The 108,698-nt window shown below is 42.6% G+C and overlaps 1 protein-coding gene across 1 annotated transcript; it reads left to right on the plus strand.

The window, feature by feature from the left end:
* Positions 1 to 15,191: 15,191 nt before the first annotated feature.
* Positions 15,192 to 98,074, plus strand: fgf11a (fibroblast growth factor 11a; the record flags this gene model as incomplete). The annotated part of the gene is made up of 5 exons (XM_080051685.1): positions 15,192 to 15,384; positions 57,517 to 57,627; positions 72,010 to 72,113; positions 94,995 to 95,193; positions 97,938 to 98,074. The coding sequence occupies 5 exons, from the start codon at positions 15,192 to 15,194 to the stop codon at positions 98,072 to 98,074; spliced, it is 744 nt and encodes a 247-aa protein (XP_079907811.1).
* Positions 98,075 to 108,698: the final 10,624 nt, after the last annotated feature.

Raw genomic sequence — 108,698 nt, forward strand, 5'->3', positions numbered from 1 at the left:
GTGTCACTGTGTTTTCTAGTCTCTGTGAGCACAGTCTGTAAAAACTGTTTTATTACTCTTGACTGTTAAAGCTAGTGTGCGTAACTTCTGTTGCCCCCATTACACTGTCGGTGCATATATATTTGAGGTAAGCCTGGGGTGATCAGGCATGGATTTTATTCCTTCTGTTCTGCTGTATACGTACAGGTTTTTTGCATCAACAAATGAAACATTTCTTGGGCGCTTCATGGGTTTTTTTCTGAGCTCCTGTGCCAGTGTCGGGGGGGAGGAGGGGGCAATGGCTTGACTCCTGTTCACATACATATTTACATGGTGCAGGTAAATCAAAATTCCTTATTGTTCTATTGAAATACTTTAACTAGGGACCTGGAGATTTAATTGAAGAAAGAAGCAAAGTTTAGAAAAATCTGAAAAATTGGGATTGTTGTGTATACGATACAATCACTCCCTGACCGCTCAGGTTTATCCCAAAGGATGGGAACAACTGATCTTAAGTCCTCTCATATCATATGTTACCCTTTTGTTGTCACCGGTGTCTCATGAAGTGGATATTGCTCGTCTCAGTGAGAGGAAAAGCTAGAAAATTGCCTCTTCCCTCACATAGAAGTGCTTCTGGACTGACCATGAAGAAGTGACTGTTCACCAATTCTGAAGGTCTACTACTTACCACAACCTGCTGTCAGTGAGTACCTTTACCAGAAAACAAAAAGCCTTGCTTATTGATTTGAGTTTTGTCCACACAATCATACATCAGACTGTAATCGTATAACATTGACCATTTCCATTCTACAGAGACAGTTTTTGGTAGGCTCAATCAAATTTGGGTCAACTCATTTGGATGTAACCATGATTGAATTATTTAAAAAAAGTTACGCACTATATCTTTAAGCTTTAATAACAACTCACGACACTTGTCTTAATAATTGTCCTCATTTCCCCCTTGAAATTAACATGCGCTGCATCCATCTCCTCGGCTGTTAACGAGATGACCCTACACATCTCTCTGGGAACAACAATAGCATCAGTGCATTGTGCGACTCACGGTAGGTATACAGTAATGGCATTAGGAAAGGAGTCATCAAACGCTTTTGATTGACAATGAGGAAGTCAATCTCATTAGCGCGGATGGTGCAGTGCAAGGGGGTGTGGAGAAAACAAAGTTCTACTGGCTGAAGAACCAATCTCGGGAGGAAAGCAAAGAAACTTCTAATGAACAGAACGGAGGGCTGGGGAGCCGGTGGAGAGAGAGAGATTGTCTGCTCTGCTCGACTGGGTGACAGCAGGGTCAGTTCTCTCCTGCTCTCTTTCAGCCTTGCCTCAGTCCACTGTGGCTTTTTAAGTATTTAGAGCGGCTTGCCTTCTCTTTTTTCCGCCCGCTCTCTTCTGTCGGTTGGAGTGGGTCTAATGCTCCGTCCCTTGTCAGCTTTCTTTCCCCCCTCTCCCTTGTCCTTCTGTTTTTTCCCCCTTTCATTTCCTCTCATGTCTTCTTTCCTTCATCGGCACATATTCTGTCCCTGGACATTATGTCAACGTCTCCTCTCGTCTCCCCCCTGTTTGTGTATATGTTAAAGCTATAGTGAGTAACTTTTTGATATAAATGAGTGTCCGTTATATTCAAGCCATCGTTAATCGAGTATACACAGCTCCACAAAACTCTCTCTCTCTCTCTCTGTATTTCTTAGTATGGCAGCGTTTACAAAGTGGTGTCGTCCCCCGACACTGGCTCAAAAAAATCTCTAGAAGCGCCCAAGATATGTTTCAGTTGTTGATTCTGCTGCTAAGAAAAAAGTGTGTACGTACAGCAGAAGGTAAAAACCATTTGTGATCACTGAAGTCTAGTAGATGCACGGACACTGTGGTTATAATTACTCAGAATTCCCAGATGGGCAACACAAGTTACGCACTAATAGCTTTAAGTCTTCTTTGTATCCCCATCCCCTGAATAAAACTTGGATGAACCCCTTCTTAAAGCTACGCCTTTTGGGTCTAGACTTGTTGTCCGTCTCTTGTTTGTGCACACACATGAATATTGATGGCTGCATCTGCAAAATAGACGCATAGGCTGTGTTTGTGTCTCTGTGTGTGTGTTTGTGTGAGCGCATCAGGAGCACACACACACACACACACACACACACACACACACACACACACACACACACACACACACACACACACACACACACACACACACACACACACTCACACACATCTGTATTGTTTCAGAGCTTACCAAAGAGAATTCCGAACTAAGTCACTTTTATTGTGCCGTAAAAGAGAGGGGTTGGGCGAGCGCCGGCTCGGAGAATCCTGCCTTAATTGGCTTGATTCACAAGGTATCCCAACGCCTTTCTTCATAAGTGTGTGTTCTTACAGAGAGCAGAGGCAGCCAATATTCAAAGGGCTGTCTTTTCTACATGCTATCCAACAAAATATTAAAGGTGCTCTGAGGAACTTTCAGTTTGTGTTAATTCTAGCACCCCCTTTGGACAAAAGCAGTGGTGTTTAACTACGCCAGCTGTCTTCCCTGGGTGAGCCTACCCATGACAAAGGCATTAAGAAAAACTATACAGTATATAAAGCATTCTTTGCACTGCTGGTCTCGTTTTGCTGTTACATGTCATTTATGATCATCAGAGGAACAATTAGAGTGTTTCAGAAATATTTCAAAGTTCCTCTCAGCACCTTTAAGCTATGTTGTGGCTAAGGCTAGCATTGATTGTTGCAACATAAAATCCTCTGACGGTGTCAAAGTCAAACAACTTAATGTATATTTCCTTGTGTAGTGGGGCAGCCACTTGGTTAACAGTTCTTTGACATATAGCTGTTCTGAATGCAGCCCCAGTCTTGACCACGCCCCAATCCACCAATCAGTGCCAGTATTTAAGGCAGCTGTGTAGCACCGATCACTGCTTTGTCTCCTGTCTGCTTTGGCTGATGTGTGCCTGTTTTTTTTATATGATATATATAAGTAGCCCTTAAACATACAGGAAAAGAAAAACACCTTCTGTAAATATTTTCCATATGAACAAATTTTGATTATCTAAGCTTTTATGGATGTTATGCTGCCCCCTGTGATCGGGTGACTCTGGATTCTGTGGTGGTAAGTAGGGCCACACATGATACTGTTAGCATGTAGCGTGGTTAGCCTGGGTCATTTATTTTTCTGTAGCCTTGTTGGTTCCCCTACTGCTGTGCTGTTTTGCTTTGTGTATTTTATATTTTGTATAATATTTTAGGTATTGAAATGTGCTATATAAATAAACTTGCCTCGGTTCAGCTGCCTAGCTTGATTCAGTGTACAGTAGTTTGCCTTCAGCTCCATTTCTTCGACTTTGCTTTTACACTATTGTTTAAGTACACTCATTTCAATTCATTTAGTACCATTTTGTAATTATGTTTTATGTGTGCACTATATTCGAGCATTTTCCAGATTCCCCTTTTTCGATGGGATTTCTCAACTCAAGCTTAATTAGGCTAAATGAGTTTGGACGCACTTTCATCTACAACAGGGCTTTTAATGCTGTAATGGGCCAATATATTTTGGGCTTTCTTAAGAGACAGAGCCAGCACGCTGTCAACTGAAGCGGCCAAAACGTAATTATAACTAGTATTTCCGTGTGTGATTTGTGAAATTCAAACGACACGGAAGGACACTATGAAATATAAGTGGTTTTACCCCTTCAATTGAAAGTATAATGCAGGATGAGTTGGCCTTAATAAAGCTGCAGGATGGCGTTTCAGTCTATTTATCTTGCTTTTGTTTGTTTGTGTGGTTACATTTTTTCTAGAACACTAGTAAAGACAATGTTGCTGGATTTTAAGCGTCAGCTCACGTTGACTCATTCCCTGTTTCATTCATTGCCTCTTTGTCCCTTTGTGATGAAGGCCCTCCATTGTAAAACCGCTCTGGTGTGCTTAACTGTTTTGTGTCCTCCTTGCCCTTCCCTATTCATTCCTCTCTGTTGTCTCAATGAATGAATCTTCAAATTACATTGGTAAACATTAAGTGCCAGCCAGCATTTGTTACTTAAATTATCTTTAAAAGGGATCTTTCATCCCCATCATTGTATCTTCTCCTTTCCCAATCCTGATAGCTGATTGGCTCGCCCAGGTTACTATACTCTCCACAGGCAGAACAAAAAACAACCTTGACCAGGCCATACATTAAACCCTCATCTGTCAGTAAATATACAATGTCACAAACAGTCCAAGGTTTGGCTTTGCTAACATGAATGACAGCGGGTATACAGTACAATGCAATATTTATGACAGGAAAGTAACTAACGGGTTGTTGAAAAACCTCAAACCTAATAAGCTTACTGCACAGTGTTCAATTACTCATACAAGCTTTTATTTTTCAAATTTACCCCAAAAAAAAACGCATAATAGATTGAAATAAATGTATGCTAAAACATATAGCCTGTCACACCTTCCTCCTTAACTGCAGCTAACAACACCTGCACTCACATAGTAGTGTCATTTGGGTTCCAGTCTGCAGCCCTGAGCTGTGTAGCTGCAGCCCAGTGTGAGGTTTGTTCATTGAGTCTTTGATGTCTTTCTGTGGGCTTCTCGTGTTACTTGTCTTGTACTGTAGACACCTAAATGAGAAGAGGGGGATGCTCTACTGCACAAACATAATCACTTTGAGTGCAGAAAACAAGGTTTCCTTTTGAAGTGATGGCACCGGATGACTGATTAAATTGTATCAAAAATTATAACTTTAAAGGCGCATACATGAATTTAATTATTTCATCTTTCAAATTAGTTTTGGTTTGTAGACCATTCCACAAAACCACTTCATTCCCATGTGGAAACTGACCACTAAATGGTAACATTACAAGGACATCATTTTTGGCAAAACATTACAACTAATTGGACAAACTTTTCCACCAATCCCTTAAAATGATCTCCCAACCTTCAGGGTGAGGATCATTGAATGGTCCAACCAATCTGCTTTGAGGAAGCCAGCGTTGTAAAGAAGCACGTACAACAGTAAGATATGCAAACCACGGCATTAGCATCCTGATCCTGTCTCACTTGCCGCCACCGGGAGTTTTATTCGCATCCATCTGGGGAGGTCAAAGCGGCGGGATACTTGCATTATGTGTTCATTAAAATCCCCCCACAAACAAAGCCCTCCATATTAAACCCCAATTTCGGGGCCTATTTGTCTCAGATAGGCCTTTCACACCGCCGCAAAATCGGAGCTAGTTCTGGGCTTGTTCGGAGTTAGAGCCAGTGTTTTGGTTTCACACCGCCAGAGAGCCTGCTCCGGGCCGTAAAAACCGGGGGAACTCATACCCCAGGATTGAGCAGGGTTTGATAAGAACTGCTTGCGCGAACGGTTGGGGGAGGGATTATCCTGACCAACCAGAGCAACTCAAACCTCATGCCCGCCATATTTAAAAACACCGCTACTACGAGACGTAAACATAACATAATTACCGAACGTAGCGATCAAATTGACCGGCGAGAATACGCTGTATGGGTCCTGTTTGCTTAAGAAAGCAAAGCGAGAGCCAACAAGTGTAAAAATAAGACGTATTCGCCGCTGTTGTTGTGCTTAAAGCTAGCGGTAGCTTTAGCGTTAGCCACAAGAGCAGCGGCGTCGGGTGACGTACACACACGTTTACAGTGACGTCATGACGTTGCTCTCTTGCCGGCTCCATGGCTGTCTCCGGTCGATGTGAAACCAACCGGTTCATAACTGGGATAAGGCTGTAACCAGTTTTGAACTGACTCCAACACCAGCCTGGAACTGACTCTTGGTTCATTTTGGTGTGAAAGGCCTAAGAGTGGGGCTGGTTAACAGGCGCTGACTGACACATAAGCATGGTGCATTATTGCATTGTTTTGAGGCAGCACAGCCCCGCCGAGACACATTTTTTACCAGCCCCTAATCCACAGCCGTGTTGAGGGATTTGGAAGGTGACCGGGGGTGAAACAATGCGCAAATGGAAGCAAACCCGCAGACACACAAACTAAGTGAGGGACCCAAAGAAACTCAGTTTAACACAGTTCATAAACCACGCAAATGATAAAAAGGCACTCTTGTATCGGCTGTGACACGGCTCAGTTTGTGGCTTTATAGGTGCACTGTGTGTGTGTTTTTCTATCTTTATTGGAGGTATTTATCTGTGACACCAAGTCTCTCGGTAGGACACAGGCTGATATATGAAGTCATAATGTATCAGCACCCTCGGGCCCCCCCCCCACCCCCTCCATGCAATTGCTGATGTCGAGATGACAAATCCTGAACTATGTGTTATATAGCGCTGTATGCACTGCACAAGCGTGACTCTTCTCTCTACCAAAGTGAATGCTTGAATGTATACAATAAAAGGGCACACACTCTCTTGTGAATTTTTTATCATGAATATGTCATTTCCCTTAGTTCCTTCCTTTGCTGTCTGACTTTATGAATTCTTATTGCTCTGTTGCCTGTTTACTTCCCTGTTCAGCTTCAGTATTGGATTCTACCAACTCCGTAGGGAAATATCTGGCTTTTTAGCTGCTCCACTGTGTTCACCAGTGTGCCGCTAACTGTGTCTGCAACTATAATAGCAGTAAAACACATCTCAATTACAGGCGGGACATACAAATTAGGTGAAAAATCTCCATAAAACTTCAGATACAGGGGATTATTCTCTAGTTTATCACTTAGTGAATCCTTTAAATTGTTTTTATCAGGTCACTTGATACACATATTTATGAAAGCAACTCTAAGGTCGCTATTCATTAACACAGCATGGTCAATTAGTTGCCAGAAGGGACTTTTGCCTCAAGATTTATTCAACCACTTGAGATTTCAGAGTCCCATGCCACAAAATAACTTTTTTGGGGCGTTGTTGTTTGCAATTTTGTCCTATTTGCTGGATTGTTTTAAAGACAACACCTGCACCTTAGCTCATAACCCTGAACTGTCATATGAGAGCGCTCTCAAATGCAATTTCGAGTTGTGCTGTCTCTCCGCTGCCCCTACTACTCGTAACCTTTTTCCAACTTAAAGTGACTCCTATATGCTGAATCGAAAAACTGGTTACACTGCCGTAACATCGCACTGCACTGACCTTCAGTGTTTATAGCGCCTGCATGGTGTTTTATTTGCATCAAATAGAGCCATTTTCACCTCTTCTCTCTCCTGCTGCTCCTGTGGCATTTCGCAGCCATATCTGAACACCAGTGAGCGATGCTCACGGTGAAAACACTTCCCATGTGATTAGTCATGCAAATACTAAATACCTCTCTACTGTTTCAGGGAAGACGAAACTAAAATCAACTCAAGCACGATATTCACACATTTTTATATAAATGCAAACAATTGTACCATACTTTAAAGCTGGGGTGGAGGATTTGGGGAGAAAATGGCAGTTGGGCTAGAGATTCAAATCCAAATACCTCAACCGCTCCACTTCTCTTTGGTCCCTCCCTTATGGTCCCTCCCTGACATGCCCTACACCAACAAAGTCTTGCCAAAGTGAATGGACAGTCCCAACAGCCAATACGAACAGAGAATCGGAGCCTCACTCTGATTGGTCAAAGTGTACAGCTCATGTTAACTTTGACCAATCAGAAATCACATATCCCTAGCTTTAAATGCCAGTGTTTGATTGCATGTAGATTAGTACAACCCAATAGGCTTGCAGGTTAATGCGCGAGTCACTTAACTCATTTTAGTAATACATTGAATTACTTTAGAACAAAAGGAAAGGAATCCCTTCTCAAAGATGGGGCAGTGTTGCTATCATTAACGTCAACCGATAAACAGGATGGAGGAAGGAAGCTGAGAGAATACCAAAAAAAAGAAGCGTTAATCAGGGTTATTGGAGCCAGAAATAACAAATGAGCCAACACGCCTTTACATAATGAGCCTGGGATTAGACTAGAGAGAGGCAAAACAGTGGCAGTCACCTCCACAGTGTCAGAGAAAAATATAGAAGGTGAGATGACTAATATGAAGAGCTGGGAGGGAGAGCGGTGAGGAGAGAGAGAGGAAGAGAATGACACAAAAGAGATGATTATACTTGTTAATACCCTATAGAGATAATTATTTACGTGTGTTCGTTGAAATGTTCACTTTACCACATTGTGTTTGTTGTGATAACTTAAAAGAAATACACTGTGGATTCAACTTGCTAAAGCAATATTCTATATAGCAAAGGTCATTCGAAAGCTATGGAGCTGAAATAAACTGAGTCGGATAGATAAATGGCTCAGAGAATGATAAGTGATAGCAGTTAAGACTCTTTCTTGTGCAAAAAGAACCACTCATTGTGACGATTCATGATACCTCTGTAAGTACCTGAACCTAAGCCTGCTATGTGGCTGTAATATTCATCACAAATGTGGATCTTTATCAACAAAACTCATGATAGTTTGTTCGTCATGTATAAAATCTAAATTGAGACTCGTAATCAGTTTCTCCCTTAGTAGGGGAGAACGGGGTAATTTGTCACACGGGTTGGTTGTCACAATCGTTATATCTCGGAACCAGAAGGCGCTGTCTGTGAAATTTTGGTATGTAAATATCCAGAATTGGGATCAGAGGTCACCTACATAGTCTTCCTTGGAGTTAGACTACTGAATTTGAGGTGAAACAACTGTTTGTGTTTTTCATGTCAAATTGAAAATATTTAGCACCTCAGTATTTTTTTTCTAGGCTTTTACACAATGGGTTTATAACAAAACACTTGTTACCCATACAAAGTGTGAAGGGTAAACTATAGTTTAGATTGTGGTTAGCAAGCTAATTAGTTGTCAGATGGTTGTTGGCCTTGATGCTAGCAAGAAATTCAAGTTGGGGTTGGTCGTCACATTTTTTGGGGGGTTGGTTGTCACATGTTATCTCAAGGCTGCAGCCAGAAAAGGAACCCAATAACGAAATAAATTGTCAAGCTGTATCCTCACTGACACCCCAGAGAAGGAAAGAATAGAGCAAGAAAAGGCAGCTAGCATGCAAAAGAAAAAAGGGCAACACAATCAAAACAACCCAGTGCATCCCAAACTAGACCAGCTGCCAAGGCTACAGTAAGTTATGTAAGCCTATTTGTCAACTTGACAATGCAATTAAACTTTCAAATTTAGTTCTACTTGCTTGCCTTCTTTTTAAGATTATTCCCATTAAGATAACATTGTGACAAACAACCCCATAGTGTTTGACAACCGACCCCTTGATGGGGTTGGTTGTCACAATGTGTAAGGGTGTCTTTGATGATTAATTTCTTCTTTATTACAATAAGATAGAAAAAGTGAGGGGTACACATTTCAAGCCAACACCTTAAGCTTCAATGTAATGTAGGAATGACTATTGAAAGATGTTTAGGTGATAAGCAATTCTCACTAGAGTAAAAAGTGTGCCTACTTACCCCGTTCTCCCCTACTGTATCAGCATCAACTCAAGTTAAATGTAAGTTATGCAGAATTTTTCCATTGTTAGTGCTATGGGAATTTAAAGTTAGTGTAATGTAAATGTTCTACCTGCTTTTTAATTATAAGGAGCCTTGGGATTTGAACTGAACACATACTGTAGAGACATGCCAGCACCGAGCTAGTCTATTTGAGGAGTGGTGGGTTGAGGGTTGATGCATGGAGGGATGTTGGGGTGAAAACAATGCACTGGCTGCCCTGTGAATTGCAAGGCTGGATCACGGTGTCACCCCTCAGAGGCATTGGAATCTTACTCGCTCAGAAAATAGACTTGTGTCAATCCACCAATGGCATTGGTTGCCAGCACACTTGCACAGACAGACAGACACCTTGACCGGTACATATCTTCCGTCCCCTTGCCCTCTTTGCTACATTGTGTCTCTCTTGTGTCTGTTCTGTCTTTGGCCAGTGTTCCAGTCTGTCTCCTTGGCGGCTCCCTTCTCCCTCCTGGCACTCTCTGTACCATGTCTTCTTGGCTCGTGTGTGCAGAGTAATGTCTTCATTGCAATCCACCCCCCCGCCCCCCCCCCCCCCCCCCCCCACACACGACCAAATCTTGCCTCCATAACAGTTTCCACTCTCCACTTTCTTATTGAAACTGTGTCCTTTTTAAGCGCGTAACTCCTTCATATAAACGAGTGTCGGTTACATTCAAGCCGACGCCCAAACGAGATGACACAAAGTTGATTAAGCCCATCAGCTCCACAAAACTCTCGCTGTATTTCTCAGTATGGCAGCGATTACAAACTGGTGTCATCCCCTGACACGAGTGCAGGAGCTCAGAAGAAACCCAAGTAGCGCCCAATAAATGTTTCAGTTGTTGAACCAACTGCCAAGAAACAAACCTGGGCGTACAGCAGAAGGTTTAAAATCCATGCGTGATCACCGAAAGGCTTACCCTCATGTAGATGCATCAATAGTGTAGTTGTAGTAATAATAATGTACTCAGAATTCCTCATGGGGGCAACAGAAGTTATGCACTATAGCTTTAAGCTGCCTGCCTCCCCCCAACCCCCCCCCAACATAGTGGTCTGTCTGCCTCGACGCTTGCCCAATGTGTGATATGAAAGCTAGTGTTGGAGATTGCCAGGTAACTAGGAGGAGGGGGGTTTCTTAGAGAGTGTAGAGGGATGCCCTTGGTTCGGGAGTCGGGGAAGATAGCCATGGTGCAGTAAGAGGGCAGGGCAGGGAGAAAGAGAGAGATAATTACGTTATTTAACAGCTAAGGAAACTGCAATACGGTAGTGATAGGTGATTGAGTGTATGTATGTGTGTGAGGCTGTGTGTGTGTGTGTGTGTGTGTGTGTGTGTGTGGGCGTCTGGGAAATCCTGCAGGGTTTTCTCTTCTCATTCCCTGCTAGGCCAGCAGAATCGAGAGAGAGAGCAGGTCTGCCTGCAATCACAGAATCCCCCTATCATTTCACATTTGCTTTCTCAGGAGAAACGCTGGTTGCCCCGGGGGGCCGAGGCGCTGTTGCTCTGCTGTCATGAACAGTTTAATGCAAACCTTGTATCACAAACAGGAGGGGAATTATTCTTTCCTTTTATTTTTTTTACTGCGGTGTAGGCAGATAATCACTGGGACTGCCCTTGGTAATTCTTCACCCGCCCTGTCTAGTGTTGCCGATTTAAAAATATGACTCTTAACTAGCTGAAGGATATGAAGATGGCACATTTAGATTAAGCTTTAAATGTTTTAACTTATCCTCGTACTCCCTTCATTTTGGTCATGCAATTATCATTTTTTATCCCCATTTTTTCTGCACTGGCGTTGGAAGAGGACACATCTATATCCAGCTTAGCTGAGCTCCATTGACTGATGAGGAATCAAAATGGAACCACAGAGATCTAATGTGTTCCATAGTCCTTTTCTGGTATTCTAAAATATGTTCTAGCTTCGAAAGTATCCATCATCAAACCTGGCAGTATATTAGTTAAGCCATATCCTTCTCCGACTTATTTAAACTAATTTTAACGATGAAAACATGATAGTGATGTTTTACCGCTGAATAATGAGTGATGGATGGAAGAGAGATATGAGACGGTTCCTTGATGTGATTCAGTGTTGTAGTTTCACCGTATCACGACATCTTTGGCCGCAGGCGGATGAAAAGCTGCCGATGCTGCCAGCTTATCACCAGTGTTATTCAGCCTGGGCACTGACAAATCCGCCCTCACGGAACAGAGTTTGAACGCAGGCCAGCGGAGAAGGTATGGAGAAGTCAACTGAGGTCAGAGGAAGTAACAGCACTCTAAGATGATTAAATTGCAAGCTACATTTAATGCGTCTTGCACTTGCTGGCTCAAACCCCTATACCGTGTTTTTACTTTTTTTCATTTTCTTATTTCAGCCTTTGTTCGGCCAGGGTGGGCACCTGAAATTCAAATTGGAACTATTTTAATGTGCTGGACTGTCCTGGTCAAAGTGGCAGAGCAGTTACAGTGCATACATGAACCAACACATGTCTAACATCCACTAAAAGAACTGTGTGTATTGTGTATGTCTCTTTTCCTTACATGCAAACTTTCTGGCATCACTAACTGACTTAATTTCTGAAGTTAAGCTGTGTAACTGATTTGAAATGAGGAATGTACATGAACATTTATTTTACCGAGGGTCCATCATGCAATGTACTACAGTGACATAAGCAATTGCTAATGTCAACATCATGCTCACAAAGACAACACTTATATGCTGATGATAAGCTGATGTAACGTCTACTAACAGACTGATTGCCATCCCAAGAGCCACAATGCTAGGATGGCTAAAATGAATAAACTAATCAAGTTTTCTGTTGAAATGTAAATGTAAAGCTACTACATGTCAGGGCCAAACCGTATGTTTTTGGTTGTTTTAAAAAGTAAGGATCACACAGGCAATCTGAAAGGACAGAGGTGTCATTTTCAAGCACATTTGAGGTTTAATGTGCTGCGGCTGGCCAGCTAATTGGATATCATGCCTGCAAACTGAGGTCAAAAGCATGCATGTTTGTAAGGACGTTCCACTTTTAACAAGCTAAGGCACAGGAAAAGATTTTGTGCGTGCCCGTGAGAAGATTTTGGCAAGATAGTTTGTAGCTGTTGTTTTGTAGCACGTTGTTATCCGTCTGTCTTTAATACAACGTGAGGGTCCATTTTTCATGATTAATGCAAAGATTTGATTGGTCGTATGTAAACCTGTTGATCTTCGTAGATGGATATGTAATGGTATTCCCACAAATGAATGCCAAAAAATTCCATGATTACAGTAAACAATAAAACAAACTCTCAGTTGTAAAGTTTCCTTATACATCGACTTCTTGGTTTAAAGATGCTCCAAGGAACTTTCCGTTTGTGTTAATTCTTGCACCCCACTTTGGACAAAAGTGGTAGTGTTTTCACTCCGCCAGCTGTAGTTCCTGGTTGAGCGTATACCTGTGACAAAGGCATTAAGAAAAACTATATAAAAATAGCATTCTTTGCATTGATGGTCTCGTTTGCTGTTACATGTCATTTATGATCATCAGAGGAAAAATCAGACGGTTTCAGATATACTCAAAAGTTCCTCGTAGCACCTTTAAGCTATCATTATATAGTTGTGCCTTAACAATTGCTGTGGATTAGGGTTAATAATCCAAAATTGGTTGCAAACACTTGTGGTCTTTCTTTTTAATAAAGTGGGAAAGATCATCTCACCAAATTGTTGCCTTGTTTAAAACCTCTCTGATCTGACTGGTGGTTCCATGTGTGGACCGTGCAGTGTATTTGATAGTGTGTGTGTGTGTGTGTGTGTGTGTTTCTGAGCGGGTGCATTATTAACAGACGCATGGATGATGTGACGGCAGTGACGCAAGGTCCCCACTGACTCAGACTGTGTCACGGAATCTATATGTCCTTGTCATAGCTGAAAGCCCAGCAATGACAACCTCGCTTAGTTTGTCTCTTGAAGCCAACATCTCATCAGAGAGGCTTCGGGTGTGACAGAAGACTTACACTGGTACGGTACCAGAGAAGAGAATTGGGGAGACAGCAGAGGGAAGGTACTTTTGAATTCGCAGACATTGAGGGAGGGATCGGAGTGACAGAGGGGGAGGAGAAAAGGGAGGGAGAATGAAGAGCAAAGGGGAGGGTTAAGGGAAATAGATTTGTGAGAAAGTGAGCGAGAGTGTGTGTGTGTGTGTGTGTGTGTGTGTGTGTGAGATAGGGAGGGAGGGAGAGACAGAGCAAGCATGTGAAGCACGTTGCCAGCACTCTCTCTGTAACGCACTGTGAACAGGGACTCAGACACACATACACACACTCACACAAGTACATGCTTTCTCTGTCACACAGCTGTACACCTTCACACTGTGCTGCTCCTTCACACTAAACACACACACACACATATACACATATATACACACTCCCTCACACGTGTGCGCTGAGGCTGATCGAGGTGCCTTTTTTCTGGATACACTTCTTCACTGTATCTTTCTCTCTCTCTCAAACACTCACACACAGACACAGGATAACCATGGACACACACCGTGAAGCTACACTCTTCCGACCCACAGCAGACGACTGTCACCCACCAGTGGAGACTCTCTCTTGAGCGGCGGCGGCGGCAAACCCAGCATCCACCGTAAGGCAAGTCTACCTGCCAGCACAGCCCACTCCCCTTATTCCCCTTCAGCTCATCCTCCTCCTTCCTTTCATCCCTCCCCGTCTGTCTCTCTGTCTCCATCCATTCATTCATCCCTCGCTCTCCCAGCTGCGAGGCGGCATGCGTGGCTGAAGGACACAGCATTGCGCTCTCTGCTTATGGTGTAGCTCGCTGCCGAGGGAGAGTTGGAGAGTCCGATCCGATAGAGGGGATAGATCGACTCACTGCACTCCCCTACTACCTCCTTACCTTTCTCTCTCTCTCTTCATCTGACTGTGTCCCTGTCTGTCTCTCTCGTTCATGAATGTCACCTCTATCTCTGGGCAATGCTGGATTCATCAAGCCTCTTGTCTGTCTTCTCTCAGGGTGCGGGTGAACGCAAGGGGTGACGCCAGGAGGGCTGGACAGACGGCGAAGACCGCACTCCGTTTCGGAAGCGTCCTTCTGCAAAAAGACCTCAAGCCTCATCCCAGCTTTCAGATCTGATACCTCAAGTCGGACCGCCCCTTACTTCTCGGCCGTTGTATCGGATGGAGACATTTTACAAGTGACGGACAAGACAATAAGGATCTGCAGTGGGTCCCGACAGTGTCACTGTTAATCTGGAGCGTTGACATCACCAACCTTTTTCCCCACACCGAAACGCTGCAGGACTTCTCGTCTGGAGGACTTTGCAGACTTCGGACAGGATTGAGTGGAACTTGGCAGAAGGGTGTTAAAGGTACACTCGGACTAGGACTGAGGTTGTTTTGGGAGGCATCAGCTACATTGCATTGTTTTTTTTGGGGTGAAAAACGACATGACTTGTCCCAACAGAAGAATAATGACGTATCAGGGCTTTACTTGAACCGAACCAAACAAACAAACCAGTAGGACATTTAAAAGGCTATCGCTCGTCAACCCAAACCTCAAACGATCACCAACTGACTTTTTCGAGGGTTCCGCCTTTTCTTTCCTCATCCTCCTACCTCTACTTCCCGTTACTTGCGTCCATTAATCGGAAGCCCCCCTCCTCAGCTCAGCACCCTTCCCCCTCAGCGGTGCTCCGTGGCCCTGGGTGAGCGGGCAGGGGGGTGGCCCACGGTACCCCCCGACACCTGGGAGCCACCGGGCCACGAGAGGCTCGTGAGGCGGCACTGGGAAGATGGCCGCTCTCGCCAGCTCCCTCATTCGCCAACGCAGGGAGGTGAAGGACCCCCAGGCGAACCGGCAGATCGCCAGCAAGCGCAAGCCCTGCCCAAAGAGCAACAAGTCGCTCTGCCAGAAGCAAATCCTAATATTAATATCCAAGGTTCGACTATGTGGCAGTCGAGGGCGAAAACTCGAGAAAAGACCAGGTGAGTCCCCCCCACCAGGGCTTCCAATTACAATTTCAAATCGTACCTTTTCCAGTTTCTTACTTCCTCTCTTCCCCACAACCCCCCTTAATCTTCTGCCTGTATTGGATAACTGGATTTTGATGGTTGACATGCCAGACTACATATTAATCCTCCACTGTAAAGCCTTCATAAAGAACATCCCCGAGCTTGTAATTTCCAGTGCAAGGATTTAACCAAAATCTGGGAAACATCCCAGCCCTATCTTTACTGGTAGCTGAGCACATCATGTCTTGTATGGTAGCACTGGCCAGAGTAAATTCGGGGATTAATACAAACAGATTGGTACCACTGGCCAGAGGCGTGACAGCGCCTGCCGTGTTACAGTTGCAATGACTTTGTCGAGGTGTCAACACATCTACACACTTTGGTAATCTGCAAGCACGCAACGAACTTGGCTCATATATAGGGTGATTTACTGAGATATAAAAATGTCAAGAGGTGGCTCATTTGCAATTCTGGGGGGCTATTACACTCCCCGTGCCTCCCTCAAGGCAAGTGAAAAAACAGTGGGGTCTAATTTGTCTTGTGTTGTTTGCATGTTAAATGTAATTGCAAAATTATTAACTGAAGCTTAATGAGACAGTGACACTTGAGTTGCGGGATGAGTGTGTCTGTGTTTCACATGGTGATGGTCGTTCTATAGAGTGGATTTTTTTTAGGAAAGCAAAATGAATTTGAGAATGTGAATGTGAATACATTTTTATATTTAGGTAAGGGGAGGCAAGACTGATCAGTAACCCCCCCCCCCCCATACACACACACACTCACTCACACTCTTTCAGTCACACACACACACACACACACACACACACACACACACACACACACACACACACACACACACACACACACACACACACACACACACACACACACACACACACACACTCATGGAACTGGCCATTTGTCTACAAAACAAAATGGTATATGTAGGAAATACCACTGTGCCCAGGCAGTTGTAATAGTTTCACAGCTAAATCATTTGTCTTTTATCAAAAGCTCTATTCAGTTTAAGATGATGATTAATAATGTTTTTTCTCTCTTTTTGGAACAACATAGCTATTGGGTCACGTCGAATTATCTTCTTTGGAAGTCATAAATGCTTAAAAAACATTTTAAAGTATTTTCTTAAATAGATATTTGTCTTTTGGAGGACATATGAGCTATTTTTCGTTTTTTTTAATGACTTTGTTATATTTGATCTTTCCTTTTGCTTTGACGGGAGGAATATATATATTTTTTTTGGCAATTTAAAAAAAACATTTTTGGAACTCATATTGGCTTTTATTGAAAACTGCATAAGGTATCCCTCTGGCTTCTTTACAATATCTAATATTAACTGTATACAATATTCAACAAAGGTCTTGGATCACTATATTCATGTGCGTATCTACATGCTTTATACCTGAATGAGCTTGTTCTCACCTCACCAGTCTGCATGCGTGTGTTTGTTCTTTCCTGTACTTCCACGTACAGTATGTGTGTCCTTTTCCTCCTTGTTCATGTGTGTGTGTGTGTGTGTTCTGTGATATGTATTGTCTTGGTGTGCCAAGTTCATCATGATAATTACGCTGGGAACCTCTAACGTCGGATGCAGCATCTGCCATAGAGGCAACTGCCTCTCTATATTGTAATTACGGTTGTAAAATATGTTGGACAGGTTGTGGCAATGCCAGCTCTTTGGGAAGAAGGCCACGCGTGCGCCTTGGCCATTGTTTGAAGCCATTTTCCTCCGTAATGGCTCCAGTGCTTCCCACACTCTTATGGATTTATTATGGTAATTGTGGGGAAGGAGGTATGACTGTGGTTACAGGCACATTACCAGCTTCACTGTTTCAGGTTGTGATTTACAGGGGTCTGTGTCAAGGAGCGCATGTGGCAGTGTGCGTCTTCATCATTCTCTCGAGGAGTCTCTACATGTGTGCTCGGCATATAGAGGACACTGTTGACCCCTGGACGTGTGTGTGTGTGTGTGTGTGCGTGTGCGTGCTATCTGCTGTGTGTATTCTCATCATGTGTGAGTTTCTCCCTCCCTTCTCTGAGCTTCAGCCCGAGGCCACAGTTGACCCCTGGCCAGGAATAAACGACTAAAATATTCCTTAGCCGTAGCCTCCACCTCTTCCTCCTCCTCCTCTTCCTCCTCCTCCTCCTGGCAGGACTTCAGAGCAGCCTGCTTACAGCTTACATTCACTTTGCCTCCAACCGGCCTCCATTGTTCCTGCCTAATTTGGCTGCTATTGGTTTACTCTGCATCCTATGGGTTACAGTCCTTTGCCATCTCTTTTGGTTGGTTCCCTTGTTTTTCTTCCATTGTCACATTGGCTTCCTTTAGCCCTGGTTATTACCTTCTCTTGGTTTTAGTTGATGATGGAAAATCACTCACTCATTTCTCGTATGCACACACTCGAAGAAGAAGATGATTAAAGAGTAGGAACTACCTTAGGCTTCTTAAAATAAAAAAATAAATCCACACAGTCTCAACTACAACATTGTGTCAGTTTGATAGATGATCCCATTAACGATCATTATTATGTATCCTTTCGGCTTGAATATCAAATGACATCTACTACAACATGTGCAGTACACTCAATTGCATTCAACGCCTCCACAGCAATATGATCACCCTAAGGTTGCAGGTTGCATCAAGTATCCTGGTGTCACCTGAAAATAGGCAACTTTCTGGTGTCAGTGGTGTGACGTGAGACAAGTTGTAATGTAGCCCGTCCTGTGGCTTCATTGTTGTCCCATTGTGGTTTGTTCACTTAGGTCACCTAACATGGAAAGCAGTATCGGCTGTTAACGATCACAGGGTCTACAGTTACTTTATTGTTTTAATATATTTTTTTAAATGTATCAAGGGACGTTTAGTATCCCCTGCTTGAGCTGCAACTCCCCCGACCTCACTCCAGATGAGCAGAATACGATGCCTAAGTATTTATTTCTACTTAAAAACAGCAATCAGCGTAGTTTATTGATGATTTAATCACTCATAATCGGTAAATCCCAGCTCTTTACCGTCTTTGTCCTCCGATATCAAATCGTATAGTTCCAACGCTGTCCTTAGTGCGATGGTATCCCACACAGGGGTAATTTGGGGACTTTGTACAATAAATCCATATTTATAGATCAATATCGATTGTTTACTTCTCGTTAGCTCTGGTAGAGTCTTTCAACCAATCAGAGGTTTGTTTACGTCCGTCCATCAATGGGAGGCGGGTCCATGCGTATACTTCATGACACATAAAATAAAGTTGGCAAATGTCAATTGTCTCGCGTGTTTTACATCCCTAATCAAACTATTACTATATGAATGATTATCGGCCCTGTCCTTCTTCAGAACTCCACTCTTAAAATATCATTCTACTTATTTCGACTGAATACTTCAGGATATCACTCACTGGTAACAGGATTCATGTGCTCGCCTGATAAAAAGTGACCTTAGGGCTGGAGAGAATAAAATATGCGTGGATTAGTTGACATATTGAAAGAGATAACATGTAATGACTTTGCCGTACCGGCTTTTGTTAAGTGATCATGTCATGCTGCACATGCTCACCGTTTTGCACACCTCCCCTCTTCTGGATAGCCCCAAGGGATAAAGAAGTGTGAGAAGTGTGCATAACCTGGTCCAAGTCCGGTAAGGGGGTAAATGTTAACCCCCTTGCTTAACGGAGAAAAATGTCAAAAAACAATATCACGGCAAGATGCGATAATGAAAATTCCTCTGTTGATTTCTTCTCAATTTCTGTTTGGTTCTATCGTCTCAGAACTCCCCACAATGAATCACCAAATATTTCACCTCATAACAGTCAGAGTGAAACCCGTGTGTTACAAGTTTGTTTCCCCTTGAAAACTTTTTTTTTTAAGACTAAATCTGTGTCAGCACACACGAGCCCCTGTGCCCTAGTTATTTATTAGTGGTCACCATTTTTGTAGTCCGGTATGCTGTGTCACTTTTCACAGATGCACTAATGGCACCTGAAAGGAGCAATGTCGCTGCGCGTGTGTGTTAGATGTTATCATGCAGCGAACACTGCTGGTGCGTCACTGCATTGTGCGGAATAGTTCAGGCTGCCTTTGTACTGTTGAAGGCCATTTGAGGCTATTGTAGGAGAGGAGGAGTTGTACTTAACAACCATTGCGTGTTCATAGCGTGTGTGTGTGTGTGTGTGTGCATCCTCAAACGCTCGCTAACTACCTGCTTCTTGGGTTGAGGTGTGTTTGTTTGTCCCAGCCTGACCCACATACCTTCCCACCTTGCCTTCCTCTCTCTTTACACTGTCATCCCGCATCGTTCCCCACTATGTCACCCCTTCACCTCCCCACACACACACACACACACACACACACACACCCTCCCTCTAACCCTCACCTAGCCCATACTAATGATGCCCCAACACTACAGCCCACTCAGCGTATAACAAGGTCAGCTTGTCCTGCACAAACACACACTCGCAGGCACATAGCCTCAGCAGGCACACACACACACACACACACACACACACACACACACACACACACACACACACACACACACACACACACACTTTTTTTGTGTGAATTTCAAGTACATGTATCTATAATTACAGACACACACTTGCATGAATATAAGCATAAAAACACACCCACGCACATTCACACAGACAGATTAAATCTGCACACAAACAAGCAAATGAGGAGATTTCAGGATAATTTCAGCGGGGTGTGGGAGGGAGATAATTTCACCCTGGCTTTGCCTGTGTGTGTGTGTGTGTGTGTGTGTGTGTGTGTGTGTGTGTGTATGCGCGCGCAGGGCTGTTATCATCAAATGAGGATGTTAAGCCATCTATTGGATATCAAAGCGAAACCGGAATAGCTTGTGTTGTGTTCTGACTGCCTGCTGGAGCTGCTGTGAAATACCTCCTCTGTTCTGTTAACAGGGTGGAATAACACAAGGAGTTGTGACTGCAGCACACGGGCCAAGTGTGCATCCAGCTACTGCAAATTGGTGTGTGTGTGTGTGTGTGTGTGTGTGTGTGTGTGTGTAAATGTGGGCGCGTTTGTGTCGTAGCCAACGAAGAATAAAGGTGTGACAGTAGTGAGTAGTGAGCACACGCACCTCAACCAGACTTTGTGTGTGTGTTTGTGTGAGAGAGGCTGCGTGTGTGTGAGAGAGTGTGTATGTGCGCGCGTGAGTCTCATTGTTGTGCCGTGATTCATCAGGCCACACCAGCTCCTCTCATTAACACACACTGATTTATCAATAATGTGCGACAGCGTTTGGAGAGCACACATTGACTGGGGCGATTTACTGCCTCATAGACCGGACACTCCGGACGGGGCTACACCATGGGAGGACTATATATTTCTCTCTCTCTCTCTTTCTCTCTTTCTCTCTCTCTTTTTATCAGCTTGCTCCCTTTTCCCATCCTTCCTCTCAATCCATCCTCTGACCGGCGTTCTTCTCCTCCTCCTCCTCCTCTATCTCACCTCTCTTTTTCTCACTTTCTCCCACAGCCTCGATCGCCCCCTTCCCCACCTCCACACCACTCACTTATCTATCTCAAGGACATCTGGCTTTCTTATGGCTCTCTCTCTCTCTCTTCTCTGTCTGTCTGTCTCTCTCTCTCTCTCTCTCTCTTCTCTGTCTGTCTCTCTCTCTCTCTCTGCGTATCTGCCTGTCTCTCTCCCTAGCCCTTCTCTGTATTTTTTTTTTTACCATTGTGTCTAATCATCTTGTCTACGTGCCAGACTGCCAGTCAGTAAATCAGTCACCGGATGCCACATTGGCGTACATTATACTGTAGGTATTGTGCGGCCATGTTACGTAACTCCTGCTTCTATTGTTAATGGATCAGTGTATCCTAATATGGAGCTGTAATCGTTCAGCATTGGGAGTTTGTTTGTCTACTATTGTTCATTGTCCTTGATGGTGTGATGCGGCGCCATGATGCTATACGGTGTGGGATTGTAAGGTGTAGATTTGGTAAGGGAAACACAATGAGGTCTTTGTGAATAGTATTCATATGCATTTATATTAATCCATCCAATAACACATTGTGATGGAATTGGTATTTTTGTTAAGTCCCTGGCCGAGAAAACTGCCTTTATTATGCTACTTCCATTTGTCTGCCTCTCAAAGTCCCTAATAAGCTTAAAATATGAATATATTGCTCTTTAAAAAAAATGTAGTAATCATATGAAAAATGGATTTCTTCTCTGATTCAAATAGCTGTATTCAAGATCACAACTCCGGGTGCACTGTTTATTTATGGTTTAAATTTACAATTTTGTACAATTTAGGTATATGCCTAGAACATCTTTTTTCTGCAATTGTTAGATATATGAGAGGTCATTACATAATAATCCAACCCATCATTGACCGCTGTGAGGTTTGTGGTGAAACTGACAACAATAATATTCATAACCAATAAACTAAATTGACAGTAAAGTGTATCGACAAAGAAGAATTCAATGAAACCAACTATTGTTTTATTAAATCAAACCTTTGTCTTATATTTCTGACTACAAAGGGATCCAAGGATCAACCCCCACCTTGTTAATGTAGTACATGTACTATATTAACAAGTATGTACTTTACTATAGGCATCATGACCAATACATTACGGAGGCTATTTCAATATTCATTTACTTTACAGCCTATTTCTCCGTTCAGAATGAGCAACAACCTAACTTTGACGCTTACGTGTTGACTGTATCACCAGGAGCGCACACACACACACACACACACACACACACACACACACACACACACACACACACACACACACACACACACACACACACACACAGAGGTCACAAGCAAGCACTGATCGCTGACATTCCTAAATGGACCAGGGCTATTGATATGTTTATGTCATGGGGGATTGATCACTCGGTTTGTTTGCAAGCCTCACCAAAACAATGGGCTCACTGCTGGCATTCCACAAAGGCTACACAAATGAATTACTTTATTATTAATACACCCACTCTAATGACAGCTGCAGCATAAGCCTGGTGGGCGCTGGACAGGTCCAGTCTGGGTTTGACCACACATTACTGTATGACGCCTGACTAATCATTTGAACTATAGATGATCTGGTTGCCATAATTAGCTTCATGTCTGCTTGAACAGTTCGAAAAGTCTAGATTTTCCCCCATGGCTACTTCCAAAGATCTGTTACAAACTTTAGTGTGCATATGTTAATAATACGAAAATATATATATTTTTTATAACTACCATCAAAACAGTCCAACTATACTATCTGCATCGTTCAGCCATATGGCTCCTAATTCGATGCCCCCCTTATTGTTCTCAGTTTAAAGATTTGCACAGATGAGTGCTGCCTTTTTCTCTTTGCTGGCAACATTTTTGAGGACACAGCAGCTTTGTTGTTGTGAACGGCCTGATCAGTTTTCTGTGTTGACGTTCAGCATAAGCATCCATATAGAGAATAATGGTTAATAATAATGGTTTATTAACAAAAAAAAACATATTCTTCCCAAATACAAATGAGTGAAAACTAAGCAGAAAAACCCATGTGTCGTATTAAATATGGCTTTCATATCCTCGGGACACTATAATGCTCTATTTATTCTATGCAAATTTCAAAATAATTTATGAAACTCTATGTATGCTCTCTATGTATAGAGTATATGGCCAATCTTTAGCTCAGCAGTGGTGTGTTAAGTGTCTCACACGCTTGTAGATAAAAAAAGGAATGAAACCCCAGCAGAATCAGCCCAGAGTTCGGACATTTAAAAGATGCTCCCTCCACTGTAAAAAGCAGTACAGCCGAGTGGCAGAGATGAACAGCTGTATAGTAATACACAGTATATTAAACCGCTACAAGCCAGTGGGCATTTCAAATTGCTTCATTACATGGTTGTTTCTGGAGAAAAAAATCATAAAGAAATGATTTTTTTTTTACTTTGTATTACAATTTTCTCACCACGGAGATTACTGCACATACAAATGTCCTCACCCGGGCTCTACTCCCATTCTGACCCCACACTGTCCCCTTTAGTGGTCTGCAGCGTCCACATATGGAACAGCAGCCATAGATATGATCCCATAACTCCTTTTTAGAAGGTTTTTATTTTGGACAAGATGGAGACACAATGGAAATCACCTATGTCAAATGTATTACAGAGAGCCTGCTTTGATACTATCATTTGTCACGTCTTGTGCTCATTATCCGCAGACAACCGACCGTGCCCCATCCATCACATTGCCACGTGCCACACACCGTGCGTTGCCACGAGCCGACGGCCTCGCTTCTTTGGTAACGGGTTCCGCCCCTCTGTCTCTGCCAGTGCGGCAGATGTTGTGTATGAAACGGTGCCTGGGATAAATGATTTGGAGATGCTAACATTTGGCCCTGTGTGATGATCAATGTGGGCTTTCAGCGCCGCCCCTCCCATACCCATTGATTGATTTATGGAGCCAACCACCATTTGTTTTGATGCGGAGAGCTTTTTTTTTTTTTTTTGGATGGGCATCAATCATCATTATCAGACAAGAATAGAATATTTCTCGTGTGTGTGTGTGTGTGTGTGCGCGTGCGGGCGGGCGTGCGGGCTCAAAGTTTGCTAATGTTGGGCTGTTGTTTTTGGGTTTCCAAAGGCAGCAGGAATAACGTGAGTCGCCTGGACTCAAATGGCACACTCTTGGCACGGCATGGAGTATGGTGAGGACAAGGGGGTTTCAGATCCCAAACACTTTGCTCTTCAGATGTCCTCCAGCTGAGATTGTAACACACACACACACACACACACACACACACACACACACACACACACACACACACACACACACACACACACACACACACACACACACACACACACACCTCTACATGGATGGAAGCATGTGTGCAAATATGTCCGCATTTATCTACACGAGCAATCAGATAATTTCCTCTCCATTGGGACTCACCATCTTGAGAGCCCAGGTAACAAATGACCGGCGAGCGTCGAGTCAGCATCTCGCACCCCCCAAAGCCAACCCAACCTTGCTTTGACTCAATGTCAAAAAAACAAAGCCGCCACAGAAACGGTGCACTGCCCCTTTAATCAATGCTGATGGTTAAATCGCAATATTAACATGCTGAGGACAGTAAATCCGGCATTAGCATTTTATATGCAATCAATTTGCCGCATGGTTTGTGCGCAGAGCTGAGCCGGACGTGTGTCACATGGCGATGCCTGTTTGGGGATACAGGACGGACGCACACACACACACACACACACACACACACACACACACACACACACACACACACACACACACACACACACACACGTGCACACTTACATATATACATGCACATACACATGCACACACGCACACACACCATAAGACAACACAGGGAAAAAGCAAATGGCATAAAAGCCTTCTGTCTATCCTCCACAAGACATTGAGGCACGCAATGGTACGGAAAGATCCACAACGGGACCACACACACACACACACACACAAGTACACACACACACGCACACACACACACACACAAACACACCTGTACATACACACATATGTCGTGGAGAGTCTGATCTCTCTTTCAGCACACCACGGTGTCCCTGACCGAAGTGACATTGTCTAAGAGAAAACGCATTAAATCATGTGACATTTTCATCCGTGTGTGTGTGTGTGTGTGTGTGTGTGTGTGTGTGTGTGTGTGTGTGTGTGTGTGTGTGTGTGTGTGTGTGTGTGTGTGTGTGTGTGTGTGTGTGTGTGTGTGTGTGTGTGTGTGTGTGTGTGTGTGTGTGTGTGTGTGTGTGTGTGTGTGTGTGTGTGTGTGTGTGCTTACATCTCACTCACACCCACACCACCTTAAACACTTCAAATCTGCTGTGGAGTGATGTGGGAGAATGAACCTTTCAAGCCTTACAGGGATAAAGTCGATGTGTGTTCATGCTTTCCTGATTGCGTCTGTATCTGATTACGTGTTAATATACTTTGATGGCAGACATAGTACCACCCAAGGGAGTGGGGGTAAGAATTACTGACAGGTGTTAGGGACCAAAGGATCAACACACAGCAGCTCGGCCTCGGTCACATTTGTCTGTCTCCCTGTCTGTTATTATTATTATTGAGAAATAGCCTAACAATGAAACTGACCTCTCATTCAGTGGCGACATGGGGAAAATGAAGGGAGACAGAATTTCGGAGTATCTTGTCGTTTTCGAATACTTCAGTCAGACAGTGTGAGTAAGTAATTGAGCGCCATTAGCTCCCGGCAGCTGTTAACTGGAGGGTTTGTTAGTTTTAATGAGTCTAAACCTGCTGCCACACTTGTTTAGGGGATGTCTGGAATACACTAGGTATTTTTATTTGCGGAGGAATTGAATGCGACCGACAAGTCAACTGTAGTTTTTGAATAAATGTCTTTTAAAAAATCAAAATCTACTACTTGGCTACTTTAAAGGGGCTGATAGATATAACACAGTATATAAGAAATACAGAAGCTGACTACACATGGCAGTGACCATGGCAGTTGATCTATTTAAATCAAGATAGTCAAACACTGAATTGGGAATAATTTTCAATTCTATTTTTTTCTTTATGCAGTGTATACCATCTTTAGAGGTCCCACCGTACCCATTCATCTGATCTTCTGTTTTCTGCACTTCCTCAACAGTTTTACATTAAAGTGGTCCTGCTGTTTGGTAGCATATGCCATTCAGTATATAGAGACACTAACACACTCACACACACACACACACACACACACACACTAGAATCTCACAGGTATTTCCAGATGTTAGATGTCCTATTAGATGTCCGATGGGATCCGGCTTTGGTGAGAATTCCTGGGAAACACTGGGTTGTCTGTTCAAGTATTTTAATCATGCATGGCGTGACACTTTCTCCCCACTCTTTAATATATATATTGATGTACTTTATTTTTTTCTTCACTAGTTTACAGTATGTCTTATCTTCGTCGTCACCTCGCTTCAATTCTCCCACTTTACATCTCTCCTCCACTTATCCTGCTCTCCCTATAACATACACATGGAGCACTTAAACGCTGCATGTTGCATTTACTGTACTTAAAGTGCCGCAGTCGCCAACTCAGTACATGAATAACACTGAATAATGTAACTTGCGTGTGTGTCTATAGATGGAGAGCAGAGGCGAGGCCCTATAGAGATAACTGTAGAAAGTGTAGAAATTGAACAGATATAGCATTTTCAGGGTTTTCCTCCATAAAGTGAATGCACACAAACTGTGTGTATACGAATGCAAACCCCGCTGCATTGTTCTAAAGAGAGATGTGTCGAATCACAAGCACAGGCAGGCCAGCTTACATGTGCAGCGATCGCTTGTTCACACGCGCACACACACACACACACACACACACACACACACACACACACACACACACACACACACACACACACACACACACACACACACACACACACACACACACACACACACACACACACACACACACACACACACACACACACACACACACACACACATACAATAAAAGGGGACACGGTGAACACAGAGCTCTGATCTATACTGTACCCCCTCTGGGCATGATGCACGCTTTCACAGGCACACGTGTAGCTGTTGACTGGGGACCAACGGCACATACGTGTGTTCTTTGTGTGAGCATTTGGCATGTGTGTGCTCCCTTTGAAAAATGTACACTATACAAGTCACATACACTGTGAATTCCCAAGTGTGTGTGTGTGTGTTTGGGGCACCTTGTCTACCTTTGCATTGCTCCCCCTATGGTAGACAAGCACAAGTGCGTGACGCGTCCTTCACTTTAGCATGTCATCAATCTGTAAAGTTGGAGACGAGCCAGAACGCCCCCCCCCCCCTCCCCCCACACACACACACATACACAGGTGTGTTCAGTACATGCAATCTAGCTCTCATACGATCTTTTGCAAGCCTACGAGAGGAGGACTTCATCTAAAAACTTGTTTTAAAGACCCCATTCAATTATCCATCATGCAATTAGAGTGTGCAGAGAGGGAGGGAGAGAAATATCCAGGATGACGGAGATGGAAGGCACACGCTGCCTTTCATTAAGTGTAGCATTAAGTCTTAAAGAGGACCTATTATTCTTTTTCAACTTTGATGACCTATAAACGTTGCTATAATAATTTATAGTCATGTTTAACCATACTAAAGTGTCAAATAATGACTTACATGCATTTAGATGTATTCCCTGCTGACCGTCTGGGGTGGCTGTGCAAAGCGCTAAACACTAGGGCAGCCGGTTGCGATTCCGGGATTTGTTACGTGGAGCGTCCAGATTTTTCCATGTATGGTAATGCTGCAACGTGCTCAGGCACGCTCTCCGGCCATGCCCCCACCTGCCTGCTCAAATCTGCCCGCATGCCGCTGAAAGTGTTCTGGAAGGAAGGTAACCAATCACAACGGAGTGGGGTTTGCAGGAGGGGGGCGAGGGGGCGGAGAAGCACAAAGCGAAGTGTGGACAGAGAATGCTGTAATCGCGGAGATGAGAGGAAGAGCTTCCCGAAAATCTACATGGTTTGTGCTGTGATTCGTATCAGGTTGCCATTTAGGAGTCATTAATGAGAAATTAAGACCAGAGAAGTAGTAGGAGATCTTTAACATCTATAGTCAGACACGGAAAAAACATGGGATGCTGAATTTTCAATGTTTTTTAAATAAATAGCTCATTTAACATCAATATCATCTAAAAATGGAGAAAATAGGAAAATTAAATCTGACTTAATGACTTTAGAATAGATTTTCTTTTAATGAGTTTTCATCAGTCTAGGTTTCTATAGCTTGTTTACTATTAATGTATGAAGGGTAATCAGTAAAATATTGTTGGTCACACTGCCAAACTCTTCAGTTTTCTCAAAACTGTAACTGATTCAAATCCAATCAATGCAAAAAGCGAGTGCTGTGTACTATATACTGTATATTGAAGATCATTTTCTGCATGATTTCCTTTCAATAGTAACACTGTATATATATTGTTGTATGCTGTATGCCAGTTGATGCTAAATCCTTCTTATCCCCAATATGAAAGCCATGTAGGTTGGCTAGGAGTCAGTTTAAATAAATTCCATCTATTTGTGTCAAATTTGGAAGTTGACGGATTTCATGCAGGATATGTGGGTGTCAGTCTTCAGTCTTTTCAAACTCTTTTAAAAGTCCTCTAGTGTGAGCCCAGCATAAAGGGCATAGGGGGGAGAGACACAGGGGATGGGGAGAGCGCTGCTTGAAATGGGTGCGAGGTTGAGAGGCCGTGAGCCCCCTTAAGGCTGTTGGGCCATGAAGGACAGCCATTCACAGATATGTATCATCATTATGTTTTAAACCATTGGGGGCTTTATTAGACGTTTTGAGGTGCTAAGTGGTGGCGTGGAGCGGCAGGCCGAGATGCTGACATTCACAAAGGTCACGTTTCAAACCCATGATGTCGTCTTTACCTCCGATGACTCATATCTACAGTACATCTATCCCTCGCTCCCTTGATTCATGTCCCATGCATAAATGGATACATTAACATACTGTATGCATTCATGTGTATGCTGTGTTTCGTGTAATCCGTTTTAGGCCATATAACTTATTCAACTCCGTTCCTATCTCAAATTCATGTCGCTCCCGTAAATCAATGCTTAACATTTCAATAGGTCTTATTGCAGAAGATTTGATTCTAACCTACGGATATTACTAAAATCAGGCTTTAAATGTATGTGCCGTATAATGCAGGATATCTTGAGTAAAACCCAATTTTATACAGACTAAGCACAGGATTAGTTGAAAATATACACATTACGTAGGCTGCTCTTTAGTGTCAAAAGTGTTCATCAGATAAATGTATGAAATGACGTCAAAAGTGGCACTTCACAGCTTGAAGATAGAGGTGGGCAGGCAGACAGAGAACAACTGGATAGATGTCCGTTCATATTGTTCAATAACCTTAAACATGGCTTTATTATTGTGACCATGCCGACGAAGGTCCCCTAACCTACTGTGCTGTGAAGCAGTCATTTTTAACCCTATCCGAAAATGTTATCTAAACCTAACCAAACCTTTACCATATACAGCTGTCACATCAAACAACTTTTTCAACTTTTTAACACAATTTTATTGGAAGGCACAGACAGATGATTTCATCCTGCATATCATCCTGCCGATCTGATCATTTCTGAAAATACTTCCCATTGTCATTAAAGGGGTAGTTCAGGATTTTAGACATAGGGCCTTATTCCCAAGTTAGCCTTGGTGTTCTTTATCAGTGGAGACAGTTTTCAACACATTTAATTCAGTCCTTCTAGTTGCAGAGTGCGCTCGTGCTAAGCTAGCGCACGGCATCGGGGGGATACCTAGCCTGCTACTAAAACAGTCTTACCCACTCCACAGTACACCCGAGGCCAATCAATTATAACGCCAGACTATCGATGTAAATGTCTGTGTTGATAGAATAATTTTAGAAATAAAACCAACCTCGCATATTGCATTTTGAGGGACTTTATTCCTTGTAGGCTGCGGCAGCGGCGGACTAATACCTAGGTTACAGGCTCTATAATAGTTTGTTTACCTGCTGCTGCCCGTACCTGTACGAGCCGGAATACACTGATGAAGAATTGAGAGGGATGCTCAAAGGGCAGACAGAGAAAGAGCGTCTGTAGAGACAGCCCCCGCTGGAGCTGCAGCAGAGAACCGGGACAGAATGACGGTAGACTGGTGGCAGTGCGGTTTCAGTTTCTGTCCCACGCTGCTCTGTTTACTTTCTGCTGTAGTGATTCGGTTACACAGCAAAGTAAAAGTCCGCTGCTGCTTAGAAAGTAGTCCCTCAAAATGCCATAATTCATGCGATGCGAGGTTGGTTTTATTTCTAAAATTATTCTATCAACACAGACATTTACATCGATAGTCTGGCGTTATAATTGATTGGCCTCGGGTGTACTGTGGAGTGGGTAAGACTGTTTTAGTAGCAGGCTGGTATCCCCCCGATGCCGTGCGCTAGCTTAGCACGAGCGCACTCTGCAACTAGAAGGACTGAATTAAATGTGTTGAAAACGGTCTCCACTGATAAAGAACACCAAGGCTAACTTGGGAATAAGGCCCTATGTCTAAAATCCTGAACTACCCCTTTAAAGAGGTCATTATTTTAATATTCTCAGAAGCACAGTGACTTGCTGGTGCGACCTAATACACAAAAAGCTGTCGTCTGCGGCCCGCTAATGTGGTGCAGCATGTTTTCTATATATGATTTATGTTTTTACATCATGTCAACTGCTGTGTTTGATGTTCTGCTGTGAAGTGTATTGCACACAGAGGACAACCAGCTAAAATCTTGAATTCAGTGTGTTGTCATTCCAATTCCCCTGGACCTAGGCTACAACAACATAAGCATATAGTGGGTTTACCTGTCCATATATGTGTGTGTGTTAGATGAGCAGACATTATTAACAACATATTAAAAGGAAGCCACAAGTGCTATTATTTGGTGCAACGCCAACATCTAGGATTAGTAGAGCGATTAGCGATTGAGAAACAATTAAAAAATCCAAGCTGGTTTCCCACATAGAGCTACTAATATGAAAAAAAGCACAGACTGTTGTAAATTAACAAAGGCAGAACCGGCTGCTATTATGATTCAAGTGGATGTAAATGCTTTTGTATTAATCACACACTATTAACAAAGCAGCAACCAGGAAGTTCATCACTGTTTTTCATTTTCTTTCTGCCAATAATTTTTTTTTAATAAACAAGACACATCTGCATAATCGCATTTAAATCATTTTAAAGGCACCATAAAGCCACAGTTTTTTTTTAAAGGAAGTGTGTGTGAATGTAAATCATTCACAACGCGTTTGCTTTTCTATTGAAGAAATGTGTGTATTGAAGTGAAGCATCCACCTCTGTCTCTCCGTCTCTCTGGGACTACAAGTGAAATGGGAGATGAGTGTGATTAGAGCACGCAAAAGGGAAGATGGAAGTCTGACCTCTAGCTTAGAGGTAGCCAAGAGAAAGGAGGAGGAGGAGGAGGATGGGTAGATTAAGAATGATGTAAGTAGGATGCCACAGGTTTAGTTCTTCCCAATTGTGACATCGTATCACAGGGGGGAGAAATTGTTTGAACGTAGGTTTACAGAAATATTAATATGATTTTTAATATCACTTGGCATATATTGGACAGCTTGGAGTATTGGGCGGTCAGACGAGAGTGTACTCTGGGCTGCATCCTGCCATGTTTTGACTTTGCAGGTGTCTCTAACAAAGCGTAGGGATCCTGTGGAGGGTATTGACTTTTTGTCACCTCTCGTTGGCCAGGAGCGTTTTTTTTGAAAGATGGCTTCAAAACTTTAAACAGCTGTTATATCAGCACATGTCTGTTTTGGGGTGTGCAGAGATATTAGGGCAGCACACAAGCACACAGCCAGGCAAAGGGGTGAAGGTGTGCTATATTTGCATTGTTTCTACTAAAAATTATAGCTGTGGTCCATCTGTCAGGCTGCAGCGTTGCATCATGGGTATACATACAGCTGCTGTGACGATTCAGAAAGAAGTTGGTTTGAGAAAATTGTTATTATAAGTTGATTGGGAGTAAAGCTGTCCAACTTTAACACAGATAGAAGAAAAGTAAAGATGAAAGATGACATGAAACTACAGATGAATACGATTACCGACATTGAAACCGTTATTTTTTGTATCAAATTAAGTTACAGCATATTCTTATGTTGAGATTATGGCCATTAAAAGATGGTTGTATAGGAGAAATACGGACACAAACAGAAAGGGCTTAGTCAAATAAACACCTACATGTACATTTTGGACCTTTTATTTATAAAAGTATGATAGAAGACATTGTTATGGAAGAAAAATTGTCAAAAAATCTCAGGATTGACCAAAGCTTGAAAAGACCCAATATTTTTGCTTGCCCTGTCTCACCTCAAAAAAGATTTGAAGAAGGCAATGTGGACTGGTGCAGCACTGCAGGAGCTGATGAGTCAGGTTGATATAGAGAAGAAAGAGTGGTAAGAAAGGAGGAGAGGAAGCCCACAGATATATCTAAGACAGCCAGGGAGAGATGGACAGATAGGGGGGAAGAGGAAGTAAGAACTAAGAGCAGCTCTAAAATGGCAAGGAAGAGATGGGCCCGATAGAGAGATGGAGGGATAATGAAGAGGAGAAGAGTGGAGGTGGGTGGAAGGAATGAAGCAGGGAGGGAGGGAGGTAAGAGGTTCAGGAGCAGGGGAGAGAACGAGAGAGAGATGGACTGATAGAGGGTGAGTGAAGGGGGTTAGGAGTAGGAAGATGGAGGGAGGAAGATAATTGAAAAAATGAAAATACCGGGAAAAGGTGAAGAGATAGGCCTGGGAGAGATGAAGCTATACAGCACTGCTCAGTTATATGAAGAAGAGGTGGGAGTCAAAGGAAAGAATGAAAGAAGGTAATGTCAATTCATGTAATGTAATGTAACTTTATTTGAACAGAGGATCAGCTCCACAAAACTCTCTCTGTAGTTCTCAGTTTGATGTTGTTTACAAACTGTTGATGCCTATACCAATACTGGCACAGTGAGTAATTACTCAGAAATCTTCATGGGGATAACACAAGTTACGCACTATAGCTGATGTCATGTACCAGCTTTTAGCAAATTGCAATTTTCGACTGGTCGTCCCTGGCTAGGTAAGTAGCATAACAGAATATTAGTACAAATACACAATACAATGATATATACAGTAAAAACATAGAATTGAAAAATAAAAACTATTTGATTATACAATGAAATACAAATATTAGATAATAAATAGGCTATTTCCAAAAGCACTACATTACATATTTTTTTTAAACATACCCGTACCCCACTCACGCTCCAATATAGTATAAGAGTGTGCAGCTTTGCGAAGTAAGCCCTATACTTATGTGTTGTCAGACTGTAGAAAATCTTTGTTGGTTATTACCTGTGTTGGGAGACTCACTCATGGGATCCTTCATCTGATAATTTAGTCTGAATTATGCCAGTAACTCAATGTGTGTGGTTTTAATGAGGATTTGAGCACCGCGTAGGAAAAACACACACACACACACACACACACACACACACACACACACACACACACACACACACACACACACACACACACACACACACTGTATACATAAGTTATGTATATAGAGGAGTCTGAGAAAGGCTTTATGCAAATATGTACACGCAGCGTGGGTAGCTTAGCCGAGATTGGAGTCTGGGGGCAGTGCCGGTGCTTTAGAAGAAGATAAGCAGACATAATTAAGAGGCCATTAATAAATTTGTTAATGAGCGCTCCACGTAACAGAGAGAGGGGTGGGTGTGTGGGAGACCATGTGGTGTAATGTGTGCACGTGTGTGTGAGAGGGGCATTCACTCTGTGCGCATCTCTCATATTCCATATCAGGCGTATCTGCCGGGCTGAGATAACTTATCATTATGAGATATGTCCCGCCTGTGACACACACACACACACTGTCATCTCCGCTCCATTTGCATAAAGAGGGCTTTTAGAGATGCCCTTGTACCCTCAATGACAGTATCTCTGCATTAGTCAATGCGCGTACACAGACATGCGCATACACACACACACACACACACACACACACACACACACACACACACATTCGCTCACTCTCACAGATCGGCTCACACACACACACACACACACACACACACACACACACTCTCACAGATCGGCTCACACACACACACACACACACACACACACACACACACACACACACACACACACACACACACACTCACACACACATACACGTTAGATCAATGTCTGTCAGGGACCTGGGGAGTGCTTATGTCGGAGAAGGATGTCACATGGGAAGTTCACGCGTGTTTGTGCGGCACGTGCACCCGTGAATTGGGACTTGTGCTGCTTGCTTTGCAATTAAAGCTATAGTGTGTAACTTTTTCATATGAATACATTTGGGTTACATTCAAGCCATTGCCAAATGAGTTGACACAAAGTTGATCATGCCTACATCCAGCTCCTCTCTCTCTCTCTGTATTTCTCAGAATGGCAGCGTTTACAAAATGGTGTAGCCCCCCCCCCCCCCCCCCACCCTGGCGCATGAGCTCAGAGAAATCCCCAAAAATGCACAAGAAATGTTTCAGTTGTTGATTATACTGCTCAGAAATAACCTGGACGTTCAGCAGATGGATTTAAATATCTGTACAATCAAAGAAGGCTTACATCATGTACATCATGCCGACAGTGTTTTCAAATTATTCAGAATTTCTCATTGGGGCAACAGAAGTTACGCACTATAGCTTTTAAGTGGACTAAAACGCCCGGAAAGTTGTTCAGGAGCGGCCATTTAAGACCTCTAAACTTGCTGTGGAAATGGAATTGAACAGTGACCTGATGCTTTTGTTTGTTGGAGGGTGGTGATTTAAAAGGGGAATGGCATTTAATTTAAGAAAACTCCCGGGTTTTACTTATTGCCTTGGACACTCAAGCGACTTCTCCGTGGAAAGGCTGAAGCTGCAGCGCCCATACTGTAATCTGCAATGTCAACATGATGTACAGCCTGGAGGGTGTCCACTGACAATGACTTTGTGGACTCACACAATGTTTGTCTGAATTCAAACATCCACACCCGGCTATTTGCTGTGGCATTGTAATCGCTCCGAAGAGCACAAGTACTTTTCATCGCCTGCCGAAACCCTGCCAGAGTCCTGTGCCAGACACAGTCCAATGAATAAATATAAATTGATAATGCAAAATATATCTTGGCAACCTTCACTAAATGTCTCTCGTATGTATTCATATGTCAGGATAGTTGAATAATGGTCGTATGAATAAGAGACAATTGCTCAACCACGGCTGACTGTGATATTGCCAAAAAGGAACACATTAAATTAGCAACTGTTATGCTAGGTTTTTCCCAGAGAAAGAATAAACGCCCAAGAAAGGTTTCTTCTTCCCTCCAATACAATTTGAGTTCTTATTGGTGCATGAAGTGGCAATTAAAGGAAATCAAGGCTCTCCTAATTTGGTTTAGCAAAGTTAGCCATGCCTGTCACTGAGTGTTTGCTGTACAAGCATGTTGGCTAGTACCTGCTGCATGCGCTCAAGCAGAGCAGTAGAGCAATTTTTCTAGGGACTAGTCCACTTATAACTTTAACTTAAGTACCTACACTATAATTTGTTTTTACCTACCTTGTTATTACAGTATAAGCCCTTCCATGTACATTGAGGTCTTAACTTTACCTTGGTGGCCTACCAGATGTTTGCTGGGTGATGTTAGAGGACACAAGCCTTTTATACCTCCTTTAAATGTAATCGTTTAATATCCTTTCCATTTCAACGTTCCTCTGCCTCTCTGCTCTCAATCCTCCTTCAGCCTAAATAGGCTTTGACTTAACTGTAATTACAAAACCTACTCCCACACCCGCGGCAATTACATCGACAAAATGGCTGAGGACTCCCCTCCACCATAACCGCCCCCCCTGCTAGCTTCCAATTAAAAGCAAAGAGAGAAAAAAAGAAAGAGAGCGCTAAGCATCGCGGGAAAGCAACTTATTGAAAACCTGCCTCCTCCCCAAGAAACCATCATTTACGTATACAGCAAATCTCCAAGGACCTCAGAAGGAACCAATTAGTCCTGCTTTGCCTCCCCTGTTGCATGCCAGTAATGATCCACCTGACGATATAGTCATTATGGCTTTTACATGTTGGTGTGGACCTGTGAGGGCGGTTGCCAGACCCTTTACATACACTCCTCCTTAAACAGCAGTTGAGTCGGTCCCTATAGGATCACTGGCACTTGAGGATTTTAGAAGATGATGTTAAGTAAGCTCCGGTTAAGCCACCCTGTTAGGGAAGCATCTGCTCTTCTCAAGTGTCCTTCAAAAAGATGTCTGTATCTGACCCTAACCTCTCCTTGGCAGGTGAGCCGAAAGAGAATACAATTTCCAATGGACGTCACATTATAATTGTTGATTTTTTTTTTTTAAATTGTTGCTGTAACTGTTGCTTTCTCCATTCAAAGGAATATCTTATCCTGTGATATGTAAATGATTAGTCCTCCAACACAAAGAGCTCCACATCCTGAGAACAATATATTGCCATATGCTAAGCCCGATATGGTAGCCACTCATTAGTGTCAGTGATTAGTGCAGCATTAACTGCTATATGCTTAACCTACACTAAATAGCACCTACTTAAACTTAATGGAAATGTTCTCATTACTGATAGGATACACTAGAAAAATATAGTTGGTTGTGAATGTGCAACACGAAATCACACCAGTAAAACAACTTCTGAGGGCAAATACGTACAGTACCATTTCACAAAAAATGATTTGGATTGACTCTTTTTAACCTCTGCTTCCTGTCAGATGTGTGCATTGGTCTGTGTCTAACAGACTCAGCCGTTAACATTGCGTACAGCCATGTTGATGGTGAGTCTCGATGATTATTATGAGACTTCACTTCATCACAGAAGCAATGAAATGTGTACATGCCTGAATGGTTTTTATTTCGTTATCGTGTGTGTGTGTGTGTGTGTGTGTGTGTGTGTGTGTGTGTGTGTGTTTATGGGGGGGGGGTCTTTCCCCACGTGGCTAAATCTTGTTCTGCACCTGAACCCCTAAGTAAATCCCCCACAAAAAATAAAAACAGGCAGAGGTGTAATGTAACTAAGTACATTTACTTAAGTACAGTACAAGTTTAAGGCACTTTACTTTAATCTTTTCACTTTCACAACTTTAGTGACTGACTACCAATTAAGACTTTTGGTTTGGCAAGGATACGTTAAACTGTATGATGTGTTATATGGACCTGTGTCTGCAATAAAGTTTTATATTATATTTTGGACAGCACCCAATAGATATTAGGCATACAGGCACATTAGTAGATTAATAGATAATTGATAGATAGAAAATGATTGGCTATTGACTATTTTGATAATATTAATTTTTAATGCACATATGCAAAACAATTTCATGGTCCCAGCTTCTCAAATTTGAGGGTTTGCTGCTTTTCCTTTGAATCGTTTTATCCTTTTACTTATTTTTTTAAGATTTTTTCTTGGAATTCTCACTTGAGTACTTTCACTTGTACCATACTTGGAGTATTTTTTGCAGTTTGATATTTTGGTATACTTCTGCATCGTTTAACATAGGCCTAAATTACATACTCCCAATACATTACATACTCCTCAAAATCAGATCCTTTTGTACTTTTTCCTCAAGCTGTTTTGTAACAGGTGACTTGTAACTTGTAACTGTGTCAATTTCTCTAATATTGTATCTCTACTCTTACTCAAGTATGGTTTTCATGTACTTTTTACACCACGGCCAAGTCTTTCATTTCTCCACTAAGTTACTTTCATCCCTTTGGATAACACAACAGCCTGCCCCAAACCCAATTAAAGCCCTGTGTTGCCTATAGCTTCATCACAGGATTGTGTCCCCTACGCATGCAGCCCTGTGGTCTGCTTCTGTCGCGAATGAGAGCTGCACAATGCCAATAAATAGAATTCCCTGCACTGGGGGCCAGACTATAGCTGACCCGCCGACAGCAAACGGAAGTATAGGGGATAGATACTAAAGGGACAACTGGTAGGAGATAAAAGGAAAAAGAGGAACAGATGGAGCGATGTTGTGGATGAGATCACCGGGGGGGGGGGGGCCGCCTGGAGATGATAGGGGGGGCCCCGGATGTGCTTTTAATGGGGAGGCTCGTCTCTGTACGTATAAAAAGGGAATTATCCCCCGTCCAGTTCAATATAGCAGCTTGTATAATTACAGTGCAGTTTACTAGCTGGAGGGGGGGAAATTGAATCGTGTGAGAAGAACGGTGAGTGAAAGAAAGAGAGAGAGGGGAGGTAGATAAGCAGGTGAACAAAAGAGAATTATTAAAGGGAGAAGGAGCCCGGAAAGGGAGCGCACTGTATAGCTCCACTTTTTTTATTTTAATTTTTTTGCTATTATCTCTGTGCAACAAATTGGACTCCCAGGCAGAATACTTTACTGTACTGTACTATGCTGTGCGGTGTGTGTGTGTGTGTGTGTGTGTGTGTGTGTGTGTGTGTGTGTGTGTGTTTGCGTATGTGTGTGTGTGTTTCCTTGTTTGCTGTGATTAGCTGCAGCAGCTTTGAGAGAGAGAGAGGAAATAAAAAAAATGCTCTGCTAGGATAACCCCATCTCGCAGCAGCTCGGTTCAATTTCAGCCGACAAATGAACCACGGGAACAATTGGACTCTTCCTCTTCCCTCCCTCCCTCCTCCTCCCCTGCCCAGCCTGGAGATGTCTTGTTGGGACATTGTTGTGTGGATGTATCTTGGTTGGTTTATTGTAGAGTTGTAGCAGTTGTCGCGTGGTGTCACCGTCGCCAATCAAATGGCCATTGTGTGCTGGACGCGGAACAGCTGCTTCTGACAAGATCGGCAAATAATTAGGAGAAAATACGTTTTTGTGAGGCCGCGTGGCATTTGGGTTGTATGCCTATGCATGCAGGGCTGCCAACGAGAACACAGAGGAATGAGGATATACTGCGTGTGTGTGTGAGCGTGTGTGTGTGTCAGCGTGCATATGTGTGTTTTTAGTATGAGGCCATGGATGAATAGAGGACAGACTGCAAGAGAGAGTCACTGCAAATCAGTTTAATTAAAGCGTACCGATGCATGAGATTAGATTGGGAGCCTATGGTGTAAAGGATATGATTACACAGTGAGAGACACACAGATTGGAGATAAAGGGAAAGAGAGAGAGAGAGGGATAGAGAGAGGATGAGAGATTTGGGAGAAAACACAATAACGTTGCAGCAGACTGGCCCGTGGTGACGCACAGCACGCCAGGCCCCATGGTGCTCCTTAGGCACCCAGGGTGTTTCCTGTCTTGATGATGTGGTACCCCCGGTGTCAGGCATTTGTGTGTGTGTGTGTGTGTGTGTGTGTGTGTGTGTGTGTGTGTGTGTGTGTGTGTGTGTGTGTGTGTGTGTGTGTGTGTGTGTGTGTGTGTGTGTGTGTGTGTGTGTGTGTGTGTGTGTGTGTGTGTGTGTGTGTGTGTGTGTGTGTGTGTGTGTGTGTGTGTGTGTGTGTGTGTGAATTGTCTCCGGATGTGCGGGCTGTCTGTCGCTGAGAGCCTAATTAGTGGTGTCATACAGAATCTGGTGACAAGATAGAACAAAACCGCTGCAGGACACAAACTCTCCTCTCTTTCTCTCTCACATACACACACTCACACACTCACACACACACACACACACACACACACACACACACACACACACACACACACACACACACACACACACACACACACACACAAAGTGTCCTGTTTGTCCTATGTCTTTGTTGGTGAGAACACTGACTTGCAGGTCGCGATCATCGGGGACGAAAATTCTCAGGCCCCGCCGGGGTGACTCCTTTAATGTCATCAAATAGAAAGCATTTGCTGCATGGCCGCTTTGCATTCAAGCCCTTTGGAGCCAATCATGTTTCGGCTAAAGTGTTTTTGTCTTTTGAAATTGGATTTACAATTACTGCTGCATTAATCAAGCAAGCAGTGAATACATATAGTCAAAGGGGTTTTGTTTTATTTGCGTAGGTTATTAACCTTTAATGAATACATTTGCCATAAACTACAGTTCCCATAACTTGGGGGCTTTGAGGGACGTCAATATATTTGACATGTGTTTGTGTGGAACCATTAAGGTGCTCAGAGGAACTTTTGTTTTTTTATTTATTTTTTATATATTTTTTTGGCATTTGTATGCTTTATTGATAGTGTAGAGACAGAGTTGAAATGGGTCAGAGAGGGGAGTGACATGCAGAGAATGACCACGGGCTGGAATCGAACTCGGGTCCGCTGCTGGCCGAGGCCCATGGGGGGGGGGGGGGGGGCAAATTTGCACTAATTTGCAAATTTGCACTAATTTGCTGTTACATGTAATTTATGATCATCAGAGGAAAAATTAGACTGTTTCAGAAATATTTAAAAGTTCCTCGTAGCACCTTTTTAATTCGCCATAAGCAATTTGTGTTTGCAATGTACCCATGGATTAGGTGACAACTTTCACTGGAAAACCGTAAAAGATGAAGTTTCTCATGCAAGTTGTGGAGACCTAAATAGTGTCTTTGTTACATGATTTTTATGTGGTGGGTTTATTCACATCAAAGATGATATCCTCAGAAAGTGTAAATCACACTGAATTGGCACTCTGGCAATCTCATCCGATGCTTTGAAACATCTCTGTGAAATCCATTTAGCTTCAGAACACTGACACTGAGCTGAGAGAAAGTGTGGGACTCCATGTAACAAAATCAGGGAGAGAGCTGTTCACACCAAAAGTAATTTATTCGCAAACAGTGCTCCAAGCGTGGTTCATATTAGATTGATTGCCAATTAGATGCTCTTCTCAGCCAAGTGTAAAAAAAAACATTGGTGTGGCAATCAGCTCTTTGATATGGAAATTGTTCTATGAAACTCCAAGCTGCAAAGAGAGGGAGAGGGGGAGGGGGGGGGGGGATCTGTGACTTAACTGCAGGTGCTGAAGTCAAAAATGACTTTGTTGTATCAAGGAGACAGCTGCATTAAGACAGAGGAACACTGTCGTTGTTGCATGTCATTCTAAATCTCAGTCTCCCCTCATTTCTTGTAGTATTTCTTCTCACTTCTAATAATAAATGGTCCGATGGAAAAAATCACAGAATCTGGTTTAGTGGTAGGTAGGAGCAGTTAACTTATTGTTCCCGACAAGGATTGAAAAAAATATGCCTGCCGATTGAGAACAGTTAGAATGATTTTTTTCTTGCAATAGCTGTCAATTGGCACAACAACATACAGAGAGTACTTGAATTGTTAAACAAATCGATTATGTGGTTGGTTATTCAGTGGTCCGGAACCGGGCTGGACGAGGACTGACTTGATATTATCTGTTAAAATGGAGAGTCCATACTGAAATATACAGCCATGAGCCTGAAGAGAAGTAGTTGTGGTCTTCTACGCAGATGGTGGTCAGTATAGAAAGTTACAAAAAGAAAGAATTTGGGCATGAAGAGGTATGGTTCTGACCCCTTTGGGATGGCTTGGTCACCCAACGAAAGTGTGACAAAAATTGTATTGGCATGGTTCACTTATTTTGGTACCCTTCCCAACTTTTTGACAGTGGAAACGCAAAAAAAAAAAAGAATGACAAGCTGCACTGACCCCAGCTGCACCGCTCAGTGGAAACTAGGCCAAAGTTCCATGGTTGGTGATTTGGAAGCTGTCATCGACATGACAACGGGCTGGAAGAGAGGGAGGGAGGGATGGAGGGAGAGGAGATGGGAAAAGTCATGCAGATAAAAGGCGAGGAAAAGTTTGTTTCTCTCCTTCTCCTCTCACTCCTGACACTCGTTAAGACATTTTTTTTCTGTCGAGTGACAGCGAATGAATGGTGGGGGGGATGTATGTATGTATGAATGTATGCAGCCTATGTCGAGAGAGTCTGATTAGCATTGTGCTCCATGTCCCACTGCTGTGGCTTGGAGAGAGAGGGATCGAGCAAGAGAGAGAGAGAGCAAGAGATAGTGAGAGAGAGAGAGCAAGAGATAGTGTGAGAGAGAGAGAGCATGAGATAGAGATAGGGAGAGGAAGGAAGGGAGAGAGAGGGAAAGGGAGAGGGAGAGAGAGCATGAGAGGAAGAGAGGTAGAGAGAGAGAGAGCATGAGAGAAAGAGAGAGTGGGAGAGAGAGAGAGAGATGAAGGAGGCAGCAGTGCTGGCTCAGCACAGTGCCAGAGGAAGAAGAAGACAAGAGGAGATGAGAAAGGAGGAGAGAGGTGTTCACTCCGTACGTTTGGAGATGAATGAGAGGAGGGAACAGTGCGGGAGAAAAGAGAGAAGCAATTAGGCCGGGAGACGTTTAGGTGTCCTATCTCTTTTTCCTCTCCGACACGCGTAGTTTCTCAAAGTCTCCCTCCCTCTCCCTCGTTGTCTCTCATCCTATAGTATGTAGCACCAGGATTCACCAGCTGTTCACTTCTACACGCTGACAAGCCTCCCAATGAAAAAACAACATTACAGTCTGTGACACAGATGTTTTTAGACCCAGTTCTTACCGGACACCTTCATCTTTTTCAACAGGTCACAAATGCAGTTTTTTTTATTGATCTAAAAATGCCAGGCCCTGTAGCTTTAAAATCACTCACATTAGAAGTAATTGGTGAATTTGTTGGGGACTATTTTCTGCAGCGGAGTAATACACATTAGAAAACCCCACAGCCGGTAGTGACACACAATAGGAGGGCGAACATTGGAATAAGTCAAATCAACTTACAGTATGTCTGTTCATGGTAATTATGACATGTCAACCAAGGCAAACGTTATTATTTTGGACAATAATTGAAAAAGGTGGCCAACTTTACCCTTAAGCAAACACATACTGTGTAGTTGTATATATAATATAACAAAGAAGAAACAAATGGTTGAAAACAGGTATGAATGAGGCAGTATTTACAATTCTATTAGCCTGAGGTAACACACAAAGATTTAGCAATTTATTTCATCCAATGATACCCTCATGTTGAAAACCTCCACACGTCTAGAGTAGTGAAGAGTGTCTGATAATAAAGTGATGGCAAATTGATTCGTCCTCTTTCTATCAGCGACTCTGGACGCCATCCAGGTAAAGAATTGAGCGGCTAGTCCTTCTGGGTGGTTTTAAATTCATCAAGTCATTGTCGATTCACCCTTCCCTCCAGCCCATTAAACATCTGCTACAACACACACACACACACACACACACACACACACACACACACACACACACACACACACACACACACACACACACACACACACACACACACACACACACACACACACACACACACACACACACACACACACAGTCTCTACCTTAGTATGAGAAACCCACCTGCAGATGTGTAATGGGCCAATAGGTATTCTCAGGTGGATACGTACACATACCTGGCTGTCAAGCACACAAGGCGTACACACTTATGCATGCATTGCCTATGACCACACAATGAACTTGAACACATGGTCCCACATAGATGGAGCGTGGAGACAATTGAGAAAAGAGAAAGAGAGCAGCACGTGCCATGACCCATTTATTTGTCACAACCTGTGTGTGTGTGTGTGTGTGTGTGTGTGCGCGCAGCAATTGGTCATTAACTAATGCGCAGTGGGCGAGCGTGTCCGCAGCTGTGGGCCCTCACCGAGATCAGAGGTCACTGTCGCAAAAACACGCAAGTCCCTCGCAGGGCCGACTCTGCCTCATCCATCTCCGTCAGAGAGTCAGCCAAGAACACACATACACACACACACACACACACACACACACACACACAAAGTAGAGACTGTGTGTGTGTGAGTATGTGTGTTGTAGCAGATGTGTAATGGGCCAATAGGTATTCTCAGGTGGATACGTACACATAAAGGCTGTCAAGCACACAAGGTGTACACACTTATGCATGCATTGCCTATGACCACACAATGAACTTACACATGGACCCACATAGATGGAGCGTCTTCAAATGCATCTGGTGTGTCACTTTCACATGCATATTACTTTGTGTTCTCCCGGGAGACAATTGAGAAAAGAGAAAGACAGCAGCAAGTGCCATGACCCATTTATTTGTCACGACCTGTGTGTGTGTGTGTGTGTGTGTGTGTGTGTGTGTGTAATTCTTACTTCCAGTATACTTGTATGCACTGGCCTAAGCCAAACCTTTTTAGCAATTACCTAATATCTAGTTCAAGGTGGCCTTGTTTCAAGAGAACCACTGTCCTTGGTTCCCTCTCTGCCAGCTCTGTGCACTGTTATGCACTTGACCCAATGACCTCTCAGCTCCCTGTGGACAGATACATAACAAGAAAACAAAATGTATTTTAACCTGCAGGTATCAGTGCACTTAGATTAAGTTAACATTGCATTTTGTTACAAAAATAGTACAAGGACCTGGTGACATCAGCATATTGCTCATTTTGATACCATTGCTACAATCAGAGAAGGAATATACTTTAATGGTGCTTTTTGAGTAAGGAAAACAAAGGCCGTAATCATTCCTTTCAGCTAGTGCACCAAAATGGCATTTTTTGTAAGCCCATGTACGGAAGAATTCCGGATGAATTGATGGGTAGAGAATATTGGATTTATAACACGGTCAACAACCAAGTCCCTGGTCCACCAACCTTTACCTGCTTGGGAAGGCACAGAAAATACATGGTGCCCTAAAGTGAAGACAAGGCTTAATTATGTTGTTCTGGAGGGCATGGATACATTTTTATATTTTGTAGTCACCTTTTGTGTTTTGGCATGTGCAACTTCTGTAAACTTTTATTCCTTTTCATCAGTTCACCTCCTGGGCACAATTTAGTTTTTTTTCCCTTTTGATGTGCGACCAGACAACGACTAAGTGCTTTCAAAGGCAGGTTAAACAAAAGATGACCACACTTAGACATGTACAATATCATCTTGTGTGTCCACTTACAGCATATGCCATTACATGGTAAATGGTAAATGGACTTGACTTATATAGCGCTTTCTAGACGATTTTCTCAGCCCCAAAGCGCTTTACATATCTTACCACATTCACCCATTCATACACACACTCATACACCGATGGTAGAAGCTGCCATGCAAGGCGCTCTCTGAACCATCGGGAGCAATTTGTGGTTCAGTGTCTTGCCCAGGGACACTTCGACATGTGGCGGGGAGACGGGGGATCGAACCTCCGACCCTGCACTCCAGAGGCGATCTCCCTACCGACTTCGCCACTGCCGCCCGTAGACATGACATGCACTGTAATAGCTGACCCCAAATCAGACTGAAATCCTACTTCTTCAACATGGCATAGAGTTGCTAAAGTTTTATTTTGTGCAACATCCACACTTTCAAACAATATAACTTGGGACAAAGTGGTAAAACTTTGGAGAATTGGGCCAATTTGTGTCTTTTGGGGTATTTCCCTCCCATTTTCACATCTGACTTTTATTTCCTCCACTTGTACGTCGCCGTGAGTTATGGCATAATATACTTTAAGTGTCATCTAGCGAGCTTTTCTAGACGAGAAATTGGCTTGTGTGTGCCTCTAATGGCTCTAAAGGGAATATTCCTATTTATCTGTGTATAGGTCAGCACTTAACCAGAAGGAGGAGGAAAATATAGTATGGCGTTAAGAAGGCTAAAAGATGTAAGGTGTCATCAAAGAGCCAGGGAGGGGGGGGGGGGGCGATAAACAGACTGGAGGATAGAGAGAGCGATGGAGAGAGAGAGAGAGGTTTTCAAGTAAAAAGAAAGAGATGTTGTGATGAAGAGGGAAGAAGAAAAAGTGTGTGGGTGGAAAGTTTGGTTCCTGGCCATTGGCTCTTTTCAATGTTGCAACAGCAGGACCAATGGTGATTGATCTGTCTCCACTCACCCTCCCACCCTTCTCTCTCTCTCTCTCTCTCTCTCTCTCTCTCTCTCTCTCTGCAATACTTCTTTTGTCTCTCGCTAATTCATCAGCTCGCTTTCATCCCTCCACAAATGTTTTTTTTTCTCGCAGTTTATCTCTTTCTCCCTTACTTCCTGCTTTGTTGTACGTCTGCTTCCCTCTCTTGTTCCTGCGTCTCTTCCCCATCTCCTTCCCTTTCCTCTGCCCTCCCTCCTTCCTATTACACCTTGTAGTCCTCCCTCCCTTCTCACTGTACCTATGCCTCTTCCTCCTTAATTGAACTCCCTCTTTACATCAGTAGAATGTGTACAATGTGGTTCCCTATAGAAGCTGGAACACGATCATTTTAATGTTAGGGGAGTCACACTTGATTCAGGTTAGAGAAAGAGAAACTGAAACAGTGAAATGTTACTTGAAAAAACAAGGCAATACAAGTTTATTTTATTATCATTCAACCAAATGTGTGCCGATGTGTTGTTACTTTAACGTAACCAAATACACGACTCATGGTGCTAACCCCTGTCTATGGTGTCAACGTGCTGCACTCCCAAAAACATGAAGGAAGTTCCCCAAATATATAGTTCCTTCCGAAGGTGCTGTATTTTGGGGAAAAAATAACTATTACCTTCAAAAAAACAATTTCTAGGAAACACAGGTTGCACTGCAAGTTGGCCCACACTGAAATAGTGTCCTCTAGGGTTATCCGATATGGACATATTTCATATAAATCTGAGCCTAAATACTGCAGTATTTGTGACACTGGCAAAGTAACCACACCTGGACGAGTACTCACTGGTCCATGAGTAGAAAATGTGTTTCATTTGCACCAAGAAACCCCTCTAACAATGAGTGTCTCTAGTGTTTATTATCTTTTTCCTCCTGTCATACTTCCACCCTCCACCTCTTTCCATTTCCTTCTGTCTTTCCCTTGTCTGCCAGTCCTTTCCTCCATGTCTCTTCCTCGTCCTCCCTCCCTCCCTCCCTCCCTCCCTCCCCCTCAGGTGAGAGCAGGTCCTGGCCTGGATCCACACTGGGTGGGCGGGCGGGCTCTCCCTGCTGATCCTGACTATAATCACCATCAGTGGAGAGGGGTCCTGGGATAGTGGACACCTTTGTGCTGGCTGACTCACCGTGCTCTCTATCTGTCTCTCTCTCCTTCCACAGGGCCTCTGCAGTGTTCTGTTAAAACACAGGCTTTTCAGAGTAAACACATGTGGACACTGGAATACTGACAATGTCTATGTTTGTTGAAATTCATGGTAACAAAATAGTCAGACATGGAAGCATGCACATCCCATACTGATATCCAAGATATGACTTCCATATTTATAATAATCACGGCATATGCAGTGAATCTTGGCACTGGATGATAATTGTGAGGCGCAGATTGGTCCAATATAGTGATTATGGGGCCTAAGGCAAACAGATAACTGGTCATATAAACATTGAACACAGTAATCTGAATATTTATTAAGCATTCTGATGCCATTTGAGTGTATGGATTTTTTCAAATGCATTATTAATTAGCAAAAAAGTTTAGTTTTAGGGGGCCGCTTTGGGCCCAAGGCAATTGTCTACCTTTTGTAATTGTAAGTCCGCCCCTGTTCGGGAGGCCATGAAAAGTTTGGAAGACGTGTTGGCAAGATAACAGTGTTTGGTTTGGTCGCATTTTTAGATTATTTTCTTCTGTGTGTCTCTTTCAACTTGCTGTCCTTTCTCTTACTTTCTATCTGTGACACTTGCTTCCTCTCCCTCTCTTGTTTACTGTCTCCCCCTCTCTGATCTTCTGCTGTTATATTTCTTTTTTCGCTGTGGTTTGATCTCCCTCCCACTTTTTCCTCTCTGATCCAGGTTACCTTGTCTCACTGCTTCTCTCTCTCTCTTTCTCTCTCTCTCTGTCATTCCTTTGCTCTTTTCTTCTTCTCTCTTGGTCTCTCCATCTCTGTCTGTTCGCCGGTTTAGGCGAGACACTGCAGGTGAAAAGGGTATTTTAACTCAAAACTTGAAACTTTGCCAGCTGATAACTTTCTTTACGGCAATCATTTTTTGTATCGCAATGTTTGTTTATTTAAACATATCAAGAGTCAAACGTTTTTACAGGTGAGATTTTGGATACAGCCTTTTTTCATTTTTATATTCAAAAGTTAACTTTGTACAGATCTTAAAAATGCCCTTTTATTATATTGCTAAGACTAAATTGTATCAAATTAGACAATTTACAAAATATTAAGAAATATTTCTGGTGTAACCTTCAGAATAGTAGTAAGACTGAGGTTGATGTTAGTGCTTCAGAAGTGTTTTGGGGGGCAGATTATTGAAAAAAAACTAATGTTGAGATAATTTCCTTTTTATAGATGGTTTAATAGGAGAAATATTTGCAAACAGACAAGGTTTAGTACAATAAACACAGATGTACATTTTGTTATGTACATATGTTAACATTGACCAGTTATTGACAACACCATGCTTTTGCCTGTAGTGCCTGGCCTTAAAAACACAACAAGCCCCAAGGGTATATCTCTCTTTCAGCGTTTCTAACGCTTGGCTTCTCTCTTGATTTATGCCCAGCGTCTTTGTCTTTATTTCTCTCCCTCCTCTCTGCTTCTATCTTGTTCTCTATCCCTCTTTTCGTTATCTTGGTCTCCATATACGCTCTCTCACTTCTGAGACAGCTGCTTTTGTTACCGTCTCGCTCCCCTGTCTCTCTCTCTCTCTCTCTCTCTCTCTCTCTCTCTCTCTTCTCTCTGACTTAATCATTGAGCCATTCATTTAAGCTTTAAATCATTAAGCTTTTGGAGCACGGAGCGAAAAGTTCACCCCGTTGCTTTTTTTCTAATTAAACCACGACGTCTCTCTCTCTCTCTCTCTGCTTGACCTATAACTGTGTGCGTGGCCTGTCACTCATTGTTTCCAGAGGTTTCTCTTGGTGCAAATGGAAAAAAATGTTCTCCAAGTGTCTACTACTCCATGGGCCAGTGAGTGCTCGCCCAGGTGTGGCTTACTTTTGCCACTGTAATAACTGCAGCATTTAGGCCAGATTCATACCATATCTGTTCATATCGGACACCACTGCAGGGCACTATTTTCTTGTGTGCAGACTTTCAGTGCATTCTGTGTTTTCCTAGAAAGGGGGCTGTCCATTATTCCTACGGCCTATTATCCAGACAACTCAATAATCCAACACATTTCCACCGAAGTGGAGTGGGTTTTAGATATTCAACAGATATTCATCAGCTGATTTAGGAACATCTATAAAAATACTGTCCAGTTTGCGCGAACCTGATTTAGTCGAGGATGAATGTCTGTGGAATATACTACTCAAAACTAACTGCGCTCCAGTGGAAATATGCCGGACTATTGAGCTGTCAGAATAATGGGCTGTTGGGATTTATGGCATGGCATCTCCTAAAAATTAGGTTTTTATGCAAATAGTTCACACAGCCAAATACGGCAAGTTTGGCTGTTCTATAGACAGGGGTTAGCGTCCTGAGTCTTGCATTTGTTTAAGTGTAATCAAATATACAACTTGTTAAGGGGAAAAATCTTGGTTGTATTATTATTTTAATACAATAAACTTGTATAACCTTGCGTTTCAAATATCATTTCACAACATTTAACGTTAGAATTTCCAGGACCACATTCTTTCTCTAATCTAAAACAATATAAAAGTGCCTAAACATTAGCTGCTTTAGGGAAAACATACTGTACACATTGTCAAAGAGCGTTAAAGTATTTTTGCCCCTGTGAGTGAATTGCATATAAACATAGTTTGCCTGAGAGCTGGTGTGATGCCAACTCCAAGTGTCAAGATGCATATAGTGTGTCCGTTATGTAACAAGGGGAAAAGCAAGGGTTTTGAAGTCAAGGTGCTGGAAGTGCATGTAGTGCATCCATCCTCTATTGCAGTGACTGGAGTTCATCCCTGGGCTGCCTTACCTAATATTACCTCAACCGTACTATGGTTTGATATTTTAGACACAAATAATCAAAATAATTGTTTTTCAACCTACCCTTAAAGGAGAAGTCAGTGATATGGTCCTTTTTAGCTAACTTCCTCTCAGTGACTGCAGTTAGCAGTCCCCTCCCTCGCCCCCACGTCACCATCACATGAACACAAAGCCGTCTTCGTCATATAGTGACGCGATGGAGAGCAGCTAGTCATCGTTCACAGGCACAGAGACCCCGCCTCTTTATAGCGCTCTGTTTCCTGATTGGATAAAAACGAGCTGGATACTCAAAATTTTATCTGGGAATTACTGCAAAGCTGAATGACTGGGAGACCAGTGTTATGAACTGTGCACACTGTTTAAGTGATTGCTGTATGAATATAGATCGATTTAATACTTATATTTAACAAAAAAATATCACTGACTTCTCCTTTAAGCTCTCATTCCTTTCCCTGTAAGACTGACCATGTATTAGCTTTTCTTTGGCATGACATTTTCCACAGCACTGGACGTAATTCAGGCACAAACAATGGTGTCCTGTCCGTCAGTATAGGGTCCTGGCAGTTATGTAATGTAATGCTTTGACATCAGTGTTGTATTTATAGCTATGTGTCATAGTTATAGAGTCACCTGTACAGTCAATGCAATGGCAAAAGCAGGTAAAGAGGATCAAAGCCATTAGTTTGACAATGGTGGTAATTGTATTTCTCACTGCCCCCGTGTTTATATAGAGCCTTGAAGTTGATATAAAAATATATAGGCAGTTCTCTTTGGTCTTTTTTTTTCGCTGCTGCTGGTGCGGTGGCATTGATCTCTTTTCAGGGATACAGAGTCTGACACATCCAAATTAGATTTTTTCACAAATGTCAACTTGATCTTCCCTTACTTAGCACTTCTCGTTCTTTTTTTTCCACTTTAGGGAGCCTAGGAAATGCCTCTGCTGTTCTTTGGCTATACGGTCACAGCGCTGTCAGTCCCTCTGCATGCACAGTTTAAGGAATGGCTGTGTAATTCGTTTGACCCTATACCCTAATGGTCATTTTAATTTACAAGCACAAACATGGCAAAAACAACATGGGAGTCCGGTAAACTTTCAGCCTTTTTTTCGTGCACTTAATCACGTTGATTTCTATGGATTTTCCTTAAAGCCAGTGTTGGACTGCAGTGAGAGAGAGAGAAGCCGTTTGTTTTAAAGGTATCCCGCCCCCTTTTTTTCTCTCGCTCTTGTCCTATGAGGGATGAGGCTGCTGGTGGTTTGGAGATGATTGATGGTCCTTGTAAACATAGCCATTACCATATAGGCTCTCCCCGCCCTTCATCCCCATTATTCATTGTCAAGTGGGGCCACTGTGTGCCCCCTAATTTTATGCAATTTAGCTGTGCAGCAACTAATGTGAATGTGAATGGGCTGGAAATATGAAAATATGAAAATGCGTGTGTGGTGCTTCCTCATCCCGAATCTGGATGTTCATGGAGCTTTTGAGACAGCTGTCAATGCAAATGTCGGCCTTACCCCGTGATATGAGGAAAAGAAAAATCTCCATATCCTACTCAACTTATACTCATTTCAATATAAGGATGCGTTATTGCTTTCGTGGCCTTCCCTTCGAGCGTTTACCAGTGGATGCAATAAATGCTCGGAGACATGAAATACTGGCGGTTGTAAAATCCATATGTCCGTGGATTAATAGCGTCAGGCTCACGCGCTAGTGGTGAGAAAGACAATATTAGGGGCAGCCGGGAGTAACAAGCTTATTAACTCCGGAAGAAAAGCCTGGGAAGTGTGTCTGGGACTGCAGTGTGCAGAAGCATGGCAGGTTAAGTAGCAGCTACCAATTTGCAGAATTCGCCCACAGTGCTATATTATGATGAAAGAGAATTCAATTTTAAATGGTGTTTTGTCCGCTGTCTGAATTGGAGGTTCATTTTTTTAGGCACAAAAAATGCATAATAATATAATATTAAAATGCATAGGAGCTGGATACACTGTAAGTTTGTGCATGAATGTGCAATGTGTGCCCTCCTGCCATAGTGGTAACAGTACAGACACACAGACTACAGAAATTACACCCATTTACTGCATGAAAAGAATGCAACTGTAAGTTACTGCTGCTTTGTTGCCTCGGCCTTATGATGTAATTACTTTCAAATTCAACTGTGCTTTGTTTCCACCTGTCAGGGAGCACAACGAACAATCCGTTTTCCAGTAGACAGAGAGTTTTGCATTACAATACGCCTATTCAATAATGCTTGACGGTTTAGAGAATAGAATTGCCACTGCAGCAGCATTTTGGTATGATTTTTGTCCTGCTCCTTTTAAACATATACTTTGTCTTCCATGCATTTCTGGGGCTCGTGGCAGTAGGCCTACTACACACTGACTCTCCTTAGGAAATCCAGTTATTATTTCCAAATTCTAAGCTGTTTGAATGGAACAGCTCTTTCTGCCATTGCTGCTCAACCTATACTACTAGTAGGTTACAGCATATGACAGCTAGCTAGTTCTCTCTTCTGATAGTTTTTCTGGGTTTACCTTGAGAAGAGAAGCTAGATCAGTCCACACAACTATTCCCATACATCAAATTAGACTATTCATGTTACAGTTTTCTGTGACATGGTAGATTTCGGCAGATCTTGGAGAGAAACGGTTTTCATGAGGGTAGTATGGACACAGCTAATGAAAGAAGTTTAACAATTCAGTTTAGCTTTTCTTTCTAACTTCCCTCTTTGTAATGTCTAGTATAGATGCTCAACTCTTATACCTTAAAGTATCACTATTTTCTTTACCTCTCCGACCATATCAGCGTCTGCTCTGTTTTTCACGATTAATTTAGGGAATGCCGTGATGCACGAAGCTGCTGATCTTCTCCGATTAAGCTTTTTTTTTTAAAATGCTGCCACATGCTGAAACAGTTAGTCAACTACAGTGCCCATAATTCATCAATGATGCGTCGGTGATGGTGGCACATCTGTTCTCCCTGTAGGAGTCTGACTGCGTCGGCACTGACACAGACAGCACTTCAGATGACGTCTCAAACAAACAGATGGAAGTGTAATCATCAGCTATTGTCAAAAAGTGCCATCAGCTCCGGGGAAGCTTTCTTTTTGACAGAGAGAAATATGAATGACTCGCTAAATGAAAACATCAAGAGCAAGCCGTCGGTGCATCCCTGTGCTGGCCAAGAGATACGGAAATACCCGTGGGAAACATAAAGGCAGAGTGGGACAATTCACAACAGATTTATCCTTCCTCTTTCACTCGTCTTTCCCCTTTTTCCAGTATTTCTATTCTTTCTCCTTTTTCTCCCCCCCTCCCTCCTTCTTCCCCGAATGACACGTCAGTCATTCAGCTATTGATGCTTTAGTCACACGCACCACCATTCTTCCTCTTTTCACTGCGTCACTCTCTCGCCCTCTTTTACTTGCAGAAAAAGGCAGAGGTAAGGACTTCCCCTGCTGACAAGATATGCAGTTTTTGGGGATGAGAGAGGGATGAAAGAAGGGGAGAAAGAGAAGGAAGGCACAAAGGACAAAAGGGAAAAAAGAACAGAGAGAGAGGGACAGGGACTGGAAGAAAAGATATACAGTATGGTTGGATTAACCCAACCCTATTGACCCTCCACTTGTACTGTCCCACCCTCTGTGCAAGGTGTACCAAGTGGCCTCTATGTTCCCATTAAATCCACGATTCCATTGGTAATGTATTTAAGCGATGCACATTCCCTGACAAATGTGCAAATAATCAAATTTTGAGAAACTGTTTGAAATGAAGTGAACCTGGCGCTCTCACATTTCATGCACAATGTCAGGTGTGTGTGTGTGTGTGTGAGAGAGAGTGTGTGTGTGTGTGTGTGTGTGGGGGGGGGGGGGGGTATACTTGACACTTGAGAGAGGGATGGACAGAGGCAAGGAGACAAATATATTTCTGCTGGGAGCTTGTGTGTGTGATTTGACAGACAAGACGTTGTCCTTGTCAGACCGTCCTCTTCTCCTACAGCATAGCCCATTCGGTCTAAGGTGACACACACACACACACACACACACACACACACACACACACACACACACACACACACACACACACACACACACACACACACACACACACACACACACACACACACACACACACACACACACACACACACGCATTAAGATTTGGAGTGAGCAACCGGGGTAAAAATTTAATTAGCGGCTGCCTAGTTTTCTTCTGACTTGAGGCCTTGGGCAGCGGGAGGATTCAGGGTGACTTTAGTGGTTGAAATTCAAGCCAATTCATTAATGTCATTCTATAATTGGTGTTGAATGTCTGTAGGATTACATGCACCAATAAAGACCACCACATTATCTGGGGCTGTTGGACATGATGCACTCCGATTAACTCTGATACATCTATTGTCTGTTGACTAACGCTATGAGCTTCTCAGGATACATCCTAATGGGACTCTTTTTCGTGCCTGCCACAATAAAACTGTCTGTAAAACTCACTACAGTTATACATTCTGTAAAAAAATAAATTTAAGGCACAAGAATGGTAAAATCAACAGCTTTAATTTGAAAATGTCAGTATGAGCTTTGTACGCCTTCTCCGGTCAAATTTGGGTGTGAAGACTAAATCACCTAAACCATGGATCAGAGATTAACAAGAGTCTAAGGTATTATAGATATTCAACTATCTGAGCTGATGTGAAATTGGACAGTCCACCAATTGTATCTAAAAGGAGTTTAGTATTCAAGAAGGAGTTTAGTATTCAAGACGAGTACTATATTAAGCCTGCACATACAGCTACACAATGTATTCTGTGTCCCCAGAGAAAGTTTGTTTAGTCTGAAATAATAACCTTGATGATTAGTTAACACACAGGGATTGTGTGCTTGGGTTGAACTTGGACACTTGGACTTTAGCTGAAAACCTGCATTACAACTGGATACAAGACATGGGCACTTGTCAGGCATGGATGGCCACACAATATATACTATTAAGTTGTATCACAAGAGATAGGTTCAGGTGTTTGTTTTTTGTATTTTCACCCAGACTGTGGACCAATAGTCAGTATATTTCTGAAATTGCTATTTTAAATCGTCCCCAACAACTGATGGAGCCTAAGGGTGTCAGTACATCCATCCATCTTTTGACATGTCTCAAACTGAACTTGCTCAACCTTTTGGTCTGCATCACTGTCAAACAGGATTCTCCCTTCGTCAAATTTTGGTTAAATGTATTTGTTTGATACAGTATACATAGTTTAATGTATAAACTAAAACTAGTTTTGATCTTCAATTTTTCTTTAATTTTGATTCTTAAATTCCATCAATCCCAGCATCTTTGACGAACACGGAGCTTTCCGCCATTGCCAGAATTTTGGCCAGAATTTGTGTCAGTCTGGTTCCATACTGTAAATAAAGAACTGAATCTGAGCTTGGGCAAAAGATCCATCACTTTGAAACTCTTGTTTTACAACTTTCACGTCAACTGACCTACACAAAGTTAATTCATAAAATCAATTTCTTGAATTTTCAAAGTCAAATCTACACACATCAACCTTGGTTGTGTCTAAGTTTGTGTTTGTGCATTTTAACCCTCTGTTTTACACTGCCTCAGGTATGACTTACCCCTGCTTTTAGGTAGGCCTATTGCATACATGGTTGTAACTTCTAAGAGACGCCGTGTGTGTGTGTGTGAGAGAGAGAGAGAGATAAATCAGTGTGAAGGGTACATGCAGCAGCAGTCTTGCACGTCTTTGTGTCCGATCTTGGGAGCTCTTTGGATCAAAGCGTCTGTACCAACCAGAGTCACGCTAAAGGTCACCATCAGCCTCTTCAGTGTTTTTTTTTTGGTTTGGTCTGGCTCGGCTTGGCTCGGCTCCGCAACCGTAGCTGATGTGTTAAGCAGCACATGGCCTGGTGTGTGGTCTCAGGGTTAATTTGGGATTAACACTCAGGATATTAAAGATTACCACACTCCACGTTTGACCTTCTGCGTCTAGTCAGCCAGCTATATGGATGGATGGGCTTTTATATCTTCCAGTAGTTACAGCGACTCAATCTCTCGCTGCCGAGGCCAGAGAGCCGCCCGATGAAAAGCTTCCAAACATGTTGTGTCACCCTGTCAGCATGAAAGGGAAGGATTACATACAGGCATTTTCTTTGACTAAAAACATCAAGGCTTAACTCAAAGCCTAATGAGCTTCAATCCAGCAGCTCCCTGATGGTTGCTGAAAGATGTGTATGAGCTTTGCAACAACTTAAAGTAGAATAGTAACTCAATACTAACTTGAACTGTTTCATATTGCATTGATCTAGTACAATAACTAATTTAAGGCTTTAATTTATAGGGGCACGCCTGCAGTGTTTTTGCACATCAAGGTCAATTTACTCTTTTATGTAAAAGTGGTGCTCAGCATGTGAAAACAGTGGTTTAATGTCATCGTCGGGAGCTCTCTTGGCTTGCCTACAAACGTTTAATAGAAAGGCCCGCATTGCAAACGGGAGCATCTTTAATCTGTCTCTCTGGAGCCCTCTTACTTGATGGATACGCAATACCAAATTGCTGGAGTACCCTTTTAAGGCGACAACGTGGTTTTGTTTGACTTTGGTGTTTGGTTTTTCCGTGTACTTCAGGGGCTATTCATCAGTTTTACGTTGCGTAATGACATTTACGAGTGTAAATGTGTGGATGGGTATGTTTTGCGGTGCATGTCTCTCTCTCCCTCTTTTTTTCTCACTCTCACACATCCTGCCGTCAACCCAAGGCCAATTGCCAGCTGCCCCTGCATATTTGATGCGTCTCATTAAAAGTTGATTGTGGAAACACTTCAGCATTCTGACATTCCTTCTGATCCACTATTTAGCCTCCCTCAGCACTTTGGAGTCAAACAGCCCCTAAGCCATGCTTGTGCTGAGGAAAGAAACTCAACTGAACACAGGCGCAGAGGTTAAGAGAGGAAGACACGCCAACATATCTCTCCAATGAAATACCTGATTGGTTCACCGAAGTGACCCGAGTAAACCACAGAAGTTGGTCTCTGAGAGCAGGGCAAACAGACGATGGGAGTTCCATTACACTTTCAGTATGATAGCCATGGTGCACTTGTTTTCTTACATGCAAGAGATTGAACTTTCTGCTCCCGGTTGCAAGCAAGGGTGTTTCAATTTCAAAAAGCAATTCATGGAGTACTTCTTTGTGGAAGACACTATGGTTGGTGCTTTGCCGGTTTGCCCCGGTGACATTATCAAACTTACAGAAATATTTACAGAATTATTAACTTATAAAAAGGTTAATTTAACGTATTATTTGTCAGAGAGGCTAACTTCATGGAAGTAGCGCTAGATTATACTATCTATACACGTAGCATTAATAGCATATAGCGCTAACATTCAGCCTTATGAACTGAAATGTGAAAGTTGAGACTGCCATTGGCCTCATCTCTGACAAGGTGGCTGGCATGTTTCTAGTGTATGTAGTGGAGGCATGATGCTACTAGCAATCACAGCCACCACGCGCCCGATGTAAACACACACACACTCATGCACACAGAGTAAATATCTTGCCTGCCTCACTTGAACCTGTCCAGACGCAGCGGCCCCATCAATCCTGCTGAAGGCCACCGTCACACACACACACACACGCGCTTCACTGTTTGACCACTTCACAGTGTAAATATCAAGTGCTGCCTCTTGTTAAGTCAATGTGCATGCTCATGGGTGGGCGTTTGTTCCTTGGAAATCTAACGTGTTTCTAACCCTGTGCTTTTTGCTCTGCAGAGCCCCAGCTGAAGGGCATCGTCACGCGGCTCTACTGCAGACACGGCTTCTACCTCCAGATGCTTCCGGGTGGCACCATGGAAGGCACAAAGGACGAAAGCAGCTCCTTCTGTAAGTGTACAATTTTTTAACCTTTATTTATACAGGTAAATCCCATTGAGACCGAAGACTCTTTTACTAGGGAGACCTGTTTTCCTTTCCCACGTTACCATTCACACTCACATTCATACACCGATAGCAGGCTAACTATCGACATTCACATGAGGCAAGGTGGGTGAAGTGTCTTGCCCAAGGACACAACAACTATGACACAGGTGGCAGGGCGGGGATCGAACCTCCAACCCTTTGATCATCAGCCGACCCGCTCTACCAACTGAGCCACAGTCGCCCCAACAATCACGTGTTGTCAGGAGTGTATTTCACTGCTGTCAGTAGGCCCTGCATGCCGCACTGGGAGTTTCCCATACTCCCGTGCCAAAGGACATTTCAGAAAGGGACTTCCTGGTAGCACGGTCGTATATCTGAACGTCTCGACAACAACACGAAAAGCAAGACAACGCTGCCGTGCTTTTCTGGTTATACTCACACTAGGATTGATCAGGCTGAAAATGTACACACCCCCTGGCAAGGGCCACTGGGCCAACGCCAGCTAAATGGGATTTGTTCACGTTACATAATGTATCACAGCAGCTCCCTGGCACAGATTTAGTTTCTTAAAACCCGTGTTTCTCTGAAAATCTTCCTGACCTTTAAGTGTACAGTACATGCCTGGTGTATCTTCGAGTAACTCATCTGTGTAAGTGTAAACCGGAGGTGTGCGTGTGTGCTCTCAATCCTGCTTGATGTATTTTTAAGCAGCCTGTGTGCTTCCAAGCAGCCAGTGCTGCACGATGTTCCCAACAACCCTGCTTATCTCAGGCACTGATGTGAGTACATTGTGATGCCTATATAATTTCTTTGGGGTGTTCTTATGGGATAAGCAAACCTGAATAATCTGGAATATAATAGTGGTTTCTGCTACCTACTGTAATCTTCTAACTCCTGGATAAAAAGTTGGAGTTAAAAAACCTGCATATTTGTTGCCAAATTGGATTGGGAACCTGCCGTAGATAAGCAAACTGACTTTAGACGGTGGGAATAATATAAATAAATTATGAATGCATTGTTAATCTCTAATTGATTAAATGACATGAGTAGGTGAAACATGCACTGGTTTCAATCTAGGAGTGTATATAGCCCTGTTAGCACTTTTGGGTGGCACAGTGGTGCTTTGAATACAAATACTAAGGTCAACTTTGTAATATGGTTACAATGCCTATGCCATTCTTACACTCTGTTGTTAGGCAGGTATCATGTGTGGCATGTTTTCCATCTTGGTTTAGTGTGCAGTGCTTATTAGTAATATACAAAGAACAGAGTTGCATGTAGTTTGGTCATGAATTAAAGTACTGGGCAGAGCTTTACAAAGTTGACCTGCTAATGTTGCTAGTTGAAATCCAAAGGATCACCAAAGTCATTGGGATTCATTGTCTGGGGAACATGTATTTGAAAACTTGATACAGATCAAATGGAATAGCTGTTGAGATATTTGAGTTGGTGGACATACTGGCCAACAGACCGAACAGATACAAAAACGTAGGCGCCAGATGCAGCAGTAACGGCTTACTGCTAGTAAAGCCCCTTAAGACAAAACATAACTGGGTTAGGGCTATAGCCTGGATCTGTCCCCAAAATCTCACATTCACACAGCACTATTTTTTGGATGACTATTTCGACTCAGCTTGTAAGTGCAGTCATTTATAATCATTTGATGGCAGAAGAATTCAAACTAAGCTCTTCATGTTGGTACAAAAAGCTGCAGCTGTCCTCTGTTGTTGAGTCTACATACAGACAACATATACCAGACACCAACACCACCACCATGTAAACACACACAAGGCTCACCCTGCTAGCGGTCATTACCTGGATGATTACTGGCCAAATACATCGTATCCCTCCGAGACCCTGGACTCTGGCCAACCTTCCCAAAGAGATCAATATAATATCATAGGATAACCACTACGCAGCATTTTTTTTTCTTCTTTTCTGTCAGGACATCACTTTGGATGGAAAACATGAAGCCAGCACAATTTGGGATTTACAATCTACAGAGGGGAGAGAGAGAGAGAGAGAGAGAGAAGAAAAATCTCTTGAGTCGTGGTTCCCTCTGTAAATTCTGTATTTCAGCATTTCATTGAGATGTCAGAATAGTTGTGACAGCAGCAGCAGTGTAACCAGGTCGGAATAACCTGGCTTTGACCTTGAGGAGGCATTTATCTAGATGCATTGGCATTTGTCCCAGAAAAGAAAATGTAGCATCGTGTTTTATGCTACTTAGACATTGCCAGGATTATGTTGTGGCTGATTTGATTCTTTCTTTCTTTTTTTGTGTGTGAAAACTTGTGTGAGAGTCCATCCCAACAGCTGTGTTTGATACATTTGGCCCTATCACAACACCTCCAGAAAAGGCTCCACTGGTAACTGACAAGACCTGTTTCTCACTTTCTTCGTCTTGCATAACAGGCCCGCCTACGCCCAAGCCAAATGTTGCTGCACTTTTCTCTCCCATTCTCATGACCAATCTGAAATATTCATCAAAGTACAGCGTGTAGGGCACATCCGAAGGCGAACCAACGGGGGCTCATTTCCAGACGGATGTAAAGATCGCCGTTGCGTAACGTCCCTCTCCCGCTGAGTCGGGGGTATTTAACATCACGTCAGTGGAGGTCACCCTGCACCCGCTGACTTATGATTCATTTTTATAACAACTATAATTCCATCAATCCCGAGTGTGGTTCAGTGCTGGGTCCTTGGCTCTTTGCCTTCCCCAGGGGGACAGACAGTGTGTGGGAGGGTTGAAGGGGAAGTTAAGTCGTGGGAAATAAATTGTGCCCTTTTTTTTAAAATAAAAAATGGAAAGTCTGATTATTTATGCATTTGTTTCATACAGGAATCGTTGAGTGACTGACAGCGTGTAACTGAGTATCAATCAGGAGCACAATCATCTACCTGGCTGGGCAGAATATTGAAAAGGGTAGAAATAGCTTTGTGAGCGTGCACTGTAACGCACTGACTGTCAGGCTTATCTGCACTAAGTGTCCTTGGGAGCAAACTGGCCTGGAATCGGACAGCTTTCAGTTACACTAGCTTTCAATCGTGCCTCCAACTTTCAACCCAAAATCTTGTCAGTTTACATTTACAGTAGAGATCATGGAGTGGATGTAATAGGTAAACAAAGTAATCTTGATGGCTTCACTGACATCGATGGAATGGATGGATTAATCTTATTGCTGATCATTGGGCAGAAATGTGCTAATGGGGCCCCTATTAACACCCTGTACCTCTCTCTCCGTTCAATGTATTCTTGTCCCACTGCAAATTTTATTGAACACAAATCGGTTGAAGAAATATGTACCTTGTCAGCAAAATATATCAGATTAAATGTACTAAAGCAAGATTTTTTTCGCCTCTGCATGGTCCTTCTCCCACACAGGGTCTAAAGATAAGGTAATAAAACCGGCCCTTATGCCAAGTAAGTTGTGCTTTAGTGGTGCTTTTATGGCGTTACCCATATAAAGTTACGATTATTCACATTACCATGAACCTATATTATCACACTGTGAACTCGGGGCCTTTTGGAGGCCTGGGGGTCCCAGATCATTGGCCCATTTTCCTGCATCTTAATCCAGCCTTGCATCCATGGTAATCAACCCACACTTCTGCCTCATGATTTACCCCCCCATACCTGATACATTTGGTTTTGTACGATTAGTCTTAAATGATTACCACTTCAGCCAGCCTTTCCCTTAGTTATGAGAGAAAGCCAAATCTCAAGTTGTCAGATGATGAGACAAACATTTAACAAGATAAAATTGTATCTAAATTATCTAAACCACTTTATAAAAAAGAACAACAAAGCATGCACTGACCCCTAATGGCTATTTGCCTTCTGATGACGTACTACTTACTTCCAAATGTGTTTTTTTTAGGGGGTTAAAAAGTCACAGTGGGCACAGTCACAGTAACTCGAAGCGCTCCTAATCGGTGCTCTTTAAGTGTGTATTCCATTCTAAATGGTTAGTAAACAACAACTGTCCAAATCATTCAACTTTGTAACCTGAAAGATTTACATATCTCCTATTATACTACTTTTCTGATCCTAATTTCTCATTAATGATTCCTATAGAGCAACCTGACACGAATCACAGCAGAAAAAACTATGTAGATTTTCGGGAAACTATTCCTCTCATCTGGGTACTTTCAGCATTCTCTGTCAACACTCGGCTTCGTCCTTCTCCGTCCCCTCGCCCCCACCTGCCAACCCCACTCCGTTGTGATTGGTTACCTTCCGGAAGACTTTCAGCGGCCCACGGGCAGATTTGAACAGGCAGGTGGGGGCATGGCAGGAGCGTGCCTGAGCACGTTGCAGCATTACCATACATGGAAAATCCGGAATGATCTGCGTAGATAAATCCCGGAAATTTGAACAAGTGAATCACGACTGGCGTTCCTAGTGTTTAGAGCTCTGCACAGCCACCCCAGACGGTCAGCAGGGAATACGTCTTAATTCATGTAAGTCATTATTTGACACTTAAGTATGTTTACACATGACTATAAATCATTATAACAACGTTTATAGGTCATAAAAGTTGACAAAGCATCATAGGTGCTCTTTAAGCCTCACGCCATCCTGTCCACAGAAATGGCTTTGTCCTGTTAATACGATGTTAGCAAGTTCTGTCCCATTTCTGACGGGGCTTACACACTAAAAGTGCAAATTTGACATTGGGCAAAACAGTAGTGCCACTATTTCCAATGGAGAGCAGTGTGAGGTGTGTAGTGCCTGAATGCACCCCTGCTCTCAGGGAGGTTGTGCCTTTTGACATTTTGTACAGAAATGCGTTGACATGTATGTAATTGGCGTCAACTTAATCCCAAACTCCCTCCCCTACCCTTCTGTGTCAATCATTCTTTCAGCCCTCTTTTGAGCCTGACCTCTCCTTTACCACTGTGACCCGGTGTAATGGCACCAAACCAATGACCTTAAGGGAACAGTAGAGGCCATGATTGCACAGTTGGACTGACCACCTCTCTGACTTCCTCTTGTCAACACTCTTCCCTGTCTACCTGGCCTCACAGTAGTAACAGGAGGTCCCATATCACTCCATTTATATCTGCTCTTTACCGGATCCCTAACACATTCTGAATCCATTTTAATATACTAGTACTAACTTTTAAAGCTCTCCATGGCCAAACACTCCTGTATAAAGGCTGTTACATACTCCGCGAGAAGAAAGAACAAAGTTCTCGGTGACAGAGCTGCGAGAAGTTCTTTCTGGTCTGACATTACATACTTCACGAGAACTCAACTGCCGAACTCCTCACCACAATTGACTCAGTAGCGCCAGCTGATTTCACTTCGCTTTCCTCGTTGACTTCAGACTGACCAATCACAAAATAGTTCTTGGACAATAGTGCAAGAACAGCTGAACAAGAGCTGAGAGAAGAAAATGACCTAATTTTCTTCTCGCAGCTCTGTCACCGAGAACTTTGTTCTTTCTTCTCGTATGTAACAGCCTTAATGCTGATCTTCTCCTCCCATACTGTATGTGCCAAGTCGGGCTCTCAGATCCGCTGACCAATTATTATTGGCTAGACACACACACCTGTTTTAAAACCAGAGGTGACCGGGCTTTTAAAGCTCCCAATCTTTTGGAATGCCTAACCGTTTAAATTTGCAATCTCTTGAATCCCTGTGAGAATAATTTACGAAGCAGCTGAAAACGTTTTTATTCAGACAGGCTTTTGGTTAATGTACACAAACAGTGGCTCGTATCTCTGAAATGTGCTATATAAATACCTTTTAACTAACTTAACTTTACCTCCTCTACTAGACAGAAGAGTGAGAGAGGGAGAGAGAGGTTGAGATAGGGACACACAACTTTGGAAGGAGGTACGGGAAGTCCTGAGGGGGATGTTACGGAACAAAATGTGACCAGAGTGGCTTTTTTATGGACTTGCAATACTTTTATCGCTTTTTTGAATTTTATTTTATTTTTTTAAGTCCCCTTAGGGCTTCCATATCTAGAAGACAGAGGAAGTTGTCACAGAGCTGAAAGTGACTGTAGGAGAAAGAGGGCACGGTGGAACACGCCAAAGAAGAATAAGCGAGCCAGCAAGACTCGGGCTGTGTTCGGAAAGCCATACTTACGTCCTACATCCTACATACTCAACATCTATATACTACATACTGTCTACTCAAAGATCGATTGTGTATGCGAGGTGCGTCGAAACGTTTTCAGTTGAAGTATACTCAAGCAATAAAAAAGTATCCATACCCAAAATCTTCCCGGAAGTTAGTACTCATCCGGGAATTTCTCGCATACCCAAACTCCCATACCCAACCGTCACATACTCAAATTGAAGTCAAAATTAGTATGAGTAGGACGTTAGTATGGCTTTCCGAACACAGCCAAGATGGGCTGGCAGAGGGAGAGAGAGGAAATGTGGGGATGATACGAGAGGAAGATTGGGATTGGGAAGCAGCAGCTGGCACAACGTTGATGGCTCTTCCATCACTGTGTCTCCCCCCTCTGGTTGGAGGTCAAAGGAGCGGCCGCCCTGCTCTGCTCTCCTTCCCTGTTCTTGGCTCTTCCAAGCTGTTATGTAATGCAGCTGGAAGAGGCATGGAGGTGGGAGAGAGAGAGAGAGAGAGAGAGGTGTGTGGTGACTGAGGGAGTTGAGATGTATTCATATATCTGGTAGGGAAGAAGCTGCTGTTAAAGGGACTGGTGTTTCGGAGATTTCATTTGGCTAACCATTTTTTTTAAAAGAGATTTTTAATAGGCGTTCAATCAGTTCAAGCCCTTGTGAATGCAGCTTGCAAATACCAAAAAGTCACCTGAAATATTCTATCAGAGTGTGCGGAAATTAATATGGAAGTGAGTTGAAAATTCTGCACAGATAGAAGCCACAAAGAGTTCCGTTTTTCAATGTGATTGTGGCCTATTTACAATTTAAGTTAAAGTGTATATTGGAATTCTGAAAAAATATTTTTGGGTTGGGGCGCCCTTAGCTCAGTTGGTAGGGCGTCCCCCCGGGCCGGGCCCAGCAGCAGACCCGGGTTCGATTCCCGCCCGCGGTCGATCTCTGCATGTCACTCCCCTCTCTGCCCCATTTCACCTCTGTCTCTCTGCACTGTCAATAAAGCATGAAAATGCCCAAAAAAATATCTTAAAATATATATATATATATATATATATATATATATATATATATATATATATATATATATATTTGGGTATAGCTTAAATGTTTTTCTTTCTCCAGATATTTTATAAATAGTTCCTTTGAGGTCTGTCAACCCAAATGTTGAATAATTCCCTACAACATTATACTTTTCATAACAAAATCAAATATGCAATATTTGGAAAAACATATCCTTTGTCATTATATCAGTACGGTTTACATTGACATTACTGGTATTACAGGCAAACAACTGATGACAATGTTACTAAAATCTGATTGATCTGCTCTTTGTCTACTGAACCCCACCCCACCTTTAAAAGCATTGAAAAAAGCAGACAAAAAAAACTAAAATACACAAATCCCTTAGTGTAAAACAACCAAAACAGTAACCTATTGTCGGGTTAGAAAACTACAGATGCGGTGACTGAGACCGGGACAACACAGTGCCTTGGAGAGTTCTGTCACTTTACAGAAGAAACCCACTGAGATCCAAAGAGGAGCTGAGAGGAAGATGAAAAGACACACAGCAGAAAGCACAGAGAGAATAAATGCATGGGGGGCAAGTCATGACAGATGGAGCTTCCGCTGCGATTGTCACTGGATTTGGTGTCCTTTGTGAATTCTGTAAGAGAGAGAGAAAAAACTGAATCAAACGGGAAGACAGACGGTTTGATAGACGGCGAGGAAATGAAAATAAGGAGGAAAGGGAAGTATAGAGAGCGACAGAGAGACAGATGAAAGCTATTGAATTGACTCTCAGAGTGTACATCGGGAAAAGCCATAAGGAGCAGCTTGATTCCACCCCGACTTTTATCCACCGTAATTACCATCTCCCGCTGTCTGAAGGGATTCTGCAATCTCTTTCTCTGCTCTGGAATGAGTCTGCTCTTACTCTCTGACTGTCTAACTTTCCCCAGCGCACTCCATAACAATCCTTTTTTTTTAGGCAGAGGGCAGGGGGAGAGACAAATTCAAAGACTAGTTGAAAGGCGGATGAGGGAAACCTCCCTCTGAGTGAGAGCTGCATGCAGTATTCAATGAGAGAGAAAAAAAGGAAAGAAATGGGAACATGGAAAGGGAGAGCTCTGTCAGCCAGATGAAGAGAGAGGGTAAAAGCCTCATTTCAAACTGAGTGGTGCAGTTCGGTTTGGTTCGGTGCAGCTCGGCATACTTTCTTTTTGTGTTTCCATTGTCAAAAGTTGGAAAGGGTACTGAAATAAGCCACACCTATTTGTGTCACCTTTCGTTAAAGTACCAAGCCATCAAAAAGGGATGAGCTGATTGGTTGTCTGAATAATTTCTGTGCAAGAGATAAACTGCAATTTTAAGTCCTGTGTTTAGAGAAATTTTTTGGTGCGCAGCTCTTTGTTTATTGTGTGGCATTTTCCTCGTTATTGAATGAATCAGCATGCTACACTGTGTCCCTCTGCGATGATGACAGTATAGTAACGTAGCTAGTGCGGCCAGCGCCATTCAACAGCTATAACCCATAGACTTTATACAGACCCCAGCTGTCACCATAAGTAAGGGCACTTTCAGCAGTGGAAATGCAAGCCAGATAAAGGGTTACCATGCCCTGCCGAACCATACCAAACCGAACTGTGCTTCTCAGTGAAGACATAGTGACAGAGAGTTAATGAAAAGAAGAGCGTGAAGAATACAAACGGGGAGTGGATAGGGAGAGCAGAAGATACAAAAGAGACGAGAGAGTGATGAAGAAACGGAGTGAGAAAGCTGCAGGGTAAAATGGGACAAAGACGAATGGACGCGGTTGGAAAAGTATTGGTTTCACAGGACGGGGGGAAAGACAGCAAGGCGACAAGGGGGGGTGGGGGAGGGCTGAATGGGAACAAATAAGGAAGAAAAATAGAGCGAGGTATATAAAAAACACAGAGCGAGATAAGGAAAAGGTTGTTAATTCATGACAAGGCAGGGCCAAAAGACAGACAAGCAGCAGGGTGAGGGAGAGGGGGAGAAGAGGGGAAAGACAGATGGACTGAAAGGCAGACCGATAGAGAGGCTCAGACAAATCAGTTAGGGAGAGGGAAAGCCTGGGGAGGGAGAGAGGGAGGGAGGGAGCGAGGGAGAAGTTAAATAACAGGAGATGGAAGGTAGTTGTCTTGTCATCAGAGGCATCATCGACCACCGGGGAAATCAGGCGTGAAGCTGAGCCACAAGTCATTTAATCTACTATTGAGTCCTTAAGGCTCGTTTCCCGCCGCGCGCGTGTGTGTGTGTGTGTGTGTGTGTGTGTGTGTGTGTGTGTGTGTGTGTGTGTGTGTGTGTGTGTGTGTGTGTGTGTGTGTGTGTGTGTGTGTGTGTGTGTGTGTGTGTGTGTGTGTGTGTGTGTGTGTGTGTGTGTGTGTGTGTGTGTGTGTGTGTGTGTGTGTGTGTGTGTGTGTGTGTGTGTGTGTGTGTGTCAACTTGTTTCCCTCCACTTTGACAGTTTCCAGTGTCATTGTACCTGATCCCGACGCTTTGATCCGTCTTGGTTCAAGATGGAGATGCCATTGTTAAGTTGTTGGAGGTGTAACGGGATCAGGAAAAATAATGAATTGATTTCTCAAGGTAAAATCATAACTATTATCTATTGTGGATACAAAGTATTCTTAAGCATTTTCTTAAAAAATCCTAATTTCTTGCACACAAACTGTAACAAAATTACAAAATGAGAAGGGGAAAGCAATACATATGGATCATACAATCAAACAGTGGTGAAATGACGATCCCATTTCAAATAAAGACGATGCTGACAAAGAAAATTGTAGTGCAATGTTATACTAAAACTTTGGTAAACAGTCAAAATAGCACTAAAGGGCAAGGCAAGATAATTTATTAAAAGAGCATTGCATACTAGCTGTAAATACAGTATTCATGTTGTTAATCTACACAGGGTACTTCTGCTGTAAATTCCAAGTCTAGCTCAGTTTGTACTTGGTTATAGACAGGGAATATGGACTACCCAGTACATTCAATCTATTGCTTGTTTGAACTGCTGACAACAATGGCCTTCAGTCACTATAGTCAGGGGAAGTCCAACAAAAAAAAAATCGATCAATCAATCATGAGTCACTCAGTTCAGCTCCAGGAATTCTGTGTTTGTGGACGCACTGACCACCAGTTCACTTGTCAGTTTTGAAAAGGACAACTGAATAGCCATCAGTGAAATGGCCTTGAGTTTAGTTTAATTTAGCATGAGTGAAAATGGTTAAAAATTCATGAAGTCGGATTCAACGATAAGGAAACTCTGTGTCTAAAACAGGAGGAAGCCATAGCCTAATTATTACCATCCCTTTTTCAACTACTTATAATGATCTCATATAAATTCACCAGCTATAAACACCTATTTACATATGTACACCAAAATTATTTACATTGATACGATAGTAAATGATATTTTAAATAATTAAAATCACTTTTATTTTGATGAGGGTGAGTTTTTTTTTTTTGTCCCTCACTTTGATTGTTGTACTTAAACAGGACTTTTAATTTGAAAAACTGGGCCACACAATATGACACTGCAGATGCACTCTGTGCTGCTTAATGCTGTGCCCTGCCACCGCTAACCCCTCCCTCCCCTTATCCCATTTCCACTTTCTCCTTGTTTATTTATTGTGCCCAAGAATCTGGGGCCTCAAATTGACTTGTGGGATTGATTTGGCAACACCCCTCCTCCTCCCCTCCGTCTCTCTCCTCAAAAGACTTTTAAATTAATCCTGCCGCCTCCTCTGTGACTTGCACTGGAGGAAAAAAACCTCAAGTGAGTCAAATGGAAGGACGGAGAGAGAGAGAGAGAGAGACATAAGGGAAATGGGAAAACGAGGAAGAGAGATAGGAAAGGTCTGTTATCCAGGCAATAGAGTTATGTGATCTTTTTGATAAAAAGCTCTTTTCGATTGAGCGAGAGAGAGGGAGAGAGAGAATGAGAGAGGGAGGGAAAGGGAGGGAGAGAGAGAGAACGCAAGTGATGAAATAAACAAAAGAAAACGTAGAAAGGATGAGTAGTAGAAGCTGACCTTTCAGTTGTATTGCTGTTGCTGCACCTGTCATGTGTTCCATACTTGCACAGTTACATACAGTTGTTTACAATAACCTGGGATTCAAGATTCTGGGAACTGCCTCTAATCCGATGGCCCATTATTAATATATAATATATCATGCCCAACCCCCCCCCCCCCCCCCACCATATTTATTCAGTATATGGTATATATAGTTTGTGTATGATACTATACTCTACATTTACGCAATTGACCCTTTAGTCTGAAAAATGATTAACTCACTCTATAATGTAATACAATTACTAAACCATGAGGTGAAAACATATTCAATTTTGCTTGCCATATAATAACTGACCCAACATTTAATTATTTGTTACACATTATTATTATTATTATTGACAAAAATTGATTACTTTATGGGCTCCGCATTTTATTACTTTATTATCCAGTTATTAGTTTTGGGGTTTATTTAATTTAAATTGTTACATTTCGGGTTGGTAAAATAGTCCCTTACACTTTTGCTTTTCCCCTGGAGAAGTCTGTTTTCTGTGCGTCTTAGCTGGTTGCAGGTTATGCGTCATCAACACCACAGTAAGGCTGCTAGTGTGTGCAAGATAGGGGTAAACAGGCTGTGTGTGTGTGTGTGTGTGTGTGTGTGTGTGTGTGTGTGTGTGTGTGTGTGTGTGTGTGTGTGTGTGTGTGTGTGTGTGTGTGTGTGTGTGTGTGTGTGTGTGTGTGTGTGTGTGTGTGTGTGTGTGTGTGTGTGTGTGTGTGTGTGTGTGTGTGTGTGTGTGTGTGTGTGCGCGTGTGTGTGTGTGTGTGCACGTGCCCTGCTCTATTTGTCACCCCCAGCTGCGGTCTTTGGTGACACCTTGTTCATTTGCGAAAACCGACTGTTTGAGATGCAGGGATCGATGGAGCAAATAGAAGCTGGGCCCTGAAGACAGAGTCATGGGGGGAGAGAGAAAGTGCTTGTTTGAGTAGAATGTGCAGTGTTTCATACATTTGCACCTTTAAACTATAATACAGTATGTTTAGTTTAATTCATTCTGGTCTGGATTACAACAATGTGACAAATGTGTGGAACCAAATCTGTATTGAATCTTATATAATTCCAAAAACTCAACATTAATCAACACACTGACGACTTTTCATTTATTTATTTTTAATCAAAGCCAGCATTGACTTTCTATCTTTCATCTGGTTACATTACCTCCATTCATTATGTTGGCAGGACTTTTGATTTGAAAATCGATCTGTTTAATAACGGCTAATGGCTTCATGAATCTGCTACACTAAGAGATCTTTCATCTGCATAACATATCCGTCACATTTGACAAACAAGCTGTCACTTTGTACTGTAACTTTTGGTGGTCAATTATTCATTTCTTTATTATTCTGGAGTTGTGCAAATATTACTAAAGAAAGTATATTGGATTGCTGTTAATGTCATGCTCTACCCCGACATTTTAAAGAAATAGCTCAACTTTCCTTTAAAATAACTTTCAAACGTAGATATACCCACTTTCTTTCTCTCAGAGAGTTTGATGAGAAAATGTGTACACCTCTTTTCATCTATGCGTTTGCTTTGGAGCCAGAACTTGGAGCTGGGGGTCTAATAAGCCTAGCTTGGCATAAATAATTAAATCAGCAATCAGGCAATACAACTGACGTGACAAGACATTTACTTTACAAAAGACCATAGAAAAAGAGACAGCCTTGCTTCCTACAAACTTCCACAATATAAGGTTGTGGTTGTGTGGGGAGTTACTATTACTTGACAAGTGACCACCATTGGCCAGCGACAGTGATTTTCTGGAGTCTCCATTGGTTTGCCTGGCCACCTCATGACAATATCAACATTGGCAATAAAAGCCCAAGATCACAGACATGAGAGCGGCATTGATTTTCTAATGAACTCTTATCAAATTAGCAAATAAGACCATTTCCCAAAATGTTGAAATATTCCTTTAACTAGTTTAATTATAGCATGTTGTCTTCTGAGGCACTTGTCACTTCCTGTTGTCTTTCTCTTCCATGATCCGATCCAAACACTTCAGTCGTCACGGTAGCGTTTTGGTCACCGTGACAGCGTGACCACAGAGCAGCTGGCAGCCAGAGGCCATTTTGTCACTATCACTCAACTTACTGTGTCACATCTTATAAGGTCCCCAGCTCTCAACTTACTGTGTCACATCATATACGGTCCCTGGCTTGGTTTTAGATGGTATAATCGAGCAGTCCCAAGAAGGATAATAACACATGTGTGGGTACACAGGGAAGGCACGTGAATATGCACCCAGCCAAGGACCTGTCGTTTATACTTGCCTTCTTATGACACAAATGCACTGTGTGTGTGTGTGTGTGTGTGTGTGTGTGTGTGTGTGTGTGTGTGTGTGTGTGTGTGTGTGTGTGTGTGTGTGTGTGTGTGTGTGTGTGTGTGTGTGTGTGTGTGTGTGTGTGTGTGTGTGTGTGTGTGTGTGTGTGTGTGTGTGTGTCCTGCTCCAGTTGAGGTTAGTTTATATGGAGAGCTGTGCACATAAGAAAGTCCCAAGGTTCCATATGAAGGGGGATCCAGTGAAACCCTGTGCAATGCAAAGTGCTGTTTACTGTGACGGGACGGGGGAAAATGAATTCAGAGCTGGCTTCGGGGAGATGTCACTTTTTTAATGTACTGTATTGTATTCTCAAAGCTGTGCACTAAGCCGGGCTCTCTCTCTCTCTCTCTCTCTCTCTCTCTCTCTCTTTTGTATTAAAATAAATTATCTTTTAAAAACTTGAAGAAGAGCTATGCTTATACTGCACTTTATTTTAATGTTTGTGTAATATAATATAACAAAAATGTAAATAGTGTTTTGGAAAAATCTCAAAAAAGATCTCTCTCTCTCTCTCTCTCTCTCTCCAGCAGGGGGGATCCTCTTTACATTCACTCCCTTCTCTATCCGACCTCTGGTGTACCAGCAGCAACCACACTTTATTCCTCCTTCCTAAATCTCCCTCTCCTTATCCCTCTTTCTCTCTCACACACACACACATTTCCTGTTCCATTTCTTTTGACAGTCAGATATATACTGTACAACGGGGGGAGGATTAAAGAGGAGACAGCTGGGAAGCAATTGTCTTTTTATGCCAACGCTGAAGCAATGAGAACATTTAAAAGAAAGAATGATTGCTCTAACACTATTCTTTATTTTCTTTTGTTTCGCAGTGCAGTTCAACTTGATTCCTGTGGGTCTCAGGATAGTGGCCATCCAGAGCACCAAGACAGGGCTCTACGTCGCCATGAACAGCGAGGGCTACCTCTACACATCGGTACGGTCAGCAGCACATACAGTACAGTCATGTCTTAAGACTCTAAAGACTTCATCTGTGTATTTTGTTACACCAGTCTCCCCCACTTTCGGCTTTGTATTTGCTTGTACCTTAGTCGATTAAAGGTGGAGTCAGTGATTATGTACAACGCTTGTTGACAGAATAACTTTTTGTCAAAATAAGTGCACACTTTTTTTTTTTACATACCCTTGGTTTACATACCAGTTTACGGAGCCTAAGCTACATTATTAACACCAGCTATGTTTTCAGTGCACACACAGTACAGACAGGAAGTGGATCGTGAGGAGATATTCACCTATTTTCACAAAAATGTATTTCGTCAACAATATTTCTTCAGAATCCCTGACTCCACCTTTAAATAAAATCTACAAGCAGTGTGTGACAGCATCCCATGCATAGAACATACATGTTGCCATAGTGTTTGTTGAGGTTATAACATATAGAAATATGTCTAGCTTTATACACGTTTCTGAATGCACTAGTCTGTGAATGACTTAATGATCTGTGATTGACAGTTAACCACAACCCTATGCTGCCTTAAGTTCATAAGCCCCAGTAGAACAGAGCCTCTACATTCACTGTCATATTAGAGCTGAAATATGCACTGTGACTCAACACGCACTGCAATGGAAGTTCACCAAGAAATGATGATAAAGTTCCCTCCATCTTGCAGAGTGTGACCGCTGCTTGGCTCCTGCTTGTTTTAGACGTATGAAGACATAAACAGCTGCATCTCATTGTGCTTTTCCCCGGGCTCCACTTTGCATTTACTTGACAGCCATCGCCAGGCAGTACAATACAAACTAGACAAATTGATCACCATTCATAAATAGTATATTGTCCACAGTCTGCATTCTCAGGAAATGTTATAATTTAGCACACGTATATGTCACGTACTTAAGTTTACATACAGATTATGTGTTGCTGCTGCTGCAATATGTTTTTCTTCATTTTGTGCAAGGTAGAGAGAATGTTGTGTGCGGGCATTAGACCGGAAGCTGTGGATAAAATGTATTTTGTATAGGAGGGAGGACACTTTCCAGTTAGATATCATTGTGTTAGCCACTGAGCTAACCAAAGCTAACCCCTACTGCTACTAAAGCACATAAATGGCATGTCGTGCGAGAAACACCAAATTTGACTAAAACATTATTCAAACAAACAGATTTGAGGCAGTCGCTTTGACTGTGACAAGAAGTAGATACACTTAAGCAAGAATACAAGTTTTTGAAAATTCAATTATGTTTTATGTTAAAATTCTCACTATTTGATTACACAAACCATTGTCACCTCATTTAGGGACATGTATTGTAATGTAACTTTTTAAACAGGGACGATGTACAAAAGAAGCATTAACCTTGTTTAGAGCAAGGAGAGATGCATTGTACCAGGTTTAAGCAAACTGCTATTTTCCACCTGTAGTCCCTGTATTTCTATGGTATAATGTTAGCAGGTAAGTCACCTGATGAGTGTACTCCACACTGCTAAATATACCATGATTAATGCACACAGAGCGTGACACCGAGCTGTCTTCTTCCGAGACTATCTGAGACGTTTCACCCCTAACCATTTTCCCTTTTTACTCACCCCGTGTCTGACAAGTCTGAGGTGGTGACATATGAAACTGTGTGTAATGTGAACGACTTGTGAAAAACTGGCTCACGGCGCGTCTCTTCCAGAAAAGTAGTTTCTCATTGATGTGCATAGAGAAAGCAGCAATGCAGAGCCACGGATTTGAGAGGTATATGGATGGAAGAACAGATGAAGAGACATAGTGTAGGGATCACAGAGTGCACTCTATATGGAGAAAAAACTCTCTCTTTTTTCCGCTTTTCTTTTCCCTGCCTCGGCCCACAGGCAAAGTGTCTGAGATCTTGTTTGAAGTGCATCCGTGCGCTCACTTCAAAGTCCATCTTTAACGCTGGCCGCATCATGCATACACACCAGAGGAAAGGAGATACAGGGGTTTTATGTCAGGTATAAGGATGGAGAAATGGGCCTGGAAGGAACTGACATATACACTGACACACACAGTCAGGTGCTTAAGCTGCGCCACATTATACAATATGTGGACACCATTCTGTTGGGACAAAAAGGCACACACTACTCAATGTCTTTCCTAATTTCGAGCAGCCTCTCACTTTGCTTAACAGAAATGTAATATTCAAAGCCCTTTTTTGGTCTAAAAAATGACATAACATGACGTCAAGTAGTTGGAAAGTCTGCTATGAACTCAGGCTCTCAAGTGTAATGTCTCAGTTTCCTATCTATACTTGTGATTCGAAGCAAATTCCTCATAATTGGTGATTCTTCAACATAGGTCATGGTTATTCTTAGTAGAGATGTGTAATGGAAAATGTACAGTATATTGTGGCAAGTCATAAAAGCCTTCTAAAGTTTTTTTTTTATAGAAATACCAGAATGTCCCAGAAAAAAACTTGGGTAGTGTGTAGTTCTAACTGTCAGGAATACTTGCTATAAGGTGAAACATAGCCCCAATCCATACTTTAACCTACATCTAACCCTCCAACCCATATAAGTAAACTTTTCCCCTAACGAGTGCCAGAAAATGGTCCTTGCACATGACTTTTCCAGGGTTTGGAACCCCCCCTATAGACAGCAGAAACCCTGCATTGTCGCACGCACACACACACACCCGCGCGCAAACACACACACACACACACAAACACACACAAACAGAAATATAGAGGTTATACTTACCCAGGCATTCTCCTGACAGAACAAAGGTGACCCATTTCCACTAAGGGAAGGAACCACAGGGAAAGAGAGAGAGCGAGAGAGAGAAAGGAGGAAAATAGTTTGAGAAAATCCCTTCTGAGATGAAAAGGGAGGGAGGACGAAAGGGGAGGAGGATTTTTCAGCCCCCCATTTCACCTTAAACTACCTTCGCTGCAATTGTTCTCTGCAAAAGTGAAAACGATAGAGATAGAGAGAGAGTGTGATGGAGAGAGAGAGACTGAAATAGAGGAGGAAGGCTTGTTTTCTGCTAATTGCCCTGAGGTTCTGGAGATAGGCAGGGCAGAGCCTTGACACCATGTTATGTAAGCGTTAGATAGTACAGGCTACAAGGCCCCTGCCCCAGCCCCTGAATGGGTACGATTTTTTTAGCAAGCGGTTACTGTAAATAAATAACCCCAGTGTCATTTTTTATAACATGTACTTGTAAACAATCTGAGGTGCCATTTTAGGGAACGGGTACAAATGTATTTTTAATTGCTGTAGAAGAAACCTAACCGTGGGACAGTGCGAGAAGGGGAAACACTGTTGCTGTTTTATTTATGTGTGCTTTCTTGAAAGATTAATACTATGGGGGCGATGTTTGAGATAATGGCTGTTAGTTTGCGGCGCGGTTCTTTGGTCCGCATTGCAGGGAGGAAAGAGAAATCACGGTATGGGAAGCGAAAAAAGTTCTGAATATACTGTAGGCTACCTGCCCAGCACTAACTGGCAGATAGACACCATATGCAACTAGCTATAAAACTTAAATTTGCTGTTGTCACAACACTTCGAATAAACGCTAACGTAAAATGTGTAAATAAGCATTGGTTTGCTCACAGGTTGGCATTATGCATTACAGCTTGTTTTTACTGCTTTACAATGTCTCAAATATAAGTTAAAGGAATACTTCACCCATACGGAACCGGCGTTATATCATTATAAAATTGCTAGGAAAATATAATGAATGAGGTTTTTCTTCCCTCAGTCTAACGTTGGCCCAGCTGTCCTGTTAATCCTAACCACACATTTTCCCATGCGTGATGTCACACATGGGAAAATGTTGGGTTAGACAGTGAGACCATAAAACACTCTTTCTGCCTTTTCTCAGGCTAGGATGAACCGATTTTGAAAATGTTTGCACATGTATACTAGATAGTATATCAGAGTTCAATACACCTTCATGTTCCCACCGTTGAAGTAGGTCTTTAATGGAGGTTTCGAGAAAAGTGTGGTCGATAGTTTAAACATAGTCTCCTATACATTACATTACGCTGAATGACTTTTTGCCATTTTTAATGAGGGAAGTCCTCATTCCTACCTGGATTTGTTTTGGTTGAAACACTTTTCTTCTCTATTGCAGCATTGTGTGTCCCTCAAAACTGAATTGGCTTTTGCCAAGTTGCGTGTGTGAACATCATTTGTACGAGACAACGCTGACAGTTACAACCTCATAATTTGCTTGCTCAAGCTGGAATCTAGGAGTGTATTTCTCCAGCAGCAGGGGAAACAAAATAAGAGGCATAGAGGGTGTTTCCTGGTGCTTTCTTGTATTGCAATAACAAAGGCTCACCTCGGCTGCGGCAGTGTTCCAGTGGCTACTCAGCATTAATCTTTCATAGGGCCTCTGTGGCAGCGCAAACTCACACACACGGACACACACACACACACACACACACACACACACACACACACACAAGCAGATAATTACAACACTTATTTAAAGGATTGAAAGAGACTTGGAGTAGCTTCTCCCTGCCGTACGTTTGCCAGTGATGGCTCAGAGCAGAGGGAAAAGCAGTTTTTTCCAGCTCGGCTTTTCTTCAGCCCCCATCGTTTATCTTTATATTTATCAGCTGCATCGTTTATCGTTAAAGCTCCTTAGTTGTAATTCTCTTTTTGTTTTACTGTTTTCTTCAGTAGTTTCTGTTTGGTCTATTTCCATTAATGTGATCTCATTGTTTTTTTCAAAGAGGGTCACAATACATTTCTCCCAAGCCACTGATCTAATTTAATTATGTTGCCTTCTATAGAACGAGCAAATATTTTTGTTCTCGCCACTTTTTCTCGCAAGCTATTTAAACAGCTCGCAACACAGCAATAGATTTTATACAATTATTGTCGTCCATTGTTTATTCTGTTTGTTGTATGGGGGTAAAGTAGCCAGTTAACAGGGCCGAGAGAAAGAGAAAGAAAATAACTGATTAGAGGATAAGAAAGTCCCATAAGCAATTTTTTGGTCAAGGTCAGTGACGGCTATAGAGAAATGCTGTCTCATCCACAGGGAACTCAAAGGTTAGGGGGGGGGGGGGGGTTGCGGAGGGAGAGGGAGGGGGTCCTTTAACTCTTGGAGAATGTATTCATTTTGTGACACAGCGAGTGTCCAATCGTTGAAGGGTGAAGAAGAGGTCAAAAGGCCTAACCATTAGCTAATGCTAAGTGGAACTGGTGTAAAGGGAGGTGAAAGGCTCCTGTCATCATTGGCTGGCTATAAAAGTCACAGTGAACATGACATAATCAATATGACCTTGCACAATAAAAAAAAAACAAGGATATTTCAAATACGCAATAAACAATGTGACGTGCATGTGACGTGACGTTTGATTACTCTATCTCGCACTGTAGTGGTGTGGAGGTGTTCCCCCCACCCCCCCCCCCCCCCCCCCTGCATACGCACGGCATGAATTATTGATCACATTGGGAGTGTACGGTAAATCCCCAACTCCCCTCTCCGTTTAACAGACGACACGCTTAAAGCACCAGACACATTTAACACAGCTGCGGTGAAAGCAACTCCCGCCGGGACAAGGGGGGGTGGGGGGGGGGGGGGGGATTACTTTACTTGGAAAGGGATGGACTTTTTCCCTCTCTTTCCCTCTTCTCACAACCAAACATCCACCAGTTTTTGAGTACCCATGTAAGTCTTAGGAGGGAGATGAACAAAGAACAGGCTTAGTTTATATACGATACCCTATGCAGAGTAATCTACCGGAAAAAGGTAAACGCCCTCCTAACGGTTCGTAATTTGTGAGTTGTTGTTCGCAAGATCAATAAAAACGAGGAGTGGGAGTGAAGGGGCTAAATGATGAAGCCAATGTAATTTTGTCCTAACAGAAAGGGGGCGCCCTTAGCTCAGTTGGTAGGGCGTCCCCCCCATGGGCCTCGGCCAGCAGCGGACCCGGGTTCGATTCCAGCCCGCGGTCGTTCTCTGCATGTCACTCCCCTCTCTGCCCCATTTCAACTCTGTCTCTACACTATCAATAAAGCATAAAAATGCCCCCAAAAATATCTTAAAAAAAAAAAAAAATGTCTTTCAGGAGGATGAGAAAATGAGATGATGGCGCTTTTTTAAAACATAAATTAGTTATGTAACATCATCCACTTTTCCACCATGAGTACAAGGATCATTAAGTTCTGGCCATAGACTGTATATAAAAGACAACGCATGCGTTGCTGCTCTGATGGCTTAGATTAGGGTAAATGAATGAACCTACCTAGGGACTATATTTAGACCCATGGGCCTTGTGGTTCCTCCAAAGGTTCTTTGTCCCTTGGGAAAGTTCCTTTCGGTTGGAAAAGGGACATATACTTATTTGACCGCTACACACACAGACACACAGACACACACACAGACAGACAGACAGACAGACAGACAGACAGACAGACAGACAGACAGACAGACAGACAGACAGACAGACAGACAGACACAATGTAAAGCATCCTATGTGGCTATCCATACAAGTTACAACCCACGCATGTAAATCTGTATTCAAGGCCAGAGCTCCCATGAATTCCTTAAGGACAAAGGGGGTGCCAGCAGGACAGTTTGATTGACAGAACATGGCTGGATCGTATATACCACTATAGTATAGAACAAACCAGGGCTGATTGTTGTTGCTGTCTTGAGAGAGAGAGAGAGAGAGAGAGAGAGAGAGAGAGAGAGAAGGATGTCCTGACAGGCCCAGACTCATAGCCGAACATAACGTCTCCGCTGGGAGCAACAACCCGCCACCGCGCTCATCTCTCTCCCCATATCCCTTTATCCTCCCCGCTGTCTCACTTGTACAGCTTTTACTCGCCTGTCAGTCCGTCTCGCTCCCTCTCCGCCCATTTGTGTCTCTTGTTGGCCCTCTCTCGTGGTTCAGAGTCCCCTCTTTCCCTCCGCGGCCATCACTCCCCCCCTCCTCCTCCCTTGCTTTTTGGTCACCCCATGAACCTCTTTTATTCAGAATATATATATCCCCCCGTCTTGATGTGTGTCCCTTATCTGCTGTCCTTATACTAGCTCTGTCCTCTACTTCTCTATGTCCTTCTTTCTCTTTGTCCTGTGCCCGCTCACCCTGAAACCTTTCTTTCTTTCTTTCTCTCTGTCAGCTCTCCCCCCATCTCTTATTTTTATACTTTTCACCCTTATTCTGTCCTTTCACCATTCCGTTAAAGGTGAAGTCAGCAATTCTGGGGAATGCTTGTTGTCACTTTTGTCAAAATCAGTGAATATCTACTTACGTTCCCGCTACCTGTACGTACTTTGCATGTGCTGAAAAAAAAACCCAGTGTTAATACACAGCCTAGACTCTGTAAACAGGCATGTCTACATATAACTTGTTAACAACCTTTGTTTACATAAAAGCTCAGAGAGAAATGCTGTGTGTGTATTAACACACAGTAAAGACAGGCAGTGGAATGTGAGGAGTTTATTTATTTATTTATTATTCTTTCGGACAATTCCACACAATACACAATTTTCTCTTGCAAATATTCATACATCATACTTTGTGTTGTCCGAAGGGAGACGGAAGAAGCCAAAGGCTTATCAGGTCCCGCCCCCATTTTCATCAAATTCGGATTCAGATACACAGTTACTGTTACAGAAAATAAAAATAAAACAAACAAAAAATTTTTTTTTTATATATAAAGTATAGAGTTGTTCAATGATTTTGATAAAAAGTGATTTTGAACAAGCATTCTCCAGAATCACTGACTCCACCTTTTAACTGCAGCCTGTCCATATACAGAATACATGCTCAGAGAAACCTGATTCACCCATTCAACCATATAACCCTGTGTTTCCCCTCTCTACTCCAGGCCACAATCCATTTCCTAAAACTAATGTGAACTGACACTAATGCAGGGACTTTCTGTTTTGAATACATTTCTGTGACAGTATGTCCCGTGGAAGCATCTCCCCAGATACCAATCAAGAGATGTCTTCCATTTGAAAATGCTGCCGCAGCAAAGCTGTCGCGGTGCCAAAGCCGTTGACAGCTGTCCCCAGGTGAATGTTAATTGTGAGGGCACGCTGGAGCAAGTACAAGACACGTGTTAGGCAGTGGCGTGCTTTGGGTTAACATTTTGCAGCACCGCTTTAATCGTATGATATAACTACACAGTCAATAGAGTTAATATTAAAGGAAAATCAAAAAATGCCACGATGTAAAAAAAAAAAGAACCCATTCCATTACCTGTTGACGAACTGCATTAAAAGTTAACTTAAAGTTACTTAGAGCTCAGTATTTGCAATGGATCAAATGACTTGGTAATGTGAAGTGGAGAATTATCACCAGCGGAGCATTTAGCTACTTAACAGTCAGACATTTCCCTCAGGTGTTGGCTGAGAGCAAGACAGAGCTAAACGGGGAGCGAATATTGGATAAGATGAGATGATACTGTATGTCAATGTTGCAAGTGGCTAAACAAATGTCTTAATATCAGTAAAGGTATAAGTCGGCATTCTGTACAATTAATGCAATTACTGATTTTTTTTTTTTCTTTTTCGCGTGACATGACATGTAGGCTGCATTAAGTCATCGCTGTAGCTGGCCCTAAGGTCAAACTGCCGTCTTTATTTCTATGATCCGATTTAATGTTGGTATTCCGAAATCTTATAAAAATCTAATAATCTTATGAAAGAACAAAGGCTGACTCTGTGGTGATAACTTGCACACCTCAGAAACCTCTGTCATCGCATAGCCCAGCTGCATAAAGACAGACTCCAGATGGGCTGCTTGTATCCATCTGTCCTTACACATCCGCAACAGTACAACCCTCCTCTTCATCAATCCCCTTTACTATTTCACTGTCTACTCCAGTCTACATGGCTCTTCAATTCCCTCACCTACTTTTTACCTCCAATCACGTCCAATACCCTACATATCTAACATCATACATTCTGAGAGATAATACATGGTCACCTCTCACCAGTATCTATTTTACCCCCTGGAAGTTCAGCTCAATTAATGGTTTTTGAAGGACCTTATATTAATACATGTTCAAAGGGCCCAGGTCTATGTGGAGGGCTGTGTGCAGTGTTGCTGGAGTATATAGCGGGGGCATTCAGGCGTATAGCTGGGGTTAATGGCGGTGGGAAACTCCTTGTCGCGGCTACATTGTCTGGGCTGGTGCTGCCAGGGACCCGCTTACCTGTGGGCACCTCCTGAAAATTGCTTTCTGATAAAAATAGTGCTCAGCCGTGGACCTGTCCCACTTTATTAGCCCGCGTGCACTGGGAAAAGCCTCCTGGGTAGTAAAAAGGGAGGGAGGTGTGTGTGTGTGTGTGTGTGTGTGTGTGTGTGTGTGAGAGAGAGAGAGTGGTGGTGGAGGGGGGGGGTGCTTGGGGTTGACATGTTGCAAAAGGCACACACGCAGAGCGAAAATACACACACACACACACACACACACACACACACACACACACACACACACACACACACACACACACACACACACACACACACACACACACGCTCCCCTGTGCAATTGAGGCATCCTCTGCATCCCCCACAAAACACACATGTGCAGCCAGGTAGAGACAATCTGACAGAAGCAGCCAGACTTAATTGGGCCGGACTGCGATACCTGGGACAAGCTCTATTTGGCCAACACTCTCCTCAGTTAACAGGGGGAGAAAGTTTGGCAAAGTAAAAAACTTTTACACGGCCGAATGACATTGTGGATCTACACTAACATAGGGTGAACAAACATAGCTCCACCAGCGGCCCAATACTGAGAGTGGAAGGGAGGGAGGCTAACAGTAAATGAGACCCATTTTCCGCCTGTTTTAACATGCTGTTTCAGGGGAGTGCAAGCAAGCAAACAAACAAACATAGCCGCAGCATGGGTATCAATGGCATTTTACGGATGCCTGAGGGAAGGTATTTTTCTAATCCAACGCCCCTACTAATTTGGAACACAGTCTTATTTAATTTTATAAATCCAAAAATACCAGGTACAGGTCTTTTAAAAATGCATTTTCAGCATGTTTTTAAGAAAAGAGATGTCTCATAAATCAGACAAGAACAAACTATGAACAAATACATCTGTTTTCACCTTAAGGATAGTGCTAAAAATGTTTAGTATAAATGAAGACATGTCATGGATAAAGTGACCAGTGCGTCACCTTAAAATGTTTGGTACAGGAGTTGAATTTTTTGATAAACTCTGTGAACTTATTGTCCGGTTGTGCTCTGCAGTAGTCAACCGATTCCTTTTGCAAGTATATCACCAAGCTTCTTTCACCAACTATTTCACAAAGATGTGTGGATTACTTTGGCTTCACCAGTACCGTCTGTTATGAACAGACCTCCAAAATCATCCTCTCTTCCTCACCTCTGGGCTTATTCACTCCCTGATTGCAATTCCTGTTCCATTTTTCTTATGCCATACCTCTAATGTGCTGGTTGTTTAGTGCCCCCCCCCCCTCCTCTCTCTCTCTCTCTTGCCTGTCCTCTGTACTGTTTATACTGTCTCCATAGGGACTCCTTTTAGAGATGCACAGAGATGCAACAAACGCTAAATAGGGAAAAAACTCTGTTCACATGGCTTCAACTTCAGAGAGGAATGATGAAATGATGAGAAATGGAGGGCAGGAAAAAAGGGCAAACTAAGGGATGAGGAAGTGAAAGAGGACGAGGTGACATGGGGACAGGAATTTCATATCCAGCCTTAAAGCTGCCGCAGCTTTACATCCGGAGCCAGCACAATTAGCCCTGCTGCAAATTGTCTGACAAGAGTTACGACTGTCCCGGATGAGCTGAGAGGATAGAGGATAACCCCCCCTTTCCGCATTCTGATCAGTGTTAACAATCCATAACACACACACACACACACACACACACACACACACACACACACACACACACACACACACACACACACACACACACACACACACACACACACACACACACACACACACACACACACACACAGACAAGCAGACAAGGATACATGTCCAGCTGTATGCACATAGATAACATTTTATAGAAGAGTTTAATAGGACGTCGAGCATAAATGGGCAGAAAGCTCAGTTCACAAGCTTTCTCCCGTCGTAAATGATTTCCTATGAGTGGAAGTGTTCTTTATACATATCATGTCTTGTCGTTTTGCTGCCATGTCGCACAAAAGCAGTTATTTGGGATGGATGAGTTTGCGGTGATGTAGGGAGCTACCACATCCATCATACAGACTGTGTTCTATTATAGCGAGCACTGAGCAGGTCCTTTTTTTCCTCTGTGGAGACAGGGTGGAGAGAGAGAGAGAGAGGGTGAGAGAGTATGAGTATGGGTACGTCTCTTCAAGAAATCTAGCTCACTTAACTGGTTTTCCTGCGGAGCCTTTACAAAGAGTAGGTCACAGAATGTATGCAGGGTATACAGTATACAGTATATACTGTACTTGGGAGTGGTTGAGGAGGCTGAACGAATTTACAGCAAGATCAATTGTAATTACATGAGGTTGTTCCTGGGTAATAATGGCTGATATGAATAATTAAATGGATGGTTGATGGATCGATGTTTCTTGGTGGCCATGTATTTCATTTGCATCACTGTATGATTTTTTTTTGCATGCACTGCCTACGCCCACCTCCTTCATTGTAAATTATGTTTAAAATCATAGTTTGACTATGAGACCGTAAAAACAAATCTTTTGGCCTGTTGAACACTTACACATTAGCCTAAATACTCCACAGTGGTCCCCAATAACTCGCAAGCTTTGTCTTTTTTTTCGTCCTTTTGGTAGGGCACCATTGGTATTTTGCTTAATGTAAACTGCTGCCTGCTGTGATTGAAAACAGCATTGAGATTTAACCAAAACTGTAAACAGGCACGCTGAGGTCATTTATTGGATGATGGTTCCAGCTGTGTAGGAGAGATGTTTAGCACCCTGGATAGCTCCTTAAATGCTTCCTGCATCAAGATCAGCACCTTGGAGAGCACCGCAGCACCTGCGTTCCAAATCACATAGGCCGTGTCTGAACTGCCATACTAACGTCCTACTCATACTCATTTTGACTTCAATTTGAGTATGTGACGGTTGGGTATGCGAGTTTGGGTATGTGAGAAATTCCCGGATGAGTACTAACTTCCGGGAAGATTTTGGGTATGAATCGATCGTATACTTTTCCTACTCAACCGCCCCACAATGCACTGGGTCAATTCTACCCGCCCAGGAAAATGAAATATTTTCGAGCAAGTTGCTAGGCAACAACATTGTTTGGGGTTCCGCGATCTGACAACTGTACGTGCAGTCATTCATACACTCTTACAATAGATAAGAGATGAAGATAAATACCTAACAACATTAGAGTCACTAAGTGAAATGAGTGTTGTGAGTCTGATAGTGGAGAGAGATCAGAACAGATCGCTGTTCCACACGCCGCGGCTCGTCCAGCTCAACTCACAGACAGCTGAGTGCTGATGAGCCGGACAGAGAGCGTCGGAGGGATCCTCCGCCTCAAAACATCATTATTATAAAACAAGAGGTCTAAAACACAGATGATGAACACAGGACTGTAAAAATCTAGTTCAATATCTAACCTGTAGAGGGCGGTTATAAGCTTAACAGTGTCTAAACTGCCTGAATCTTATAAGAAGAAGAAGAAATTCTTCATTGCTTGAGTATACTTCAACTGAGAACGTTTCAGACGCAGCTCGCATACACAATCGATCTTTGAGTAGAGAGTATGCAGTATATAGATGGTGAGTATGTAGGATGTAGGACGCTAGTATGGCAGTTCAGACACGGCCATACTTTTCCTTTTTACTACACTACATAATAAAGTACAAAAGAGTTTTAGGGCCACAGGAGTGAAAACAAATCAGGTAAAGGAAGATTTTTTTTCATTATGTCGAGAAATGTCAAGAATAAAGACGAATACTCCAAAATGCTATTGGAGTTACTGGGGCATTTATGTATTTTCAGCATGCTACAAATGACGTGCATATATTGGGACATCCTAAATGTATTCCTGGCATACTAAATAGTAGGGAAGTATGGAGATTGGAACGCAGGGATAGTCATTTATTGGAGGAAGGTTCCAGCTGTGTAGGGGAGATGTTTAGCACCCAGGATAGCTCCTTTACAGCTTCCTGCATCTGAATCAGCACCTTGGAGAGCACCACATCACCCAGTTAAAAGTAGGTTGCCAAAATAAGATTAGTAAGTCCTTTTTTAGGATTATTTAATGATAAACTGTTATTTTTCTATTAAGTTTCTGATTAAAACATGTGATACTTAACAATTGTTTCAGCTTACATATTTAGTCTACTAGTATAATGCTTTTTGAATAGTGTATCTCCCTCCCTGTCTTTTTCTGGCACATTGTTGCTTGATAGCACCATTATCAGTCCAACGCTTTATTGGAAACGCTTTAACTGCAGCTAAATGCTTCCTTATATCTTGTAGAGGTCAATTAAAAAAATACAAAAGTTAATATTATTTTCCATTGGAACAACTCATCAAATTGGAAATTAATTGAGACATTGGCACAAAATATAGGTGTAACAGAAAGTTTGGCTGCATCTCTCCTAACAATGTCTGACCATTTGGCTGCAGATAAGCTACTTGTGCAAAAAAGCAATGGCCTCTCATCAGTTATCATGCTGTCAGTACTATAGAGTAGATGATTTATTAATGCCATGTTGAATTTGCAGTAACATCCACACACAATGGTATACTGTATAATACAGTATAAGAGAGCATGTAGTGTGTACAAGTACTCCTTTGTCACAATTCCTTACCACTAGCAGACAAACACACACACACACACACGCACACACACACACACACACACACACGCACACGCACACGCACACACACACACACACACACACACACATACATACACACCTGACAGGTGGCGAACGGGCAATTAGTCAGTTCCCTCAACAAAGCTTTAAACAGTCTTCTTAAAGTGTGACCTGAGAGGACCAGGTTCCTTGCACACACACACACACACACACACACACACACCCCCGCCCCCCGCCCCCCGGTTTGCCTCCAACTCCTCTCCTCTGACCTTCCCTCACCCGCCCATCGAATCAGAAAACGCTTGTCTCTTTTTCTTTGAGTCAGCACTCTTGTTTCCTTTCCTCCACTCTCCTTGCTTTCTCGCACTTTGATCGACCCCCGCTCTTGTCGAACTTGCCCACACACAGACACACACACACACACACACACACACACACACACACACACACACACACACACACACACACACACACACACACACACACACACACACACACACACACACACACCGTCCTTTTCTGATGTGGCAGCAGCACGGGTGAGGAAATGGGAGTACACTGGAAAAAATACGTCTTCAAAAATAAGTAAAAAACAAGCGAAACACGCTGTATTTTGTAATAAGTGTATATTTACACTTAACACTTGTGAAGATGTCATGAAATAAGATGCAATATTCAAGCCTTTCAAGATAGAAGAGGTCTTGAGCTGGGAAAACTAATTTATAATCTATATTTGACTAGTATTAATTTGGGATGTGTTATGAATCATAATAAGCCTTTAATGCTCAAAAACAGTATTCTTCCCCAGACTTGTCCATATCATTCACTTCATTCCATGTGTAACTTAACTTATTTCAAGTAATACATTAGTGGCAGCGTTCTAGATTTAGGATAATCACCTAAACCAGCCTTATACTCTTCATGAATTAAATTCAAGCATATTGAACGAACATGCCCCTAAAACTCACAGAAATGTTGCCTGTTGGGTGTGATGAGATATTTTGACCACAAATTAGACTAATATAATATAATATAATATAATTGGTAAGATTTTGAATGTTTTGTAGTGTAGAAAAGGGGGGAGATGAAAAGGGTTGTGTGGAGGATAAGGCAGGTTATCTCTGGTTCCCTTTGGAAAATCCCCAAACGCACAGCGAGGGTCTGGCAGTCAAGGTGAGAAGCAGAGGACATCCCTCCCTCCCTCCCTCCTTGTGCTCCCGCCTGCACCCTCTCCAGCTGTTCTCATTACACCGCACGTGTGTGTGTGTGTGTGTGTGTGTGTGTGTCTGCCTTTTCGTCTCCGCTCATTTCTCCGTGTGTGTGTTCGTGTCAGAGGGTTCTTTCTCGCATGTGTCTTGTTTATTCGTCCTTTAGTGCGGGCAGACATCATGCACACGCGTGTTAACTTTAAGTATGTGCTTTTTGCAGGAATTCTCTCTAACTTGCTTGTGCCATGGTTTGTGAGACAGATGCCATTTAATGTGTAAGTGTGTTTGTGTGTGTGTTGTGCGTGTGCATGCTTGTGTGTTTTTCTGAATGCTGTGTGTGTGAGTGTGCATGTGTGTGCGTTCATATGTGTGTGTGTGTGTGTTATTCTGAATGCTATGAGTGTGTGTGTGTGTGTGTGTGTGTGTGTGCGCGTTTTTCTGAATGGTGTGTGTGTGTGTGTGTGTGTGTGTGTGTGTGTGTGTGTGTGTGTGTGTGTGTGTGTGTGTGTGTGTGTGTGTGTGTGTGTGTGTGTGTGTGTGTGTGTGTGTGTGTGTGTGTGTGTGTGTGTGTGTGTGTGTGTGTGTGTGTGTGTGTGTGTGTCAGCCCCTGGTCCAGCTCCAGTGCTCCTCAGGGCGTCCGTGTAAATGCCAGAGTGTTGGCAGAGACCAGGACCCCTCTCCGCCCCCAACACTGCTCCAAACTTTGTTCACTTCTCTGTCGGTCAGCAACTCGCAGACACTCATGAGAGTTCACCAGAGCACAGAGAGGCCTACAGGAGGCAGGAATCAGACAGAAACAGGAGCTTTGGAGCCACAATATATGGCTGTTGTGTGGTCCGTTTGACAACATGGTGGGGCAGGGAGAGAGCTGTCACTGCTGTCTTAACATTTCAAACCAGGATACAGCAACATGGAAAAAAATAACACCATTTTCTGCCAGCCATCACCGCTCACGCTAAATATCCAGCTCATATGTTTATTCCACACAAGACAACTTAAGGTTTGAAGTTCATTCGCGACCTTGCAATTGGCATTTGACATAATAAAAAAAAAAATGTCATGCTGTACACGGTTTTAATTACATGTCATTATTGTAAACCCAGCCTCACGTTTTAGAGATGATAAGTTTGGATTATAAAGTGTATTTGCTCTGTATTAAATGACTCTGAATCATACGTAGTTTGTATATCCAAATACATAAAAAAAAAATATATATAAAATACTCATAGGGTCTTTAAAATATCACCTTCAGTCTTCCCCTAAAGAATCTCATGTCTTTTAAACAATGTCCAAACAGCATTGTTCACCGTTTGTATTGCAAGTCGACCAGACAGATTTAGCTTTTAAGACTCTGTTTGCTGCTGCAGGATATGATAAAGTTGCTTTGAAAGGCTTTTGGTTATTTTGCCACTAAGCTGTTGTAGATGTTGATTGTTTACAACGCCCGGGCTGGCTACTTTGTCCCTCCCGCCCCCCCCCCCCTCTGAGAATACAGCTGGCTTGGAAATGGGAAGTTTTTTTTATTTATTTTTATGGGGGACCATTTGTGAGCTTTTTCCTCTCCAAATGCTGAGTGATGCTTTCTACAAAGGATTTGAAAGAGCAGTGCTGATGACAACACTATACGGAGAATATGCCAGCGGGGCTACATGTTGTTGCATAAATTAATAAATGATCATTACTCCTATCTCTAGACAATTATTTTTCGCAAGCTGCTATGATGCTTCCTCAGCTGTTTGTTTTCGATTAAAGTGTTTCTCTCTCTCTTTCTCTCTGCTCATTTGCTGAGATAATAATCAGCTTTGCTGGTAAACAAGCCCTCTGTACGGCTAACCTTGCTCTGTGTGCTTTTACTGCTGATTCTTATCCTTCTGACGAAAGTTGCAGGTGAATATTTCATCATTCACTATACATGGAGGACGGAAACTCTTATAATGTAGCGTCACATCAAATGTGCCCTGGTACTGACTCGCCTCAGATCTTTTTGATGTTCTCGACGCATGGTGATGATAGAAACTTCTTTACACATAATTGCATCGTATGAAAAAGAAAAAAGGGAAACTCCTCTCGGGACCGTTAAAGCCTATTTTCCAAGTCGTGTCACAAACTCAACCCCCCCCCGCCCCCCACACACACACACACACATCCCGCCTACAGTCCTACAGAGCAAGTGCCTTTTTAGATGAAAGCAAAACACATCTCAATTCATGATCCGTCCAATATACTTTTATGGAACCGTCATCTCTTTAAACTTTTTTCGCCCGCAGGACATTTAAATGGCAGTTTCTTCTTGTTATTGGAGTGTGAAATAAAGAGACAGGAGGGACAGAGTGGAGATAGGGGATGCTGTGGACGGGGGCTCTGCCAGACTAGACTGACTCAAGCTCGTCGTGAAGCAAACCTTTGACCTCTCCATCACACCATGGCTTTCAACACCATGAGACACAGAGTGAATGACAGCAGCATTAGCGATGTAGCGTTGCTTGTCGAAAATGTAAATAAATGTTCAAATCTAGATACAATGAAGTTTTAACTTTATACTTTGATGTGTTGATGCATATATTGTGATGCCTTTGCTGTATGCAAGCGACAGCCAAACACCAGAGGCATTATATTTTCGGATTGTCTGTCTTTCCGTCCATCCGCATGTACAGTACGTCTGTCCATCTGTCTGCTTGTCCGTTCTTGTGAGCGCAATACTTATTAGATGTTAAACTGATTACCTTCTGGAGGTCAAGGTCTATTGTGAGCTCAATATCTCTCAAACGCTTTGAGGGATTTTATTCAAACTTTGCCCAAACGTCGAATCCGACTCACAGATGAACTGATTAGATTTTGTAGGTCAAAGGTTACTGCGAGGTCACGTATGTTGAGGTCACAGTGACCTTGTAACACAGCTTTAAGGAGCTTTAACCTTCTTTAAAGCATTGCCTACCACCACTGTTCTTTTGCTGTTCGGCACTTGTATGCCTAGAAGAGAGATATAACCACCAGGCTGTAGTCATTGTTTAAATTAAAGTCATGTTTTGGGCTTCTTCGCAGCAAAGGTCCCTCCCTATAGATGTTGTCATTCCATGGTCAGCATACATGGAGCTAATTTAAATAATTTCTCGCACTTTTGGGTAATTACATGTGCATCAATGCGTCGTAGTTTTTAAGATTGTCTGGTCCTGGTGTTGTACTTGACGCTATACTTGTCGTTGGTCTTGACAATTGACTATGAAGAACACCTGTTCTAACTGAGGACATCACAACAATGACTTGAGACTGACCCATAAACTTGCAAAAACAATGACATTGTCCCACTTCTGCCATATGTGAAGCCCATCAGCCTAAATATCTATCCCTCTGATCGGTTGTAAACACAGGCCCTGGCCCGCGAAAGCCCCACTTTTGCTTGAAGGAAGCCATCCGACCCACTGGTGCACATTTGGGGCCATTTCATCTGCTAAGGCCACTATTGATCAGTTGTAGCTGCTGACACATGTTACTGCAAAACCCCCATTTACTCAAAGCTGTAACAATGGGCCACCTCTCGTATGTTTCTCTAGTCATCTAGAGTATTAACACACACACATAGGTGTTCCCTATCGACGCGGTGAAATACATTTGTCCTCTGGGACGTGGTCGATAAGTGTCTGCGTCTTAAAGCCTGCTGGATTAACCTGCGCCTGCCCGGTCGCAGCTTGTAAGTCGTTTTGAGTTCTTGCCGCTCGGTTGCGTCGCCGCGTCGTGTGTCCAATCAAAGCGTAATCCAGGGTTTTTTTTTTTCACCGCACTAATGCCTATTGACTTCTCACAGAGGTCTAACATTGAATCAATGTTACGCTGAGGGCATGGGCACGCTCAATGGTTAATGGTAGCCATGAACCAGGCTGAATAATGTCTTTTAGGTGCCAACAGATGGAAATGAGGTGTGTGTGTGTGTGTGTGTGTGTGTGTGTGTGTGTGTGTGTGTGTGTGTGTGTGTGTGTGTGTGTGTGTGTGTGTGTGTGTGTGTGTGTGTGTGTGTGTGTGTGTGTGTGTGTGTGTGTGTGTGTGTGTGTGTGTGTGTGTGTGTGTGTGTGTGTGTGTGTGTGTGTGTGTGTGTGTGTGTGTGTCATTGCTGGAGAATAATACTACTGTACTTGATCGGCGTACCTTATACTTATCACTCAGGTTGTCTTTTTCCCATTTCCATCCGTTCCTCTATACTCTTCTTCCAACTTGTTCCCTATTGCACTACCATCCATCCATCCATCCATCTCTCTCTCCCTCTCTTTCTCTCTCTCTCTCTCTCCCTCCCGTCTGTGGGAGTGAGCGATGAGGGATGTGACCAGTCCATCCGTCATTGTTGATGTTGTGTGTGTGCGTGTGTGCATGTGTGCATGTCATCTGGCGCCGGGTGGCCTCCCACTGATGTAAAAGGGATCCGTCATGTCTCTCTGTCACAACAGCAGATACGCATGAGTGGATGTACATGCCAGCACACACACACACACACACACACACACACACACACACACACACAGACACACACACCGAAACACACAAACATGCAATCCTGTCTCTTCTAAATCTATCTATCTTGGTATGTGAGGATTTGAGTAAAAGAAGTAGCTGGTCATCAATACTTTTTATTAACCCTGTCTTAATCTGATGACTGAGTGTGTTTCTCAATTATTTATGCTCCATATAAAAAGTAGCTATATATGCTAAAGCCACATGAAAGTTTATACATTTGGTCAAATCGGGACCTTGACATCTTTCACAGTTCAGTCAAAAACAGCTTTGTGGAGCAGCTAATTGGCCCTGCAGTGTTGTGCAAGGCAATGATATCATGTTGCATTACTGGTCAGGTTTATATCCGTCCCTGCGTGCTAAATCCCATTATGCAGCATTATGGGACATTTCAGCTAATTCTGCCTCAAACCCAGGGACAAACAAACAAGAGTTATAAAAAAGAAAAAGCGGCACAGAAATAAATCCTTGTGTGGATTTGTGGCTGCTGTGCCACTGGAGTGGTTTGTAGCGTGCTAAAATAGGCCCTTTGGGAGGAGGGGGGGGGGAGCAGAGCATTATGGAGTGGCGAGGAGACACCAGTTAATTTTGGAGTGGCGACAGGAGCCCCCCCCCTAGAATGGCCTGTGTGTGTTTGGAGCAGCCCCTGCTGGACACAAGAGGAGCTGCAGAAATCATAATAGAGTCTGGTTGGTCTCTCAGTTTAGGGGAATATAGCCGCTGTATGTCAGTATCTTGTTGGATGAGCTAGGTGAAGGAGTTGAAAGGAAGCTGGCTATTTACTAGCTTTTGATTGAGAGAGGAAATTATCAATATGAAGTCTTGTCAGACAAAGCGCTGTGCGGACAGATGTGCGTGTGTGTGTCCCCTCTGTGTGAATTATGTGTCTCTACAAATGACTGCTTGATAGTGTGTTATCCCGTAAGGCATTGCTGATGGCAGCCTTAGTGTTTGTTTGTGACAAAGTAGTATGTGAAATTCAGGCCAGGACCAAAGTGTATGAGCCCCCTTTATATACAATATGTATTTAAAATTAACTTAATTAAATAGAAATGAAATGTCCTCGACAGTGGAAGTTTCTTTTTGAAATATTTTCCGACCATTATTTTGACATTGCGTTTTATTTTGAAGAAGTATTGGAATTAAATGACGTGAAGAATTTAAAGTTTTATTTTGCAAGGGGGAAACGGTATATGAACGATTCTGTTAAACCGAACAGATTGGTTGAGACGGTGTTTAGCGACTGCAGGTCATATTTCCTCTCCTCCATAGCGCGTGCCGTTTTAATCGTGGATTCGAAATGTGACGCAAGATATTGCCAGTCGTCTTCTTCTTTACGCACACCCGTGGGACAGCAGAGAGTGTTGTAATATTGTACCGAATTGCTTGGATGTAGTTTAATGAGAGAAAAACCTTGCCGGGGGGAAGTGTCAAAGTCTTTCCGTGTGTGTTGCTGTCGACACAGAGATGAAAGATGAAGGAAGAAGGCTCGGCTTGAAACACCTGTCTACACTTTAAAGGGGCGAGGACGGATTAGAGCAGAGCCTGTATTTCCCATGCTGTGTGTTTGTGTTCATGTGAAGAGGTATTGCAAACACACAACAAGTTGTAATGTGCAATTCTAATAAATGAACTAGTACAATCGAGATCAATGTGTTGTCTAAAAATGACAAGATTTGTATCTGATTTATATCTGATATGTGGCAGAGTAGAAGTATAAAGCGGCGTACACATAGCAAAGTAAAGCACATACTCTACTTTTTTCAGCCCAGCACTGCACCCCTGGTCCCTGTGACCTTTTTGGCCTGTTAAAGGTGACATGAACTTGACATTAGACAATGTACTATTGTTTCACAGTGTAGGATCCTAGGAATTAGTGTTGTTGTTTTGAGAAAGTCCGCCTCATTTACACACATGCAACCTGCTCTTACATCCAGATTCAGTTTCATTTGCCTAGTTGATCAACTTTTAATGTTGAGCCTGCCTGTATGTGTGTGTGTGTGTGTGTGTGTGTGTGTGGGTGTGTCTTTAGAAAGCAGACACACACACACACGCACGCACGCACGCACGCACGCACGCACGCACGCACGCACGCACGCACGCACGCACGCACGCACGCACACACACACACACACACACACAAAGTGCACAGACGATGAGACAACACACTGCGTTTTGTTAAACGTGCTTAATGATAGCAATCTGATTACACCTTCCAACAGACCATAGACCTTTGGATTCCGCTCCGTGCTATTAGAGCAGAGTTAATGGGAGACTGAGGGGAAATGAATGGCCGCCTAAGTGAATGGATGTGTAATTAAAGAATAGACGATACAGTCAATGTAATTAGCTTGTTTATGCGCGCTACAATGGATACAGGCACACCAGCAGAGAGACAGAGAAGAGATAGAAGAAGAAGAGTCAGGAGGAGAGGGTGAGGAGAGGGTGAGCCAGAAATGAAAGAGAGAGAGAGAGAGAGATAGAGAGAGAGCGCAAACTCCTTATTCAGGCCTTTTCTGCTCACCCGTCACATCAAGGCTCCAAATCAATCCTGCAAATTGGTTTGTTCCTCAACAAGGTTACCAAATGACGGAGGGATGGGGGGAGAAGTGGAGAAAGAGAATATGAGATCGAGAGGGAATATGTGAGGCCTGTAACGACAGGGAGATGGAGATGGAGGGGGGATGGAGGAGGGATGTCCCGGTGTTGAAGTATAGTCTAATGCAGAGCTGTGTGTGTGTGTGTGTGTGTGTGTGTGTGTGTGTGTGTGTGTGTGTGTGTGTGTGTGTGTGTGTGTGTGTGTGTGTGTGTGTGTGTGTGTGTGTGTGTGTGTGTGTGTGTGTGTGTGTGTGTGTGTGTGTGTGTGTGTGTGTGTGTGTGTGTGTGTGTGTGTTAGAGAGAGGGAGAACGCTGAAGGCCGACAGTGGGGTTGTTAAACCAGGGAGAGGGTGAAGGATCCGTCTGATTGTTGTTTGTTACAGGTAAACCGAAAGTGGCTGAGTTATGGCATCCTGACTCGGGAACCACTCTATCCATGTGGCAAATGGGCGCGTGCACATGTTGGAATTAGTTTGTCTGTGAGTGTGTGTGTGTGAGTGAGAGTGTGTCTGAGTGTGTTTGTGGATGCGGCCGCACATTTCCCTGTAACCCTGTCAAGATGAAATGTGGGGCCCATTTCTTCCCATTCCCAGCTCTTTGCCTGTGGAATCGGCGAGTAAATATATAAATAAATAACAGAGGAGATCAAATAAACAGTAGACACTCCAAATGTGTTATTCTTCTACTCTGACCTCGCGTGTGTGTGTGTGTGTGTGTGTGTGTGTGTGTGTGTGTGTGTGTGTGTGTGTGTGTGTGTGTTGTGCTTCTGTACCCATTTGTGTCTTTTCCAGGAACACTTTACGCCGGAGTGTAAGTTCAAGGAGAGCGTGTTTGAGAACTACTACGTCACCTACTCGTCCATCCTGTACAGACAGACCCAGTCGGGCCGGGCGTGGTACATCGGCATCAACCGGGACGGACAGGTCATGAAGGGGAACCGCGTCAAGAAGACAAAGGGGGCCGCACACTTCCTGCCCAAACTCATTGAAGGTATACTGAATATTGATATACACCTAGCTCAAGCTGTGCCATGGGACAGGGGTCAGTCACTGGTCTTCACTGCTACAACTTGGGTGCTTTTGTTTTTTTCCACCGTATTTGGTGCCAAGTTCCTGTGGTCCAGTCATTATACTGTGTGTCTAGTGTAATGAAGTACACTAAGAGTACTCCTAAGGAGCACTAAAAGTTCTTAGTAAGGAGTAATTTCTTAAAACCTATTCACAAAGCTGATAAGATCAACTTTTACTAAGGACTGGGAGGGACTCCTAAGCTAAGACTAGAGGGCGGTGTTGAACCTGTCGCTATGGATGATGTCATGTTCATACCTTCTATGCCCACAGTGATTGGCTGAGAGGGAATGAGTCCCTAAGAGTGAATTTATGATAGAAACACTGTGGGAGATATCCATATTGTGTCGCTGTATTAAGTAAATAGTTTTTTATATACAATTAATGACAAGTGACACTGATTTAACATGAAACCAAGATACTGCAGGGTTTCCCACACATTCGTTCACAATTAACCTACAATAGCGCCCCATAGGTCTATTCATTTTAAACTTTACAATGATTTGAATCGGAAAAAATATCCTCATTGAAGAGCTGCACGCCATGCACTCTCACTGTATTTCTCTCAACGGACTACGCAGCAATAGTCAGGCAGCGACAAACCAGGAAATTCACCATTTAGAAACAACAGTTGGCGAAATCGTAAAGTGCATGCGGAAGGAAAAAGGCGAGACGCGCAACTCTACAGTAGCGGACCTGTGGAACGGAGGAGATGGTGCGAAGCAAATTAAACCCAAAGGTGACACCAACAGTAACTTTCTGTGCATCGTAAACCGACAGCAACTGCAGGAAAAGGGACTTGATAAATATTTTTTTATATAGATATAATAAATATAAATGTGTCTGTCTATACTTTCTAAACATAGCTTTACTAAGATCATTAAACCCTTACGGCTATTAAGGTAACTTTTGTAAAGCTCACTAGCATTAAATCTCTCCAAAAGGCCATCAAATGAGTGTCTGTGATTTACTCTTAGTGACTTAGGAGTCCTAGCTTTTCATAGATTTAGGAGCTAGTTTTAGCGCTAAAATGCTTATACACTTATCTTAAAAAGTTAGGAGTCCCAAAATTAGGAGTGAAACGCCCCTTATTTTTGAGAGTTACTCCTAAATCAGCACGTTAGGACCTACTCTTAGTCTTAAAATGTTTTGTGAATACGGCCCCAGGTCAGCATCAAATGTTTTGAGCATTTAAAGCCATAGTGCGTAGCTTTAAAAAAAAATATGAATGTTGGTTGCTTTCAGATTATTACCAAACGAGTAGACACAAAGTTGATTAAGCCTATCAGCTCCACAACACTCAATCTGTTTTTCTCAGAATGGCAGCTTTTACAAACTGGTGTCATCCCCCAACACTGGCGCAATGGTTTGATAACTCCAAGAAGTGCCCACAAAATGTTTCAGTTGTTGATTCTACTGTTAAAATAGACCTGGATATATATATATATATATATATATATATATATATATATATATATTGTAACTATAAGGTATAAAATCCATGCGCAACCAATCACAGAAAGCTTACGTCAGGTAGATAAAGAGACAGTTTTTCTAACTAAAGGTGGGGTATACGATGTCAAGAGTTTATCTTCGAACTAACCTTTTTTTTAGCGTGCACACATTACGAACAGAAAGCAGATGGTGAGTAGATATTGGTTGATTTTGACAATAAAAATGCTGGATTACTATAACTATGAGTATGCCTTTAATCAGAATTCTTCATGGAAGTTACGCACTACAGCATTATTGTAAGATATATCACAAAATTTGCTATCTAAATTCAGTCATTATTGGGTTGCATAGAAAAAACAATGGCAACACAGATATTGATTGCAGCATAATCGTTCAATCTTGACCTTGGACACAGTAATTGGAAATAGAAGGCTGGAAAAGCAATCCCATTTTCCTAATAAAAGAGGAGTACTGTAAGTAGGGTGACCTTGCGCTGTGATTGTTACGTCAAAAGGCATTTACCTTCACATTGTATTATATTACCTTTTGGAAATGCTGCTCCACGACTAGAATGCCTCTGGGCAAATACCTATAAATGACTGTGTGTATATTGTAATCACCAGTTCTCTACTAAAGGTTAGATTTTTATTTATCATTGGAATTATTTTATGATATTGATCTTTAGGATAAGTAATATTGTTTACAAAATAAGAGAGTGGACAAAATAATGTAAACACCCAAAGAATGCACGGTATTTACCATTGCCCACATTGTGAGGTAAGTGAAGATAAAAAAGGGTAGGGTATCGTAGCAGAATCAGTAGAGGAAAATGGAGGACGATAATATCACCCCTAAACATTTAGTTTAATTAACCAGACTTGAGGTAGTGGTGGATGATTCCATCTTAAGTAACCAGCTTCTTGTCCTAGAAGGCCATCGTAGCTCCTGTAAATTCTCTGAAACGGAGGGGTTAGCAAGGGGAGCGATGCAATCTATAATCTCCCCGCTTGATGCAGCTGAGTACTCCAATGTTTATCTGAATTTGTTGCAGGAAAATGAAGTGGAATTTTTCAACGGATGACCTCAACTATAGCCAAAGAACTAGTTGTTTTGTGTAAAACAAACTCGGAGTCCTTCATCTACAGTATATTGTCCTTGGTCTTTACCCCTAACGTCTTAACTTTTTTTTCTTCAACTCTCTCCCTTCCACAGTGGCCATGTACAGGGAGCCCTCGCTACACGACGTCGCATCGCAGAGCCCGCCCAGGAAAACGCCCAAGACCTCCGGCGACTCGCCCGCACACGAAAAGAAGGACCTTCAATCCAAAACCAAAACCAAAACCTCCTAGCGCTCAGAGACAGGTGGAGGACACTGGGCACCAGCGGACACATGAACAGGGTTGTTAGGGCTACAAAAAAAAACAACACCCCACCCCACACACCCTTCCTGCTGCCTGCAACACTGACCCCACAAGGTGCACTTTATGTGTGTAAAGTTGGAGAAAAAAAAGGTCCAGGTACAGTGGGAGGTGGCCAATGGGAAAGCTCCTTTTACCTTCACAGACCCCGCCCTCATCCACACCAGCCCTCCACCTTCCTATTTATCAATAACCTCTGTGATTATCAACAAAGCCTGGGATATAAAAAGCAATAACTCCACAAAGAGGTGATTGGTCGTCGAACATTGTATAGCGTGTGTCACCACAGCACCACAGTTTAACGTGATGGAAAGGAAATCCCACACGCCCTCAATAGCCATCGTCATGACAGCGACATCCTTCCACTCAACCAAATATCAGAGCAAAGTCTTCCTGGTTTTTTACCAACACCACCACGGGTAAAAAAAAACCTCCTTCTGCGGCATGTACTTTACAAATGGGTTCTGTGTTTTTTTATTCATTCCTTTCCCCACAGGGTTCCATTTCTAATGTTAGCCTGACACAGAGCCATGCTAATGCGAGGCATTAAAAGGGACCCTTGCACACTTTTGTTCCGCAGCCCATCTGCTCGGTCCACATCTTTCGTGTGTGTCAGCGACTTTTTTGAGACGGCCTGGATACTTGTCAGCCCTGCGTGTGCGTGTGCGTGTGTGTGTGTGTGTGTGTGTGTGTGTGTGTGTGTGTGTGTGTGTGTTTTTGTGCATGTGTGTGTTCCACTTCTTCCTCCGTTCACCTTTGGAGCGATTTGATTAGTTTTTGACATGGACTCAATTTTCCACTCGGTGGCACAAGAAAAGCCCTCCCGTCCTCTATGGCTCCGTTAATGGAGTCTGGGGCTGATCAGAATCTTTCGACCCTTAAACGAGGGGCCAAGAGCTCCCTCGGCACACTGCATAACCACACACATTCACTCATTAGGTTGACATTTAGACACACACACACACACACACTCACACACACACACACTGCAAAACGTGGAGGTGTGTGTATTGTGTATTGCACACACTGATATCCATGTGCGCCAAGTGCAGAAAATGATCTCACGACTTAACACACTTAACACAATGACACGCATTAACATACACTCACAAGTGCACATACACACACATGCTGATGTGGTGGTGAGTGTGAGTGTGCAGGTCCTTGGAGACAGTGAGGATATCATCAGTGAGATGGGGTACTGATGGAGCCTGACTGTGTAGCTTGTGATTGCCCTGCAATAGCTTTTGTCCCTGTGGCTGGCCATGCATTGCACAAACCCCCAAGGCCCATGCGGTATTTGAGGCCCCTCTATCATGTAATGTAGAATTTCTGTCTAAAATGACATGAAACAATTTTTTGGAACAATACAGAAAGAAAATGTGTGATCACTTTATGAAGAATTAGAAACAGTGATCATTTTGTGCATAATATAACAATGTGCAGATTCTATGGCACCACATTGCTGTCCCCATGCAGGAAACATTCTGTGTACTGTATGGTAATGTTTGATACTGCATGGGGACCATTTTCAAATGACAATTTTACATGTCAAAGTCAGTTAACAAGTAATGGAAAGTGGTACTCCCAATGTTTTGTATTTTGGACGAGCTTTGTAAAGTCTAGGAAAATTAAGCCCAGTTAGGTCCCCTTGATTAATATTGGGTTGGGAATGGAGTCTAACTGGATATTTTCATATCTACAGCAACATCGAGATATCCACGGATTAAGCATTGGACTTATAACCAATTACTTGTAACAGCTATAATACATATTGGATTCTTATTGTCATATTGGCTGACCCATAATGGACAGCTGACTACAGTGACACCACTTGAGGCAATACATCAGAATTAAAACAGCTCCCCCCAAAAAACTTTAAAGAAGTTTATTCATATATAGAGTGTTACTCCACAAGACTTGATGACAGAACTTGATGTGTAAAATCAGTGGTTTTTCCCTTTTATATATTTAATTAAAAAAAATAAACCAAACCCTAACCTGAACCCAACAAGAGCCCAGGGGCCTCATTTATAAAGCTTTGCGTGGGATTCACGTGGAAGCTGGCGTACGGAAGAAATGTAGGATGTACGTGCGAACAAAAATATTCGGATTTATAAAACAGTGCGCACTCACGTCCTACGCCTATTTCCCTTTATAAATCACAATCAACTCTAAATGTGGCGCAGCCTTTGCGGGCTTCACGTACCGCCCATATTTACCCATACATAGTCATCGACACGCCCGAATGAATATCATTTACTGAGTGCATGAAGGCGGTAGTGGCAATCGCCGACTGAAAGGGAAATGGAAAAATAAACTCCACACGGTGTGGATCACTGCGGTCACCCCGAAGTAGCCGTTGGAGAAGTGGCGAACAGGGAAAATATAGTTTGGTGGCAGTGTGAGCGTAAAGGCGATAGAGTGCAGCCTGTGGCGATCTCTGTGAACGCTGTGGCCGAAATAAAAAGAAGTGATCCGACATAAAAGTGGACGCAAACAAGTGCATATCCTCACTCACACAACAGTGTTTGTGCCACGAGCGGGGGGCACTGAGACCCCCCATGAGATACAGATTCGGAGAATTCATCCAGGGGCAGTGACGGGCGGCGGAGGGTTAATAATAAACTTCACAGTCCCTTTCAAAACACAATTGCGACGTGCTTAAACACAAAGAAAAACACATAAATAAAACGGACTAAAAGCCGTGAAAAAAATCACAGTAGCCTATGTGATGTACAGTAGGCTTATCATTAGTGTATGAAAAGGTGCACTCCTGTCTGCCTGACTGAGGCATCGAGAACAGCGTCAGTGTAAAAGTAATAGGCTGTATTCCACCTCAATATTATCAGAATTAATTCCACAACATGCAGATAGGTTATTCTTTAATAACTGCAGAGTTTATTCGAACGTTGCTATTTTGTTTTTATTTGCACTCATATGTCTCCGTTTGTAGGCTATTTAAGATCCTAATTCGTTTTGTTTTTGTTGGTATCACTCCATGGAAAAATCCGTGGAGGCATTTGTTCATTAGTTGTAAGAATGGCTTCATCCGTTTTGCAAAGGAACTCCCAATATATGATAGACCTACATGGCTTATAATAGGCCCATCTGGATACATTTTACACAAACACATTCGTTCTCGCACTTCATACATGTGCCGACGGAGTCGCCGTTTCTCCTTTCTCCACTTTCTGTGCGTACGCATGGGTCAGAGTTTGCGTGGAGGACCGCACATCTCCCGTCAAGTTTGGTTTTTATAAATCCCAATATTTGCTTAGAAATTGGCGTGCGCCCTCTTCTGGGCGTACGCAACGTTTATAAATGAGGCCCCAGAGCTTTACACAAAAAATAATCCCACATTATGGGTAAAACTAGAGTGTGGAGTTTGAAAGATGTGGGTTTTTACCAGACTAGGAGGTTGTAATTGATGGTGCCATCACACTGCATCATGGGAAATGTAGGATTCAGTGTTTTTTGCTTGTTGTTTTTATTACCAGGCGCTAAAGTCGGGATATCTCAGCCTTTACAGCTTTGTTTTTGATCATTCTTGTTTATATCTGTCTTTTTTTAAGTCCCCAGATAATATGAAAATGCAATACTAAATCATTGGAGTGGTCCTTTAAGTTTTTTCTTTTTGTGTCCATGACATGTAACAACCGAGTGTTTCAAGCAAATCGCTCACGTTCGCACATTCACCCACTAGTCAATGCTGCTTACAACAGAGTGCACCAATCTGTTTCCAGTCTTCTCCGATGGGGGACTTTGGTTATGATGCAAAGGAATTCAAGCCTTCTTTTCTTTGTCATTTCACAAATGGTGTACTACTGTAAAACGATCGGAGGTCCATAGGATATGATTACTGTGACTGTTTTGTTAGGGAGTGAAAATGAGAAACCAAAATCATGCATAAATAACGAAATAGCTGTCTTACATGAGAAGGATGATCATTCCAACTGAGAAAATAGAAATATCGATCTCTTATATTCACTTCAATCACATTGTGTTGAGTTGTTATCTGACTCTCCCAGTAGAGAAACTTACTAAAGGATTTTACTCGTCTCGTGCAATATACCTTGTTTTGTCTGTTTCCATTCATTTTTTTTTGTCTTCCATTCGGCACGAAAAAGCAATCATTTTTCATATCAAACTTGCTCGGCACAATATGCGAGGCAGGGTAATTGTTTCTGCCTAATGTTTATGTATAGTGGGAAGCGAGAGAGTCCTGTGTGTTCATAAGGCAGAGAGGGGCCAGGCTAGATTGATGATGGGAAGGTTCACAAAGAGAGAGAGAGGGGTGGACGCACTTAGGAACGGAGAACTGCGAATTAGGATTTTCACGCGCCAATCATTTGCAGTGATGAGCAGAACAGGAAAGAGTTTTGAGAAGATATAATGGCACACACACAAACACACACATTAGCACACACTTCTCATTTCATGCATAATCCTCTGCTCCCCCCTGTAACCCGAGGTTGTAAATAATAATAGCTGATAACCCGCTCAGAATAGAGGCGAGCTACTTGGGAAAGTAATCTGCGACCTGAGAGATGAAGGGAACAGGTGAGGAGAATGGAAATAGATAGCCGAGTGTGGGAAGAATAGAGGGGGCGGGGGCAGGAAGACTCGAGGTAAACTTATTTTCTAGAAAGTGGAAAGTAAAGACAGAACAACAGTAAAAAAAATTACAAATAAATAAACAGCCAGGGCACGATAAGACCATCCCAAACAATGGGACCTGCGCTAAAACCAAATAAATAAATAAAAAATCAATCGAGCCTAGAAAGGTGATAAAAACAAATAAAGTGAAAGACTTGGGAGGAATAAAGAAAAAATTAAATATCTGGTTCATTGAGTTGAAACCTATTGGAGAGTTATTCACGTTATTTGTTATATGTATTCCAGTTACTGTTCAAACCTCGCGTGCACACTAAACACCTTAATTAAACTGTTGAATAGACCCCTCAGGTTAGTGTGTATGACCAGTCAACCCCCTATGGATCGCTGAATACAGAACACAATGATAGAGTACCATTCGCAAAAAGTAATTACACAAATATATTTAATTAAAACGAGGCCTCCTGCCCCATTGGAAGACAATTCAGATTAGACGTCAGGGAGGAGATGAAGGGATGCCGTTAGAGAGGGATTCAGCTAAAAACTGACATAGCCATGACTTCTGTGACAAACTACTCTATATGTTTTAAGGGCTGGGAAACCTACGTTGCAATATTTTTCTTACATACGTGTTGTGGTTGTCTTGTTCAGAATTGGCGCAGCCTTTGAATAAAGAGAAATGGTAAGGGCTACCATTTTGATGCAAGAAATTCACATGGAAATAAAGGGCAAAAAGTATGCGTGCTGTAATGTAATGTTTAATTAGGGACAATAAGCAATGTTTCAATCCTGCTCACAAGTATCGTTGAATGGGGCGGTTTAAGAGGGATGGAAGGTCTAGTGAAAGATGAGTTGCATCATGGGAAATGTAGGATCCAGTGTTGTCGTTTTTTTATAGCTTAATTAAATGTTAGGATATCTGGACTACTGATTCTTTAATTGTGGCCATTCTGTTGAGAGCCCCTTTAACCCTCTAAGAGGACAAGAATTCAGATTTCTCATGTTTGCGATATTGTTCTAGGGCTACAATCATCTCATTTCTCACTTCTAGCTCAGTGTTAAGGAGCTAAATATTTTGTTATCAGTCATCAGTATCTGTTCATTTTGCCAGTGTGGAATATGCAGATATGAGCTTTTTTTTTTTTTTTTAATGCCACTTTGCAGACTGTTATTTGAATACTCACCCTATAGTGCTTTTCAACCAGGATCAACTATTTGTTTGGGATAAGGGAAGGCCATCTTTTTTTTTCTTAATTTGTTTGCAATCTGAAAAATGGTTTGTTAGTATTTCATTGTATTTTTTGCCAAAGTTGTAACATATGGTATATTTTGAAATGACATGTCACCTGCTTCTGAAGTGCTGCTGAAGAATATACTGTATGTGGGTAAGAAGGTAACTGTAAAAGATTTTAAAAGTGTTTTCCCACGCTGTTGTTTATTTTACTTTTGCTCAAAGGTAGAATCACAAAATAGTTTATTTTGTGTCGAATTTTGCATGATTGAATGTGTGTGTTAGTGTGTGTGTGTGTGTGTGTGTGTGTGTGTGTGTGTGTGTATCACAGGAATTGTGTGTGTTTTGCCGAGTCAGTACTCTGCACCTTGTTTCTTCTTCTGTGTAAAAAAGAAAAAAAGAAAGTGAAATCTTAATGAAATCTGCTCCTGTCCACTCTCCGGAGTGGGAATTACAGGATGTGAAGATAGCCATTTATCTCAATCTGAGCACATGTTTATTAGTGATCCCCCCAATAGCTGAATTTGGCTTTTAACTTGTTGATAAATGCCTCTGTATTCAGTTTTGTTAAATATATGCTCTGTAGAGGGCTCGGCATAACCATTTATTTGGAGTGTATACAAAAAAGTAAAAAAAAAAATGGGAAAGGGGTGTGTGGGTGTCTGAGACAAACACTTGTCTGTCCCCCGGGACTACCTTCTTTCCCATTGCTCCAGTGTCAGGGCCCTCCCTGCTTAAAGGGCGAATTGCAGCTGCAGAGAGGGTCATCCGGGGTAGTGAAGAACTCAGAGAGAGAGAGAGAGAGAGAGAGGGGCATGTGTTACATACTGTAGTGTAGCTAACTCGTGCCCTCACAGCCTCCCTTTGAAGTTGCATTTCCTCTCCCTGATCTTTTTTGCAAACACAACTTCCCTTTAACCTGGAGGCAGAATGAACGTGTCCACCTGTGTGTGCGTGTGTGTCTGTTTGTGTGTGTTTTCTAGATCTCGCTCATCAGCTTCGGTCTTTGTGTGTAATTGTTGTATAACTGTGATTGAATAGCTCTTTGTGTCCATTATGAGTATCCGAGTGGAGAGCGAGTGAAGAATAGGCAGAGAGAAAGGGAGAGAGGAAAATAGAGGATAAATCAGAGGCCAAATCAATGAGCAGCAGTCCTTGGGCAGAAAGCAATAAACTCCATTAACAAGGTGCAGCCACATTATCTTAGAGGGTGGGGAAAAAAAAGATTCATATTGATATAGAAAGCAACTGTGTGTTTTATTAGAGCTTTTTAATGTTCTAACACTTGGCCCCCTTTTGTGAGCGGTTGTGTGTGTGTGTGTGTGTGTGTGTGTGTGTGTGTGTGCACGTGCATTACTTTGAAGTGGAGTCCCTTCACCACATCTGCAATGCAGCAGAAAACACAAAAAAAGGAGAGAGAGAGAGAGGGAGGAAGGGAGAGGCTCACGTGACAAAAGAGTGACGCTGCCCTCCGACAGATTTTCTCTCTCTTTTTTATTTTATTTGAATTTTTTTTCAGACACTTAACAAAAAGTGCATGTATTTCGGAATACAGAGCTCAAGTCACATCCTGCGTATCGTATTAAGAATGGATTAAATATCTCAAAATCAGGCTGTCACACACACACACACACACACACACACACATAAGCACACAGCACCATGCACCAAGCCAGCGCAGATGTGGCTAAATGGGGTGACCTTTACAAACCGATCATGGAGGGACTTCACCTCCTGCAAGCTAATGCACCAACGATATTTTAGCGGTGACTTCACAATTTACACTATGCTGAAGTGTCTTTATCTACGCCTGGTATTTTAGTGTTTTTTTTTTCTATCTTGGTTTTGAACAGAATGGATTGTGTTTTGGGTATTTCTCAGTGGAAATATACTGTGACTTGTAATTAAATGATATAAGGGATTCTGGATGTATTGGTATCCATTGTGATGCCCTTTATGAGTCGTTGTTGCTCTGTCCATGTGTGTTTGTTGATCTGAGGTAGTTTATTTTTCTGTGTTTTTCAATGCATATCCGTGTCTTTCCATGATGTGAAAAAACATGAGCCCAATCCACAAAGAGGGGTGAAACTAATATGCCAAAACTGTGGGGTCTCAAACCTCTTCCTCCCGATCCCCCAAGACCTTCCAGCACTCACTTCTCAGTCAAAGACCCTGCCGACTGACCACTGACATTTGACCTCTAAACGGGGGGTTTTAATTGGCTCACGGGCAACTGGTGTGGACTGCTTATTCACCGTCAGTCTCTCCCTCTCACAGCCACACACACACAAACACATCTTCTACCCTGTGTGTGTGTGTGTGAGTGTGTGTGTGTCTGTGTGTACGTGTTTGTGGGTCTAATTCTGTAATCGACCCTTGAAGGATTTTTTTCTTTCTTTCGGGGGGAGACCTATTGGTTGTTGCTCTTCTTTGTACTGCATGGACGATCCGAGTTGTTGTGACAAAAAGTCTTCCAAGAAAAGATTTTTATGGAAATCGCCGTAATCTTTCTTTCTTTCTTTCTTTCTTTCTTTCTTTCTTTCTTTCTTTCTTTCTTTCTTTCTTTCTTTCTTTCTTTCTTTCTTTCTTTCTTTCTTTCTTTCTTTCTTTCTTTCTTGTCTTCCAAATGCAAAAAGAGTGCTTCAGTCTTCCAACTATCAAAGCCACAATGACACTATTTTTGTATACAAACGAGGCAAGAAATATATCTATATATAAATAAATATATATATATATAAATATATCCATGCAAATGTGGTTGGGGTGCAATAACTCCCCCCTTGCTGCTGCTGCTGGCGAGATGGAGTGACACAACTACTATACACCATCCAAACCCACGGCTACCTTGGAGGAAAGAAGCTGTTAAATGGACTACAGAGAGAGAGTCATGGGACTTGTAGTTCTGAACTCCTGGGTTGAGGTAGAGGAGCACAGACGGGCGGGGACTACAAGCATGCATGCGCCAATCATTTACTGGACCCCTTCAAAGAAACAGTCTTTACCCTATATTTACTCTTCAACCCCTTTAACCACCCCTCAACTTCCCCCCTTTCCCCCTTCTCCTCAACACTCTATTATCCCAAACTCTTGTCTCTGCATTTGCAATATGATCTGTATTTATTTATATAATAACTTACACAAAGTCAAGGGAGACGTATTATTGGATATAATTGAATAAAACAAACTAATATATTTGTATGATTGTAACACTGGTCTGCTGAGAGTTTTTTTTAAATGTGTGTTTTAATGTCATTGCTTCAACGCTACATCTTTGCATTCAAAACTGGATGTGTTTACAGGTCTTATATAATCGTATGATCTTCAGTGGGTGTGGGCTCGAGGGCTTGGATACATTTTACCACTGTAGATCGGTTTAATTGAGTTGGTGTGGACTCAATTACAACCCACTCCCGACCAGAACTACAGCCCCCATAATGCTTTGAGGGATGTAGACAGGAAGTATGGACATGCCATGGATTCAGTAAGTTAAACTGCAACTTGTTTTCTTAAGCCTGTGTTCACATTTTGTTAAATTGGCATTATTAAAAAGGCCGTTAGCAGTTCCTCTTGCCCATGGGTGTACAGATAACTATCAAGGCATTGCATTGAAACTGAACAAAACACAAAACTAGAGAGATTTCTCAGGCAAGTTCTGGAGTTATATGGACCATCTTTCTTCTGACTTTTAAAGTGATGTATGATCGTCCATTTGCGGAGAATCATTATATCCAAAGCACGGGAGTCGGAATGACTCACTCTGAATCTAAAAATATGTGTATTATGTCTGTGTGATTAGATTTGACTGAGTTATGACTGTGAAGAAGTACAATGTTGACAGGGACTGGGCTAAGGCTTTTGAAATAGATGAAATGCCTTTACGTGCCACCATCTTATTTGAAAACTTCTGCTTTGCACCAAGGGAAAATATAATACATACTAGGATTTTTCTATCTGGATTCATGTTGACACACTCCAAGAAGAGGATATAAAATGAAGTATGCATTGACATTGACTGAATCATTGAATAGTTTTTGTGATTGTGACTAAAAATCTCATTCCAGTGACTGAATTATGCAGCACCCTAACTCCTTCGTAAAAAGTAATTGAAGTTCCATGCGCTCAAAGAAATAACCAACACATGAATATGAGCTTTGTTAGTCAGGACTGCAGCTGGATCTCAAAATGTCATGAATAATGACAAAGAAGTCGAAAGAGGATTAAATAGATGTGTGATATAGGCCTGTATCCCTCACTTTTTAACAAGTAGTTGCTGAAATGCACTGAGGACACAAGCACATCACACCTCCTTTTGAGGTCCATGTATCAAGAGAAAAACCTGGACATACTGTAACCATTGATGAGGAGATAACTGTATAAATGTCTCCCACACAGTATATTGATTTAGTAGTTAGCTTTGTGAACGTAGGCCTATGCTAGACTTTAACAGTTTCTCAGGTGTGGAAGATCTTGACACAGTATGGACCGCAAACCCATCATTCAGCTTTAATATTGAAATCAATGCAAAACCCTACAAATCTGTTGAAAAGCTAACCCGGAGAATGATGACTGTTATATTAACTCACATGACTTTGAAACAAAATCCTATACTGTAGCAGTAGTTGAAGATTATAGGTGTCCACACACTTTTTTGTAAAGGTGTCAACTACTTTTTGTCCATATAGTGCACTTTGATTAGTTCAGACAAAA

The sequence above is a fragment of the Ammodytes marinus genome, assembly GCF_949987685.1.
Source record: "Ammodytes marinus genome assembly, chromosome: 23".
NCBI classification, from domain to species: Eukaryota; Metazoa; Chordata; class Actinopteri; order Uranoscopiformes; family Ammodytidae; genus Ammodytes; species Ammodytes marinus.